The 144,179-nt window shown below is 37.9% G+C and overlaps 1 protein-coding gene across 1 annotated transcript; it reads left to right on the forward strand.

Moving 5' to 3' along the window:
• Positions 1–13,243: 13,243 nt before the first annotated feature.
• GAP43 (growth associated protein 43) lies at positions 13,244–111,573 on the forward strand. Its single transcript, XM_012785583.2, has 3 exons — positions 13,244–13,452; positions 66,032–66,638; positions 110,883–111,573. Exons 1-3 carry the CDS (start codon positions 13,423–13,425, stop codon positions 110,969–110,971), a joined length of 726 nt encoding a protein of 241 aa, XP_012641037.2. The 5' UTR covers positions 13,244–13,422; the 3' UTR covers positions 110,972–111,573.
• The last annotated feature ends 32,606 nt before the right edge of the window (positions 111,574–144,179 follow it).

Below are 144,179 nucleotides of genomic sequence, written 5' to 3' on the forward strand. Positions count from 1 at the left end.
CTACAAAAGGGCAAGATACTTACTTTCCCAGTCTCCCTGCTGTCTAAATATAATCATTCAACTCAACTCTGACCAATGTGACACAGAACAAAGTCCGCTGGGGGAATTCTGCGAAAACTGTTACTTCCTTATAAAAGGGCGAGATATCAGTACTGTCTCTTCCCCTCTTACCTGCCTGTAAAGTATCTGTAATACCTGCAGCTGCAGCAGCCATTTTAGCACTGGAGGCAACACCTCACTAAGATGGGGGAGAGGGCTCTGGGGAAGGGAGGAATAAAAAAGAAGCACTTAAAGATGGCAGAGTAAACAAGAGGAAAAAGCCTGGGTCCCTAATGATTCCATCCATGAGATGATCAAATGAAAACAATTACCTACCACCACATTTCTTATTATAGAATAGAATTCATCTCTTATTTTTTAAGTCATCGCTAATTGGGTTTAGTTACTTATACCTCTAAAACCTTCCTGATTTATCCCTTCTGTGCCTGATTTTGTACACACACATACACTCGAAAAAAATGTTACCCAAGAATGATGTCTTATTTAAATGGAAATGTATCTATAGTAGCATTTCTGGGTCAGGAGGGCTGGATTTGGGCAAATTTTATTTCTATTTTCAAGAATTAAAATGAGGAGAAAAAAGTTTATCCAACAAATTAATGAGCTTAACATTGGTTCACAGATCTAGAGCTGAATATTGAAATTCTGTTTTGAGACTAGATAAAAAAGTACTAATCCCAAAGAGCCAGCATTTATTTACCAAGAACAAATCATGCTTGTTTCCACATTTCTTTCTTTGATTGAGGTATAAAATATTAAATAAGGGAAAGGCATTTATTCAGTGAAGATTTACTGAATTACCCAGGATGCAATGGGCCATGTGCTAAAAATTGAAGATACAAAGGTAAATAAAATTCTATTCCTCCTTTTAAGAAACGTGTTAGTTTCTTAGTTTCCATCTAGTAACAGAATAGGTAGGCACATAAATACTGTCAATAGTATGCGATAAGTGCTTGACAGGGGCTTGTACAAGAAAGAACAATAAAAGATAAGAAATGGTGGCATGAGGAATTTGGTCAAGTTTCACAGAAGAGGGTCTATTTTAGCTGTTTCTTGAAAAAATGAGAATTTGGTCACTAGACAATGGGAGAAATTATACTGTGAATTGAGGTCAGTGTATATAAATTCATAGAGATAATTAAGGCATAGATGTCTTTGGAAAATGCAGCAAATTAGATGTTTAGGGATGTCACTGGCAAGGTAGATAGGCAGGTTATGTGGTGATGAGGCCCTTGGATGTTTTCTTGCAGTGAACTGGGAGTCAATGTGGGATATTAAGTAGAGAAGAATCTGGAAGTTTGGTTTTAGAAAGATGATTCTGGTTGTAAGTAGAGGAAAGATTAAAAAGTAAGAGACTGCAGGCAGATGACGTAATGGGCAAACTATCCTTTTAAAAATCTGACAAGAATGCCAGGAGCAGAGGCTCATACCTAGCACTTTGGGAGGCCAAAGTGGATCACTCAAGGCCAAGAGGAGTTGGAGACCAGCCTGAGCAAGAGCAAGACCCCAGGCTCTACAAAAAAACAGAAAAAATTAGTCAGATGGGCACCTGTATTCCCATCTACTTGGGAAGCTGAGGCAGGAGCATCACTCGAACCTAGGAGTTTGAGGTTGCAGTAAGCTATGATGACACCACTGCACTCTAACCTGGAAGATAGAGCAAGACCCTGTCTCAAAAACAAAAAACAAACAAAAAAGGAAAAACAAAAAGCTGATAAGAATTTTATGTATTCACATCTAGGGAGTTTCGTGACTTACTGAATGTGGGTGAAGAGGAAGAAGGAGGTTTCCAGGATATTTCTGGCCTGGGCAAGTGGGTGAGTGGTGGCCCTATAAACCAGAATAGGGATTGCAGGGAGAGGTGCATATTTTGGTGAGAGGATGCAGGGAGAAGATAAGAAGTTCGTTTTGGGAGAATGAATCATGCATATGGAGATCTGCATTTGAAGTAGAATTCCAGCGAGGTCTGGGCTGAAAATAGAGAATTTAGAGTCACACACAAAGCTGTTGTGGTGGCAGCTGTGGGCATTGCTGAGAATGCCCAGGCAAGTGGAGACTGAGAAAGAGAACCCTGACAAGAAAAAAGAGAAGGCAAACAGAGATGAAGGAAGAAAATTAGGAGAGCAAGCTGTGATTGAAACAAAGACAAAAAGAAATTAATCAAAGGAAAAACAAAACAGGAGTGGTTAGTCGTAAAGCCTCAGAGAAGCCTTATAAGGTAAGAAAAGTGTGTGTGTGTGTGTGTGTGTGTGTGTGTGTGTGTGTGTGTGTGTGTTGGCAACTACGAATTCCCTGGTGACCTAATCCAACCCCATGGAGTATGAACACAGAAGGCAAATTGCTGAGAACTGAGAGTTGAATAAAAAGTGAAGAAGTGCAGATGGTGGGCTGAGGGGTACAGTAAGATAGAGAACTAGGATCAAAGGAAAATATTTTATTTATAAAGAGAAGGCAGAGGCTATAATCCTTTAAAGGATGAGGCTAAAGATTCAGTTGAGAAACAAGACAATGATATACGAGATAGAGTAGGAGAAACAAAGTCTCTGAGGAAATACTATGAGAAGGTGGTATTCCAAATATGGAGGAGAAACTTCCACCTCCACTTGGCCAGGTTCAGGTGCTGATAAGTCTGAAGGTGGCAAAGCAGCAAATGGGTGGAGTCCCTGCCTGAATGCATCCACCTTGTAACTGGGAGCAGGGTCATGGCATTAGTCATCTGCTAAGAATACAGGGGGGCAGATGAAATAGTCAGCCCAAAGAAAGTGGAAAAAATTGAAATATGCAATATTGCAAATAGGATCAAAAGCAGAGTGAAAACACAAAGACTTTTAGACACTGCTTCTGTGTTATGTTTATGTGCTAGGTGGTTGAGGTAGAAAAGAAGAGGCAAGTTGAAAACAGAGAACAAGAAAGGAGGCATAGTTGATGAATCCTGAGAAAGTGATCAGCTTTGCCTAGGGGCAATGTAACCTTTTTCCTTGACATGAGAAGGAAAGGAGTGAGAGTTTCTCCGTCATGAGCTTTGTAAATAACCTATCCAGAGTCTTACAGACTAGGTGGAGAAATTTGGACTGGATGCAAAGTCAATTCAGTAGACACATACCTTGTTGAATCAATGCTGATTAATGATTTGAGGCTTGTTGGAAGGAGAATTCTATTTGCATAGCCAAGGATTCTGTCCTTGGCTCTGTCGTGTCAGGCATGTTTTTTTAATTCAATGCCTTGGGTAGAGAAATATAAGGCTTGCTCATCAAATGTGTGAAAGCCAGAAGGGATAAAGATGATGGAGATCTGAGATGACAGAATTAGGAACTAAAGAGTTATTGACAGGATGAAATGTTGGTTGTATCTAACAAGATAAAAATAAACAATAATACATATACAATAGTTTACTAGATGAATAAATAAAATTTAATAATAGAACTGGACAACTTCAGGATACTATAAACAAATGTTTCAAAATTCTAGTTGGAGTAAATTTGTGTTATTGCAGACATAGTTGTATGGGCTTTTTTGAACCAATTGTTAAGTTTTCAGGAATTTTAAAAGCCAGTTGTTAAACATAGCCATTATTAAAAATTAAATTATGTAAACTCAAAATGAAATCACTATACTCATGACAAAGATAATAAATACCTGAAATGCATCATTTCCTAATTATGTTATTATAATTTACTATTATCTATGCTCATGATATTATTGTGTATTGTATCTATTTGGTGGAAATATTATATAATACTGTTATGTTGTACGTCTCTTTCTAGCTTTGCATTTGGTGATGCCCCATTTGTGGCTTGAAATATGCCATAGTGGGAGTATTTACATCATGGAAATTGGAAAATGCTATAAATCATGTCTTTTTCCTCCCCCTGAGAACCAGTTGTTAAACATTTGCCAGCACTCCACTGAATAATTTCACAATTTATTGGTGTGGTGGTGAGACACACACACACACACACACACACACACACACACACACCAGAGTTCTTGCAGTTCTGTGATGTATTAATTGATATTTAAAATCTAAAATTATGGCAGTGATTTATTCACTTTTCCCATGTAATCCATTCTCATCTCAGATATAATTATTAGTTATGCATACTACATTTTCAGGGATATAAATTATTGTGTGTTGAAAGTAGGTAGGAGAGTAACCAGAATGAAGAGACTCAAAGTCCTGTTACATGAAGGATAGCTCAGGAAGTACATAGAATGCAGAAGACTCAGGGAGGATGCATGAATTCTATTAAGCCATTTACTGAAGTGATATGTAAAAGAGAGATTATTCTTGGTGGCCCTAAGGCCATAGGACTAACAGGTGAACCTTACAGGGAGACAAATATCAGTTTCTATAGAAAAGACTGTCCCAACAGTTGTCAAAAGTTTAAAATGAAAAGTTTTGGAAGGAACCTTCCTTCAAGCACCAGATGTTTTAACGTTTGGTAACATCAAATGAAGAGCTGTGCCTATGATTTTATAGATGTTGTCTAACCTGGAGACTTTAAAGTGCAGCAGCATGCAATACAAACGACTGAAGGCATGCAGGGACTAATTTTTGTGAAGCTAATTATTTCAAGGCTTATTAAGAGGGAGCCCACATCCTTCTTGTCATTCAGACCACTAAACATATCTATGCTGACAGAGGTCCAGAAGATGACAATTTGCTAAAAATTGAGGGAAAGAGACTCCTAATATATCAGATATTAGCAGTAATGGGAATGACAAAACATTAATGAAATTCTCTCTTGCTTTAAAAACAAAAACACTAAAATTTTAGAGTGACTAATTAGTGGTAGGAAGATAGACAAGATGACATTTTGAGCTCCAATTTAAAAAAATTGTAACCTTCCAAAGCTGTATAGTCTAAAGAAATGAATTAAAAATATGAACTAATGTAAATATAATATTACCTTCTAGCACTCAACATTTTTTTAGTGTGGATTGGGAGACTATGGTGTGGATTGAAGCACAGTTGATTCTTGCATAACGTGGGGGTTGGGCTGCTGACCCCCTGATCAGTCACTGCTTACTACTGTTAACCAGAAGCCTCACTGATAATATGGAGAGTGGAGTAGCACATATTTGTATGTTATATGTGTTATATACTGTATTCTTACAATAAAGTAAGCTAGACAAAAGAAAATGTTCTTAAGAAAATCATAAAGAAGAGAAAATATATTTACTATTCATTAAGTGGAAGTGGATCATCATAAACGTCTTCATCCTCACCATCTTCATGTTGAGTAGGCTGAGGAAGAGAAAGAAGAAAAGGAGACAATCAAATGAGGATTATTGGGAATATTTATCCCAGAGCCTTCAGGACAGAGAATGGAGAAGTTTGTTCATGAAAATTCTGTGGACAACATATTAATCAATCTAGGTGTGTTTCAAAGGCCATCACTATGAAGAATTTTAATTTAAAGGAGAAGAGTATGCATGGATTTTAGACATAAAACGACCAAGGTTACTAAGTAAAAGAAGCTCAGTTTCAGACTTGACAGAATCATAGTGGAGGGGGCGGCGAGGGGAAGGGCATAAGGGGAAAAATAACCTAAAGGATTAAATTATAGGATGAACTTCCCTCTTGGAATGAGAGCCGAAATCAGTGAAATCTATAAGTGCTTCATGCCGAGATAAGCAAATTAAGTAATATGAAGCTATTAATATATATCTGAAATTTATTTTATTATACGACTGTAAAATATATAGTATATGAAACCTCTAAGTACTGCTCCAGTCTGTAGAAGATAGTGCATTTTAGAAGACAGTATCATAAGGCATTATAGTAAAAGAGGTATCATAAGACCTGAGAGAAGGTAAAAGTTGTTGGGTTTAGGGATACAGTCTTTGAAGAAGGACACCTCCCTGATTGCCCACGCGGTGGCAGTTAGCATTTAATGGAACACAAATGGGGAGCTTCATGTTCACAGACCACCAGAAAGGCTGCATTTTGTCATTTCTCCAAGTCATGTGCATTCCAGAAAGAAGTTTAGAGGGGAACAAATTCAGGATATGAGTGGAAGTGGTGAGAAATATAGCCATGTCTGTTTAGAACAAAACAACAACTACACATTGAAACAATTGGGTATCCTGAAAATCAATGTTTGAACTTAGTTCAACCAACCTTCTTCCCTCCCTTTTTCCCTTATTCCCTACTTCTCTTTATTGTCTCTCCCTTTCTCCCTCCCTCCTGTTCTTTAATAATTGTTTGTTGAATATTCGATGGCTCTGTACTTGATCCCAGAAACCAGAAACACATTAACCAAGAAACTAAGGCAGCCTAAGTTTCAGAGCTCCTCACTTGGATGGACCACGTGGCACATGGCTGTGCATTCGTATAAAATCTGAAATAGTAAAATATTTTAATTGCAACCCATTAGGACTGCTGTCTTTCTGCTCTGTAACATTTCCTCTCATGTCATGTCATCTTGAATGGCTCTGGGCTATTCAGGGAACCAGCTAAAATGAAGGGTTTGTATTCGTATTATATGTAGATTGGTTTTAATGGGATATACTTATGTTGCTCCTAGGGACTTGTATGCAGAGTTAAGTTATTGCTAGCCATTGTGGCATAGGAATGGCTTTAAGAAATGCAGTGTGCCAACTCATTGGGCGTCATGACTAGAAAGAAGTGCAGGGTCAGAGGTTGAATTACAGTATAAGCATATCCTATACCTCTTGGCACCTGAATCACATGGTAAAGATGAGAAACAAGGTTTAAAATGCACAAAGCCTACAGCTAGTCTCCGGAAAATTCTTTCAATCATTACCTGTGTCAAATTTTAACTGGGAGATTCAGTTCTTATCAAAGCCCAATCAAAACCAATTTTTTTTTTGGGTCAGGAATAAATTTGATAATGCTACATAATACAATTATAAATAAGTCACATATATTTTTCTTTCTATAGCAATTGTTTGAAATAGGATTTCTCAGAATTCCTTTGTTTTTGTATTAGTGCTAGTACCCTACACAGCAAATATGTATATATGTGAAATCTCATGTTTCACCCAACTCTCAATAATAAAAACAAATCCAATCAACTGTGTTAGAAAAAAACTAGATTATCTTTCCATTCCCCTTTAAAAATTATTTTACAATATCATTGCCATACAAAGAGGTGATTAAAGAGTGTGCAGCTAAAAAGTAGACTTATAGGAATAACATTTATCGGGTGTTGGGTGGGTGAGAGGGGAGAGGAGCGGAGAGGTATATACAACCACAACGAGTAACATGTGCAATGTTTGGGGGATGGACACGCGTGAAGCTCTGACTCGAGGGGGCAGGGGAGACATGGGCAATATACATAACCTTAACACTTGTACCCCCATAATACACTAAAATTAAAAAAACATATATTAAGAAAGAGTGCCATACAGTTATTAGAAAATATTATATTTATTTTTCTGAATGTTGTGATGTTTGTGGTAGACATCAATTTTTAAAAATGCGTAACCTGTGATTTCTTTCTTCATTCTACATAAGTATTCATTTCATACTTAACTTGTATTTTTTTCTTAAATAAGGCCCCCCAAAATCATATAATCCTTAAGCTCCATAAAACCTATATACATCCCTGCTGAAAACACCAAAAACAAAATTCAAAACTAAGACATGGTTCTTGCCATCCAGAAATGTGCATTCCAGGCAGGGCATAGGCTAGTAAACAAACTATTAGAATACTAAGATGGGAATAGAAAAAGAGGTACGTGTAAAGTTCTGTGGTTACTCCAACAACCAAGTCAAATTAAGTGCTCTGATTCCAGCCTCTGATGGTATGTCGGTGGTAGAGGTGGTAGAATCTAATGGAATTCTTCACCTCAGCTGCTTAATGCACTTAGTGAGCCACTGAGTTAAATTTGTTCACTCAGGCAATCATAAACTTCCTCTGAAGCTGAGTGGCAGGTTGCGTCTTAGCTTATGGGCTGCAAGCCTTTCATCTTGTCTTCCTCCTAGTGCCCCCGACACATGGTCCTCCCACTAAGATTTCCTTGTTCTGTGATACTGGCTGCTTAGAGATTCAGATGGCCGCCAGGGTGTGCTGGAAGGAGGAACTCTGGGAGGATGTCAGACAAGTCAGGAAAGATGGGTGGAGATTTAGAGGTCCTAAAAATCATCCAGGTCTTGGTCAGAAATCTTGTCTGCCTACAGGAAGCAGGGTGAATCCTGGCAGTGAGGCCATACTGAAATGCTATCAGCCTAATTAATATGGTGACATCATCTCATAGAGGCAAGCCTTTCCCTGGAACCAGATGCAGCCATGTCTGCCTGGAAGCCTTTGGCAGGCTCTGTCTGGCAGCAACATCCCAGGACAGCAATCCAGGGCCAGTCAGAAAATATTTACTGAGTACCTGTTATGTGCCAGCCATCCAGGCCAGGTGCTAGGGATATAAAGATGAATAAGAGAGGGACCCTGCAAACAAGGAATTTACATTTGAGTGAGGACGGTAAACAATATTAGTGTGGTAGGTGCCAATAAAATACTATGCTCTGGGTGCTATGGGATTAGAGGAGGCAAATTGAGTCTCTTGTGCAGGTTCAGGGAAGGGAGAAATTTCCTATTTATGTGGTTACTCATTTTTAAGACTCATGTCAAGTGGGTAAATTTTTGTAAGTATATGGAACAGAATGATCTTAATAATTGAAAGAAGATGCTATGTTCATTGGACTATTTCTTCATTATATTGTAAACTATAAAAAGGATGAGGTGGAAGACACAGCTGGCATAGTAAAAGGGGTCCCATGAGTTCGGGCGTGGCCTTTGTTTCTCAGGCCATGCTTTCTCCAAGGATCACTTGTGTCAAACTTTTCTGAGGATGACTATACACATTGCCCATTCTAAGCACTGCCCCATGTCTACGGAGTCCAATGATCTGTCAAAAAGGTCCAGAGAATGTATTTTTAACAAGTTTCTCAGACGATTCTTATGCACACTGAAAGTTTAAAACCAATTATGGCATGGGGATCCAAGGGAGGGATTTTAAGAAGGGGAGGGATATTATTTGATTTTCATTCTATATAGATCCATCTGGGTGCAATGTGGAAGGTAGAACTAAATGGTGGTAAATACAAAAATAGCAAAACCAATTAGAATGTTATTGCAATAATCTTGGCGAGACATGCTGACGGTCTGCGTTAGATGAATTGAGTAAGAGAGAGCAAAGAAAGATTTGAGAAAAAAATATCTCAGAGATAAAGATGGGCAGAACATTCAGGAGATGATGACAACTAATTGGTTGTGCAGTGGTGGTTGTGATGGAGAAGGAAGAGGTGATGCTGGCTTGGGGGAATGATAAGTGATGGGTGCTTCACTAATACTGGGACTACAGGAAGAGGAATAAGCTGCAGCCACGATGTCAAGCTGAGTTTTAGCTCGAGATTGGGATTTCTATGTGCCATCTCTGTGTATTTCTAGCAAGTAGTCAAATACCTAATTGTGAGGTTCCTACTTGAGGGAAATTTTCTCATTGCCAAGCCATGGGACAGGGCAAACGTGAGGAATCCATGTTTAGGGGTGATTTGGTGCTAACAAACCTCAATAAATGTGCCCTAAATCAGACCGTTTGAGCCCTGAATGCTGTTAAAGGGTGTTTATAAGTCCACAGGAGGATTAAAGATTTCCCAGTACACTCAAGTATAATTACTGTTGTAGCTTGTTTTGTATAGAGCAAGTGCCTAATTTTGTGTTATTTTCCTGCTATTTCTTCATCACCTTGTAGATGTACACAAAACATCCATGTGTGGGATAATGCCTCACTATAGTAAGGACAAAATGCTTTATTAATTCTACCATGGGGAAGTAGAGATTTTGGTTTGGAGTTTGTTTTGTTTTGTTCCTTTTAGGGAGAACGGATGTTAGTTTAATGTCAGTGCACCTCTGTGGTGTCCTACTTTAAATCTCGGGTCTAGGTATGTCATTTTCTGAAGAGCCATTATTATGGTTTTTGAATTTCGATATTTCTACTCAGGATGTTTTAAAATAATATCTTGAGATAACACAGTATATGATGTTCCCTTCCTCTGGAATGAGGTTGTGTCATTGCATGAATAGTTCTAGCTATGGATACTTATACAATCACATCTAGGTGCATTTAATTCTGCAAGTTTTTAAATAACGACAAGTCAATTGAGTTAATAAATCAATTTTAAGAAAATAAAGCAAGGAAACTTTCTCAAGCCTTTTTGAGGATATTGCTGCCTCTACCCCCTTGATTGCTCCTTTTCTTGATCCTGTCTTTAATGAATTCTGGATATTGCTCCAAGTTTATTCTTTGGCCTCTGATTTCTATAGCATACCATAGCTCAGAAAATGAATTCCCTTCCCTAGCTCCAACAATCACCCGTAGGAAGACAATTCTGAATCTTGTTTCTTACAATCTGATCTTGTATTGCACTGGCATATGTCAATGCTTCCATAAAATGAAAACTTTCAAACCTGAATCATCACCTTCCTCACAAAACTAGGCCCATTTCTGACATCGGATTTTTTAAATTCTCTCTCCAGGCTGCTTGGATTCAATCTCCATTATGACTTTCAGTTTTTCTCATTTCTCTGTTTCCCCTAGATATTTTCCTGTGAATAAATGAGAGGAAATATGTGATACCTAGCACATGCTAGGCACTTAACAAGCGACAGTTTACTGTTTCTTCTTCCTTTCCTCCCAGATATAGGCATTAGAAGAACTCCATGTTCTTGTTACTGGGCCCCAGTGTGTCTTTCTTGCCATTCCGTTCTATACAAAATTACTACAGGCATTCTCTAAATTGTCCCCATTCACAAACCTTAGATCTAATCCCTTGTAGTCTCTCAAAAAGCTACATCAAAGTCCTAATTCCTGGTACTGTGAGTGTGAACTTATTTGGAAAAAGGGTTTTTGCAGATGTTATTTGTAATTAAGTTAAAAAAGTCTCAAGATGAGAACATCCTATATTTGGCGTGGGCCCTAAATTCAATGATGGGTGTCCTTGTAAGAAGAGGGGATGACACAGAGACACAGAGGATGGAAGGTCATGTGAAGATAAAGGCAGAGATTGGAGTGATACATTTTCAAAACAAACAATGCCAAGGACTGACCATGGAAGCTAAGAGAAATGTATGGAATTGATTTTCCCTTAGGGCTTCTAGAGGGAACTAACCCTATCAACACTTTGATTTTGGACTTCCAGTTTCCAAAAATGTGAGAAAATAATTTTCTGTTGTTTTAAGCCACCAAATTAGTAGAAATTTGTTACAGCAAGCTTAGGAAACTAAGATACCCCCTTAGCCTAGTCTTTGAGGTCCCTCTTAATCTTGTTTTAATCTACCTTTCCAAGCTTGTCTCTTACTACTACCCTTTACAATTTCCTCTCCTATGTATACTAACAGTTCCTTGATCATGTAGTAATTGTTTGTGCATTTTGTCATTTCTTATGTGATCTCTTTCCCTTGTCTAAAACTCAATTGTGTCTTCTCTATTTGTTCAAATCCTAATTATGAAATAAAAGGGCAACCCTAGTCCACAGTGATTTATTTCCTATTTTGAATTCTTAAAATACATGTTTGACATTGAATTATGTTTTGTTCAAATAGCATTTGTTTTGCCTTTTGCTTGTGTGTGTATCTCCTTGAGGGCAGGATTATTTTTGCAACATAGAAAATGTTGAATAAGTAAGTGAAGTCAGCAAGTACTGACAGACAATGCAGGTGTTATGGGTTGAGTTATGTGCCCCTCCCTTCTGAAATGTGTTAAGCACCTATTGAGCTCAGTGATCCTGAAATATTCATGATAATAAGCTGTCTGGTCGACACCTATTAGCTAGGTTTATGTTTAGAAGGAACTAGGAAGAATATGAGCTGTTTAATTAGTGGTGCTTGTCATCACTAATGAACAACAAGAAATAGTTTGAAAAATTCTTTGAGATATTCGCTTGAAAATGTCACCAAAATTTCAGAAATGTTCAGCCTCTGGAGTAAAGCTACTACACAATGAGAGAGGCTCTGTTGTGCTTTGCATGTATTATATTACATGGTCCTCACAACATGTTGGCAAAATTGGCATTATTATCTTCATTTTAAAGATGAGAAAATTAGGTGCAAAAAGCTTCAGTGACATAGTCAAGCTCATATAGCAATAAATAACAAAAAATTATGTTATAGACATTATTAAAGTTACATGTTCCTCGCTGCAAATTATGAAAGACCATAGAAGTAATGGAAGAAGTAGATTTCATAATGTATCTCTTCTTGTCACAGATGAGTTTACTTTTATCCATATTGTTCAAATTGTAAAATATCATTCTGGTCATCATCAGTATTACACAGACCTGTTGTTCAAATATGCTTAGCTTTTTCAGTAAAGAAGAAGAAACCATAATTTTCAAATAGGTGTATTGTATGTGCATTAAGAAAAAAACCACCATGTGATTGTAGGTATGAATGTTAATTCCTAAACATTATTATTCTGAACTCAAGTACTTAGAATATTTAAAATGCTATATACTCAGGTGGATTTTTCCAGGATAATACTGGAGCATATATGATATATTTTTTTGCATATTTAGATGTGTGTACTTGTTTTAGGTTGTGTGTACTAAGAACACTATATATGCAGTGTATGATAGTTACATATTATTTTATTTTTTGAGAGAACTTAATCCCCACAATTACTAACGGTGCATTAAATCTGAATGGCAGATATCATTTATATTGTATAGGTCTGACTACATTTGCTCTTTAGGAATAGGTGTTCTTTGCTTTCATGATATTGGGAAAAGAGGAGAAGAGTTAGTAAAGAAATACAAGCTTTCCTCAAGCCCTTCTTCCCTAAAACATGCTCCATCATATCTCCTGGATTGGCTGGAATATCCTCTGCCTCCACCCCATCACCCTCTCAGTGCAGTGGGAAAGTCGGTGGGTAATTGGGTCCAGATTGGAGATGTTTAATATTCATGAGGCTGGCAGGGCACTGGGAGGGGGTGACTGTCTAGAGTGGGGGTAGGGGTTGGGGGAAGTGATTAGTCATTGAAAGCTAGTGAACAATTCTGAGAAAGAGACGGAGGAAAGGGGGAAGAAAAAGACATGTAGATAGAGATTGGGTGGGGGGAGAGAAAAAAGAGGAGAGAGAGAATCAGAGAGAGGGAGAGAGAGGGAGAGAGCGAGCGAGCGCGCAGGAGAGAGCATGTGCGATGAGCAATAGCTGTGGACCTTACAGTTGCTGCTAACTGCCCTGGTGTGTGTGCGGGAGAGAGAGGGAGGGAGGGAGAGAGCGCGCTAGCGCGAGAGAGCGAGTGAGCAAGCGAGCAGAAAAGAGGTGGAGAGGGGGGGAATAAGAAAGAGAGAGGAGGAAAGGAGAGAAGGCAGGAAGAAGGCAAGGGACGTTACAACCATGCTGTGCTGTATGAGAAGAACCAAACAGGTAGAGCTAAAGATTTTTACTTTTTGCTGTTGTGAAATTGGTTACCAGAGTACAATATTTCCCTGTAAAGACAAAATTTTTTTTTTACTGCTTCTGCTCTGGCCATGGTGCTCGCGTTTCCTTAGCATATGGTAACTGATGGTTGCATCCCAGCTTTTCTCCCTTTCTGTCTTTCATGCTCTGGTTTGGGAATGCTGCTAGTAATTAGGGCAAGGGAAGAAAAAATACGTCTGTTTGGCTAGAAATAAGATTTTTTTTTCCTGTTAGTGAATGCTCAGCGTTTTAGGTCACTGGTCTTGAGGGTGTGGATGTGGAAAGGGGTGTGGGGAAGAAGACGTGGGCTCTACCTACAAGATGGGGAAGCGAACCTTTATATTATTTGCAAAAAGCAGGTTGAGAAAATAGTATTCAAGGCTGAGCATTGCCTGTCTGCCGTACAATTTTCTCACATGTGCTGCGGAAGACGCCTTATTTCGTGCATGCATGTGCTTCAAAGGGGCGCAGGTATCTATGGAAAAACGTGAAGGGTTATTTATTTATTTTTCAATGAATGAATGGAACTGTTATTTGGGAGATTTTTTTTAAAAAAAGAGAACCCCAACTGGGGCTGGGGGAGAAATTGGCCGTGTAGAAGGGGAAAATCCCCTTCCTAAGATCAGTAGTCGATTGTGCACCAGCTGGTCTGAGGAGAGGGTGGACCACGCCCCTAGGAGCCTTGAGCTCAGACGGGATGGGAAAGCCGAGCTGGGTATTACCTGTTGGAAGCCAGGTCTTTTCTCTTCCCCCCTTCCCTTGCTTCTTTCCTGGGGTTATCGGTGACCAGAGACGTGCTAACATCCTGGATGATAAGCATGGTGACTCATTTTTATCAGGAAGAGGGGCGCATCTAAGATTAGCAAGAACCGAGTCCCCTCCTTTCCTCCCCCACTGCCCAGGTTTTTCTTCCATTTCAAATTGCTCGCTTATTTCTTGAAAGACGTTTTAGAAACTTGATTGGGGTGAGAGTGGGGAGGAATGACGAGTGCGGTATTCCGCAGCAACCCATCGTGCCGCGACAGTCTCCAAAAGAAGCTTTCAAACATTTCTTGGAACACGTTTGAGTGATTTTGGCGAAGGTTGAGGAGAAAAAAAATGGGTGTGGGGTATGGGTGAATGTGTGCGTGTGTGTGCGCGTGTGTGTGCCTGTGGCGGGGGTGGGGGTGGGGGTAGGGTTAGTGGTGGCAGGCTTGGTCAAAGAAGCGCTTTGCAGATTGATTGCCTTAGGGGTGGGGTGCAAGAGATCGGATTTGGGTATTCTTTCCTGTGCAGGTATTGGAAATTAGGCAATTTGTAATACACTCCCTGAATCCGAAGGGGGTGGAAGAGAGTGGAGAAGCAGCAGCCTGCCAGCCTTGCACATTTAGCCAGCGCCCTGGAAGGAGGGGTGGGGAGTGAGGATGAAGGAGAAGGAACAGGAAGGGGAAGAGAGACCAGCAGAATGTCAGAGCAGGGGGTGTAGAGGCCTAAATAAGTAAATAAATAAATATAAATAAAGTAGCAGATATTCTGGATTGTGTGGGGATGTTTGGGGAAAAGTCAGTTATTGGGGGTGGGGGGCGGGTATTTGCAGCATTTCCCTAAAGTGCTCTGTGGTTCCGGACATTGATGCTTCCACTGGCTCATTTTTCAAACCAGGACATTTCCTCTCGTGTGTTCCTTTATTTTAATATATAAATGTAATAAATACAGGTGTCGGGGTTAAGTACACCATCAAAGAAAAGTCCTGAGGTTACTTCACTGGTGAACTAGGGAAATAAAATTTAGGAAGGTGGAGCCCCAAGAAAGCCAAAGCTATTTGTTTAAAAAAATCTTTAATTTCAGAAAGAAAAATATGCTGGTTTACAACTTATTCCCACCTCTTTATACACATGCAAGTACATACGTATCTCCTCTGATAAAGGAAACCACACATGATTTTTAGAAAGGGAGTTAGGGCTAAAGGAATTCCCTCCCGAAAATGAGGACAGCTGCTTTCACTCCGGTTCTATCTCACTGACAGCCCCAAGCGCTCACTCTGATGTGCAATTTAATGAAGCTGAAATTGTGTGTTTAGGGAGAAATTCACATGTAAATGCGTACAGCATCCACATACTTCATATGCAACAGTCATGCGTGTATTCTGTATGGTTTCCACATGCCTTCCTGTGTTTTAGCATCATTCATATTCAAAAGAGAAAATGAAGGATATAGAAATTGTCCTATTTTGCCCATGCATTTTATAAATGTGTACTTATGTGTGAAATGGTCATGTCTCTTATATACCACTGTTGTGTATCATTCACATACTAGTTAGTATTTAGGATATCATTCAATCAGACTGAAGGAAATGGTGTATTCAGGGCGTGGGCTCACACTACACTCACTGACTGGCATTTATACAGCGTGAGTACTTAAGTCTCACACAGGTTTCCTTCTTGTGGGTGAAATGATTCTGTATCATTCATGGCAAAATCCAGTGGTGTCCATCCTTTTGACATCTATTCATCCTCCTAGTACTTAATGGGGAATAAAACAAGGGCAAAAACCTGCAAAGGTCTAAACTCTGCCACACCCATAAAATCCAGCAGAAACGTGGGAGGGGGCTGGAGGGCTTGCACTTCCTTCCTCTTCCACTTGAGCAGCATAAAGAAGCAATCTGGGATTTCTAAGTTGTAATGCATTGCCAATGGGTGAGCAGAAAGCATAAATGATATATATTAGCCATTAATTACCATTATAGATTATTGTAGGAGGAAGAAGAGAATGAGAGTGGGGTGGAGATGAGAATATGGTAAATGAGTAGGCAAAGGAGGAATAAAATGAAAAATCCCTGAGATTTTATTGGCTTATGATTTTCAAATATCTTGGGGCTTACTTTAAATAGCTTAATTGCCATGCGTATTGCAGATGATTAAAACTTGCAAGGTATGTTCTGTGTCCACAAAACAAGAAAACCATGAGGTGTTTCCTTTGTTTAAAAATAATGATTTTGGTTTGTAATTGAGGTGTAAAGAACATCATGCAAGCAAGTAGCCCCTCTACTTCTCAGCCCGCAGCCCCTGCCAACATCTGCCTGTTTCCTACTACAACAAATGATTCTTATCTTTGAGAGTGTTGATCTGAGGCTTAGAATTCCAGCCTCACTGTGCCTTTTCCTTGCAGCCTTCGGAAGGTGTTGGAAGGATGTTGCTGTGCAGGCGCTTCTTCCTGGTGATATATTGGATTCCTCCTAAATCTCTCTGAGCCACACCCAGTGTCATCCAGGGACTTAGTGAATTAATTAAATGGAGGCATTCTACTTAATGTAATTGAAGCTTGCTCATTCTTTTTAAAAAATGTAGGGATTTTCACCACACATTTCCGAATTGAAAAAGAAGAAATTGTTTAAAGGGCATTTTTGTTTTTTTGCCAAATTATCTGGACTTTCAGAGAAGCTTAGAAAATTCATGGTGAATCTAGAAATGTGTTCATTTCTGGTGACTCTATGATTCTTTCTAACTCATGGCAGGGTGCATACATTAATAAGCCCTGATATCTCATGCTGACGGTCTGTGTAACTCTGTTCTCTACCCCCCTCCCCCTACTAACCCATGCTGAGGCAACTGGAATAAGAAAATGCAGAGTTAATTTTCTTTCTTGCTGAGCTGGCAAAACTATAGAAACCTTCTTTGATGTTTCATGCTAAAGGGCAATGCTCCTATGCACCAAGAGTGAGAGTGGCTTAGGATCTCCTTTGCCTCTATCATATGAAATTGTCAGTGTTATGCCTGGGGCTGAATTAATCCACAGACTTCAGAGTCTTACCCAGCCCCATAAGAAAGGGGGTTGGGGTTCTTTCAGGCAAAAAGAGAGCATATATATTTAGCAAATGTTCCCCTTGTTCATACTGATTAAGTAAAACAAGATTAAAGTCTTTTATTAATAGTTCAAAGAATACACATAACCAGGTCATCTCAAGAGAAGGCACAGCATTGAACTATTCGCTTCCCTATTAGTTGAAATAGAGGCATTAAGGCAACCAAACAGTGTCTGTTGCAAACCAAAGAAGTGATTGTACACAGGCATTCCCCCTTTTTGAATTTCTGGAGTACAGTCAGGTCGCATCTATACCACCGTAATTAAATCTTCATAACATTCTCCGAAGTGTTGGGAAGAGCACTATACTATGAATGTATGCTGATGCCCCTTACTGATTCTGAGATCTTGAATGAATCACATCATCTTGGGCTTCAATTTCCTTCTGTAGAATGGGAACAAAAACCAAAAAATACAAACAAACAAATAAGCCAAAAAAAACAAAAACAAAAAAAACAAACAAAAATCCATTTCCCTTAAGGATTTTTGTAGGGATTAAACAAAATTAATGTGAAAACAAAGATGAATACAAATACAAAAAAATATTTGTTTCCAAGTTTTGCAATGTGACCCCCGACTTAAAACTGTCAGTTTTTCAGGATTGCCAAGTGCCCCACATGTCACCTTTTTCATTTAGAGGTGACTTCCTTCTGGTCATAGTTGAGTCTTCTGCTTGTGCTCTTATTCTTTCCCCTGTGTTTTCTCCAGAACCTCACTCCCTCATGCTGTGTTCTCTCTTGAGACTTTATCCTCTTGTACTGTATCAACTCCTTTCCTCATAGTCTGTGAATATGCTCTTGTCTCCTTTATCTTAAAGGATTCTGTCCTGACTCTATGTCCCCATATCTATGGTATTCTGCCTCACCTCCTTGTAGAACAAATTTCCTGCAAATACTCTCTGCACACTCACCTTCTCTCCATCACTCCCCATCACTGTTTTATCTACTTTAATTAGGATTTTGTTTCTGTAATTCCACTGGAACATATCCTGAAAAGGACACCACATCTAGTGACCGTTTAGTCTACATCTTATTTGACATCCTTTTGGCGTTTTGTATTGCTTTCCAGCCTGGTTCTGGAACTTTGTCTTTACCGGGCCCCAGGATAGCTCTCCTCCCTCTCAGACAGGACCTTCTCAGTCTCCTTTGCTGGCTTCTTTTACTCTCGTACCCCCCAAAACATCAATGATCTCCTGGTTCATGATCTGGATCCATTCCTCTTCTCTTTCAATCACCTAGGTATTCTCATCCATGTCCAGAGCTTTAACCACCTGTGTGATTTCCAAAGCTGTAGATGAGATATTTATCTTGCACTCCTGATCCATAGATATCCAAGCTGAGATATCCAATGAGACCCTCAAGCTCAGGACCAAACTTCTGTCTTCCGTTTTGTGTCACATTTGGTCTTCCTTATTACCCTTATTGCTAGGACACTGTCCATGTAGCTTCAGGGCTTTAGAAACCTTGGAGTAATCCCAAATGTAGTCCTTTCTTTCAACTTCCATAACCAGTTACTAAATCCTAGTTTAAAAGATTTTGAATACTTCTTCTGGTTTTCAACCCTACTCATTTATATAAATAACCTGGCTCAGAACTTTTATTACCACTCATCCAGACAAATGCAATAGCTTCTTACATGGGCTTCCTATATCCACATTGTTCTTTTTCAATTCTCCTTGCAAATAACACTGGAGTTATCTTTACCTAGTGCAAATCTGGTCATATTATTTTTTCTTGTTAAAATATAACTCCTCAGCCTAGATGACATAATCTAGTTTTGCCTACCTTCCCAGTGCTGTCCTCAGACACCACCCATCTCACCTTATGACACCACGGCAATATTCCAGGCCTTGGTGCCTTTGCTCATACTGTACTCTCTGCCCACATTACACTTCCTTCTCAGCCTGGAGTATTCCCATTTTCCCTGGAAGAGTTAGATCTTTAAAACCATTCTTGGCCTCCCTAAATTTTCTTGTACCTTCTTTGTGCCCAAGCTACATTTTGTACTATCTGTATTTTGACTTACAGCACCATGTAGCATTTACTTTTTTATATATTGGTGTCCACACTGTGAACAACTTGAGGGAAAGAATGAAAACTTAATTTTTGTTTTCTATCTCTAGTGTCTACCATAATGCTTGGTACATAAAGTAACAGGTTTTAACCATGGATAGTCTGTTTGCTAAATAAATATAGAGCCAGGTTTACAGTCTTTCCACAAATTGTAGCATATCTAAATGGATAGAATCACTAGTAGATTTTTGAAAAATCTATTAGCATGAAATTTTAAGGTGGAGCTGATCACATGGATTCTTGGCATTGATTTATAGACATGACAACCATCAGTTTTTACTAAAAGCAGGCACAAAATGAGCCCATTTACAGACTGTATCTCTCCAATCTACCATAGACGGTACTATCTGGAAACCTCCCTTCCATGTCCTCCTCCTCCACCAACAAGTATCCCAGCCCCACCCGCTGAGGCCAGCAGAGTCTCGGTTTTGATGCATGGTTACCACACTCTTGGACCTTCAGTGACCTTCCTTAGGGCCCCAAGTACTTGTGCTGGTTACTTTGCTCCACAACTATTACAAATAGAACCTAAAACAATCTCTTGCTACCCTTAGTTGATTTATATCACTGGTCACACAAACTTCAAAAAAATGTATGTACTGTTGGCCTGTGCTCAAAAATTAATTTTACCTTCATTTGGATTTCTTTTCTTCCTACTGAAGTATCCGCATAATATTATTTCACAAAGTGAACTCTTTATGGAGGTAAAGGGAGGATGAATGGTAAGTAGTCCCTCAACTGTCTGTTAAATGAATGATTGGATCTTTCTTAGGTTTAAAGAGACTGAAAGGACTTAGATTCTGAAACAGATCTATTGTGCCCAGTGTGGGGCAAATTACAACCACAGCATTCCGTGAAGCTACTCTTGCCAAACTCTAAGTGATTTGTCTTCTCTGACTGCATTGGCATGTCCTCGAGAAGAGCTGTAAGACTAAAATATCTGTAAGTCAAGTTTGTCTTCAACCACCAAAGTTAAGTAGTGTTCCTCAGTGGTTGTGCTCTTACTCCGTATCTTGCTCAATGCTTCCAGTCTGTTTGGCACTGCGTTTTCCTATCACTTTTTTCCTCCCCTTACATCCAAATGGAGTTTTTCTGATTAAATAATACCAGCTCATGCTAGCATTTACCGGGCAAGGCTATAGAAGGAGAATTTTAAGAAAAAGTGTGTCCCTTCCAAGTTTTCAAATAAGTATTTTAGACAAAACAGGTATTTAAAGCCATGTCTGGTACATGGTAGATTCTCAATAAACATTTGTTGAGAGAGTAAATGCCGGGAGGGAAGGAACATCACAGTGGGCCATTAGGGGAGATGTTTCAAGACAGAAGACCATTCCTGTGTACCCATTCATAGCGGGCTTTGTGTAAATGCACAGTCAGCTCACAAGGTGGTTGTAGTCGAGGTTGTAATTCCTTCTCCTGTCGGCTTAGATCAGAGAGGCGCCCTTGCATTCATTCATTCAGGTGTAGTATTTGGAGTGTGACCCTCCGTATTTCCTATCTTAATTGTTTACAGATCTTATTTTCTTAGATGTTGTTTGTTTAATGTCCTGTTTCATGTCTTTGTAGTGAAATAAACCCTTTCCCTGGGTTCTAGACCTGGCTCTGCCAATTGCTTGTCGTGTGATCTTGGGTAAGTAATTTAACCTTTCTGAGCCTCAGTTTATTCATGTGTATAGTGGACACATAAAAGGAACCTTCCAAATCCTGACTTGCCTCTTTTTAGTAGGTTTTGTGTGAGGCTTAAATAAAGTGATAAAAATAAAAGTATTTTGCAAACAATGTGTTTTTCAAATATAAGGTATTATTAATCAAGAAATTTCATATATTTATTGATCTGTAAAGTAGTCATGGCTTTATGCAAACTAGAAATACCCATGCTGTCTGTATAGAATATATACATTCTCCATTTCTACTCCCTTTCCTATTCTCTACTGAGTGCATATTAACCGTGCTAATGGATGGGAGCATAGTATATCTTTATCTCTTCCTTCGAAAACTTCAGTGACAGAATTTAAGCCAACATGCAAATTGTCATAAGACTCAAGATCAATTCAGATCTATTTGGAATATCTACAGTTTTCCCTTTTATCGTTTTCTGTTTTAGTCTTTTCTTGTCGTTTACATCTCTTCTCCATTTGCTAAGTCTGCTGCTTCTCCCACATCCCCACCCCCACTCCACCTCCAAACTGGGTTCTCAGCACTAAGCGTACCAGGCCTGCTGTGCTCACATCCATCACATGAGGGTCCAGTCAGGCAGAAGAGTGGAGAGAGGAAGCGGGGCTGTTCGGGAGACTAAAAAGGGAGGTGCAGCCTGGTTGGGGGAAAGCACACTTCTAATATTATCACCTGAGCACCGTTTCCGTAACAGCTTCAAGCTTTGTCAATGCAACAGGAACAAACCTGATCAGAGAGGTAATATATAATCCTGAAGGTTTCCAAATTCAACTCAAAATACTATAATTTTCTGAGCCCTAAGGGGCTCCACAAAAGACATTTCATTTTTCCTGTGTTCTGGATATGATTGGGATATATTACCAATTTAGTACATCAAAATTTGTCAAATTCTCATATAAGCAATGGAATTCTACAACCCAAAGAAAATGAGTTCGTAAACATATAGATAATATTTGGAAATATTTCAAAGTATAATAATTGGATCAAGTTAGTCCAAGAGAATCTGTTTTTCTTAGAAGTGAAAAATTTAACATAAAAATTAGTATTGTACATATTATGCCAAAATACTTTTATACAGAGAGCTCGTGTAGACTGCAATAGAAAGATATATTAACAAGAAATTTGAAAATAATCTGGCGTCCAGAAGGAAAGAATAATTTATATAATTATATTTGTAGTTGGTTAATGGTCAGTATCACTTTTAATCCTTCAACACTAGCTACATCCCTTTCTCCCTCCTTCTTTCTCTGCCTCAGCATGCACTGCTTCTATTATATATGTGTTTTTAAATTGTGTACAAGTAACAGAAACCAACCTTAAGGATCCATAAGAAGGAATGTATTAAAAACAAAAAAACTAGAGATCACATGAAATTAAGTTGAACAGCCAAGCCTATGTGAATTAGGGTAGATCTGGGAATCTCAACAAGAGATAAACTTTCTTTCTGGAGTCCTGCATCTAAAAGAGTGTTACTAACAACCCTAGCTTCTCTATCTCTTAATCCAAATTTCTAAATGAGGAGATAGAAAGACAGAGAGAGAGAGAGAATGAATATGAATGAGGATGAATGAATGAAATCCATTGGTCCTGCTTAGATCAGCTAGTTACCGCCCCTGGGCTAGTATCTCTGACTGGAAGAAGGGGAAGGTCACATAGTTTAGACACAATTTCTGGAAGCCTACCCCTTAAATCTAGTGAGAGAGTAAATTAGTTGAAAGTTTCTTGCATATATACCTGTATGCCCTCAGTAAGGTAGCTACGCAGATCAGAAGAGGTTTATCTCAAATGTGGTGGACCATTAATTTTTCCCTTTGGTTGTTTTCAATTTGATCTGTATTATATATGCTTACTATTCGTAGGGTTATCATCACTGATGGCTCTAAAAGGAAGCAGTAACCACACTGATTACTGCACCCATAAGCTTACATATCTAAAACAGAAAGGTTAGGGTAAATCTCCGTATCTGGAGATGTCAGACTCTGGGTTTTCACTGTTTTCAAGAGGCCTAACTCTAGCAGATACCACTTGTCTAAGAGGGATGCTAAGTACCATATATTCTTGCTAATTTGGCATGATGTTGCTTCGCTCTAACGTCTCTTTTTTTAGTTTAGAGAATCAGTTTCTGCAAAAAGAAAAAAAAATTGGGCAATAATGAGTGTAAAACAGCTCTGCTGGATTTATATCAGAGAAATGCTACTCCTTGACATTAGTCATCTCATTTTGAATGTTCTTGAATTAATTCCAGCAATAATCACCATATTTATCTATTTTTAGAAAATTGGCACTTTCTAAAATATTGAGCTGTTGCCTCCATATGCATCAGTTTGCTCTAAATGTAGAATATTGGTAATTGGCCTTACATCCATTATTTGTAATTCCAGTTCCAATAACTACTCAAAATGTTATTTTTATATGAAAATTGGAAAGACCCTAATATCTTCCCATTAATAACTAGATAAAAGAGCTAGATCAGGCAAAGAGAAAAATAACTGAAATGATCTCCAAAGGTTAAGTGAACTCAGGAATTGGCTGCTTTTTTAAGTAGCAGCAAAACCTCTTTAGTCAGCATAACTAGGACTGACTGGAAGCTTTTAGAATGCACATCCTCTTTTCATTCTTACTTTGTTTTGATTCAGAAACCAATTTACCTGCTTAGACTATAAGCTGAGAATTAAAAGCTCCTCTTAATGGCCAAACTAGATCCTACAACAGCTGTTTCCATAGGATGTATTCTACAGTTCTATTCAAATTTTAGTAGAGGCAATTGTCTCCATTATTTACCTAAAAAAGAAATTCTCATTTTCTAAATAATTAGCTTGCATTTAGATTTGTACGTACATGTTGTACTGGGGCAGCACAGTGTAGTTGTCAAGACTCTTACCAATGTTCAGGCAAAGAGAAATAGGCATTGAGTAGATTTTGGGTGAACATTGCATTTCAAAGTCCTTTCTCTTTAAATCAATTTCAAAAAGTAATATTTCATTTGAGAGATGAAAACGAATAGCAAGACTTCATAATTGATCCATTGTGAACTCCCTCATTTCATTCCATTTCATTTTCATAGGCACTTGGAGAATTTTTCTTCCAAATCCAAGTTTCATTGGATTAATCTTTCTCAAAATTTCCAAGATTTTCAAAAGGAAAGGGAGAATGATATTGTCTTACTTAAAAAAAAAAACAAAAAAAAAAACCCAGTTCTTTCTTCAGTAAAATCAAGTTGTGGTTTTGATTTATTCAAACATTTTTTTTTTCCTGAAGAGCACCTTTTGCAGTATTTCCTTACTCCTTAAGGATTTGATTACCCCAAGTAAGAGAAGGAGATTGCTTTCTCTGTCACCTAGGAAAGTTACACTGGAGAAATCAGGTTGGTATTAAGTATTCATTTGAATAAGTCTTTCATGCTAATCCTTTTAATTCAGTGTTCCTCAGGGCTTTTATTGCCTGTTTGAAAGACTCAAGGTGATAGTCTTTTGATAACTCCGCCAGATTTGTGTTTCCACACTGATGGGCAGTTAACTGGAGAGCTGAGAGCTGTATAGAAAACCAAGGGCAAAACTTAATTTCTTACACATTCTTTCTTCCACCTTGAACTTCATACCTTGCACCTCTGGGATGAAACCAGGACATGAGGAAATGAGGGTTTCTATAATTGAAAAGGGAGGAAGAGATTAAAATTATAAAATAGAATTACTCAGTTTGGAATTGGGCCATAACCCTCTAGTAAAAACTGTCATGGGATCATTAATGACCACAGATGGCTCAGACCTCACTTCTAAACATCATCTGAAAAACACATTATGCACAAGGGAAGGAGTATTCAGAAAAGAATTCAAGAAGTTTGGACACTAGTATACTTAAATATACTTAACCATACTTAGGACCAAATTCAGTTTTTATCTTCACTTAGTGGAAAAAAACTATTCTTGGCTAAAAAGTGCGATTTTGTTGTCATTGTTATTGTATCTTATGTACTAGACAATATTTTTCAATAATTAAGGATTTTCCTACAGGCCCTCTACTGTCCTCTCCTGTGTTCTCATTCCAGTGTCATTGAAGACTGATTAGTTCAAGTACATACTGAAGTCTATTTTACTAAACATGTCTTACCAAAATTGTTACTTTTACTTAAATTGGATATATAGTTAAAATCCATCTGTAAAGAAACAAACTATAAAAAACATAGGAAAACCATTAAGAAAGTTAACTTTCCTATAATCCAATGTTTTCAGACATTAAAAATATTATTTTTCCTTTTATTCTTTGTTGTTACCTTAAAAAGTGTCATGTTAAATTAATTATCTTCTCCCTAGATTAGCCTTCCTATTCCCCTTCTCTTGATAATATCTTTTAGAGAGTCTAGCACATTCCCAGTTTCTCAGCTCACAACATGGGATTATACTATTCCTTCCCTTGCGAAGGCCATACTATGAGTTACCAAATTCTATTTGCAACGTGTTTCACATCTGTTCTTTCTACTTTCTGATAGCCTTTTAAAACCAGCATTTCAGAAGAGAACCAAGCCCCTAAATTCCTAAGGCCTTAATGCCCATATGTGTTTAACGAGTTAACCCCTCTCCTGTGCATCTATATGGGTACTGGTTACATACCATCCTTGGAAGATGAAAAAATAGTCATTCATTTTGTTGTGTTCTGTAGTTTAGATGAGAAACTCCAGGTGAAAAAAGCTGGAGTGTCCCCAAAATTCCCTGTTTTCAGCATCACCTCTACATACTGCCTGCTGGCTAATCTTACATTTGATTCCCCTTTTCCCAAAATTTCAATGCTTTCTTTTTGTTTACGGGGCTAATTCTAATTTATTGATTTATGATTGTTTTAAAAGGCTCCTCAGAATCCATCACCAATCTCCTTCCTATTCTTGCCTTATCTCCTGCTGACTCTGGCATTGACTAGGCTTGTCAATTGAAACAGATTTAGTCTCTCTGGGCTGTCATTTCCTTTTATGTAAAACAAAAGTATTAAACAAAGTCATCTCTAAGGCTTGCCAACTTGTAACAAACATGTTCTGTAGCAAATTTCTCTTTTACTTGGATAGTCAGTCCTGGCCAGATTTAGTATGAATTTAAGTTATAGTTTTCCTATACTTTTGTTCATTGTCATTGCCACTACTTGGAAAATTCTTTTTTTTGTCTAATTCAATCTCACCCAACCTCGGAGCTGTAAAATACGAGTTATATCATTTGTGAAGGCTATCCTGATTACTACAGTTCTCTGTGACTTCTTGCCCTCTTAGATCCTGTAATACATACTACCTGCCCCCTTCCTTTGTCATTCATCAAACAACCTTAATCATCCATTTGTGTTTACATATATCTGAATTCCCCCAACTAGTTTGCAAACTCTTTGAAGGTAAAGTGTCCAGTTTAGTGCCTGGCTCAAGAAACACATATTGATTTATATCGACTATGGGATGACCTCTGAATTAGACTCTGAGAGAGTGTACAAGACAAATAGAAAACTTAGTAAACTCTCAGAAAGACACGTGAAGCTATCTTGCACTATTCTCTGGGACTTTTTTAAAAATTTATTTATTTTTATTTTAGCGTATTATGGGGGTACAAGTGTTAAGGTTACATATATTGCCCATGCCCCCCTCCCCCCTTGAGTAAGAGCTTCAAGTGTGTCCATCCCCCAAACGTTGCACATCTTACTCGTTAGGTTTTGACATCATGAAACATACCTTCCCTCTTGAATCTCTTTATTTTCTTGCCTTTCATAACACCTATTTCTTCTGGTTTTTCCCTTCTACATCTTTGGTTGCACTTTTTTTCCTGCTTGGCTTTTATTCTAACAACCTCTGCAAAGTTGGTGTTACTCCGGCTTTTATCCTTACTCTCTCATGTCCTTACACAACACGAGCTCCATGAATAATCTAATCCATGCCCACAACTCTCACATAGACTAGTAGTTCTTGAACTCTTCAGGTTCTCCAGCCAAACCTACTTCCTGGATTCTAGAGCTTTCCATCTAACAGTCCACTGGAAATCTTTTTTCTGATGACCAACAGGAACCCCAGTTGCAACATGTCCTGAAAATAAATCATCACTTATTGTTCCCACATCTCTGCTCCTGTCTCATCCAGTCATCTAATTCAGAAATAGAGCCCTGATCCACTCCCTATATCTTCCTTTTATCATTAGATGCTACTACTTTCCCCCTAGTTTCTATAATTAAAAACAAATAAACAGAAACCTTTCATTTCTCCCATTCCTTTACTCCCTACCTTGAAAATATATCTTCATTCTGTCCACTCTTCTCCATCTCCAGTCATCTCTAACACAGTCATCTTTTATGGAGACTGATGCAATAGCCTCCCTTCTCATAGCCGCCTTCTACCCTCAACCCCTTACCAACCATTCTTCCCTCAGTTGCCAGACTGGTCTTTATAAAAGAGTCTATCACATCATGCATCTCCCCTATTTAAAAATCTTTGATGGCTTCCCATTCCACTTAGAATCAAAACCAAACTCATTAGTACCAAGACCTATAAAATCCTATATGACCCAGGCCTTTCCTCCTTTTCTAATTTATTATTACCATACCTTTTGGTCACCAAGTCTCCTGGCCTGTTTTTAGTTTATAAAACATATCAAGCACATTCCTACTTCTTTGCATATGCTATTCCTGTGCCCAGAAAACTCTTCCTCTGGCTTTTTACTTGAGGGGCCTTCATATCTGAATGGTGTCCAAGTTACTTTCTAACACATTACACTGATTTTATTTTTTTTTAAAGATTTTTCTCAATTTGATTTTTAAAAAAATATTTACTTATTAATCTTCTGGTCACTGCCTATCCCCTCAAACTTAAAAACCCACCCCTCTTCACATCCCAGACTCTTTTGCAATTGTGTTATTTCATAAAATGACCCATATTATTTCATCTTTTTTCCCTTTTTAAGCACTGTGTGTGTGGGGTTGCCCTATATTGTCTCCCTTGCTCCTGTTTTCTATATGACACATTTCCAGTTTATTTCCACTATGTGGTTGAGGTTATTTTCTTCCTTATGGAGATTCCCCAATCCTTCAGTCTGATATGATTATCCTCCCCTTCATACCATCATTATGCCCACTGCATACCTCTACTACAACAGTCAACATTTATTATAAGTATTTGTTTACATGTCTATCTCTTTTGCTACACTAGGAGCTCCCTTAGGGTCAGAATTCTGTTTCATTTGTTACCTACATAGAGCTCTAATTCAATGCTTTGTACACTGTAGGTTCTTACTAAATAGGAGTTGAGTAAATGAAGTCTACACAGATGAAAAAATATCAGTGTCCACTGAGCAGTACATAATGGCATACTTTGCTTAGGACTAAGGCAAAGGTTGCCCAACTCCCACTGATCAATCATAGAAACTGCTCACTTCTGGCACAGGCCATAATTGGGCACCTAATAGATATCTCACACAGAGCTGAGACCTCACAGACTTGGATTTCACCCAAGTGGTGCCAGCTGGTTGCTTCAGCAAATAACAGTCACCATTTTGTAGAGAGACACTCTAAAAGAATCAGAAAGAGAGCCATACTTGACAATATAAACTTATTATCTGGACTAAGAATCAGTAGTCATTTTAAAATATATAGCTATGCCTTCTTGGCCACTTATTCTGCTTCCTAAACCTACTGTTGAACATTCAGCCCTTTCTTCACATCTAAAGCTGGTATCTTTTGGCACTGCTCCCACAGGCAGGAATCCTTTGGTGAGATTTCAAATCTTTCCTCCTTGTTAATAACATGATTTGTTGTTGTGTATACACTCTCTCTTGCCTTTCACTTTCTTTAATTTATATTTTTAAAAATTATGCACAATAATGCTTAGTTGTCATTTTTCCTGGTCCCCCTGCAGTATTGAAACATTCATCTGATGAGATTGTACCTATCCCCAAACTAATAAAAAATGGAAAGATACTAGTAGATTTTCCTACAGGGTAATGAAAGAACAAATGGCTGGGAAACCAGTGATTTACAAACAGTAACTTATACCTTTTACAAACAAAAATTAATTCCTTCTAGGAAGTAGAGCCGAGAAGGAATGGGCTTCTCCTTGGAATTCTGGTGAGGGAGAAATAGCTTCAATTTAATCTGCTCTTCTTGTAAGAAAAGTTAAGAGAATCAGGAAGGAAAAAGAATGGTCCATAATCATTAGGTAGCTAGGTCTTATTGAACTAAAGCTAAATAACATAGAAATTACATATACTTTCTTGATCTGGACGAGAAACTTAAACACATTAAGATTTATTTCTTTAGGAAATGATAATCTGTTTCAAACTGGTAATTAGCAAAACAAACTTTGGAAAAACATCTTATTTATAGGTTGGGAGAGTGTGTTCATCAAAAATCAAATTTGGGAATAACCAAAGAATATAATTTTCCTGTTTAGAGTAATGGATGATCCTTAGGAAAGCAAGATGAAACACATTTCAGCTGAAAAATATTTGTCACATTTCACAGTCACACTTTTTAAATTTTGGTACTTAGCATGGAAGGTGGAGGATATGCATGAATAGTTTGGGTTGCTGAGAAAGCAGATGAAACAAGTATTCAGCACTGGAAAGATTGACCTAGTGGGACACGGTGAAAGCTTCAGAGACCCACCAGTCAGGGGTGAAACCACTTCAGGCCATTTCTAGAAGGGAATTCATTTTCCATCCCATTGATCTAGCCATACATTGCTTTGGCTTCAGTTTTCACAGGCTTTTCCATTGGACTGTTTTCTCAACAGAACACTATATAGAGTGGAAAATCATTTCTACATCAAGCCTCTGGACTCCTCCATTGATGTATATGCAGGGACACTGCAGTGTCACACTACTGTAAATTTTAAGCTGCCAGTAATGATATGGTATTTCAGGAATAGCCAACAAATCTGTATTATTCTGATTAAACCAAGTTTCAGCCCAATTCTCTGGAACTAAGAAAAGAGTTTCCTTTGGATTTCAGTGGAGGGTCAACAGGTCAGGTCTATGTTGGTACAAGAAGATTAGAGATTACACTGGAGAATCACAAAGTTTTCTAAGCACTCCACCTACATATGAACTTTTGTTACCTCCTAACATTAAAACTGGTACTATTTTCTCCACCTGAAATGTATTCGTTCCTCTATTCTGTCAAACCACATTCTGCCTCCAAAACGTCTGTTGAAAAATTACCACCTTTATAAAATCATTTTAGACATTTCCTCATTCCCTATTTGGTTCCATATTGCATTCACTCTTTAGCAAATCCTCCTCCCCTATAATGTGTGTGTGTGTGTTACATGTAAACACACCTCTTTATATACATTTATACACATATAGGTATGTGTGTGTATATATATATATATATATAGAGAGAGAGAGAGAGAGAGAGAGAGAGAGAACATTTATATGTTTTATACTTAAATATATTGTTCTTTTCTGTTTCCCTAGAGATTGCTTAAGATTTGTTCCTGGGTTTCCTCTGTTTTAGATTTCACAAGGCACCATACAATGCTGCATGTACTGGGTCTACGGTTAGAGCCACTAACTACCTTTTTTCTTTAATATACCAAGGACAAGTTGTCATACTATTTGTCTGTGTACCTGATAATAATAATTATCATTAATTAGTGGAGCTGAAGAGAGCTTAAGGATTATCTACTTTGTTTTTCTTTTAGCTTCTTTTTACCCACAGAATGTTTTTGACCCAGATGAAATATTACTTAGAATCCAAATATGTACAACACATAAAAGGTGCTATTGTGGCTTAAGCAGAGTTTGGAGGTTCAGAGATCTGTCTGGTCAGTTCCTTCCCCTGTCCCTTGGGGCACCTCTAATAAAGCCCCAGGGAGCAGAGTTTTTGAAACACTGATCTGTGGGCAATCCTTCAGGGTGCAGATGTTAGGAGATTCCATGCTCAGGGTCACTCAACTCAAAAAGAGCCAAGATGGAATTGCTTCCTGTGTCAGGACTACTTCTTTCAGAGGGATGACAGAAGATCATGCTCCCAATCTCTGACTGTACCTATCCCTGAATTTTCTAAGTTTAACTCAGTATTTATGTGGTTTCTCAATGAACAGGATGGTTTTTTCACAAATGAAGACCAGAAGTTATTTTTCTGTTTTCCACTTTTTAGCTTTTACTCATCTTATTTTTCAATTAGCCTTTTTCATCAAGACTTATTTTAGAGACAACATTTTTCTTTAAATATATGGAAATTACTTATTCATTCAACAAACATTTATTAATAACCTACCATGAGCCAAGAACTATGCTGTGTACTGTAAATATAGAATTTTTTTTTAAAGAAACACTCTCTACCATGAAGTAGCTCATAGTACAGTGTAGTAGGCCTATTTTTGTCAAATTAAAAATATGTATGATATAATATTACTTTATCAGTCTCAGGTGGTATTTTCTTAATTGTCCAAGGATATTTCTTAGTATAGGAATACACCAGCATTTCTTCTTGCATAAATGTGACTATTCAACTAGCCTCGAAGGATTGAAAGGTTGAAATATTTATAGAACTATGGACTTAAATACCACAACTTGAAAGGGTTTTAATGGATTAAATGTGTTAATATATCTATAATACTTAAAATTATACCTGCATATAGTAAGCATTTAATGTTAGTTATTGCTTATTATTATTGATGCTGTTGATTATGATGAAGTTATATCTCTATTAAATGAATCATAAATCTAAACTTTTTTTAGAGATTCTTAGAAGACTAGTTTCTGGATTTTGGGTAGCATGTGTGTGTGCGTATGTAAGTATTCATACATGTCTGTAGTTCAATGAACATAAAATTGGTTAACTGAGAAATGAGATATTAATGCCACTCACTTAAACTTTGTGCACTCTGTGCTCTCAAAATTCTTAGGGCTAATATACATTTGTTCTTGGAGTGTGGAACTCAGAGAAATAATTAGCATATCTCACAGATGTAGTTAATTAACCAGGAATAAAGATATAAGCCTGCCTCCACTTAGAAGGTGGAGAGGCTCATCACTTGCAGAAAGCTGGAACATGGACATCTCAAGACCTAGACTCAACCTCTTTGAATGTTCAAGGAAAGACGCAAAGATGCAATGGCAGTTACAAATTATCCTCAATGGTGGTTGCTTCCAGGGTCTGTGGCCATGGAATCCATGGACCCATGTCCTAATCAGTTGGTGGTCTTGCATTGACTGTGTTTTCTGGGCCTGTCTTTCCTTAATTCTTGACTATTTTTGACCCTAATTCTCTGGCCTCCCTATCAACAATGTGAACTCTGGTATTATCCTAATTCAGTCCAGTTTCTATTGCTCACATGCAAGACTTTTACTGATACAACCTTAGCTCAGAAATCAGGTGAAGGTTACTAATATTTTTTACCTAGATTATTGCAATATCCTCAGAGATTGTGTATGCACTGTTCCCTCTGCCTGAAATGCTTTGTTGCAACATATTCTCATGAGTAGCTTCCTTACTTCCTTGGGGCTTTACTCAAGTCTCACCTGTTTAAAATCTTATCTAGGAGCCTTTCATTCATTACCCTATATAAAACTGTACTCCTCCCTAACTTTCCCTATCTGTCCCCTTTCATTCTCTTTCAGTTTTCTCTGTGGCCCTTGTATCCATCCAAGATACTAACAATCTGCTGACACCAGTGGCATGTAAACTTCATGAGAGCTCCATTACTCTTTTAGTAACGTATATTTCCTAGAATCTAGTACAGTGCCTGGCACATTTCAGATGCTCAATAAATATTTTTTTTTTTTTTTTGAGACAGAGTTTCGCTTTGTTGCCCAGGCTAGAGTGAGTGCCGTGGCGTCAGCCTAGCTCACAGCAACCTCAAACTCCTGGGCTCGAGTGATCCTTCTGCCTCAGCCTCCCGGGTAGCTGGGACTACAGGCATGCGCCACCATGCCCGGCTAATTTTTTTTTTATATATATATCAGTTGGCCAATTAATTTCTTTCTATTTATAGTAGAGACGGGGTCTCGCTCTTGCTCAGGCTGGTTTTGAACTCCTGACCTTGAGCAATCCGCCCGCCTTGGCCTCCCAAGAGCTAGGATTACAGGCTTGAGCCACAGCGCCCGGCCGCTCAATAAATATTTATTGAATGAATAAATAAATTCATTGAAATTCTGCTCAGATGTGATGATAAGAATAAGCTAAAAATATGCTATAGCTAATGCATCCATTCCACCTTCCCCTATGTCCTTCTTGATTTCTCTCCCTTAATCTGGACTAGCAGCACCACATCCTATATATTCCTTTCAGTTCAGTTGTCAGTCTAAGATATATTATGCAGTGGATCTCTTAAGAGTAATGAAAGAGGAATTTGGTCCTGCCTCCCACTACAAAATGCTTATTTATTTCTCCTTTTACATTTTAATTGTTTAAATATTTGGGGAGGATTTTCCTGCTGTGGTAAATTTATACTCATTAAATTGTCAAATGTGACGGTATTATTTATTTATTTATTGCAGGCCCTGTAGGGGAAATGCTTGCTTTTGCCACTGGCACCATCTGCCTTTGACTGATTATTGTATTTTACCTGATATTCTTTGGACAGGACTATCAGGGTGATGAATGGGTGAGAATGGGAGGAGTTCAAACACTGGTTGAGAAAGCATAACAAACCTGTAGCAATAAGTCAGTCAACGTGAGGCATCCTAAGCACTGAGTAAGATAGAACATCCATTGCATGTCCTATTTGCATTCCAGGTTAATCTTCAAAGAGCCAACATGGCAAAAACATTCCAAGATAAAAATAGCAAGATCTTCTAGAAAAGATTTAAGTTTCAAGGCAAAAAGAAAAATCCTTTATGATTACTGAGTATGCTATGAATCCACGTAGTTGTGGTTACAGCTAGAAGAATATTGTATATTTCTTTTCTCAGTGCCACTTACTTATAAATGGAGAGTAAAAAATGAATCTTTCAAGACATTCCAAGACATTCTAAAAGAAAATTTGATTTGTGGGAATCGCAAAGTAAAATGTCTAATGGCAAATGGCACAATGTCAGACACTAGGTTCTGTGGTTATAACCTGATCTCAAATCAAAACCCAACTCCTCTGGCATTCCAGAGCCGGATCTTCATCAGAGGCTTTATTCCAGATAGAAGTGAGATCATATCTCTGCTGAAGTAGGGTTTCTTCAGCACGTATGAATCTAGCAGTGTTGTTGAGGCAGGGAGCCTAAAGAAGCTATTCAATCTTTTATCTTTCCCTAGAGAGAGACAACTTTAAAGTGTATGTATCATTGGCTCCTAATATTATTTTGGTTTATCAACAGATCATCTATTGCTTTCATAATATCTCAAAGTTAGAAGGAATTTTAGAAGTCATTTTGTCGATGAGCTGTTCATTTATTCATTAGGAAATACTGACTGAGTGCCTACTATAAACCAAAGGATGTAGACTAAAAATATGAATCAGATATGGCTGTTTCCTCTACAGGATGCATTATTTCCTCTTCATGACACATTTGTTAGGTTGGAGCTCACACTTTGATGCAGTATCTCCAACATTTTGTGTATTGTTGCTATGTATTTACTGCAACACTCCTCCACTGAGAGAGCAAATTAGCCTTCATTATTTAAAATGTCAGATGCAGAGATCAAAGTAGAATCAGAGTAGAAGAGCTGAACAGTTAATTTAGTGAACTCTTTCACCTTTATCTTCTTGTTTTGGCCTCTGCCAGACTTCACTGTACCTGGCTGTTCTCCATGCTCATCCAGACAGGGAAGCTAAATACTAAAGTTTGATATTTGTAACCCAATGAGTATCAGTTTCTTTTTGCCAAAAAAAATATTAATAATAATAATAATCCCCAAACTTCTTAATATATTTGAGAACACTCTTCCTTCTTATTGAATGAAAGCTTATTGAATGAAAACTCAACCCAGTTTAGTTGTGTTTGCATAGAAAAATTGAGCTTTAGATTAAATCTTAAGTGTTAAATTGAAATTTCTACATTTGTAAAACACCTAGAAATATCTCAAGAAAAATACTTCTTGAGGTTTTTCAGCACTGACCTGAGAAAGATTTAAGACATTATGAAGTCTTGCAAAATAAAAATAAAATAAAATGACATGCAAACACATACATACACAAAACTCAAACCACAGAATTTTAGGAATTTTGATATTTCTAGCTTGAATCTAAGGTAATGGTCAATTGTCATTTATTAGAATCTAAATTTAGTAATAATTTTTAAAAATTAAGTATTAGAATAACTTTTCAAACTTAAAATATGCTACTAAAACCTAAGCATATTGGATTATGCCTCTTGATAAGATTATTCTCAAACCATGATCTCTCACTGTCAGGATCCAGAAACTCAGTGCCAAGGGTAAGTCAGCCTTGGATAAACAGATTGTCTGGCCTAGGCCACCAATCTGTCCAGCATTTGTGACCTATAAAGATTTTTTTTCCTGTAAGCAGCTCTGCTTATGGCAACTGTTTATATATACAGTGGAAACTTCCAAAGCTATCATTTCCAGGTTTGCTTCGCTTATACAACTAACTACTACTGTGCTAAGAAATAATTCGTCTTCTTCTTTTTTTTTTTTCTTTTTTGATATTTGCTGGATCCAAGAAAAGCTCAACTAACCAGTACATTTTGGTCAAGGATAGAAACTGAAAGAGAAGACCTCACGATTATAACATTTAGGATTTGCACAATGTGCCTTGGTGATATAGCTAGGACTCAGGAATGGTTGCTATAGGGGAGTGTTCAGAAAGTTCAGAAAGGTTCCAATCAAAGAGAAGGAGAAAGAGAGACCTTCAAATCATACTGAAGAAATGACGGAAAGTAAAAATAGTCTAAGACAAAGGAAGATAAACCCTATAGGTATCCTACATTAAACATAAAACCTCAGAAATATTTGCAGTGCCCTAAATCAGTAAATTGTCATTTCTTATAGAGAAGACATATAGAATAGATTTAATCACAAAAGACCTATTCATTGGAGATTCATTTGCAATTTGGGACCATATTATGTGTCAGAAACCCTCTTCTCACTCTGTTTTATATATTAGTATCTCTGTTCAGGAAACCAGACACTCAACTTGTATTCCTGAACCCCTAAGATGGACCTAAGTCTGTTAGGTACTATGGGACATACTGTGATGAGGAAAAATTAATAGAAACCCCACCACCAAGGAGGGTGCTGTGGTCTTAATGTTTGTTCTCCTTCAATTTCCTCTGTTGAAATCCCAATCCTCAGAGTGATGCTGTTAGTTGATGGGGCCTTTGGGAGGTGATTGGGTCATGAAAGCAAAATCTTCATGAATGGGATTAGTGCTCTTATAAAGAGACCCCATCGAGCTGCCTTACCCCTTCTGCCATGTGAGAACACAACAAGAAGACTCAGTCTATGAACCATAACACTGGCCCTCACCAGATACTGAATCTGCTGACACTTTGATCTTGGACTTCCCAGCCTTCAGAACTGTGAGAAATAATTTTCTGTTATTGATAAGCTATCCAGTTTGTGATATTTTTTATTACAGTCAAAACTAACTGAGAGGGTAAAGAAGGCTGTTACTTAAGAAATATGTACAAACTGGGAAGTAATTCTCATGAAAATAACAGAACAAGGCAGTCTGTAATTAGAGGATGTAGGTGCCACAAGAGCTCAGAGAGGACTCATTGGAAGAGGCAGAGGAAACTGGGGGCTTTAAAGATGGGAGCACTGGGAGAGCGCTCAATATGAGGGGAGAAGAGAAGGCACTACAGTGAAGTGGAATGACACGCAGCATGTTCATGGAACCTTTAGGGGACCATCCTAAAAAAGGTGAAGAGTGTTGGATGATAACAATTGGGGTGAGGGTGAATGAATATATAGGATGAATCATAGCCAAAACAATGTGGCCTGATGTGGTAAGGAATTTGTGCCATTAGCAGCATTTGGGTAAAAGAGTGACATGATGAAAGAGGTATTTATGGGACCTATGCATGCAAAATTGCATGGAAGATAGGAGGCAGGAAAGCAAGTTAAAAGGCTATTTTTTAAAAAGAATAGGATGAAAAAATGAAACCTTGGACTAGAGTGTTCACAATTAGAATTTAAGTGTAAAGTGAATTGCAGACCTTTTGAAGAAAAATGGGCTACTTTCAGTGCCTATAGCACATGAAGAAAAATCTTGCCGATACATGTGGTCTATCTATGACCCTTTAAACTTGTATGACCATTGACTTGTGATACGGGCAGTATGAGAGTATGATAAGACCAGTCATGGAAGGACTCTTTGTTTTAAGCAGTTACTCTGAGTCTTTCTGCAAATCTACTTGCTTTACATTTTCATTTCCCTAATTCTTAGATTGCTAGCTCTATACCCCAACTTTGTTTTTCTTCTTCTGATTCCTTCAGGTGGGCCCTTTTGAGGTTGGAGATCTCAGAAGGAGATCCACAGGAGCCTACTGGGCTCTCTCCGGCTCTGTTCTCTAGCCTTGGACACCATCTCTAGCACTGAACTCCATTACCCCATTTCAACTCACTGAACCCTATAAGCCACTTTGCTGGAGTGCCTTCTCTTTTCCTCTCATATTTCGTGCTCTCCCAGTGCTCCCAGCTTTAAAGCCCCCAGTTTCCTCTGCTTCTTTCAGTGAGTCCTCTCTGAACTCTTATAGTGCCTGTGTCCTCTAATTACAGACAGGCCAATCCCCTTAACTTGCACTGTGATGGGTGGAAAATAAATATGATTTTAATATTTCTAGCTTAGATTTAGTAGAATGGAATTACTATTGGCAGAATTGATAAACTTGAAAGGAAGAGCTCATCTGGTAAGGCAGTCACTGGTTTTGATTTCCAGTATGATCAGTTTGAGGAAAGCATCCAGAAAGAAATGTCCCTTTGAAGGTTCAGAAGTGGAGGCAAGGGAACAGGGTGCAAGTGACTCCAAGAGCGATTGAGGGCTTATTAATCTCCATGGCTTCAGTTGGGGCAGAGTTAGAAAGAGAAGAGCTGAGACAAGGGCTTACTCTCCCTTCAATGGCAGAAGATACACCATGAAAAGAAACAGAAAGAGCAGTTAGTAAAAGAACTAGCATATGGAATCAGAGAAGCCAGTGAGGAGCAAGCTTTGAAATAAATGGTGGGTGCCATTAAATCAGAGTGATCAAGAAGGATGAGAATGGAGAATAGACTATTGAATATAGGAATAAGGTGACCATTGATAACCTCCATGTGGTTAAGTTAGTACAACGGTGAGGATGAAAGCCAGATTGTAGGGGCTTAGAAGAGAACTGAAGTGGGAGAAATACAGTCAACGTGAACCACACATCTAAATATTGCATATTTGTCTCAATCGATTCCTGCTGCTATAAAAAAAATTCACAAATTCACAGATTGGGTAATTTATAAGAAATAGAAATTTGTGTCTCACAATTCTTAAGGATGAGAAATCCAAGATCAAGGTGCGAGCAGGTTTATGTTTCCAAGGTGGCATTTTGTTGCTAGAACTTCACATGGCAGAAGGGTGAAAAGGGACAAACTCACTTCTTTAAGCTTTTTTATAAGGACTCTAATCCCACTTACGCAGGCTGAGCCCTCGTGACCTAATCACTTCCCAAAGGCCCACCACATATTACTATTGCATTGGAGATTAAATGTCAACGTGAATTTTGAAGAGACACAAACATAGCAGTGTTGAATGGAGGATGTAAAATGATATTGTAGTTAAAGGGTTTTTCAAGAAAGAGACCTGCATAAAGCAGAGGGAAGAACAGAGAAAGGAAGACTGAAAGACTAGTGGAGGAGACCAAGGTGACATCAGAGAAGGAACAGATTCAAGTTCTTAGTTTTCAACAGGGCCACTTGTGGAGAAACTATACAGCTTTGAAACAGAAAGGGGATAAAAGAGGACAAGAAATGTGCTGAATTGGGATATGGTACAATCAGTGGATGCTGTTAAAACTCTGAACTTTCCCTTTCTTTTTCCTAAGTGAAGAACTTCGGTCAGCTGTTCAGAGTAAAAATGGGAAAACAAAACCCTTCAGGGTAGGTTACTAAGTGACAGCAGTGACTTAAGCAGCATTTTCCTAAGTGTTTTGTAGATCACTTGATTTAACATTACCTAGAGAAGCTTTTTAAAATGATTTCTGGAGGAGAGACTTCACTGACAAGCTCCTCAGATGATTCTTATGCATGCAAATGTCCAGGAGTGAGTGCCTTGCTGGAGGTGAAGCCATCTGGAAAGCACTAACCAATTTAGGAACCTAACAGGAAGCTACCTTGTCTCTCATCCTGTGGTTATTTTAATCTTCTCTCACAATGCTCCCTTCACTAAATGCATTTCCATTGCAAAGAGTGCATCTCATCCCAGCATACACTGGCATGAGCTCTTGGTTTGGTCCATGATACCTGGGAGAGCATCAAAATATTTCTATAGGCAAAAAGAAACTCTCAGTACTGATTGTGTACACACAGGAAGTTTATAGGATTATGTAAACCACATATATTTTCTACTGAATTACCTTTGAATCCATGAGGAGTTTATTTCAGGGAGGTATCTGGGACCCCTTTCTTTTCTCTGTCCCTCTCATTCCCATTTTCTATGCTTCTGTCTCTCCTCCTCCTCATGCCCAGTTGCATCCTAGACTTGAGGTGGGACATTAGATCTTCCTGGGTCTGTGCCTTGTTTGCTTCAGGCTCTAGCCTAGAGAGTCAGCATTAGAAGCTTCAGACATTTGGTTCCTAGCACTTTCAAATCTGCACATGTAGAAGATCCACAGTCGCTTTCCAGCTAACTTAACCATCTCTCGCAGCATAACTTTGATATGTTATTATGACTTCTAAAAGTCACTGTTTTTTAATCTAGTCTCACTTCTCATAAAGAGTAAAGGGAAAGGCAAATGTACGTGGGAGAAAGTAAAATCCAATTCCGTAACACTGGGACATCTTTTATTATTTGGAACCCATATGCCAAGAGTCGCTCAGTAAAGGAAGCGTAGACATTAGTGGTGAGGTCCTGTGAATTACAGCAGTATGGGTTCCCTGCTAAGTGAAATCTCTCTTTCTCTCTCTCTCTCTCTCTCTCATACATGCACACACACACACACACACACACACACACACACACAAAAGAGCTGTTGTTTTATTTTGTTTGAAAAGTTAGGGTAGTGCTTGAAAAGTATCTCATTAGTTTTTAGTGTGGTTGGTTGGGTTTTTTATTTGTTTGGCAAGAAAAAATTTACTACCAGTTTCCTAGGGTGAGAGGGAGTCAAACTGAATACCAGAAAGTTGGCTTGGATGCTGCCATCAAGAGTAAACATATTCTAAAAACATTTAATGTGTACATTTCTATATTTTTCTTTTCTCTCTCTGCATTCTGTTTTATTTACCAACACAGAAATGGGAGGTTTTCATGTCTCTATTTCTTTGTCCTGATAAACATCTCAGAAAAGTATAGTAATTTCCTCCATTTTTATCTGGCCCATGCTTTTCTTAAACACATGTAATCTGTCCTGCCTCCCTCACTGTTCTAAAATTGCTTTCTCTGAGGCTTAGCAGACTTTTAATTTCCATTTCCAAAGACTTTTTCTCAGCCACTTTCACTTAGCTTTTTCACTTTATTTGACTCTGCTGGACACCTTTTCTTGGGATTTTCTTTTCTTTCAGCTCCTATTCTGGCCATTTTCAATTCTCTCTCTCCTCCTCAAACCTGGCTTTCTCTGGATCAACTTTCTCCTTCTGTCTTCTAAATATAGGTTTACCCAGAACAAGAGCTTAGTTTTTCTGACCTTTTATCTCTAATTCTCTTCATTAGAAATCTCATCCACCCTCATAGCTTCAACTGTCACCTTTTCATAAAAGATTCTCAAGTTTTTATTTCCTGTACTAAGACACTTCTAATAGCTTACCGGATGTCTAGTTACAGACATCTAGTCCCTTCCAAACCTTTATAATTGAAACTGAGTCCATCACCTTTCTCCAAAATTCATCTTTCCCTTTGAAGTCTCCTTTTTCTGTCAATTGTTCTTCCAGTCTCGGTGATGATTCTGTCTTCTAAATTTCTAAAGCACATATGATCTGTACTTCCCATTTAATTCCAAGTGTGTGCTGTTTTGTGTTGTTTATTCAATCCTTTCATTTCATTTGCTGTTACCATACCTAAATGGCAAATATTTTGAGGGAAAGGATTACATTTTCTACATCTTCATGTTTCTGATTCTTATCCAGTGTTTAAAAAGTGATTTTTATTAAGATGTTTCAACTAAGTTGCTAATATTTTGCATACATCTCTCATTGTGGTAATTTTTGAAAGGGTTGAAAGATTTTGATGACAATGAATAGATATAAAGATTTAATTGTGCTTCAGATCACCATTTTGAGACAAAATGGCAGCTAATAAATTTACTGATAGGCAAATGTCTGTAACTTATTAACACTGGATTCTGTACAATTTTATATACCTTTGCAACCAAATGTATTCTGCCATTCAGAACCTCTGAAAGAGGAAGCTATCAGCCAAAAATTTTATAAGGCAAGTTTAAGGATCTAGAGTTAAGTTAGGGTAAGCAGACACCCAAATGAAAGGTAAGGCTGAGCTAAAAATCTGAGACTGCATTTCTATACCTCATTTGGAAGAATACCGACAACAAGAGGTACATATTTTATCTTTTTCTTGAACAAAATATGGAGTAGTTTTTCCAGTGTCAAAAGAGGCTAGAAAAGGGTTTGAAGAATAGTTTCTGCTCCCACTTTTGTATTTTATACTATTAGTTCATTAAGGGTGACCTGTGCCTCCTAAACTACTATTTCTCCCAGGACTAAGTGTACAGATTCTTAGAACTAATGAGCTGAAAAAGACTTGACCATCTAGTTCAAATCTCTTGTTCTGAGATATGCTACCTGCTTCCTAATCCTGGTTGTACCTTAGGTTTTCCAACCTTGCCTCTGGGCCTTCTCTCTGATTCCCCTGCTCTGCACTAGAACTAGAGTAATTTCATCCAAATGTAAATACTACTGTTGTATTAAAAATAACATTTTGCCTTGTTCAAATTTAAGGGATTTTCCAATGAAAAAAATAGATTCACTTCTCACTTTTCAGATACTTAACATTTGAAATTAAAAAAAATAGTACTAAAGAATATTTTTCCAAAATATGTGGCATAACAGTACAGAGGAAGTATCTGTCTCCATCTTTCCCCATTAACACCCTCCACAACAAATCCACTGAATATAGGCACTTACATATTGCTTCTGTGATAGGATAATTCTGCCTTTAAGTCTGGAAAACTCAGCTCAATGGACTCTCATAGGTTTGAAGTTTTCTGCTTTGGTGTAAAATAGTTCATATTTCAAGTATTCTCTTATTTTCAGTTTATCAGTTGGCCACTATATGTATAAAACAGATTTGCTTGGTGCTCAGAGTGAAGTAACAAGTGATTCAAATACTATTATATTTGTTTCCAGTATGACTTTAGCAGGTCATGTGCTTGTCCACTTATCCATCCACAGTAGATGAAACAGCAAAGCACAAGAGTCTATCTGAAAAGTTCTCTGGAGAAAGATAACTAAGGAAATATACAAACTATCCTTACTGAAAAGCCCATCCCATCCCAGAAAGATCTAAGGAAATAACTAGCAGATCCAATACTGCTTCAGCACACCTCCCTTACAGTCTTTTTTAAAAAGCCCTGTTTTTACTTGAACACTGTATTCCTGAGTCAAAAGAGTGCTTCAGAAAAATCTGCTTCCCTAGGGGTATAAACAATCTCACACAGTCACATTTTCAGAAGGGCAGATACTGCTAAACATTGACTGAACAAAAGATGTTTTTTTTTCCTCCCCTCCAGCAAAAATTGCTCAAATTGCTTGAGAAAGAGACACAATATAATGTTTATTCCTGTTTACAGATGTTTAACCAGTGCCCCTTCAGAGGGTCATGTGCCTACAAACAGCATCATGGTAATTATATCCATTGCTGCAAAGAACAGATGTGTAAATTGGTGGTTTCTTGGGGGAAAGTAATACCAAGTCCACTTTCCAGAAATGTACACAGTGCAGTGCAGCTGTAACATTCTGTGCAGAGTTTCTTAGTGACTATAACTGAATGTAGTTACATTTTATCCTTGTTGTTGTCCTAAATCTTTATTTATTATTATTATTTTTTAATTTCAAAGTATTAGGGGGTTGCAAATGTTTTTGCTTACATGGATTGCTTTTGTAATGCTCAAGTCAGGGATAAAAGTGTGCTCATCACCCAGTCACCCAGATAGTGTTCATTTTACCTATAAAGTAAGTTTTCACCCATCCCCTCCTCCCCTCTCACTGTGGTTACATTTTTAAAGAATATGGAAACCCAGTAGGTGCATTTAACAGGGAAGTCCAGGGCTACCTGGAAAATGATTTAGATTTCTATTGATATTGAACAAATCTACCCTTTCAAAAAAAGTAACAACAGATCTTTGATTCTAACATTTTCCAGGCAAGAAATATATATTGAGTAGAGGGTGGGATTAGGAAACTTCTGATGTCCCATGTATCTCTGAAGTCTGTGCAACTTAGAGATAAACTAGACTTCAGTGAGGCCAGATTGAATCAATAGAGGTTATATTTTTGACCTCTAAACACCAGAATATTCCTAAACTCATAGCTAAAGGGTATGGCAAGGATCAGGGTTCCTGAAAACTAAACTTCAATGGTTCCTTATTTAAAAAGCCAATGTTATCTTGGACACAAGAACAATTGGATGAAATCTTTTCTATTAATGAATTTATTGTGTCGTAGATACTTGCTTTTCCCTAGGATGTACATTTGTGTGACTATATGGTAATCAGTATTATCCCTGAAAATTAAAAGAAAACAACACAAACCAACCAAGGTCAGTTTATCTTAGTAGAATAGTTTATTGAACAAGTCTGTTATTGCAAATATGTGTATTACTATAAGCTTCACTACCTTCTCTCTGTATCAAGTTTTCTTTGCTGTAAAACTATGTCAAATAGTGTGTGCAGAATATTATACAGTGACCCAGTATGTGCCTAAAGGGTGGGAGATTTCTCCTGGACCAGTGCTATCCATACCTTCACATTTACCAAAACTTTGCAAGCGACCAATATGTATTCAATAACGTAGTAAATGTGATAAAAACACTGAAAGTTAATTTGCATATACATTGCACATTATGATATTCAATGACATTATGCAAAACTTGGGCATTTTGCTTCTGGGGAAGAAAAGCTTAATCTGCTTTTTTCAGGCTATGCTCTTCCACTTTTATGATTCCAGCTGAACCATTCAGCAACACCAAACCATGTAAGTATGATTGAAATGTAACAGGGACAATCTAGTCTGCTAATCTGGATCTTTCAGGCCCAGAATGGAAGAATAATAAATTGAGACTTGCCAAATGCCTTGGGCCAAAGCATGCCTTTTCACACTAATGATCTAATTCAGTTATCTACTTTGCCTCTGTGGCACTGGGGACTCAAAAACAAACAAAGGAGGTGAGGATGGGTAGTCCAAACTTCTATCTGAGTAACTCTCTAGGCCTCAGTTTCCATGGCTATGAAGTGACATAGTATGATTGTCTCTTCTAGGCTTCATGCCACACGTTCAGAGGGTCTATTTACACTGGAATTTAGAATAGGGATTCTTGGTCTTTTGTGTGGGACAGCCGCTGCTGGGAATCCAATTGACTCTAAAGTGAGGAGGCAATGTGGTAGGAATAGAAAATTCTGACTTGTTTGATATAAAATTAAAGAAGCTATTTCCAAACAAGACTGTGGCTCAGATTATAGTCCTCACTGTGGTCTAAGGATGGACTAATTATAGCAGCCCATGATGACATTTATTAAAATGCAGTTTGGACCCTATATACCAGGATCCCTCAATCAGCATTTCTGAAGGTGGGGCCTGTGATTTAAACAAGCATCTCTGATGGTAAATATGTACATTGAGGATTCTAAACCCCTGATGTAGGTGAAAGAGCACTTTTTCTGCTAATCTGAAATTTGGTTGGGAAAAAAATCATTTAATCTACCCAAACCTAAATTTTGTAATGAAACAGTACCTTTCTCCATTTCCCAGAAAGTAAAGATCTTAGTATCTTAGTGGAATAACCTCTTAGAAAACAACTTCTTAGAAAAGCAAGCAATTTCTTAGTTACAAATGGATTATGTTTCAAAAATAAATTGTTAAACTTGAAACTTAAAATGCTTTCCCCGCAGAAATAACATAAAATGGTTTTAAGATTTCCAGAGTGGTCTATAAAACTCAAGTTGATCCAAAATGTAACTAAAATTCTGTACACTTACAACAGAGACCTAGAAGAAAATAATGTTACTTACTGGGTTTTAGAAAGTAATAGAACCATTTCTTTATATATAATTTCACTTGAAGAAAATACATATATATATAAAACCATATAGATATATACATATAATTTCCCTTTTAGCTCTATAGATGTTATGCTAGTCCCTCTTAACAGTAGTGAGAATGTTATAGTAAAACTTTTGTTTTTTAGGCGCCTCTGTGACATAATGAGATTCTCAAGAGAAATGAAAAGAGGATGACTAAAAAGGAAATTTCCTATGATGATTGGGCAAAAGTTAGAAGAAACATCAGGGGGGAGGGACAAAAAGAAAACAGAGAAAAAGAAGAGAAGAAATAAGTGTTTTATGTGAACAGGTGATGAGCTGAAGTGGAAGTTTAGAAGAGATGAGTTGCTTAGGCTTAAGGAGAAAGAGTGGGTGTATGTTCATCCCAGGCAGGAGAAAGGAACAATAGGTGAGAGATTTTCTTAATTACCCACCACCAAATAGCAAAATTGACCCAGGGTCTCTTGGATACTGGTAAGTTAGTTTATGTGGAGGTGGGGAGAAGAATATGTGCATCATTTGATAATTCATTCCTTTCTTCCACAAATATTTACTGAGTGCCCATTAATTCCCTTAAACTATGCTATAATCTAATGTTGAAATGGCAAAGCGGACAAAACCCCTGCTCTCAATCAACTTACGGTTTTGAATGAGAAGCTAACAGGTACAAGAGTGGTCCTAGAAACAAATCAAAGTCTTTTTTAGTTAATGTTCTTCTTATGTAGTGAGGTTCAGACTTTCTCCTTCGGTGATTTGTCTCAAGGTTAGCCCTAGACAAAACCGATATATAGGCTCAGCAGTTCTTTTTCTTGACTTCCCTGCCCACATCTGCCTGGCACTGCCTTGCCATGATCCAGGCTTCTATCTTCCATCAAATAAAAACCTATTTGCCTTTGCCTGTGAATGGAAAGGAACCCAAACTCTGTAAAATAATTTAAAGAGTTTTATTCTGAGCTGAATATGTATGACTATGGCCTGGAGAGCCATGCCCAAGAAGCAAGTGGTCTCACCACGGTTGGTTACAGTTTAGTTTTATACATTTTAGGGAGACAGGAATTATGTGTAAACCCATAAATCAATACATGGAAGGTATACATTTGTTTGGCCTGGAAAGGCAGGACATCTCGAAGAGGGGATTACAGGTTATAGGTAGGTTTAAAGAGTTTTTAATTAGTAATTGGTTAAAGAAATGAAGCTCTGTTCTAAGGCTTGGAATATTTTAAGTTAAGGAAGTCTGTTAATCAGAAACAAGCCACTGGACATATATCAGACATATACCCAGACTCAAGTGATCTGTTAAGTAAATAGATGACCTGCAGGTGTGGTTTAACCTTGCAATCCCCAACCCACAGGCTGCAGAGAGGTATTGGGTCTGTGGCCTGTTAGGAGCCAGGTCACACAGCAGGAGCTGAGTGGCAGCTGCAAGTGAAGCTTCATCTTATTTGCTGCCACTCCCCATGGCTCACATCATCACCTCCTGAGTTCCACCTCCTGTCAGATCAGTGGTGGCATTAGATTTTCATAACCCCACTGTAAACTGCGCATGGATGATCTGAGGTGGAGCTGAGGCAGTGATGCCAGCTCTGGGGAGTGACTGCAAATACATATCATCATAAGCAGAGAGGTTTGACAGCACAATAAATGTAATGCACTTGAGTCATCCCCAAACACCTCCCTCCCCAGTGGAAACATTTGTCTTCCAAGAAACCAATCCCTGGTGCCAAAAATGTTGGGTACCACTAGTTTAACCTTTGTCTTACATAGCCTTAAGTTTCTTAATGATTTTGTATTTTGTTATTAGAAAAAATAATTCCAAAAGGGATAGGGCATAACCAGGCGTGTCTGGCCTCCCTTATCCTCATGGCTGGCAACTCGCCCGCCTTTAACGGTTTTTCTGTGTGTGAGGTCCCCTTGACCAAGAAGGGGTCCATTCAGTCGGCTGGGGGAATCTTCTTTTCTTCAAAATGTTTATCTTGGCTAGGTGACTAGTATTAATCTGATTAACTAAAGAGACAAAGTATTAATAAATTCTTAACCTCCCCCCAACATTTGGTTTTAGGTGATTTTTATGTATGTGGGGTTCCTCCCACCCCTTTTTCCACATGCTGGCGCCCAGTAACATTTAACCTTTTTAAAGTAATAGACACCTCTGAAATTCCTAGAAAAGCTATGGACATGCAACATTGAAATAATCGTATAAACGAAATACATTGCACACAACTTCAGATTCATGGACACCCTGAAACCCATCCTTGGACACCAGACTTAAACAAAACAAAAAACTATACGACTTAAAAAACTCACACAAATCGTGGGAGCTTGGGGGAACAACTTGATAGAGCGCAGAGGAGAAGAGGGTTGAAGCAAATCCCTCCCCACCCCCCAGCCTAACGTAGGGCTGGTTCTGACTGGTGTTTTCTCCCCCACTCGGTGTCTGGCTCTTGCGCTTACAAACTTCTCGGTTTCCCTCTAGAAGCCAGTGCTCCGCTTCTCAGGCCGGGTCTTTCTGCCCCGCCCCTGCATTTTCCCTCTGGTTCCCATCCACCAGCCCCTCTGCGGGTCTCTGCCTTCTTTAGGCGTTCCCTCTGGCCTGTCTTCAGGGTGATCTCATCCCTTTGTTTCTCCTCGCAGCCTGCAGTCAGCCGCGCCCCCACCGCCCGGCTCCTGGCCCGGCTGCGGGCGTGGCCGCGGGGACCGCGGGACGCGGGGACTGCAGGGCGTGGCGCGGGCTGCGCCGGCCCAGACCTCCGCCCGCTGCCGGGAGGCGGCGACCCAGTGCCTGCGGCTCGCCGGAGCCCCTCCTACCGCTCTCCCTGTGCAAGTTTCCCCTGGGAGTTAGATTTTATTTTCACAAGCCTCTACAAACTCTAGTTTGGGAGATAATTGCTTCTTTCAGGGACTCGTAGAACAAAAGCATCAGTCCCTGCCCCAGGCCTTTCCGCGGTAGGAGAGCAGCGAGGGGCGACGCGCCCGACTCCCCCCTTGGCCTTTCATTAGTCCTCCTTCACCTGCGGCCAGCAGCCGCAGCACCTGCTTCCGCGATTGAGCCCTGTGTCAGTCAAGGTTACCCAGCGGGTGAGGAAGGGAGGAGAAAGGAAGCTGGGTCAGTTGGAAGTAGCCTTCTTGTCCCGCCCAGTTTTCCCTTGCTTGGAGGCTGCAAAGAGCTCATTAGCATTCCTTAGGCTGTCTGCTCCTGTTTTCTTAGCAGGGCCACGAGACGCAGAGCGGTGGGCAGAAGGTTTCTTTCTGTTTGTAGGAGCACAGACCTTTGGAAACTTAACAGGCGTGCCTTTTCACTAGAGGATAGCAAAGGAGAGAAAACCAGCTGTAAGGAGTCCAGGTGACAGACTCCATTTGGAAAGCAAAGACCCCCTCCCCATCCCCCTGTTTTTTCCTTAGTTTTCTAGGCTTCTTCATTTGAGCTTTCCACTTCCCACTATGAAATGCAGGATACATAGACAATTGCAAATAAGTTTCTTTTTTGAGGGGAGGAGGGAAAATGAAGCAGGTGGGAAGAAGTGAGATGACTCTGTAGATATGGCCAAATTTAGACTTGGTGTGAAATTTCCTCTTAGCTTGGAAACACATGGCACCAGCATGCATTTGTTCATTCATTCAATAATATGAATGAACATGGAACACTTACGATGTGATGGGCTTTGCCACAGGCTGTAAATGACTTCAGGCCCACATGAGAGGGCAGCCAGGGGAAGAGAAGAGAGGCAAGGTGTCAGGCAGCAAGTTTCTTAGGGCCCAGATGCATTGCCAGCCCTAGACGCTGATGGCTGTGAAGAGACCTGGGACTATGGAGTAGAGAAAAACAATACTGCATTCGCCAGTGAGGAGTGTAGGAAGCTGAAGGGAGAACCTTCTCTCCCTGTTTTCTGACCTCTTTTTCTTGCTTAAATAGGTTAAAACTGTGGCAGAGAATAACTGTGATTTGCAAATCTTATTTATTCTCAGCAGTCTCCCCCTCCCCCAACTAGAACAGTAGATTTCATTCAGATTTTCCACACAAACAACTTGACTTTAAAAATTGTCAAGTAAGGTATTTCTTTGGAATCCTCATCATAGAGGCTTTGGGGAAGGTGCAGCTTTCTGCTGAGTAATGAATGATGTGTTCCTGCATTCGGAGAAGACTGGAATTAGGTGCCTAAAAGATGAGTGTCTGTTTTCCTGATGAGGTGGTTCATATACCAGTTTGTAGAAGCATGTAAGTAAAGTCTTCCTGAACTGTGCATTCTTACCACGACAGAAGCCAGCTAAAGGACAAGTTCTGTGCTCTGTTTGGCGATCCCTTTTGGGAACTGGCACATTTGAGGAAGATCTTAGACTGGTGACATGATATGTATTTAGAAGCTAAGTGACAGTACAGGCCAACGTGGAGGAGACCCTGTCCATCCCAGATACTAGGACAAGGTCACAGATAGCTTCTCAGATGCTTTTTTTTTTTTCTTTCGATAGGGAAATAGGAAAACAGAACATATATACATTGCACACGATAAGAACTTTGATACTTTGAATGTTTGAGTCTCAAATCTTCTGGTCAACTCCCTTAATGTACACACAAAGAAACTGAAATGCAGAGAAATGAAGAAACTTCAGTAAGGTTGCAGTAAAGTTGAGCTGTGTGGGGAGGGGACTACAGCCCTGGTCTCCTGATTACTAATCCTGGGCTTTTACTACTTACCTGCTGCTTCTCGTTTCTTTGGGCTTTATTTTAGAGGGACATCTGAAATTATACTTCCACTTAAAGAAATATTTAAAAAAGAGCTGTGAATTTCCCAAAAAAATTACATTTACTCTGAGTGTTGTGAGCCAGTACATTTCATGCTTCAGTGTGCAAAAGATTTGTTAAAATGCAGGTCCTAATTCAGTAGACCTGGGATAGGGCGAGAGTCTGCATTGCCAGGACGACCTGCATTTGCAGTACAGATGTTGCTAGTCCCACGTATTGAGCAGTTGAACAGCAAGGCTGTAGACAGTCTTTTTCCTCCTTTCCTTTTCTTTCTCACTGATAGAACATCCCTGGGGATTTAAGAAGCCCTTTTCGTTTCTGTTGCCAGGTGACTTAGCTTCCTTAGCTAATCTGGAGGCCTTTCACTGCGTCATCCTTATTCAGACCTGAGATTGTTAGAAATAGTCTCTAGAGACAGGTGTCTGGAGCTGGAGGGTGTGATCTTTTGTCTAGTGACTTAGCACCATTTAACTTGGTTCCACAAAACCTTTCGCACATAAGCAATTTCCTCAACTCTGATGGTGAAAAAAAAAACCTTTTTCTCGCCTGTAAGTGTCCTCCCAGCTGTAGCTCATCACACTCCCGAGCAGCTGGGAGTGCAGCTGGCAGGCTGCTAGCTCACTGGCCCTGCCCTTCCACTGGGGTTCGAGCAAGTATTTTTGTGCATTTTCCCACCACTCCCTTTGGTTCTGCACTTCTTGCGCGTTACTCCTAGATTCAAGTCTGAGTGCCTTTGCGCATCCTCGGAGTTGAGCAAGCCTCTAAGAAATAACCGGGCAGAGGCTCTTCTAAGGCAGGCAGACTTCAGTGTCACCCATTTCTCAGTTCTCTGAAGCTTGCCCACCTTGGAAGTGCCTCTGCCATGACTCTTTAAGTTGCCCTGTGAGCTCATTTTCAGTCTTTCTTATTATAACCTAGTCTCAAGAAAAAGCTGAATCTAGTCCAAACTACAATACATGTTCACCATGTATAGATTAAGACCCTAATATTTGAAATGGTGAGAGAGTGGCTGCATAGTAGAGTGGTAGAGAGGTTGAGTTCTGTAATCAGTCCAATCCTAACTCTACCACTTATTAAATGTAGAAACTCTCCAGGTATTCATTTCTTCATCTATTAAAAAACGTACCTACCTGATACATTATACTTACTAGGTCACTAAATATGAAATGTCCAATTTCGAACCAAAACGGTAGTTTATTATATCTTAAACAAGAAGCAGTACAATTAACCAAAGTATGTGCCTAAACTGTCAACACAGTTTTGCCATCTTAATGGTAGCTTCGCTTATGCCAGCAGTGAAGAAACCTGGAGAGCAAGTGGTGCTGAAATCGTGAAAGGTGTTTTCCACAGTTTGTTGAGAATTGAATATTTTTCCTTGTAAGAAGTAGCCCAAAGTCTCGAAGATGTGGTAACCAGTTGATGCAAGGTCTGATGAATATGGTGCATGATAGAGAGTTTCCAAGTCCAGTTTCTGTAGTTTCAGTAGTGTTATTTTTTATTTTTTGCAACATGTGGTCTTGCAAGAGGATTGTCCTGTCTCTATTGACTAATCTTGGATACTTTATTACACATATCCTCATCATTTCATCCAATTGGTTGCAGTAGACGTCTGCTGTAATCAACTGAGTGAGTTTCATGAAGCTGTATTGGATAATACCAACCCTGGACACCAGACACCATTAGCTTTTTTTGATGAATATTCGGCTTGGGGCTGTGTTTTGGCACTTCATTTTTATCCAACCATTGTGCTGAATGCTTGCAATTGTCAAAAAGAATCCATTTTTCATGATATATAACAATACAGTGTAGAAATGGTTTCTCTTTATTTTGTGACAGCAAAGAAAGGCAAGCTTCAAGATAATTTCTCTTCTGATGCTCATTTAATTCATGTAGTACCCATCTATCCAGCTTCTTGACCTTGTCCATTTGTTTCAAATGGTCCAATGTTGTTGGAATAGTAATGTCAAACCTTGCTGCTAATTCATGTGTAGGTTGAGATGGATTTGCTTCCACTACAGCTTTCAGCTCATCATTATCCACCTTGGTCTCACTCAGGTCGCTCACATGGCTAATTCTCAGGATTAAAATCACCAGAATAGAACTTCTCAAACCATCTACATACTGTGCGTTCATTAGCCACATCCTTCCCAAACACTTTGTTGATATTTCGAGCTGTCTGTATTGATTGCATTGGTTCCATGGAACTCATATGCAAAAATAACATGAATTTTTTACTTATATATCATTTCACAAAAATTGCTCTAACAAAATTATTTGAAAGATAATCACAAACCAAAACATTTTTTTTGAAAGAATGAAGATTTACTTTCACAATATAAAAAAAAAGAGAGTTAAAGTGAAATGCCAGAGATATCAACTGTCAAATTTAATACTTAAGGAAATTGGGCATTTTATACTTAATAACATAATACAATTGTATCCACTTGTTAGGAGACTTTCCATCCAAAACAGTTTGGTGCCTGGCACAAAGTGATCCATAAATCTTAGCTTCTATTATTGTTATTAATAATATAGTATTCCTGTCTTCAAAGAGTTTATAGAATACTGGAGGGTTTGAGGAGTAAATATACCAATAACTCTTAATATAATATAAAATGAAATACAACTAAGGATGCAGTGGAAATTTAACATAAGGTATATTCTATCCCAAAGGTTGGCTAACTATGGCTTGCAGGCTAAGGATGGCTTTAATGGTTTTAAATAATTGGATTAAAGTCAAAATAATAATATTTTGTGACACCTTTAAATCATATGAAATTCCAATTTCATTCATAAATAAAGTTTTCTTGGACTGTAGTCATTCTTATTCATTTATCTATCATATAGCTTATTTCACACTATTGTTACATAGTTGAGTAGTTGCAATAGAGACCAGATTGCCCAGAAAACCAAAATTATTTAATACCTGGCCCTTTGTAGAAAAACATCTCAGATCCTTGGATTGTCCAGTAGGGGCAATTGCAAGAAAACTCTCCAACCAAGGAGGTGGGGATTGAGATGAGTTGTGAAGAAGGATATATATTGTTTCAGCAGACACCATAGGACAGAGAGATGTTTAAGAAAGGCCACATTGTAAATGAGGACACAGAACTTGGGAAGTGTGGAGGCTATGAATAGTACATAATTTTACTTGGCTAAAGTTCAGGGTAAGCTCAGAAGAAAAGTGGGAAGAGTGGATTGGGTCCATTTCATGAATTTCTCAAATGCTAAAGCAATGCATATCTTCTTAGCTTAGCTGATTAAGCAATAGGATTAGGTAAAGTTGGGTTTTTGTTTGTTTGTTTTTGATGGAGGAGGGGAGTGGAAGAACATGTCATAATAAAATTATAACTCTGTTAGCTTAATCTGATAAAATATGTAGTATATAGAGTGGAAGACAGACAAAGTAAGAGACCTTTTTAAATTGAATGTTAATAGTGTTAGCTTTCAGTGACACTTCTAAACCTTAAAATATGGGAATAGTGCTCAAAGGTAGGGTTTCAGAGATTTTGTAAAAGGAGAATCTTTGTCTAGGTTCCCCTAGCATATCCTCTCTACTACTGGCATCAACTACCCCCATTATTGCTTTGATTCTTCACAGTGATTTAAACCACCTGTTGTTGCATGTTCCACCTGTATCATGGCACAGTCAGACTGATGTGCACCTATTTACCAGAGGCTATAGAGGTGCTAGGCAGTTTTGGTTTGTTAAGCTCACTGGGCTTTGACATGACTTCTAATTGTAAGCTTGGCTTGGAGAGAAGCTTGGGAATTATTCCAGTTAGGAGCTATCAAATTCCCACAACCACAGGGAGAGTTGGTTATTGGATTCTCCTGGGAATCCTTTATTCCTAATCTTAGATCTAGCCCAAACATTCCCTATATTCCTGAGCTACCACAGAGATATAGGGAATTTTTGGTTTCTCATGAATTAATCAGAATCATGGAAGAGTGGTGGCATCATTCCAGCTTCCTGAGACTCTTGAGCTCAGGAGAGTCTCCAGGGCTTTTTGTGTTGCCACACATCTGTAAAGCTCCCTATTTTTTTGTGTGTGTTTCACTGACTTGGTGCTCTGTATATCCCTTTGGGCCATGTAATATCACTTATGAGAAGGTTATGGAACATCTCGTAGTTATCTACACATCAGGTAGAAAGGAGAGTAATTTTCATTGACCTTAGACCCCAGAATTAGATAATACCTCCCTATTTTTACTCAATTTGCCTAGTTGTTCTTCTCAAAGGTTGGGTTATTATTACTCCCTAGAAGGCAAGTTCATATGATTAAATAAAATATTGTAAAATTTGCAAATGTAGATTCAAAAACATATAAGAGGGATTTTTTTTATCTCTTTTATGGCTCCAAAGGGTGCAGTGTTTGGCCCTGTAGAATCACAAAGTGGGAGGTGAGCTGGTGCTTTGTACCACATTGAACGTAGTCACTAGACATAGAGAATGTTCCTTCCACAAGCGTGAGGCATAAATATTATAGCATGATACCTTTCATTCTATTCAGAGCAACTAGTATGGCATCCAGTTCTAGTATGGCAACAGTTCTAGATGGATTTCCCTATATGCCTCTCACTACAACTGTGAGAACAATAACAGGAATAGTTGGTGTAACAAAAAGGCAATGTTTAATTCAGGAATATGGGCCGAATTTAAATCCTCAGACTCAGAAATAAATCCCAGAACCTACCCTTTATCACCTGCTCAACCCCATCCTTCTGATAAGAATTTGTTAGGGTGACTCTAGTTCATCCATTTGCCTGTCTCATTTAATTAAATAGCTATAATTCCTGACATGAGGCCTCCTCACTCCCTCTTCTCCTAGTCTTGTTTTTTTCTGCTCCCTGATACTTTTTTCTCTCCTGCTTTCAGAATTAATAGGAAACCTGGTCTCCAGGCTGTTCTCAGCATCTCAAGTGTGAATTTTCCCCGTCAAAATCTTCGCAAGGAAAATGAGTCACAGCATCACCTGGGTGATGAGTTCATAACACCACAGCCCCTGCTTTGAAAATTTATTTCTACTTTTCTACTGTAAAGAGATCTCAAAAGGGGAGGATGAAATTGGCATGACAGCTCTGCAGCCTGGTCCTTTAGATGCTCTGAACTAGCCCAGCACTGGCAGACACGGGTGATAACAAGAGTCCTGCTCTGAATTTTCCCTCCCTACACTGCACTTTTCACCTTGCCTGGGAGTCTTGAGGGAAAACCTTCAGAAATTAGTTCAGCCCAGTCCTCATTCACATGGCTTCTTGACTTTCTGGCTTTCTGGGGTCATTTTACCTCACATGTAACCCATACAAGTATTTTGAGTTCAAATCTTGGCTCTGTCACTCACTAGCAGTATGATTTTTGAGAAAATTATTTAATGTCCCTATGCTCAGTCTTTTTATCTAAAAAAATCATAGTACCCACTGCATAGTGTTGTTGTGAGAATTAAATTAGTTGATATATGCAATATATTTGATAAATAAGCTTACATTTATTTATAAAGCAGTGCTTGACACAGTGTTATATCATTTTTCAATTAGTTATCAGTATCATATTATGTTCTTCAAGGATATGAGAGTATTTTACATCATTACCTTTAAAGACTGTTTTTTGTGTGTGTTTGAGGAGGAAGCATTTATCATTTTGTTAAGTATGCATAGCCTTGAGACATCCCTCTGTGGAGTGATCAAAGAAAAGAAAACTGTAACATATTTACCATGTAATTCACTCATTCCCTAGTCTCCAGAAAGTAACAATTTTCACTTCATTTGTATTGTCTTGTTCCAGGAATTTTGCAACTACTATTTTCTTTTATCCTCAAGAAAATTCTGCATAATATGTATTTGTATCCTAATGTGAGGGACAGAAAAATGGAATTTTAAAGAAATTAAGTAAGCAGTGACTGAGCCAGAATTCAAACTCAAATCTTTTGACCCAAAGCCATGCCAGGGAACATGTAATTAGTGAATATCAATGACTGATGACTGAGAGAGAACTGGTTGCCAAAAATGAAGGGGATAGTAACAATGGAAGAGCAGCCAGGACAATAGTAACATGAGCAACAATAGCAAACTTAGACCCAGAGTTATGATTAACAATTTTTTGGTGTCTTGGATATTTGCCCATAAACTGTCCATCAGCTTGGGGATAGAAATCCAGTTAAAATGGAAGTCTAGTCATACTCAAACTATATTCCTTGTACCTCAAGCCACCCCCTTTCACTCTTGCCCAGCAACAAAAATATTGCATTGTTTTTTCCACACATGGAAAAATACAACATATCTTCTAGAATCAGAGAGAAATGAACATTTCTCAAGTACTGTTCTCTAAGTATTCTTATCTCTTACCTGGTGATTGATATAGAATGTTAAGGTATGTGCAAATTACTACTGATAGATAGCAGCCCCCCTGCAAAATCATCCCATCAGCTACAACAAGTAAATAGGCACACTTTAAAAAGCAGTGTACTTGCTGTGCAAATATAGTTTCAAGGAATATCTTCCAGCTCTCTCTTCCAAACATGTTCTTGCCCCTAATCCCTCCTATATAGAAATTCTAGAACCATCACCCCTTTCGTAAGATCTGAAGTAGAGACAATTCTGTTAATTAAAAAAGTACTTCCAGTAGTCCTAGAGCTGATATTAGGATTACTGTTTATTCAATGATCCTTTTTTTTTCAGAGATATGGTCTCCCTCTGTTGCCCAGACTCTGGAGCACAGTGACACAATCACAGCTCACTGCAACCTCAACTCCCTGGCTCAGCCTCCTGAGTAGCTGGGACTATAAGCACTCCACCATGCCCAGCTAATTTTTTTTTCCACTTTTTTGTAGAGATAAGGTCTTGCTATATTGTCCAGGATGGTCTTGAACTCACGGCCTCAAGCAGTCCTCCTTCCTTGTCCTCCCAAAGTGCTGGGATTATAGGCATGAGCCACTGTGCCAGTCCAGTGATATACTTTTTGAGTATCACTTAGATTGAATTCTCAGTTAGGTTCCTTAAAATGTAAGAGACTGGAGGCCTAGATTTAAGATCCATTCTACTAATTGTGAGGCTTTCCACCACTCTGTTTCTTCATTTTGTAAAGGAGATAGCACACTTGCTCAGCCTAATTCATTGCAATTCCTTGAGGAACAATTTTATTAAGTTGCAATTACTTCATAACCTGTACTACACAAATCTAGCTACTGTCACACCCACCTTCCTTTGGCAAATGGAGTCCCAAGTTCTTTCCATCTTCCACCAACTAAGCTTCATAATAACATACACTCTGATATCACGTTATGTACTCTTACTAGATTATTAGGTACATGCCATTCGGTTTTTATTAGCTGTCCAATGGTGGTGCATGGGAAAGAGCTGGAAATATCAAATTATGATGATCTCCTGTCCTCAGGACCAGATGCTCCTTAGCTAGTCCCTTCCAAATTGTCTGGCAACTGAATTCATAACTTTTGCCAGATGTGAGTATTATCAGACATAATAAGTACATAGAGTAGCTCTCAGAACCTGCACAGGCAATTTTTTTTACTCGATGTGTGAGCAATATAGCCACATCTACCCTGGTGGGATAGATACTGAATATGAAATAGTAGCTAGATGAGATTTTGTACGGGGTAGGGGATGTCAGGTGAAAGCATTTATTTTGAGAATCAGGAGACTTCTAGTTTAAATGGGTTTCCCTTAATAAGGTGCTGAACCATGTGGAGGTTTTGGGGATGGATAAAGTTGAAGAGGACTGAGGAGGAGTCAGATGTATGTGTTAGGCAGTAGAAGAGTAAGCTGTGATTTAACCTTGACAGTATAAACAGATCTCCCCTCCTCCCAAGGATAGGAAAAACTGAATTGAGCACTGTGGTACATTTTACACAGATTTCTGCGTGACTCTTTGAAGACAGATAGCTCAGTGGTACTGTAGAGCTAAGGAACAGCTTCTCCCTTCCCTGGGTGTGGATGCAGATGCCAACAATCACCAGGATGAATAAGATCGTGTGGCCAAGTCTCCTTTGGTTTTTATTTTATCAACATGTCTTAACTTAGTCTCTTGATGATGTAGAAATGACTCCGACAGGATGATGATGATGACAATAATTGTGATGAGAACAATAGTAGCTGCTACCCCTTTTTGAGCATGTACAGTATGTCAGGGACTGTGCTATATACATTTTATATATATATATGTATTATATATATTGTTTATATACATTAACTCATTTAATTCTTCAGGGATAGTTCTGTGATTCCCCCATCTTACAGATAAGAAAACTGAGGCCGACTTGCCCAAGGTTAAGAGCTGGTGAATAAGTGGCAGAGTTGGAATTCAGACTTACACGTGTCTCACTCCACAGCCTAGGGAATGTTCACTTTCTACATTCTATTTTAAAAGCACTGGACAAAGAGTAGGTCTGAGGATGGGCTTTGTCGTTTAGAAGCTTGATAACACCAGGCCCTTTCTGTTTCGTCTGTGTCGAGATTATAAAGCAGGCACAGTGATGTGTTTCTCACACGGTTATGATGAAAACTGAACTGAAATATTAAATGTAGATACTGTACGCTCATTATAAATGTAAGAGGACAGAGAAATAGGACTGCTGGGGAGTGGCTTACTGAAGGCCCTGGCTTCTCTAGAGCAGAACAAGGACACCCAGCCAGTTGGCTGAGTGCTGCGCGTTTTCACGCTCTCTGATCACCAACACAGTGTGGCATGTGATCACATGACAAGTACAAATAAATATTTTTCCAATATCAACTATGTGCCAGCACTATTTTAGCCACTGAAGCTTTGAGGATTGTACAAAACTGACAAGGTTCTGCTCTTGGAGAGTTTATAGTCCAAGGGAAGATTTAGTTAATAATTAAATAAAAACATATCAGGTGATTATAAGAACTAAGAGGGAAAAGTAAGATAAGTAGACCAAGACTGACAATCTTTGGGGAAGGGTGTGTGGTAGCGTGAGTGAGAAAAAGTCTCTCTCAGTCATTTATTCATGGAACAAAATGTATCAATGACCTACAGACTGAGAATGTAATTTACAAAGAGGGTTTAATTAAGATAAATCAACAATCATTATTTGGTACAGGGAAAGGAATATAGTACTTTAAATGAACATTTATCTCATTGTGTCTCACATTCTTAAGTGTCTAATAAAAGACATTTTGCAATGTCTTACCTGGAAGGAAGATTGCTTCATGCTAAGTTCCCTGAGCTCTGGGCCCCCTTCTTTCTGGTCAGCTCTAACCATCTTCTCCCACAGCTTGGGATGTGTTTTGCTTTTAGGGCCCCTCAACTGGAAAGGACTCACCTCTGTTGGTGGTACAAGGGTGTTGTCTGCAGGTAGGCTTTTTCTGTCTTTTCCCAGATATACTGGATGACAGCTGTTCTCCTTCTCACTCTAGTTAGCAGAAGAAGCTCCATGGTCCCTCTCAAGGTCCAGTCTGTGATGTCAGCCCTTTCAGCAGCCTGATAGGGAGTTCTTCTCTCTTGTTTCCAGTTCATTGGCCACTTAGAGGCATCGAGACCTCTCTAAGAGCAGAGCCTGGTATCTTCCTCATTTTGCCAGCTCTTCTCTACTTTGGGAGAGCCTCTTCCTGAGGTAGACAACATAAGCTTCAGCAATAGGCAATGTTCAGAAAGTTTGCTCTGAGTAGAATCCCCTCCTCCCAGGGTTGACTCTTAGTAAGCATTTGCCTGAATGTCAATGACTCTGACTCTTGATTCAGTTAGGCAACTTTACCTATCTCTACTATACTCAAAAGTTTTCCAGAAGAATTTAATCAAATTATTCTGTCCAGCTTGTGCCCTGGTAGATGACCTGCGTACATATATGCCTCATCTCAACCCTGGGCTCTTCTCAACCCAAGTTTAAGGAAGGGAGTTTTCTTCCTTGAATAACTAAGGAAATAATCATTTTCAGCCTGTTTCCCTTAGGCCCTGGAGAACAATATACAGATTAAATACAGATACAGGAGAAAAGAGATTCTCCAAGAATCCCTCCTGAATATTTTCACCAGTTTTACTAATGAAGCAGAGATTTATATTGGAAAAATAATTTTATTGATATCCCTCCAGCCAATCCATAGATAAATGAATATATATAAAATAATTATCTTTATCTTAGATTTCTTGCTATTTCTAAGTATTTGGTTTAGTATTATTATTATTGTCAATGGCATTTCTATAGCTTTGTTACTTCTCTCTTTGTTAAACCCATGCTCATTCATTCACTTCTATAATTGGGGAATCATATACCTGTCTTAGTCAGATGATCTTGACGTCCATCACTAGGAAGTAAAGGATTTGAACAAAAGTTGACAAAATGAAATCCAGACTTTTTCACCTATCATCATCTTTATGAAATGGCAGTAACTGAGATATTCATATTTTGGATTCATCCAACAAACATTAATTGAGTACCTACTACATGCCAGGCACAATCTAGAATTGGAGATTCAGCTATGAGCAAAATAGACAAAGTCTTTCTCATATGCTGACCTTTGTCTGTTTGAGGGTGTTGATTTCAATATACTTTTTGCCTTTTTTCTGTCTTTATAGGACGAATAGGGTTACAAATATAAAAAATAAAAGATAACTTTTTTGAATGAAAACTGAATTTTCCAATAGTGCTTTATACTGTGTTGAATATAACACCTCATATTATTTTGGAAGCAGGTGGGCTGTACATGTTACATAAATAACATATGAAAATGGACTGAAGACCCATCTTTTGATCACCAGTTATTATCTGAAAAGTTAACATCATTACTGCAGTTTCCAATACAAGGTATTTGGTTTTCTTATGCAGTCAATGCAAATTTCTTGCCCGCTTTTGACTCTTTAGCTGCAGCAACATGTGGCACCTTCATTTGAAGGAGAGAAGAGAGTTCGTTCCCTCACTACCACTCTGCCAGGATTTCCAAGATCGCTCTTCATGTCTCCCATTCCCATGGAGAATTGCTTACTCATCACAGTATCTGTGCTCCCACTTGCCCAACAACTAAGAAAAGACATTACAGTTTCATTGCTTCTACATGAGTCCTGCTCCCCATTCCCCTCGAACCCATAGTTAGATCTTCAAACCAGACTGAGTGTTGAAGGAGCCCTGTGTATCCAAGCTGCACCTGTTCACCTTTTTAAATGACATCTCCCTCCCTACATGTGCACAGAAACCTGCAGGGACAAGTTGATCCACAGAACTGGAGAAGGCTGGCCTATCCTTCTTTTTCTCCTCCATAAGGGGCACGACATTGTATTTTTAATCTTTGGTTAGACTTAAACAAAGTACACAAGCTTCATTATGAACCACTTAATTCTTGGACATTTTCCCTAAAGCATATTGTCATAGTATCAATTATGCTTAAAAATAGGGTGAAATTTTATGTGAATTTCTAAAAACAGAGTGCTCTATAAGTAGGTATTCGCCAGATTTCATATGTATTTATCAACACTTTATTCTGGTTCTTTTACAAGAATTCTCATAGGCGTGAAAACTATAGTGTGTTAAAGAAAATGTTGCTTACAATGTCTCTGGCCCTTCAGTTTTTCTTCTCAAAAATGTCTTTTGTTTGATCAAATTGACAACATTTTGGTTTACTGAAGATGCTCTTGGAAAGAAGAATTTCTACACATCACTGATTTCCAAAGTATTTAAAATCCAATCTTGTTTAAGAGAAAATTTGAGGTATTATAATCGTCCTATTTATAGTGGCACAAGTAGATACAGAGCCAAGTTTTTCTTTGCTTGGAAGGTTGAAGTATTCCTATGATAATTGGGAAAAGTTATATGCATTGAGGTGTTCCAGAAGAATGGATGATGTTATTTTTAGTTCTGAAAGTTAAGCATTTATCAATTTTTGCCTAGTGCTCTTTTGTAACATAATGAATGCAGATGTTTGGACATTTTAGAATCCATCTTAAGTTGTCCATTCCCCCTTCCCTCCCAAAGAGGAAACTATTAACCAGAGTAACAATATTGGATATTCAAGTAACTTCTCTTTATTTCTAAATCGTATTTGTGATTCTTAAATATCAATGAAAATTATTGCCCTTTCATCTAATGGATTTAGAAATTTGATTAGGTCCCAATAAGTTGGCATAATGGTACCTTTCTTCACATCAATATTCATGTAAGATTTTAATGTTTGTTTGAAAAGCAAAGATTTCATGTTTGATGTTTGCCTTTAAGAAGTCATAAACCACAGAGCTCCCAAACAAATTAATCAGTTAAAAAATATTAAACAATAGCAATAAAAATTTCTGAAAAAATTATGACAACTCAATGATATTCTTTCTTATATATAATGCACTGCAATGGAATGTCCTTTTTAGTTAATTCACAGGGTAGCAACAATTATATGTAAAAATGAAAGAATTTTGAAATCGCCTTACAAAACATTAGAGCAAGACTGAGTTTAAAACATAAATCTATCTTTAATGAGACTTATGAGCTGACTCTTTAGCCATTAAATACCGGACCTCTTCCATCTATAACTGAGATTTTAGATTGTTGGCCTTACTTTACAAGATGAGTGTATGATCAAATGTCTCCTGTGAATTCCTGGGAAGTGATTGATTGTTAAAGTTCTATGATGTGATTTAAATGTATTTAAAAAAGAATCCTGTGTGAGTAGATACAGAATCCATCCACTCACTAGTAAGTATAGTGTTTAGCAAAGGCACTCGGTATTGTTAAATAAATAAATGAATTAATTTAAGTGTTGACATGATGCTTTATGAATTGTCTGCCACAGAAAGTCCAAGCTATTCTGGGTCAGTGATGCAATATAATTGGACTTTGGGGTAGGTGGGAGGGTAGAGGATATAAGTTTGAATACAAGGTGGGCCACTGATACCTTCACTTACTCTATAAATTTAGGCAAGTTACTTAACTTTTCAAGGCCATGGCTTTCCCTTTTAGAAACTAAAAGCATTGTGTTGAATGTACTAAGTGACCTCTGGCTCTCTGGGCTCAAATGTACTTCATCTTATCTTAAGAAAGCCCTTCTATTTCTAGCTGGAAAAAGGTCTAAATGGCCAACAACTTGGGGCTATCCTTGCAGCCAATCTTGGTAAATGTTCTTTTTCTCCTTTTCTCAACAAAATACACTCCTTGTCAAGTTACTTTTAGTACTGTACTATGAAAGGAATTTTACCAGAAAATAACCTGTATTTTAAGGCATGTTAATAGAAACAATTACAAGTACAAACGAAAGACACACAAACACAATCCAGCACTGTCTAGCTTAAAATCCAGTTTTTACTTAAAATATTTTTCTTTCTGGATGTCTCTATCCACTTGCTTAAGTCCAGCCTCTTCTCAGGCTGGTTTCTTCCCTCCCATACTGTCCCCTCCCTTCCCTTTCCTTTCCATTCCCATTCTATTTCTGTTTGCCTCTGATTACCTGAAAAATTTGTGTTAATTACTTTTTTCCAACCAATCTGTAAAATATAGCTTCCCTAAATCTCTGTTAAGAGGTCTAGCCGTTCGTCCAGAGTAAGCTGTGTGCCTGTGGAGTGCTTTGTGGAGTGCTTTGAGCCTCTTTCAGTATATCCACCTATTTGGGTACCCAGCTCTTGTGGAATTGGCTTTACCTCTCTCTCCTAACTCTTGTTTTTATGGTTCTCCACCCCCTCCTGCCCATCCCATCTTCTCTTGCATTCTTTATACTCCTGGATTGTTCAGGTGAGGATGGTCTTACAATCTGGCAGCCAAGTCTAGTCTGGGCCTTTCTAAATAGTCATTTTACAAAGATGCTATGCTAAATGGAAAATCTTTTATCATTTGGAAAATTAAAGTTGCAGATGCTCTGAGAAACTGAGAAAGAGAGAATTGAGGAGAGCTCTTTCTTTATCCATTTGTAGTTTATTTCTTTATATCATACAGACTCTCAGCTTCCTTCTTTTGGTATTTTCTGGCTTTTTAGGAGTTTCACCCTTTTTGCTTTGTATTCTTAAAAAAAAAACCAAAACAGGGCTCTATAATTTTAGCTTTCTTGAGTCACTGGAGGGTCTTTCCTGCACATGTGACCGTTCTGAAATAATTGGTTCGTCTCCTTTCACAAGGAGTAGTATTTGGCATCAATGCCCAAGTGCAGGTGTCCTACCATATAAGATGGTGCTTCATTCAGAAAACCCAAGATAGAGTAAAATAAATTACCAACATCTTGGCTCCATGCTCCATTCACAACTGTTAATTTTACAGGGTTATGCTTCCATCTCTGAGCAGAGAGCTCCTGGCAGGGACAGCTGCTCCCGTGCCCCAGATTGTGCTGTGTTCATCCCAGTAGGAGTCATCAAAAGCAGCAGGAGAGCGGGAAGGTGGCAGTGCATCAGAGACTGAGCAGTACTGTAGCATGGCACTGGGAGGAGGGAGTGGGATGGGTCTCTCCAAAGTGCTTCCTCCTTCAATCTTTGTATGGATATGTGCATGATTAACTGGGGAAGATGAATAAAAAGTAGATTCTACTGAGAAAGTTGTTAATACTGCTTTACTCTTCTATGTAGCTTGTTTTCAAAATACCTTTGTGTATCCAATAGCATGGTGATGGACCTAACCAACAATAGGCCTGTATGCTTGTCCAGAAAATGTCAAAGGGGCCTACATCATAACTAGTAGGATCTGGGTCACTGGGGCAGAGCTGGCATGACAGGTGCAAAGCATACTTCGCATCAGCCTACTGTGGTTTACCTCCTGAACTGGAGCAAAGGCCAAGGCCCATGCCAAGATTCTCACCAAGCACAAGACTTGGTGCATGGTAAACACTCTTTCACGTATGGTCTTTTGAAGGAAAGGTCCTAAATTGTTCAATGCTGTATTTCCCCAGTGTTTAGGACAATGTTCACAAAAGTTAGCAGAAGTTAAATGCTTAAAAATTGAAGGAAGAAAAAATGGAGACTATCAGTAGACACACTGAGGCACCAGGGTGAGCAATGGAGCTGTATAGAATTTTGTGTAGTTTGCTGATACATTTCTTTCTGTGACTTTACCTTCTATTCCTGTCCTCTGACTTAATTTCCACTTAGAAAAAAGTCATTTGCAGCATATATTATGCTGTAAATGTTGCCATCAAAAGGTAAAAATTCTAAGTTCTTGTCTTCAGTACTAGGATGGCTCTACTCATGATAATATAAAACAAATTTTAGGTTTAAATTGCTTTAGCAATAAGAAATTCTGACTCAGTGAACATATGCCACTATGTTTAAAAGTGGAAATAATGTTTCTCATTCTTCTTTTTCTTAACTCAAGAATAATGATCATTTTCTTTGTTCAAATTTTGAAGGTATGGTATGTTTAAGACTGATGTTGGACCATATACATGAGAAAGTTAGATATCATTTTGTGACCAGCATTCTGTGTTGTCACATTCTGAACAAATCCCTGGAACTCATTTACATTTTGCATAAAATTCTCATGGGATTTATTGTCTAAACCTTTACCATACTCTCTGCCTTGAATCTATTAATTTCCTGATCAGACGTGAAATTTTGGGGAGTAAAAATAGATTTGTATGTTTGTTTTTCAACCATAAAGTTTCATACAGAATCCCTCTCAGAAACTCTAAAAACCTACTATCTTTCAGAGCCATTGGTTAAAACCTAGAGTGAATGTGATTTGAATTGTCACAGTACATCTTTAAAAAGACTGGTTTAAGTTTGGCAGTGGAGCAACACTGAGCTGGGGAAAGGAATACATATGAAATAATGCAGGTGATTCTGGAAGATCTAAAGGACATTAATTTTCCCATAAAACACTGTGGGGGAGAGAGGAGGCTTGATATGAACTTCCAGGGTACTGTTGATTCCTTAACTCCTCAAATAGAGCCTGGCACAGAATAAATCACTCAATAAATGTTTGTTGAGTGCTGTGATTTGAAGGAGAAGAACATCACATGAGCTCTCCCTTTTTCCCCCTCTTTTCTCCACGAAGGTTGAAAAGAATGATGAAGACCAAAAGATTGAACAAGATGGTATCAAACCAGAAGATAAAGCTCATAAGGCCGCGACCAAAATTCAGGCTAGCTTCCGTGGACACATAACGAGGAAAAAGCTCAAAGGAGAGAAGAAGGGTGATGCCCAAGCCGCTGAGGCTGAAGCGAATGAGAAGAAGGATGAAGCCCCTGTTGCCGACGGGGTGGAGAAGAAGGGAGAAGGCGCTGCTACCGCGGAGGCGGCCCCCGCCACTGGGCCCAAGCCTGACGAGACCGGCAAGGCAGGAGAAACTCCTTCCGAGGAGAAGAAGGGGGAGGGTGCCCCCGATGCTGCCACAGAGCCCGCAGCCCCCCAGGCTCCTGCACCCTCAGAGGAGAAGGCCGGCTCAGCTGAGACAGAAAGTGCCACTAAAGCTTCCACTGATAACTCGCCGTCCTCCAAGGCCGAAGATGGCCCAGCCAAGGAGGAGCCTAAACAAGCCGATGTGCCTGCTGCTGTCACTGCTGCTGCTGCCACCACCCCTGCTGCAGAGGATGCTGCTGCCAAGGCAACAGCCCAGCCTCCCACGGAGACTGCAGAGAGCAGCCAAGCTGAAGAGAAGATAGGTGAGCACCCGTGAGGGCCAGGTGCAGTGGGTGCGTGGGTCCGGTGGAGGGGTCTGTTCAGAAGGTCATCCGGGAGAGAGGAGAAAAGTTAGAAGGTGGTTTCTGGAAATCAAGGGAAGTCATGCTTAAGTCCCCAAAGTGGCAAGACTAAGAGCTAAGTTTATCTTCCCAAATATCTCCAAGCCTGAGAGATACCTCAGGCAGGTCTAGGTAGCAGCCAGTACTAGAGAGATCTGGCAATTAATTATCTTAAGTAGATAGAAATATACAGTCAAACTAGATAAACTTGGTTAAAAATATTCTGTGTGCTGATAGACTTAGTTTAATAAGTAATTACTGAGGCTACATATATTTTACGGGTGAGAGGTAGCTAATGTGATTATCTGACTCCAGGAAGTGTCTGGTATAAATACAGCCAACTTCTTATTGATCCAGATTACCTGGTGTGTTAATTGCTGGCAGCCAAAACATAATCTCATACCACCTTTCCCTATCCCCACAATATGTTTCTGTGCATTCTCCCTACCATCAGTTGGTGAGTTGTGTGTGTGTGTGCTTGTGCTCTCAGAAAATGTTAATTGGGGTCAAACATAATTAGGAAAATAAGTCTGTTGATGTTGCCAAGAACAAAAGAAAAACCCCAAATCAGAATATGTTATGAAGTCAAACATAAATTATCATTTTATTATTGAAGACACTACTTTCTATCATATTCATAAATAATTGAGAGTTGATTATGATTACAGAAAGGTACTGGATTCGATTCAGTTTGGAGCTGTAACTTGGAAGTTGGAGTGTTTTCACTATTGTTGCCCAAAGAGCGTATGCAGAATTGGAATAGAACATTCCCAGAGCAAGATAAATTTACCAGACCTTCATCCCTGGGAGCTAGATCTAAACCTTACCCCAGCATGACCACAGTGGTAAAGGAGGCTGGCAGTCTCCATGATCTTTCTCTAATCCAACATGACCCATGAACACTTTCCAACCAAGATCCTCAAGGACAAAGTTGCTTCTGTGCCAGTTTAAAAGGCTGGGTTTACTCTTTTAGAACCCCTTGGATTTAACCAGTGATGTGTCCAAACATAGACTGGACCACAGTGTGCTCCTTGGGAGAAGATCTACTCCATGAGAGTGGTCTCAGAAATGTTCTGGCATCTGACCATCAGATTAAGAAAGTAACTATTGGACATTTGCCTTGATATCCATTTCTCCAAAATTAGATACTACAGTATGGCAGATGACTATTTTAGATATTTTTACATCTGCTTCTTTATCTTATCCCTAAAATTCTATAAGATGCCAGATTTTGTAAATTACATTGTTATTAGCATATTCTAGTTCCAGGTAAATCACGTGCTTCTTTCTATCAGTGATTCATTTTGAATCTTTATTCTAACTACATACCTGCCCCAGGGGTCAGAACTTGAGATTAAGAAGATGGGAATTTTTCCCTGGAAAAGGTAAGACATATGATAAAAAATGGGGTATGGGTTTTAATTTACTTAGTAAAGCAAACTCTAACTATTTTTCTTTAGATTTAAGGTTTCAGGCTCAGAAAAATCACTTTGCATATAGACAGACTACCTGTTGTGTCATTTTCATAAATCTTAGAAATTAATCATACTTTTAAATACAGAAAATATCTGACATTGCTCGGATCATAGTTTTAAAATCGGGATTTCTAAAGTTGTGAGTATAGACACAAAGACATGATGTGATTTTAGGTTTACACTCATTATTTGGATTAACAGAAAGAAGGACTTCATAAATCAATGAAAAGTCTAATATATATTTTTAAAGAAATTATTTTATTATTTTTCCAAGTTATGATAATTATAAATGTATTAATGGAATATTTTATGTAAGTAAGTGTTTAAATAGTGAATAAAACTGACTAAATTTAAATTATAGATAATAATTTGTTCATTCATTCATATATTCCTCAACTTTGCTTACTCTGTTCATTTATTTAATTAAAATTGTATCTGGTCAATGAAAACAAATAGAGATCATGCTCTGCCCTAAATTTTATAAATTCCAGTTGAAAAATATCTCAATCAGATTTTATTATGTGCATTGAAAGGTGATTGAAAGTGTAGGTGAAGTTAAACTTGAAGATAATCACAAAGGGCAATTTATCTTACAATGTTTCTTAGATTTGTGCAGGTATTGTCCTCTTGTTTAGATTCTGTAATGCTGCCTGTAGCTTCTTTCTGGACTGAGGGATCTATTAGCCTTGCCTGCTGCATGTGACAAGCACAAATTACCCAGCTGTGATTAATCTCATGGAATCACAGAAACTGAAGGTGACAAGGAGATCTATCATATCATACCAGGACCAAATTCCCAGGGGCCCTGTACTGCATTTTCTCTATCTTCCTTTGGATTTCATTCTAGTCTGGGTTAAAGCAGCAGTGTTTTCAGGTTGGCTGTACCATTAGGAAATGGATGGCTATCATGGGTTGCTTTAGAATTTTATGGATGCCTGGAGGGGCACAGAGACACAATCTAAGAGGGCACAATTGGGGTGGGAGACAAAATTAGTCAAAAAAGAAAATCTAAGAAAATAATTTCTGTCAATAAAAGGGTCAGGCTGGGTGCAGTGGCTCATGCCTGTAATCCTAGCACTTTGGGAGGCAGAGGCAGGAGGATTTCTTGAGGCCAGGAGTTCAAGACCAGCCTGAGTAACATAGTGAGACCCTGTCTCTACAAAAAACTGAATTATCTGGGTGTGGTGGTGCAGGCCTATAGTCCCAGCTACTCAGCAGGCTGAGGCAGGAGAATCGCTTGAGCCCAGGACTTTGAGGTTGCTGTGAGTTATGATGATGCCACTGCACTCTAGCCTGGGCAACAGAGAGAGACCCTGTCTCGGAAAAAAAAAAGAAAGATAAAAAGAGGGTCACAATTTTAGATCAAATATGATCATTGCTTTAATACATATGGAAATCTTTTATAAATTATAAATGTTATTTATTTTATTTCTTTTGCTACTTATGGATTTGTTATGGGTGGATGCCATTTGCATTAGGGCCTTTGAAGTTGACTATTTTTTTCCTTTTTATTTTTCTTTTTTAATCATCCTAGTATATCTCCCTCTCTCTGCTTTGCCAGTTTGCCTGCCCAGCTTTTTATGTGCCTATGACCAAAACATTTCAGTGTATTCCTGGTGAGGACTTCTTTACAGGAAGAAGAATGTTGAAAACACAGCCCCCTTCAGCCCTGAGGAGAGAACTTCCAAGCCCTGTTTGATGACTATATCCTTGGGGTCTCCTACAGAGAGTGTCAATGTGCTCATTGACTCTCAGTGAAAGAATTCTCTGTTACGTCTCCTTTTCTCCATGGTAGACTATTTACTTTCCCCAGTACAGGAGTCCAAAATTTCTGCTGTGGCTGTATTCAGTGATGTAGTCCTACCAAGGTAACCCATCCAGGTGGCTATCAATACGTGATACTGATTGGGTGGCTGCCACAGGGCATGCGACTGATGCTAGTCAGGAGTATAACTCTGAGTCACTCTAAGATGTTTTGTAGGTTGATCCTGGCTACATTTTATTTCCATGGTCTCCTATGTCTTTCAAATTGGGATCATCAATAATGATCTGGAAATGAGGGGAGTTTCCTTTTGTCATTCTCTGTTCAAATAGAAAAATTGACTTGGTGTCTTTCTACCTCTCTCCCTCCTATCTTTCCTCCTTCCTGCATCCTTCCCTCCCTCCCTTACTCTCTTCCTCTATCCCTTTCTCCCATTCTTCTATTTTTCTTTCCTTTCCCCCTTCCCTTTATATTAACTTTCTGCTGTGCTAGGTATTGGGATAACAAGATGAGTAAGATATGGTCTTTGACCTTAAGGAATTTTCATTTGATAGTGAGGATGGGATGAAATTCACAGAGTAGTGTTGAAAATAATCACATTAATAACAAATTCTACAAATAGGTATGGAGTACTTCTATATGCTAACATTCTTTGGGACAAAATATGGATGAGACAGTGCTTCAGGGGCCAAGATACAGTTTGATGCATGCTATGAAAAGTTTTATATAATGTGTGTTTTGATAGTCAAGTTATTAGCCAAAAATATCGATGCAAAATTTATAATTTCCAGAATGATAACTATGTGTAAGAAAATAATACCCAGCCCATATTTCTGGATTTGGGAAAATTGTTTATGTTTCCCAGAACAATATTTTCCCCAAGGCCCAAGGTAACCATCCACTTTTTAGCTTTCTAGAAGATAGATCCATTTCCCCTGAGCTGTATACTGGGTGTGAGATTTCCTGAGAATATTTACACTTATCTGGCAGGGTGCCTCATAAGCGGTTTTGATTTGAAATGTGGTTTCAACCACTTCCCAAATTTATACACAACTCATAAAGAGTGAAAATCTTGGTTGTGAAAGTCTATAAATGCTGTTTATAAAACATGTGCACCCTGTCAGATACTCAGTAATATGCCTCTTGAGTACTGTTGATTATTAGGCTTTTATGGAGCCCTTTTATATTGTGAGAGTGATGATTTTTATTGGCTTTTCTTGACCAAGGACAAATGGCATTTGATAACATTTCTCTATTCTTACATTGCAAGAATAGGGGCAAAGTAAATGGGTCTTCTGTTCACAGACAGAGTCAGTGAGGAAACAGGAGTCAAACTGGGAGACCTTTAAATCTTCACCTTCACTGTAGCCCTGTGATTCTTTACCTCTCTTTTAAGATGTTATGTTTTATCTCCATTTCTGCATTTTTCTCTATATCTTAGCAGTGTGACGATCTGATTTTATTGGGAAATACCTACCAGGACATTCCTAGGGCATTCTCTGTCCTTCTTGCCCTGTAAGATAATGGAAGGAAAAGAACATTGAACTGAACCAAAGAGTACAGGGTTCTAGTCTCAGTATTTCTACCAAACAGCTGTGAGATTTTAGAGAAGTTATTGCTTCTCTTTGCCTCAGTTGTCTCATCCTTAAGAAGAAGGCCTTGGATAGTGGATTTTTCAGGGATTTTTTAATGATTAAAATATAAAAGTCTAATAATAGGTAGCATATAATAAACGTGTATTAAGTGTCAGGCCTTGTACTAAATGCTATGTGGGGATTATCTCACTTGATCATTATAACCACTCTGTAGTAGCAATGTAGTTGTGTAATTTCTCCTTCCTCTTTTATGGACAAGGAACCTGAGGTTTAGAGAGATATGGCATTAGTCATTGTGAACAACTAGCAAATGTCGGACAAGGAGCTGAACCCTGACAGTCTGAGGGGTCACATGCTGACCCCTGACACCCACACAAGTACTATTGTGGAAGAAACAAAGAGAAGAGGGATGTCTGCAGACCCCAACATCATGTTCTGATCTAAGAACATCTCTCTTATTTGTATAATTAGATACTCCACACCCTTGCCTGAAAATTATTAGTCATGGCATTTGCAGATGGGCATCCAGCAACTGCCATAAGTCCTGATCATAATTCCTTCACAGCTCTATCACCCCAGAATTATTGGGAATATTAAACTAGTTCTGAATCTTAAGTTCTTATTCCAAAAATGCTTCAAGTGCTGTTTTATTAGACCTAAGGGAGCTATAAAGATCAGTTGAAATTGATTGTCCTTAACAGGAATTACTAACTCCATCAAAGATGCCAGGAGGAGCTGAAAAATTAGAAATTGGAATTTTCATATCTCAATCAGATGAAAATCATTTTATTTATTGTAGGTGATTCTTACCCTAAATTTAGCTTATCAGAATTAGTATATATTTTACATTCTTGTTTAGATCCCCACTCTCCTTTGAAGTGCATTTCCGAAAGACCTGGTACCTTTATAGCTAAAACATTAAAAAACTTAACAGAAGAGACAAATTGGAGAGCAATCACTATCTCTTTAGTGAAAAATAAAAGTAAGTAGACAAAAGAAAAGATGACAAAATGTGTTTTAGCATCCCAAAACTCACATTTTTGAGGCCTTTTATCCATTCTTTCATAGTTCATATTAAATTATTACTATCGCCCTGTAAAAGAGGCTAATAAATAGAAAGGCATGTTCCTCCCTCAATTTTAAAGTTATAAAACTATATTTGAAACTAAAAATAATATATCTTCAAACATAGAACATTTTTCAGATGTTAATACATATTCATCATATGTCTTCTTTTTTTCCTCTATGCACACACACTCTTGCACACACACAAATCTCAGAAGTATTAAAAAGAGAAGGAAGAAGAAACAAGAGCAGCAAGGGTCACACAGTGAGTCCATTTGAGCGGTCGTCACTCCTATTTTGTTCTCGCAGCCGCCATAACTTCATCAAATGAAGAATGAAAAAAATAAAAAAAAAAAGAATGAAAAGCTTACTCTATCCAGACCTAAATGAAAGGGAAGAAGGAAGCCAATGGGGCTACTTAAAACTGTAAGAACTGTGCTCTTGAAAATCTGTCAGAATTATATGGTTTATAGCATGTATAAAGAGATCAGGAAGGTTTGAAAGAATATGTAATTTTTGCATCCCTCTTAGCCATGTTTGAATTTTGTGTTGAAGGAAAATGACTAAATCAAGTGCTAAACCTCAGACCAATTCATATAATTAAGAAAATTTGAACCACTGCCATCTTCAAAAAAGCTTTAGCCAGTTATTGACCTCACTGAAATAAAGCTTGGCTTTCTAAGCAAGTAATTCATTTTTGGGTTTGTTTAAAAGAGTTGTCATAAATTATGTTTGAATGGTGAATAGTGTAATATTTTTAATAGATCCAACATCTTATAGGGTATCTGTGGTGTGATAGCACTGTAGTTTCAGCATTATAGACTGAACACCACTTAAAATCAAGACATATGGGTTCTTGTTCAGATTCTGTTGATGTCAAACCAAGCTTTCCACACTTAGGGCTTAGTTCTGACATCTGTCAGTGTGTTCAACTAGGTATTCTTTACCTCACAACTTCAAAAAACAAGTCTACAATCATAGACCAAGGAGGCATCTTTAAACTGAGGGGCATATGACCCCTAAGCCAGTCATCCTCACTTTTCTGTATTCCCTTATTTTCTTAACTATTATATAGTAGGTTTATGGGATGGAGCTGATAGTAGAGAATTTAGATAGAGGGGCGAAGAATCTAGGAAAATTCAATTCTAAGAAAATTTATGATTACACTGGGGGCCCAGCAGACAGCAAGAAAACTTTAGTGGAGTTTTCTAAACCCACCTTATACTTGAGATTGAAAATCAAAAGTTGAAAATAATGTTTTCTGGTATGGTTAGACTACTGACTTCTAGTCCTTCTAACAATGTCTCTGAGATTGAAAACTACAACTGTAGTGGCCATCATTTGCTATCAGTAGTTTCATTTCCATCATAGAAAATTCATTATCGATTTATTTTTATTCCTATCTTATTTCATTAAAGTAATTAAAACAGCTTCAGGAATTCATAAATCCTTCAATTCTTGTGTAGATCAGCAGACACACCTGACAGACATCTGATAAGCTTTTCAAATTTTTTTCAGTAGATTGCCATTAAAACATAAATATTACATGAATAAGCTATGAAATAGCTTATTGTATGTATGAATACATACATATGTATTTGTATGTATGAAATACAATGTTCCTCTAATTCTTTGTTTTTTATTTCAGCATATTATGGGAGTACCAATGTTTGGATTATGTATATTGCCTTTGTCCCACCTGAGTCAGAGCTTCAGGAGTGACCACCTAATTCTTTTTTTAACTCTACATTTACAGTGGATCTTTGACCCTTAGTGAAATTGGCTAACAGGCCTAAGTGTTTGGAATTAGACTATCAAACATCCCAAGAAAAGATGGTATACATAATAGACAAGTTGGGTGTGATTACTCAACAATTCTCACACTTATTTTCAATTTTTCAATCATAATTAGGAGATTTTGGAAGATAAAATACTTCAGCTTGATCATCTCACATTCTACTTGGAAGGGAAGCTGAAGTTCTTATTTTCAGTGAAAAAAATAGTACCCTAGGAAAGCTATTTGCCTTTCCTTATAAATTGTGCTCAGTATTAGTGGTCTTTCCTGGTGGCATGCACATAGTGAAGTAACTTTGAAGGCTAGTTTTGTTTTTTTTTTTCCAGTGTGAGTTAGTAGAGTCTTTTGGATTTTGGAATAGAAACTAGAAACCATTTACCTAAAATGGTTCCTTCTTACTGATGTATGATGAATGTGTATATATCTGTCAGATAAAATGGAGACAAACATTTTTATAGCCCTGAAAAAAACATCTCCTTGTCCTGGGGCATGAAAAGGTGAAGAATGTAATTTAGATATTCTTAAGAACTGTATTCATTCCTGTAGCACAACCTTCTGCCAGTTCACAAACACGTATGTATACACACACATGAATACTCAGTATGCAGCGAAAGGTCCAGGAGTTTAGGCTGTCACAGACAATCTGAAAGAACAATGAATTACACATTTTCTGCACTGTTCAGGCCAACAGGAAGTGGAGAAGTGCTCCATGAACATCACTCTGTCTCTCTGAGGGTGTGTGTGGAGAGTCATAGTCCTTTCTCTGCTGGTCACGTAGCCAGGATATGTTTGTGAATCTACAATGGGATGGTAAGAGCTAGGATTTGGGACTAAAGCTGTGTGTGATGAAATTTGTATTGTCTAAAAATTAAAACCCTGGTTAGGCTAGTTAGGGGAAGATTGTCTAGGAAGACTTCTTGGTGTAGAGGTTACCTTAGCTGAGTCTTGAAAGGACAAAATGTATCTAATGAAAAGGGATATCATTTATTTAAAAACTTGAAAACCCACCTTTCATGGAAATTATTACAAAAATACAAATAGTTTAATTCAGTTCATAATTCTGCTGCAGCTTTTTAAGATTAAGCCTCAGTGGAGATAATAGCTCCATGATCTGTTTTGTTTATTGTTGAACTTCTGCATCTTAACAATGATTTGAATGAATAATATTATGCAGTAGAGAAAATTCTAAACTGACCCAGGAGAAGGAGTGCAGAAGCTCACTGGAAAGTTTTGTTGTTACTGAGAGCCATAAGTCTCCCTGAGGTTGCCAGAATTCAAACCACTTAGGGCTTCATAGACCAGTGTGAGCATTTTGCATTATGTTCAGAAACATATTGAGAACTAGAGGAAATCAAGGCTGCTCCCTTCTGAAAGCAGGTGATTAATTTCATCCCAGCCACATGAGTGACCTGTGGGTGGCTCTTGCCAGTGTGTGACAATTACACCCAGGGAAGACATAATCTGCCAGGTTCCTTGGCTCCATTTCCTCATCTGACACATTTAAGTAATCTTTGCAAGATGTGTAAGAGTTTACTAAACCTGCTGTTGCCCCACTACAGGATGAATTGTTAATATGTTCCCAAACCAACAGCGCGAGGGCAGAGATCAGTAAATAGGCTTTCCCATTCCTGTTGCCTATTCTCCTTTCCCACAGTAGTATAATATTAATTTTTGTGCAGCCTGTGAGCCATTCAGACTACAGACCATAGGGGGCATGGGAGTGGGAGGTTGAATAGATTCTTCCCCACACATAAGCTGTAACTTAAAGTAACTCTCATGTATTTGGTAAAAAGATAGAAAGAGCCCCACTTTGTGGAACTCTCTCTGTTCTAATATAAAGGGCTAAGTCCATAGTTTAGTAATATGGTTTCAGCATTCTCCCCACTGGTAGAATCAAATCATTTTAGAAGGAAAAGCAGCAATAGAAGATTTTGGTTTTCTTCCTTCCTACTCCTTTAATACTTATGGTTTAACAACAGTAGGTTAGGAGAAGAAGAACCTGGTCTCTATTGAAACATGCAAGTTAGTCAGTTTCCTTTTTTTTTGCCAGTTTTTACAAAAGGAAAAATAAAAGGTAAAAAATGAAGGAAAACCTTGCCATTTTCTGATTAGCTATTCATTTATGCTTTTCACCCCAGCAGAAAAGTAGACATGTAAGATGCACCACTGTATTTGTAGTACACTGGTAGTGGTTTGAATACAAGGTTGGTGCAGTTGTCAAATTACATATTGCTTTGGGAAAACCTGAAGAGAGAACCTTGCCTAACATCCCGATAAAGTAGATGTTTTGTAAGAGTACCGTATAATGAATGAAAAAATTGTTTTTCATGTGTCTCCACTATAAGGTGAATTTGAAATATGATTAGAATGAGCATTTATCACATTTTCAGATATTATAGAATAATACTTTTCCCCACTCCTGCCCTGTATTCATTTGAGTCATTGGCCATTTACCCTGAGATGCATGATGACTGCACATGGATACATGTTACAAAGCAAAACAAACAAACAAACAAACAAGCAAATCAAAGCATTCATTATAATTTTATCTGATATCTTCAGTGGCATGCTGGTAAACTCTTTCTCCAAACAAAACAAACCTCAAAAAACCCTTATTTCTGCCAATTTCCATGGAGTAAATATTTCCATAATGGCTGATTTCAGGCTACCAATGTGTTGTCACCAAACGAGCTATTGGGAAGAGATGCTAACAACTTGCTCTCAACAGCCAATGTGAGCCAGCTCCAGCATTACCTCAAGTCAATATATTTTAACAATTTAATAATTTTTACTTTTGGTGACTCTAAAATACTAGGACAGTAATTATCAACTGCCAAATAATATATCAGTATAGGAACACATAAATAAATATCTACTTGTAAAAACATAATTTTGTACATGTGTATGTGATGCCATGAGAAACATTTTTAACATTTGCAATCTTTTCTGTTGAGCATCATATACTTATTAAAGGTTAAGGAAAAAGGTAAAATTTAGAATTATACTTGGTATTCAACTAGAAAAGCATTTGCTACTGAAGGAATGGATATACTGTCCTCAAAAGTGTGATCTGAGCTACATCTTTTTAATGAATAGAAAGACTTTTATGTTCTTCCAAACGGAAAAAGAGGAATTAAAAAATAGACATGTTAGCTAGGTCTGGTGGCATGTGCCTGTACTCCCTGCTACTCATGGGGCTGAGGCAGAGGACAGCTTGAACCTAGGAATTTGAGTCTGCAGTGCACTATGATTGCACTCGTGAACAGTGATTGCACTCTAGCGCTGTAATCTCAACAACATAGTAAGATATTGTCAAAAAGATAAAAAAAAGCTACATTGATGAAGGCAATGAGTTTTTCTCAGCTGTTCTTTCAGAGATGAATTCAGGATTCAGACTGAATTGTAACCATTGATGACTTTTCTAACCTCTAACATAGAGGAAGAGTTGTCTCATTCCTAATAGTAATTTTTAGGGAGAATGATTTTTTTAGTGCTAGGAGGAACATTGTTAAACAATGTATTCAAAGAGGGTAAGATCAGAGTAGTGAGCAATTATTGGAGGCAGAACTTTTAAAATTGTTAGCCTGGACATTATGTGTTCAAATGAGTTTAAAATGTATGTACTGAAACTCCAAAGCAGATCTGCTCTGGTTGAGGATCATAAAGTGAAGTGGAGATGGCTGAAGGAGCTCAGAGCTCCCTGTTCTCTGTTTCTATTCCTCCCTTGTAGATGGATTTTTTCCTGAGCTCCAAAATATAGTTTGAAAAGCAGAAACTTAAGGAATTCCTCTTCTACTGACTGTCTACATGTAGCCAGCAAAATGGTCAATGTCAGTCAGTCCTATTTATTGTAAGGTGGTCTTCACAATGAGTACGGATAACTGTATGCATGCTGATCATATAATAGATTATGTGTATTATTTATAAGGCCAACAGACTAATGCTTCCTATTGTAGTCCTATTATTTAGTCACAGATAGGATTAGTCTGAGTAACCTCTAAACATGATATAGGTAATTAAACAATGTTCTATTTTGAGTTCTAATAGTATTAAAGACATGCAAAATTTATTTTCCAAATGATATTTTACAGATAACAAACCCAAGGAAAATTTATTTTCTAAAACCTTATTTTAAAACCCTCCATCAGTGAATTTTGAGTGTGCCATGGAGCTGCACCTCAGAAATGTTTTCTGGGAGTCTGGTTGTTTTGCAAAGGCCAGGTTGGGAGGATTTGGGTCCTCCACTATCCCACAGTCCCCCTTACCCCTACCTAACTGTGTCTGGATCTTGGTAAAACTTTGGCATTTTAGGTAATAATAATTAAAAATTACTGTTCTAAACTTAAGGCCAATTTCAAAAGATCTTGAATTTTGACACAAATAAAAACTCAACTGAACTCTTTAGGCAGGCATTCTCTATGCACTTAGCTTGAATTGTCTATTTTATAAACAGATCTTTCCAGATATACTATGGTAATTATTTAAATTCTGAAAATTGATTTGTAGTGCTTATTGCAAACAAATGAAATTTAGGTGACTCATCCAGGGTTACTAAACAAGGCTATGTAAAATTAATGTATCCATGGATTTTGGATCTTTAATAATGCGATAATATTTTTTAGTTGTATTCTAATTTGCAACATAATTATATAAACAAAACATTCTTCCCGATGGGATACTGCTTACTGGTATTCTACCTAAGTAATTTTGAAATATCCACAAAAATAAGATTTCTAGAAGGTTAAAACCCAAAATCTGTCTAAAAAATTCTGAAAAGTCTGTCATTTTCCTTTCTCTCAGTCCTGAGCCCCAGTGCACAATAGCTGTTTGGGCCCCTGTCTGAAAGGATGCCCAAAAGGGAAACATCCACAGGTAATGGGGCCAAGTCTTTTTTACCTCCAGGGTTGACCTCCTAAGGGTCACTTCAGTGATTAACATCACAACATGATACTATCCAGCTGGGAAAAAAGAATAAGTCTAATAATGTCATAATCATTTTAGGCTTAGGGTTATAATTTCTAATAGATTAGTTTAAAAATGACCCATTCAAAGCTACAAACTTATACCCATCCATATCAATACCCTGCATAAAACCTTCCAATGCTTAACTTTTGCAACCTGTATAAAATCTAAATAATTATTATGGCCTACAAGGCCTCATATGATCTGACTTCTTATTTCTCTGATTTTATGTTCTTGTACTCCATCCTTCTGCCCTCCTCTCTAGCCATAATAGATAACTTTATTAATGTCTCTTGAACACATTCAGTCTGTTCCTGATCCAGGGCCTTTGCACTTGCTTTCTCCTTGATCTTCCCATGGTCACTGCTTAGCACTTGCCTCTTAGCACTTGGGACTCCATTTGAATGTCACCTGCTCAAAGAAAACTTCCCTAACCATTTGCTCAGAACAGCACCACCCCTACCAGCTCTATCAGTTCTACCACATTACCCAATTTATTTTCTCCATAGCACTCTCAGTGCCTAAAATGACTGTGCTGATCCATCTCTGATGTGTTTATTGCCTTTCTCTCTCACTAGACTTTCTGTTGCTTGAGGCCAGCACTCAGAATAGAGCCCAGCACATGAGGGCCCTCAATGAACATCCACTGATTGACTAATAATGTATATTTCACCTACAGAGAGATTTCTCTTCATACACAGCTTGAAAGGGAAAGAATCATTTCACTCTCCTAATTTGAAGCCCCACCAAAAAAGCTAAGAATGTTTCAGGCAAATGCCCATTTTTATTGCTTGTAGTCCAACTCTTTGGAACTTTATAAAATCAGCAACTTCCCATCCATGACCTATTTTCGAATATCTCCCAGGCTCCCAAACACACTTGAACCTGGATGCGGGTGTTTGACTCAGAAAGAGAATTGGTCAGAATGTGAGAAAGGAGCATGGGCTCCTAAGAAGTCTCAGGTGTGGGAAGGGGTGGAGACTCTTCACTCTATAAAGAAAAAGGAAGAGTATAAGGGAAGAAGAATGGGGTAGAACTCGGAAGAAAGAAGAGGGAGAAAAAAAGTAGAAGAGGACCAGAAATGGAGGTATCAGAGGAGGCAGAAAGAATAAAAAAGGGAGAGGTGGATAAAGAAAAGATAATAGAAAAGAGGAAAGGGGTGTGATCTGGGAGAAGGCTTGAGGCCTGGGAGAAGCAGGACTGCAGGGGCAGTGAAGAGCAAAGAAAGGCACTGACTGAGCTGGGGATCCCCAGAGGTGGGCGTGGTTCCCCGGAGCTCTGCTGCTAACAAGCTCTCTGGCCATGGACCAGGCAAAATGTACCTTCCTTGCTGGTAAAAGGAGATGGTTTTAAGGTATCTTCCATCTCTAGCACTTTCTGTTCTTGGCTTTACAAATAGCAGGCCCTAAAGGGTTCCTTGGCAAATGGACTTTCTGTCTTTGCGCAGATCTAAGTGGCAGATGGGGCCTGGCTCCCCAAGGGGAGGCTCCCCCACCCGCTGCCCTCTATTGTCTGAGCCCTTCTGCAGCACCAGTCTCCAGCCAGTGCTGCCTCGGGAAAAGCCAGGGGACTCTGTCTCTGCTAGCTTCCAGGCAGGAAAAGAAGAGAGGAGTTGAGTTACATTATCCCACAAGTTTAAATGTAGGCCTATTTCTATACTAGTAAGTTATAGATTCCAAAGCATGTTTCAGGGATATTTATTTCTTTGAATGCCTCATGTAGAAACAGCCTTGGAATTGGACAGTCTTGGGTTCTGTTCCAGGTTTCTCACTTCATGTCTGTTATGATTTGTTTAACCTCCAATGTCTTTTATCTATAAAATGGAGATAAAAAATACCACCCTTAAACAGTTATTGTAAGTATTTAATGATATAGCATATTTAAAGAACTATATACAGGGTAGGTCCTCAATTAATGTAATTTTGCTTTACCATTCTTCTGATAATCTGTAATAATTACTTCTCATATTTATACTCTCCCTATATGGTAATCCTTTGGACAAATCTTCAAATTGGAGATGGTAAAAGCAAGGATCATCAGTCATCTTTCTATAGGTAACATAGTGGAAGAGATTCATTCATCTAATAAATAAAGAGAACAATTTTTTTAGTGACCCAAAGTAAAATATTTCCAAGTACTACACAAGAAAAAATATATTACTAAGTAGATACTGCAACAATAGACGAAGAATTGCAACATCCATGAATTTAGCCAAATCTCTTCCTCAGAGGCCAGTAGTACAGGAAAAGATCACAGGTGTTGGAATCAGACCTATCTGTGTTTGAGTCAAAGGCCTGATCCCTAACCAGCTCTATGTCACTAGCTCAATATCAGTTTTGTCATTGTGAAATGTGTAAGACCCTCATCCTGAATCTGGTGGTTGTTGGTATTAAATAGATTATGTGTAAAGTGCCTATTATGGTATCTCATCAAACACATAGTACGTACCTAATAAGAAGTCACCATTGTTTCTGTCTCTTTCAACTGAAGCTGCTGGAAAACATTTTTTTCTTTGGTATTACACCTGATTTTATGAAGAAAATTAATGTGCAAATGGGACTTGATTTATGGACAGCAAGAGGGACACAAAATGATTTGCAGTCTCTTCTGGGAGTCAGAAACTATTCTATTTGGCCTACCTTGTAGCTCAGCAACATTACCAAGTCCTTACATTATCAGTAATGATTGAGCCTGGAAGTTAGCCAAGGCCACCAGGTAGTGATGTTAGGATTAATTTAGGATTCATGTAATTGGTCCCTCAGAAACTGCAATCTAGGGATTCAATAGAAAATATTGGGGTCCCTTAGGGGAAATAGCTAATGCACTCTTTCTAGGTAGATATCAGCTATAAACCTTCACATCTTGGATTTCAATCCTACAGTCTTCAACCTAAAAGGAAACCTAGAAATTGCCTAGGCCTGGGCTGCATGAGTTTAGGAGGGTCCTTTAATCTCCTGAAATTATTTGCATCATGTTATGCTGTGTGTGCATATGGATGATATTCTTAACAGAATGTCCTTGTCTTTCATCATATATTCTACTGGGACCATTACACAAAAAGATTATGATCTACTGTACTTGAATAATCTCCAGGAGAAGTTGTATAATACATGTGTGGGGGGGTGTTAAAAAGATAAAGCATGTTCTCGGATTTGGGTTGCATGATCTGTCCATGGTCACACAGTGAGTTAGCATCAGAGCAGAAGAGATCCACCCAGATGTCCCAAGGACTGTATCCTCTTGCCATTCAGTAATTTTTACTTATTAATATGTATAATTTCCATTCTGCACTAGGAGTTATGAGGGATGTTGATGCATAAAAGTGAGTATCTGTTGTCATGGAAGTTACAGTTTGGCTGGAGAAAAAAGTAAGGCCCTTAAAAGGGAAAAAATACAAAAACAGAAACAGGACCAGCAAACAAGATAAGTACATGCTTGTATACAAGCTGCAGTCTGTACTTGTGGAGAAGGAATTCAGAGGCCAGGATAGTGGGTAGGGTCTGAAGAAAAGAAACGAACAACATTATGGAGCATTGGTGAGGATACCGGCCTGGTAACTTGTATCAGTAAAGGGACAGTGGGATATATCGGACCTTGAAATGGTCACAGAATTTTATTTTTGGTCCAGCACATTGAGGGTGGTTGAAGTTTTCATGTTACTATATTATTTTTTGCCTCAAGAATGACTCTGATGTCTCTATAAAGTCTATACAAAGAACAATCCACACTTTATTCGTTAAAATGACTTTAATAAACTTTCTAGACTGAGTTTTTTAGTCATTGTCAAAAGACTGAAAAATGAAAATTAATTTCAAAACAGCTTAAAAGTAGGACCTAGTCACAATAGGTGTTGCATTGCTGTATCACTTGCCTGGGGTCATTTCTTCCTGGAGAGTGATTTTCTAACTTGTCTGCCTTCCACCCGGGCTCCACAGCTGGGAATGGAATTACGCTGGTGCCCTCTGCTGGGCAGAAGTAGGAAGTTCAGCAGGAAACAATGGTGTCCTGGTCTTTTCGGGGTAGGGACTGAGTTGGGGATTCTGGGCCCACAGCAGCCTCCAGGCTGGATTCATTTAGTGCTACCTATAGGCCTCCCAGTCAGGTATGCTCTGGCATCATGGCTAAATTCATTAACCAAAAGGAATAATTGGATTTCTATCGTAAGAAAGTTGTCAGCTAATTTTTAAAAGTAGCCCAAGAAAATGACCCCCTTTTCCTCTGACAGTTTGAAAGCTGGACACTCCTTTCATAAATCACAGTGCCATGACTCATCATGGGTGGTGGCCATCTCCCTATAGAACGATGCGTCTTAAGAGGCCAGTGGGAGACTCTGAGGCCATTTTTTAATCCTGTTTAATCATTGTTTTTTTTTCAATAGTGAAGAAAGCACATTGATATTCATTGCTGATTTTCTTGGCTCAAATAAACAGCATTAATACCATAGTGTTAAATTTGATTTAGAGTGCTTACTCTGGTGTTCCTTCAGTATCCTGCTCAGCTGATTCTTTCTGCTAGAGGTGAAAAAACATTCAGTTGTAAGGAAGAAAGGGGTGGGGGAGTGCTGAGAAGGAAACCAAAAGAGAGTTGTGAATTCTCACATGTGCACACTGCTGAGGGACTTCTAAAATAAAGTGCAGGGGAGAAGAGGGATTGAAATCACCCTTTTCAACTCTCCATTTTTATTATATTTTATTTTTGAGGATCAATAATATGGACATGGAGGTCTGCCTCTTGTTTCCATAACAACCTGGCTTATTGAAAGACTGCAGACTCCACGAATCCCCAATTATCAGCCTTCCAGGGCTTATTAATGGAGCTGAGGATCCCAGTGAGGCAGGCAGCTCATTGCTGGCACGTGCCTGGTGGGCTGGCGGAGGGTGGAGGAGAAGGGAAGGGGAGATGTGTGGTGAGACAGCAGCCATTTGTCCCCCTGTCACTTAGGCGGGGGGTGCCGTCATTCAGGAGGCTGTGAGAGCGCCTCTGGAAGCCCTGAGTGGCTGGGGCTGCTGTTGCAGGCAGCCCAGAAATCGAAGTGAAGATTGTTTTTCCAGCCCCACCCCAAAAAGCCATTCATCTGGAATAAATCCATATGAATATATCACACACCCCGTATGTTTATTGAGCTCCTATAATTAATCGGGGCTTCCTCACAAAGACAATGGTGACTCTATATTTCTAATATTAACTCAAGCCTTAATTAAAATGTGAAGCCGACCTAATGCATATTTGATAGTTTTGAATTGCTCAGTCTTTGGTCTGGTGTTCACTTATTAGGTCCTTACCATAGAATAATTACAATAGCAACAATAACACTGATGATGATAAAAACACTGAGAGCATTTACTTGTCTTGGGCCAGGCTTTCTGCTAAATGCTTCACATGAAGTTTCTTGCATAAGCCTCACAATGATCCTCTGATGGGGGGTATCATTGTCCCCTTTTTTTCACAAATGAGGAAGTGGAAACAAGAGAACTTAACTGATTTATCTTAGGCCACATGGCTAGAGAGTATAAATACATTAGGGTCTCATCTCTGCTCCTTCTATAGAATTATTTTTATTCTTTTCTTGTTATCCAACTTGAGTGTTCTCAAGGCAGAAAAGGAACAACAGATTTACAGTAAGTTCTGTGCTATCCAATGTGATTGGGGAATGGAATGTTCTGGTTAATCAAATATTTTGATTAATAATTGCCATTGATGTTGTTATTGGATTTCCAATTGGGAAAGATTTGGGATATAATAAAACATACACAACATCAGAAATATAGTAATTACAGCCATAAAATGCTTCAGGACCATTACACAAATGTCAATTTTTATTGTAATGCAGAAATGTTAGCTGATAAAGACTTCTATTTGACAGATGAATTGTTTTCATATTATGTAAATGGTACCTTAACATTTTGAATATTTTATATTTCAAAGTACTTTATATAAACTAACACCAAAGTTCAATGTGATCAGAAAAAAATATTTTGAGATATTTCAGCATTAAAGAATATTAGTGCTTAGAAAATCTTAAATTTATTAAATACCCTGGATCAATAGAATATGCTTTTTATTTATTTATTTATTTATTTATTATTTTTGTGAGACAGAGTCTTATGCTGTTGCCCAGGCTAGGGTGTCATGTTGTCAGCCTAGCTCACAACAACACAAACTCCTGGGCTCAAGTGATCCTATTGCCTCAGCTCCCGAGTAGCTGGGTCTCCAGGTATGCGGCCACCATGCCCAGCTAATTTTTTCTGTATATATGTTTTTTTAGTTGTCCAGTTAATTTTCTTTCTAATTTTTTTTTTTTAGTAGAGACAGGGTCTCTTGCTCAGGCTGGTGTCAACTTCTAACCTCAAATAATCCTCCTGCTTCGGCCTCCCGGAGTGCTGGGATTACAGGTGTGAGCCACCACACCCGGCCCAATAAACTAGGCTTTTTAAAAATCAGAACATTATACTATATGGAAAATGAACTGCGACTCTCCTTTGAGGTGGTTCAATCCAAGTCAATCACAAATCACTGAGAGAATAGGTCAGCATTGGCAGAATTTTCATCATTGTTGCTCAAACAACATTTTTTATGATTTTAGTCTCCAGAAGTGAAAAATAATAATAGAACTTGTTTGCAAAGGCCCCATCTTTTTAAGAATTAAGAGGAGTGACAATAAGGACTGTTTTAGTTGATATTTACTGACTGTATCATCTAAACATTTTACATGTACCATACAACAACCCTATGAAGTAGGTATTATATCCCCAATTTATAAATGTAGAAATTAAGGCACAAGCACAAGTTACATAAGGTGTCTGAAGTTTCATATTTGGGAAGTGAGGGGATCCAGATTCAAACTCAAGCAGTCTAGCTCCTGAGTCTGTGTTCTCAACCAGAGCTGTCTACTGTCTCTAGTTTCTTTCTGTTCTCTCTTGAGTCCGTAGCAATCACATCTACCCTCCCACTGTGCCCTGAAACAACTTTAGCCAAAGTCACAAATGACCTCCACGTTACTAAAGTCCAGTGGTCAATTCTAAGGCCTCATCTTCTTTGACCTACTAACAGGATTAGATAGTTGATCACTTTCTACTCTTTGAAATACTTTTGCTACTACTCTTCTGGGACATTACCTATTACTGATTTTTTCCCCCTAACCCACTGGCTAGTCCTTCTCATTTTCCTTTGCCCTTCCTTCTTTATTTCCCTGATATCTAAATGTTTAAGTACCCCAAGCTCAGTTCTTGGTTCTCCTCTTCTCTTTTCTCCTCTCTTTTTTTTTTTTTATCTACATTTACATCTTTGATGATCTCCCTTGGCTCATGGCTTTAAATATTGTCTACAGCATGATAAGTCCCAATGTTCCATCTGTAGCCCAGACCTGTCTCCCCACTCCAGACAACTGCTTACACTATATCTCAAATTATATTATCTAATTGACACCTCGAACTAAACCTTTTGAAAACCAAACTCCTATATTTTCTTCATTCTCCAGTCTTCTTTATCTCAGGAAATGGCAAGCCCATCATTTCCTGATGCTGAGGACATATATCTTGGAATTGGAATTATCCCGGCTCTTTTATTTTTTTTTTTTTTTGGCAACATTAATTTTTCGATCAAATCTTACTGGCTCCACCTTCAACATATAAGGGCTGTCTGGAAAGTATCCAGCCGTGTAACTGTTCTCATTATATTAACAATGGCTGGATACTTTCTGGACATCCCTTGTATGTCTAGAATCTCAGCACATATCACTTTCTCTAGCACCCCTCTCACATCAATAAAAGTAAAATCTTTAAAATGGCCTCAAAGTTCTACATGATCATCTTCCCCACCAGGTCACCGCTCAGATTTTCTCTCCTTTTACTCTTCCTTTCTTGATCCATTCTGGCAATGCTAATTTCCCTGCTGCCCCCCAACCAGGTGTGCTCATATATCTAGGGCATTTGCACTCACTGCTGTCTCTGCCTCAAAACCTCCCTCCTCTAAATGTTTATATAGTTTACTCTCCAATCTTCTTCAGCTCTCTGTTCTTCTGTCACCTTTTCAAAGCAACTTTCTCTCTGCTCCGTATTGTCACACCCCATCCCAGCAACACCTAGTCTTTTTCATTGCTCTTACCACCATCTAGCATAACTAACATTTTATTTATTTATTTATTGTATCATATAAGCTCCATGAAGTTAGGGTATTTTTGGTTTTATCATTGTTTTGAACACGGTAACTAGAACTGTAACTAGGTTCATACATGAGTGAAAAAGAAGATACCAAATATATATATATATATATATATATATAATCAGGCAGTTCTGTTGGTGATCAGTCAGAGTCCAACAGAATAGCATAGCCAATCCTGAGGGTCAACATATAAGTGGCAAAGGTGACCCCAAATCACTCTCACATTAAATTGGTTTACTCTTTGTCACCATGAAGAAACTTCCTCTCTGCCACCTGGGCAGATGTTTCCTCATCTTCCTTTGCCCCCGCAAATTCTTTGGTGACTCATATAGTTCTCACATGTCATGCCAGCCCTCCTAAAGACCAGGAGATGCTGGCAGCTGGACAGAGACTATAACTGGGTTGTGTCTGTGGCACCAGGGCCCCCCATTCTTGGCTTGGCCTCACGGCTTCACAGTCATTCCCTTCGTGGAGGACAGACTACAGAAAGGAAATTGTTTCATCTCCCAATCAAAGGATACATCTTTAAAAGCAGAGAACTGTTTTAGCAAATTCAAACCTGCTGAGAATTCTGTCCTGACTGGAAATAGATAACAAAAACACACCTTTGCTTAGAATGAGCTGCCTTTCTTTCATGTTGAATCATTAAATCAAGTCATGAAAACTTTAATGTCTAATAAAGAGTTCCCGGTGGATTAAAATTATCTACTTATCATAAATTACAGTTAACTCAGCATTTACTTATCGGTAACCCTTTTTTAGTGTGTCACATTTGCTTATAAGTTGAAGATAACTCAATGTGATTGAAAACTTTTTTTTCATATAGGAGCATTTCTTCAAAGGAACCACTGCATAAAAATCCACAGAGCATATATATAAACAGGCAGCTCTGTTGGTCATGATTGGTTCACGTCCAAGGATTAAGTCTCATATCATCTACTAGCTTTGCACAATTGGAAAATAGTTTTGTGACCCAGATAACTCCAATAAAACCAGTAGGCCTTTTCTTGGATTCTAACTGTGGTTGGTAAGGTTGCCTGAATAAAGGCAAACACTATGAGACAAACGGTAAATCTAGTCTGTGTAGCTGTAAACTTTGGTGAGAAAGTGCTGCTCTTTATTACCAAAGAGCCTGGAGACCTGTGGGGTGTGTGTGTGTGTGCTGGCACTTAGGACATGAAGTAGAAAGATGTGGGTAGGGGGTGGGAATGTGCACAAAACTGGGGTGATGGTGAGGGGTGTCAGAGCTGCCTGAAAACCCCCATCCAAAAGGAAGGTGTGACGGGAAGGTGTGATGGGCCAAGGTGACAGTGAGCAACTGTAAAGCTTTAAAATGTTTGCGCTGGCAATCTCTGATAACAGAAATCCGTATGTGAATAAGGGAACAGAATTATGTTTGCATGTTTGATGCTTTGGCCCTAAACTGGTAACCCTTCATTTCCTACCCATGGTCTCAACATTCCCACCACCTCCCTCCTTTATTTGAACAGCTGTGCAACCCTTACATATGACAAGGAAGGCAGGACACTGTAGGTATAAAGAGCTGTAGTTAATCTTCGTTGTTTAGTGCTTGTAAAAATGGCAGCCTTTCTTGGGGATGGGAATTTCCTGCTCCTGAGACTTGGGAGGACAATTGTCAATCATGTTTGTTTACTGTGGAGGGGTCTGGTTTACTGAGGAAGTGCTTTGGCACTGGCAGGAGGTTGATGGGAATATAATCATTCCAGTGCAGCTATTTATCTTTAGCAACCTGTGTCCTGACACCTGCTGGGTATGACAGATTTGTACCTTGTCACCGCATGTACAATGTGCATGAGAGAAACAGTAACAGGGTTAATGCCATTATTTCACAAAGAGAATTTTGTTTTCACTTGTTCTCTTCCATGTTACTCTAACACCCTCTGTGCCATCGCTCCCAACCTTCCTTCCTCTTCCCCCACCACCGCCGTGCTCCCACCCAGATCTCCTGAGAGTCGTTACTACTCAGCCCATCAGCCAAAGTTAGTGGGTTGCCATGGTAACCAGGCAGCTGGTGTCTAGACACTCTGAGAGATGCCTTGCAATTGAGCTGCAAATCTAGCTTCTATCACACACACCCCCTTTCCTCCTCCTCTTTCCTCCCATTTCCTTTTTATTTACAGCTGGCATTAATGCCAACACTGGATGGAGTTTCCTTTTGACAGGCCATTAAAGGAAGGAGGGGAAGAGAGAGGGTGAAAGCCCCAACTTACTTACTGTCTTGTCATATCAGTGCAGTGAGAAGACAACTGAGGTGACAGGCTCCGATCCAGCTTGCTCTTTCTTCCTCACAAAGGATTTTTATTTAATTAAAATATTTCAAATTAGAAAACAGTGCCACTAGTCCATTGGGAGTCATAAGCCTCTTTAACAGGCAGTGAAAGCATTTTCACGATAGGATTTGAGCTGGTGGCATTGGGTTGAGGTAGGATTTTTTCACTGTCTATGGGCAATCAGTGTAATTTTTCTTTCTATGAAGCTCAATGGAATTACATGGCTGTGGTACTAGGTGGAAAACTATGGAGTGAGATATAGGCAAATACAAGGAAGGGCCTCCATGACACCTCAGATCTGGAAAAGTCAAGTTTAAATCTCCCTTATTTCTCCCAAGGAAGAGAAAAGCAGCCTTTGATAGCCAGGAGCAGGCTTAGAGCTCACAAGTCAGTCTTTGTGTTCTCCTAACATAAACAGTTTTACAGAACACCAACGTCAGAGAAGGGCACATTGTGTCATGGATCATGACACAACAAGACCACCATAATCATGTCTCAGTACAGACTAAATATGAACATTGTCCAAACCACAAAATGACCAAATATTTCCTTAGCCTGGCTAATATGAAAATAGTGCTTACTTCATTCCTCCTTCTTTCTAGATAATATTTACTGAGATACCCAGTCATAAAATTACCCCTGTTTTGTGACAGCATTCCAGTCCAGAGCAAAGTTCTGTTTTCTTAAACCTACCTCCAGATCACCTAACACAAGCCCAACTAAGTCCCTTCTAGTCCCATCTTACTGAGATACCGCATGATTCTTCTTGGCATACAGTCTTGCCAGCTGCAACGCTCCAATAAACCCACCTTTGTTCAAATACATGTGTGTTCCTGGTAGTCTTGGCTAGAAAGTGTTGCTGTGCCATAAAATTTCTTTCTATATTATTATATTTACTCAAGCTAACTTCAGTGAAAAAATTTTTTTTCTCATTTTCTCCCATATCTGAGTATTTTCTATATTATCCTTACTTGCAGATTTATTGCCATACCTCCCTGAATTCACTGATTCTCTAAGATCTCAAAAAACCATAACTGAGAAAGTAGAATAAACTCAATCTGGTTTTTTTTTTCTATCTCTAGTATTTTCCAATTTTTGTTTTTAATAATTAGACAAGATGGCTCAGGGCACTGGATGAGTTTTAAATTCTCCTGACTATTCTTTGGGAAATTTATGACTTGAGTGAGCAGTGATGACAAGGACATGTGGATCAGACAGACAGCAGACATCAAATGTGTCCAAGCAAAATTACAATAAGACTACGACACGATTTTGTAATTTAGTATGCACAAGGAAAATGATATCCCTGTTTCACACTCAGTGGTGTCAGGGAATTTGTTATGGCAGGAGCCATCTCTTCTCCCCTTCACATTATCATCTGTCAACTTTGAAAAACTATTTTAGCTACCACCATCCACAGCAGAGAAGAAATTTTGAAGAGGGACTTCTTGGGAACAGAATGACATGTGAAGAGATGACTCCACTAGTTCAGATGTTACTGTCTTCGCCACCACCGCCTGAAATGCCAGCTTGGTGGGTGAACTGTCATAGATTCCTTTGAGACCCACTGATGAGGTCTTTCGCCATTTTTCTTTCAGGTTGAGCTTTACACCTGTCTTTGCAATTAGTATCATTCCCATTTCCTAGGATACGGTAATTGAAAGAGCCCTACACACAATTGGCTCAGCATTGAGTCAACTTGTGCCCACCAATAATTGGTTTCTTCCTTGGGAACAGTTCTACTTAGTCCCAGCTACTCAGGAGGCTGAGGCAGAAGGATCTCTTAAGAACAGGAGTTTGAGGTTGCTGTGAGCGAGGCTGACGCCACCGCACTCTAGCCCAGGCAACAGAGTGAGATTGTGTCTCAAAAAAAAAAAAAAAAAAAAAAATCCCTGTTCTTGGGAACAGTTCCACTAACTAGACTTCTGCTTGGTTTGTGTTACCTATCTTGTTCAACTCTTTTAGCCTTTGATTTCTTTGAGACTAAGACCCAGCCTTATTCTCATCCCTCCTTTTAGAGATGGGAACTTTGTTCTGGGGTCTGTGGTAGGAGGAGGCCTTCTTGCTGTTTTACTATCCTCCAATGTTTGCTGACTTCCCCTGCTGCTGACCTCCTGTTTGACCACTGTTCTTACTCATATACTTCAGATATTACTCCCACCCACCTGCACTGCCTTCCACTGCCTATTGCTGGCTACCTGCCAAACTGCAGTAGTAGGGCCAGTATCCATTCCCTTTAAGTCTGATATATTTTTTATCGATTGTATCAGTACAGTTCTTAGTTTTTCTGTTCTTTCTATTTCACAGCCTCAGAGAGCTGTGTCTCTGAGAAAAAAAGAATCAACAGATATAGGAGCATTTGGAGAAAGAGGATATTAAACTTGGATCAATGAGAGAATGATAAGGCCAATCTGCTTACATTTGTACTGATAGTGGCCAGGTGATGTCCAGTATATAAAGATACAGGATTGGAGGCAGAAGTGGAGTCAAGGATGTAGAGGAATATTTGGATGTAGAATTTGGAATTTGATAGATATGAGACAGAATTATTAAAGTTTTTTGATAAAGTAATATGCTTACACTCATTTTTAAAGATTAATAATATCACAGTGATAATATAAATTTGGTGATTACCTGGATGGAGGTCAGGGGTTGAAGTCATTTGACAGAATGAGTTTTCTGATGGGGAGACTTCAAAAACAATGTAGAATTGAATCTTGGATTGTGGTCCTGCTAGGGAATAGGGAGAAGAAAATGTAGACCTATAGAACTGCAGACTAAAAGCTTGGAAACAGCAGAAATAAATCCAGAACATAGTCTTCACTGAAGTTAAGAGAGAAGACTATTTTAAGAAGGTGTTAAAACCAAAACACACTAACAATTAAAGAGATGATTTTACTCAGTCTATTGTAATAGGGACCCCAGGTCCCAAGATCATAGAATCTTGACAGGGCAGCTTTCCATGAGACTTTTATAGGAAGGAGGAAAGAAGTTACAGGTGAGGTAATTTATGGCTGGGGTTGTTTACAATCAGCCAAGTCCAGTCAACTGAATAGGATTTGTTTACCTTGTGAGTCTAGCTCATTTCAAGGGATGAAGAACTCTAATCTTTGCTAAATATCCAAAAAACAAAGAATGGGGAATTGGTTTTGTCAGCAGATTCAGGAAAAATAGGAATGGTCTATGTTTAGCATTGTTACAGGGAAGCAATGGGATCACCCCTGAGTCTTACGGGCGTCCTGAGAGAGAGCAGACAGCAAATCACATGGAGAAGCATATGCTTTGTGGTTAGCCATTTCCTGGAGTTCAAAAAGATGGGAAAATTTCAGAAAGCAAAATGTTAAGGGAATTTCCTAACTGTTACTGTTTTCTGGAGCATAGAGCTCAGATAAAGGTCAACACTCAAAAGAAAAAGTAGTCAAAGAAAGATCAAGAACAATGGTAAATGAGAAAGGCCGTAGGGTTTGGAATACATACATACAGTGAGTTCAGAGAGACCACTGTGTGTAAGGTGAAGAGTCAGCTCAGAGGATTAACAGAGGTGAGGTGAGAAAAAGATGGCATAATTACAGTTTGTTCTTTCGTGATGCTTGTTGATTGAAGAGGAAAAGGATTTAGGTAACAGAAACCAAGCAGAGGTCTCGTTAGTGGAACTGTTCCCAAGGAAGAAACCAATTATTGGTGGGCACAAGTTGACTTGATGCTGAGCCAGTTGTGTGTAGGGCTCTTTCAATTACTGTATCCTAGGAAATGGGAATGATACTGATTGCAAAGCCAGGTGTAGAGCTCAACCTGAAAGGTTTGTAAACTTTATAAATAAAGGGGATACCTTTGCCTTTTTGAAGGGCTATCTTGTGCAGAAGGGAATATATTGAAGATACATTTGTTCTGTGTTATTCCTGAAGACGGAACTCCATAAAAAGAAAGCATAGAAGTAGTAGGTTTAGCTAAATATCAGGAAACATTTTTTTTTTATTTCAGCATATTACAGGGGTACAAATGTTTAGTTAGGTTGCATATATTGCCCTTACCCCACCCTAGTCAGAGGAATAATTTGCAGTTAGAGCTGGGATGGCCTGTTGAAGCAGAGGCTGTCCATCTACCTGGGGTGCAGTAAGTGATTTCTGCATTAGCTGGGGTTTGGTAAAGGGTCTCCAGGGCCTCCTTCTACTCTAAGGTTTCTGTTATGCATTATGGTTACTTCCAAATAAATGGGATTTTGAAAGAAGGAAGATAATAGGAGGTAGTTTCTACATATAAGGTGTGTCTTGGAAAATGGCTTTACTGGAGGGAAAAAACACTGGGTTAAGAAGAGGGATGGATGATTTTTAAATAGGAGTATTATATGATGGGCAGAGTGTGGATTACCCTGTAGTTCTATCCCAGAAATGATACAGACTCACCATGAATCTTTGTTCTTTAACTGCTTATTGTCCCAATGTTCTTAAATAGCCAAATCTATAAAATTCTTTGTCATTAAATATAAGAACTTAGAGCTCTTTGACTAAAAAATGAAAAATCAGTACCAACACTAATATTACTTTTTGAGTATAGTTCTGCTTGTGTTCCAGTGAGTGCTATTGATTCTTAAAGCAATTTCTTACTCAAAGGCAGCACCATAATTTGGCAGGCCCCAGGAAGCCAAAGCGCACAATGAGTGCAAAATGAATGGTCCCAGCAAGACGTGTGGATTGCATTTATTTACCTACGTGCAAGCACATAATACAAACACCTTTTCTTGTTACAATAATATTTTAAAAATTAACCTCAAAAGTGAGTTAAACCTCCACAGTTGGCTTTAGCACTGGGAAGTAAAGGGGCTGGTGGAGGAGGGGAATGATACACATTTTTATTTTCTCTTCCTTAAGACATAGAAATGATCTCTTATGGATTCTCAGATATGACAGCATTTGTGGTAATTTTAGCTATTCTTGGACATTTGTTATCCCGTGACTCTTTAGCCACTTAATTTATGAAGATTACCATAGTCAATGATAACTATTTAGCCTCAGTTGTTAATTTTAGAGGCCCTCAATTTTTCCTCTCTGCATAGAATATCCATTTCACCTCCCACAGTCTGAATATAACATGTTGAAATTTGACGAGAACAACAATCCTCAGCCCTGGTTCTACAAGCCTCCAGAGTATCTGAAATTGTTTGGGGTGGCCCTTAAAGCAAAATTATATTGAATTATCTTGTATTTCACAAAAGAAAATAGGAATGGAGGGAAGGAGGGAAGAAGAGAGGGAAGAGTCAAGTTATATAGTATATTTAGGACTACTGGGGAGAGATGTAAGTTAAAATCAAACAGTAGAATCCACTCACTCCCAAAGGCTGTTTGTGAAAGGCAATATGGTCTTACAGAAGGATTGCTTAATTCTAACTAGAACTGTGACTTTGGACAAGTCATGGAAATTCTCCATCTTCAGTTTTTTTCATAGGGAATGAAGGTGTGAGATCAGATCATCTCTAAGGTCTCTTCAGCTTCCACTACTTCATAATTTTATGAACAATTACAAGCTGAGTCTGTGACAATATATGCATATTTTGGATTTTGTCCTGAATTATGTGGTTTAGCCATTTGTATTGATAAAATTGTCAAGACAACTGCTAAGTCTCTAGTTTTCTTTGTGCCATGTAGATATCGCCATAAGGAAAAATTAAACAACAAAGATAAATAATTGTCTGGCTAATCTCAAGTACTACCCAAACACATCATGGCAAGTCATGGCAAGGCACAAGCTAAGTATGACTCAGAAATGCAGTGCTTTTATTTTAAAAATTTAAATGTCACCCAAAACAACAGATATTCATAACTAGGAAATATTTTTAGGCAGCTGTAGTGTGACTCTTACAGAGTTAGAATTATGCCTAGCTTTGGTTTCTGTATTTTAACCCTGGAGTCAGATAATTCAATCCATTTAATCGAGTATCATTTAATTGGGATTTGGCAAGCTGAGATTTGCTTTTGCTTTTAAAGATAAATATTGCAATTATGAACATTGTAATAGGCATATTAAATTAAAGCATTACAAATGGTTTGTTGAATTTCTAAATGGAAATCAGAACTTCCAGAACTTCTGGAAAGTTCATTAACTTTCTCAGAATCTGACAGACAAAAACTACTGTATTAATACCTTGGTAACTAATCACTAGATAAAGTCTAGGGTGATTCATTGTTGAAAAAAATGGGTATAACATAAATATCTAAGAAAACAAAACTTCTGAAAGGGCTAAGCAATCTATGTGAATAATAATAATGTGAATAAATTTCAATAAATGTGAAAAACTATGAGAAAGAAAAGCCAAGAAAGCAGATTCAATAAAAAATTACTAAGAAACACCAGTAGTCTGTTTAATTTTTCCTCATCTCTTAAGTATGAACCTAAACAATTAACATCAAATATATGAGGTATGATTTGTTGAAAATCATTAACTTTCTCCAAAATATAGCAGAAGGAATTACAGATAGCCTTTTATGGAAGGGGAATGGGTTGCTAACTTCAATCATGTTTGAAGAAGATTCCAAAAGAAGTGTGACATTTCTTTGCCTAGAAATCTTTTAAGAGGACAGCCACTTCCCACTCCATCCTAACTCATTATTCTTCCAAGTGTGCTGGGATTCCGGGCTTGAGAAGGCCCAGAAATGAAAGAGTGTTGTGCATAAAGAGAAAGAATAACTCCAACAGAGCAGTCTTCTCTAGGGATTTCTTCCTCAACATACCCCCACCCTCCCACCGTCCAAATGACTTGTAAGACTTCCTGGAAATGAAAAGATCTTTCTTACCATAAAACTGGAAAAAAATCTCACTGTATTTGATTGTTTTCCTTAAACTTAAGGGACCAATTATTAACAAGAAGCCTTAGGTCTCTTTCAAGTATAGGATTCTGTCATTATGATTGAATAAGGGAATTTTTCTTAAAATTGGTTATGATGTTTTAAGCCTGGAGAAATGCCATCATCTCTGTAACTTGCCTACTGGATGCAAGATTTACTACACCACTGGGGGTAGGTAGTGATTTGACTTTTTACTCATTCGGTGTGGTAAACATACTGTTTCTACAAACAGAGCTAAGCCCAAAGATAGGGTTAGTTCATTTTAAAATCACCTGGCTGCAGTTCTTTGGATGTGAAATAGAGAAGATTGTTCTGCCCTTGAAGAGAATAATAGCAGAGAAGTCTTTGCCCTTTAAAACATTACTGTTAAGCAGCCTTGATTCTTGTATCACAGAATCCTGACTTTTCTTCTTTGCTGCCCTTCAGGTTCGGCCAGTGGTTGCCTTTGCCTTTGTAATCATTTTTGGACTTTGGTCCCTGACTTCAAAGCCTTTTCCAAAGAATTTGTTTTTTTCACTCTGCAAAAAAACTTTATAAGTTACAGACTTTTCTTCCCCTTTCTCAGTATATTTGAAGAAAGTTTCTCTTTGGCTGTGGACTGAGATTGGATAAGCATAAATTAGTGAGGAAAAGGGAAAAGATAATTCTCATTTATTAGGCAAGCATGTGAACAAGAAGTTTTGTTTTGTTTTTGATTTTTACTCTCATTTAATGTTCATCACAAATTTATGATGTAGGTATTAGTATTCCTACTTAATAAGAAATGGAAAAGCAGAAAAAATCCATATTGAATACCTATAGTCAGTGGTCCCCAACCTTTTCGGCACCAGGGACCGTTTTCACAGAAGACAATTTTTCCATGGACCAGGGAGCAGGGAGATGATTTCGGGATAATTCAGGCACATTACATTTACTGTGCACTTTATTTCTATTATTATTACCTTATGATATATAATGAAATAATTATACAATTCACCATAGGTTGGGGACCCTTGCCTATAGTGAAATCTCTTAGCACAATGCTTGGCACATAGTAAACATTAAACAAATGTTAGTTCCCTTTCAATCACTAATTACAAAAGCCAACATTTATGAATAGTTCCTTAAACATGTCATTCATTATTAAAGACTTTAAATAAACACATTTAATTATCATAACAACCCCATGAGGTGGGTACCAATATTATTACCAATTACAGATAAAGAAAATTAGGCAATAAGAGGTTAAGTAACTTACCCAAAGTCAAGATAAGTGTCAGAGATAGAATTTAAATGCAAACATTCCAGCTTTAGAATCAGCGTTCTTAACCATTACTCTATGTCATCTACAAATAGTTATGCTTACAGTAGATATGTATTTTTTTACTTTTTTATATCAGAATGTTTGTTATAACATTAGAAGCTAGATATAAAATTAAAATTGACAATAAAATAGAGGATGATGGGATAATGTTTTTCATGGCTATTAGAATAATATTGAGGTTTCCTTTTAATAATCCAATATTTTGAAATTTAGGCAAATCTTTGCTATTTCTTTTGGTTATGGCAACATTATGGGTCCACACTTTTTCTGCCTGAAGTAATTGAGGTTTTTATCTTCGTGTCACAAACCATTCTTGAGATTTTCCAGTTTTTCCAATACTTTCTTTCCTCTTATAAATATTAAATGCCCATATTATGATAAACATGATACTAGGAGTTGCATTGATTCATTTAAAAATTTACATGTATTTGTTAGGTGTGTTTCTAAGCACTTGGGATTCATTAGTAACTATAATAAAAAAATATGTTTTTGTGGAGTTTAAGTTCTAAGAAATGTCTACTTTTCTTAGAAAGGATACCACAAACTAGCATATAATGCAAGGGATATAATTTCCATATAAAGAGAAAGAAGTGATTAATTCTACCTGGGGTAGGTTTGGAGGTTGGAAATATCATTTGAGATGGGTCATGAGGGTTCGTAGGCAGTAACTCCAAATGATTAAACCTTGAAGATTTACTACTTATATATACTATAGTAATTGACTGGTCTGCCTCCCAATTCCAATTTTTAAATTTTGGTCAAAGAGTTATCTTTGGTCCAGATTTCTAGACTCAGAACCTGAGAAGGGAATTCTTGTGCAATTAATTTGTTGGTGGAAAGCTATAAGGGGGTGAGGAAAGTGGACAGGAACATCCCAAAGATGAGAGTTTCGGAGAAGTGTAGTCATCCTGATCCCACAGAGAGCTCTGAAGCACAAATTACACCACAGAGATTGTTTTGTATAAAAGCAAGGACTCAAGTCATGGTGGGCAGAGGGGACACTTCAGGTTGATGTGGCTTCCAAGATGAATTGGCAGCCACCCCGTGGGCAGGTGAGGACTGTTGGAAGCTGACAGCAGCTGAGGGATGGGGGTATGGGCCTGGTAAAGAAGATCTGGGAGGGTCACCAATAGCATCTGCTACAAGGAAGGTAGGGCATCTAGAAGGGATAGGTAGGAATGTGGAAATGTAGAAAATGTTTGAATGGCAAGTGAGGGTCAGGCAATAAGAGAATTTAATTTTTGCTATTTCTTTTTGCTTTGGTAGTTCATTTATAAAATCTGATATAGGTATTATTTATTTTTTACTTCATTCATGGAAAAATCTTGAATGTGAATAATATAAATTTAGCAAAATAGAAAAGGCAGCACCGGAATTCAGAACCCCTGAATTACAGTTAGTTCTTGAAGGCAAATATGCAACTGCCTTTTATTTTGATTAAAGGGAAGCTCTTCTATTTTGAAGTCAGAGTCCACAAATGTATCTTCCTAGTACAATTTGAATGTTTTACTCCAGACACCCGGCCTCGTTTTATTTTTCCAGCAAGAATTTTAAAGATTATTTTAATGCCTTTAGGCAAAGCCTGCGCTCTCCAGTTCCCCATAGACCCCGCCACCAATTTTACCCATGGCCACATTTTCACATTAATGGTATCTGCCTGTCCTCTTAGACAAGTGAATTTGTAAAGGCTGGGGAGATACAGCTAAGATTTTCTGCTAGCTAAGAATCTCCTCATCTGTAATCCTATGAAGTGAAAAAAGGAGACGCAAAGTTGAAATTGCTGACGTGTTTGTTGCAAATTTGTTTTCTGAGTATTAAATACATGTAAGTATATACAATTGACATTGACCTCCTAGAATTAAATGTTGGTAAATTGATCATGTTCTAAAACAACATAAATTTGCCTACTTTACCCTAAGGCCTGTGTCAAAGAATATAAGGCTAATGAATCAAATACTAAGGCACTTTTTTCATGTTCACGGTGATGTACAGACATTAATTAGATTTTTAAAATGCTACTATAAAAATGTGTTATTAGATAGTCAGGTATATCTAAACTGTCATTTATAGCAAACTAAAATCCCAAACAGAATTCTCAATTTTTACTGCCCTTCGCAAGTATATGTAAGCATATATATTTCAGCAACAGATTTATTGATTGATTTTAAAGAGAGGTTTCCAAACTTTCTCAGTTCATAGCTCAGCAATTTTTCCATGACACTCCTAGGCCAAAGTAAATACTTAACCATATGCTTATTAGGTATTTAGGTTGAAAAAACTTAATAATAGTGGATTGCACAGTATGCAACAGACATTGTTTCCCTCAATTTAAAAAATATTACTTGATACCTCTGTAAGTTCATTGTGGTACCCAAGGATATGTCAGTGTATGGCTTGGGAACCATGATTTAAAATACTGATTCACTATAATGTGTCAAAATGCTGATTCACTATAATGTGTCAAGCAATGTAGATAACTTATGATTACTGTATAAAATACCAAGTTATCACAAACATTTGCTTTCTAGGAAGTCACATTCTAAGTTCACCCTGAAAAATTATTCACCTACTCTTTCTTTTTCCTTGTAGATATCATAGGCTATACCCTGACATAAGTTCTACTGTGAATATTGAGAAGTTTGAACTGAGTGAAAAGTCTATTCCATTCTAATTTTGTTTGGAAATAATTTAGATGTTTTTACTCAAATATTTAAAGCACATTTCTTGATTTTCAACCTGCTTAAAACTGACTTGTGGAGTATTTAAAGAAAGAAAATATCAACAAAATCTTTTTTTGACTTATTGATCAGTATAAAAAAAATACTCCTACAGTTGACTTTCAGTCAGATAGTTCTGCTCATTTAAGTCTTTGTTCTGCAATTTGGTTTAGTCCAAATTCATAAAAAGGCATCCTCAAACTATGGCCCGCGGCCCACATGTGGGTGTTTTTGCCCATTTGTGTTTTTACTTCAAAATAAGATATGTGCAGTGTGCATAGGAATTTGTTCATAGTTTTTTTAAAACCATAGTCTGGCCCTCCAACGGTCTGGGAGACAGTGAACTGGCCCCCTGTTTAAAAAGTTTGAGGACCCCTATTCTAGAGTATATAAACTCTTTTTGCTGAGGCCAATCAGCCTCTTCAACTTCTTGTTTTTGTCCCTGGTTACAGTTCATAGGAAAAAATTTTTATTATAAATGGTCCTTAACAATAAAAACTAGGTATAAAAGATAATTAATAAAATTCTCTCAAAAATGAACCCTCCCAAAATGAATTCAAACTTTTATGACTTCTGTCCACTCAAATTATTTAAGAACACAGCCTACATTTTTTTCCATATTTTCCATTTTTATGTTTGGTAAGACAGTTAAACCAGACTATTAGCTTCATTGTCCCAGCCAATCCAGTTTGTCAAGGCATAAAGATAAAGCACATTTTGGGGTTTTTAATGTCATTTGTGCCTGTCCCCTAGAGAGATAACATAATAAGATAGAGGACTCCTGGGCTATGGAGTCAAGAGTCCTGGGTTTTAGTGCTGCTTTTTTCAATATTGTGACCATAGACAACTTACCTAACTTCTTACACCCTCAATTTTCTAATCAAGAAATTTGGGGTTAGTTAAAATATCTCTTACATAATTTCAAGCTCTAGGATTCTATGATTCTACTATATCTCAAAGTTCTTAAATACAACTATAAAATCCTTCACAATGATTTTTTGTGTGTGCACAAGTGCGTATCTAGAATTCCCCTGGGAGAACAGTCCTTATTTTAATAAGAAATTTTGAAGTTATTTGAAGGCAAAGTACTATGATCACTTGCGATCAATTCATGTCAAGCTTATAAGAATTTGAGAATGTTGAGAGAACATAACTCCTGGAATGTAGGTTCTTAGATGTCCATGGTGAAGTTTGGCCACACAGGGATTTTGAACTTAAAAAAAAAGTATATGTATATATTTATTATTATATATATTTATTATATATATATTATTTTACAGAAAAGAAGAAAACAAAAATTTCTAGGTTACACTGTTTCTGATTATCACTATTAGCAGCACTCACTATTACCTTACCTAATTCTATTCCTCACATGGCATTTCTGCATGTCATAGGAGCCACCACTGTTTATCTTTATGCTAATTCTGCATTTTTCCTTTCCTCCCATGTACTAACAGAAGGAAGGCCTCAATAGACCTGCATGCTCTGCATGTAACTAAGCTGGGAGAAGAGACAGAGAGTGAATCTACTTGACTGTTAGGCTAGAGTGAGAATACCTCCAAATTTTTTTTTGGACTTAACTTTTAGAATTTGACTTATTCATTGTAATAATGGTAAAAAGTAAAGTTGATATCATTTAATTTTTTATATTTAACTCATTTTAGTACAAAAGTTATTGAAGGCAACCATGAAAGCCTTTGTAATTATAATTATTGAAGTTACTGCATGTTTCTAATGGAGGAAGAAAATAGAACACTAATTTTTGATGATTTGGTAAACACTGTGTATAAATAATGTTACAGATGTTTGATGTTTTCAAGGTTAGTCACCTGTACTTTCCTTGGCTTTAGTTTTCCTTATATATATATAAGGAAAGAGAGGTTTCCAAACTTTCCAAACTATATATATAAGGTTTCCAAACTATATATATAAGGAAAACTAAAGCCAAAGAAACTATATATATATATATATATATATATATATATATATATATATATATATATATATTTCTGGGTCTCTTCTCCTTTCAGATAAAAATACTAACTTTTGTTCTGTAGACTAGAAATCTCATATTCTGTTCCAGTGTCTTTAAGAGCATTCTGGGGCAGAAAGTCTCTTAATCATTTGTCTGGGAGAAAAGATTTTTTTTTTTTTCCTTTGAGAATTTGCTTTTATCCTCCCCTCCTAGGATGAGAATGTTAAACTTGATGGCTGCAATTTGGTTGAGTGGATTTCCCAAATCCATAGGATGGATTAAAATCTAACAAATCCCAAATCCCACAAATTGGATTAAAATCTCAACATATTACATTCTTCACTTTAAAATTTTTAAAGTGCTTTCAAATACTTTCCTTCATACTCCAAACAATCTACAATAAGGTGGGGCAGGCATTATTATCCATATTATTTATAGATTAGGAAACTGAGGCAAATGAAGGAAATGTAACTTCTCTGAGGTCATACGACTAGTTGGTGGCAGAGTTAAGGCTAGAATATAAATCAGCTTGGTCCTAGGCCTAAACGTTTGAGGGAAGAAGTAGAAATGTATATGGTATGTTTCAAATATCACTGGGAGCCCACCAGGCTGCCCTCTGAGTTTTCTTCTTGGTTAAATTCTTGTTTGCTACTGTTTGAAATCCTTAAGTAAATAGTAGCAATAGGATCATTCTTTCTTTCAAAGGCTCAGAAAGTATAGTTATTTCTACCATGTTATTTTTACCATTCTCTGGACATAAAAATGATATATACAGGTCAGTGTTTTGAAAGGAATTTAAAATGTGAAGCGTGGTTATGAAAAGAGTACAATGTGGATCCCAGTGACCACCAAAAGCCATGATCCAGGCTCCAGATTGACATCTGGTACACAGCTAAAGAGAAAGACCACGTAAGTAACAAAAGGGCCATATGTGAGTTAGTTGCCAAATGGTTTTTTATGACTTTCCTTTGAGCCTTTGAGGAGATGATGCTTAATATTCAAGAAAGATGAAAATAAAAAGGGAAAGGAAGCAAACACCCAGCCCAGTGGTGATTGGTAGAGTAATTGTGGGCATGGCCCCAGGATGATAGCAGCTTCTATTTAATCAATGTTGACAAGGCTGGGGAGAGCTGGGCAGGTCCCAAGAGGTAATGTTTTACTCGGAAATCCACTCAACCTAATTTCAGTAATGTAGGGCTGCGGAGGGGCCTGGACCAGAGCCAAAAAGCAGGGCCATTAGAGCTCAGCGTAGGCGATGGCAGCTGGGAACACGGCCATCCCTCCAGCAGCATTGCAACCAGGCTGCCTGGCTGATCGCGCAAGCAGCCGCTGCTGCATATGCTCCTGGTATTTGCTCACCAACAGAATGCACAGACGTGCTATTCTCACCCTTTCGAGGAAATGAATGTAATTCATAAAGGCAAGAGCTGCTTCCAGAATCAGAGAGCCAGTATGGCAGACATTGTTCAAGGACCTTGTGAAATTGTCCACCCAAATCCCCTTAGTCTTTTAAGACTACCATTGCACTGTTTCAAATGTGTGACTTAGATCTTTATTGATATCTGACTGTGGTTTTGATCTTTCTCAGGAATGATAGTTGTGAGTCAAGAATGTGGAAATTGCTAGGTTGTTCCATTTTTCAAAACTTATGAGATTCAACAAAGTTATTCAACTTTGCAAACCCTAAAGAAGTGACTCAGGAGAAACTATGCCTGTTTGGGGCTAAGCTCTTCTCGTCTAGCTGCTTCTTTCCTGTACTAACCTTTCTCTAGCAAACAGCACATCATTGCAGTAATTTGCTAGTATATAAATTCCAAGAAGGTAAGATTTTTGCTTTGTGTTTTCATGGTTATATAACCACTGCAATATTTGCAGTTCATAGAACAGTACGTAGCATGTAGTAAAGCTCTGTTCCTTTCACTGGATGAATAAATGAATGAAAGAATACATTTCCCCCCTCCCTTTGAAGGATCCTCCAACTATGACACATAAAGAACATATGACTTTACTATTTCTGATGGTAATTTTCTCTTTTTAAGTTAACACAGAAATGATAACATTCATGGAGGCTGCCAGTGACCATGGTAAATTCTAGGCAGTCTTTGGGCTTGGGAGAGCAACATTTTTATCAAGGCTGAAATGCAATGGCATGGGCAGGTTACAGCTTTCTGTCAGATTCTAACATTACCTGTCCAAATTGACTGAATATAATTTTTTGAGACTAAATGGTATACTCACTTTAAATTGTAGCACATCAAAAAAGTAGATTAGACAAGTTTTTGAGTATATCCCCCGTCCCCTAGCTTAAGCCTCTCATATGAATAAGGCTATTTACTCCTGAAAATATGACCGCATTCAATTTGAAAATTTAATTTTTTAAAATATTCATATCTTTACAAAAAAATATCAACTGCTTTTTTCCTTTTAGCCTAAATCACTAAAATACATCAGTTTTGGTTTGTTCATTTTTTTATTTGTTTTGGACACATTTCAATCTCACGATAAAACCAGATTTGGGGGATTGATTTTGCCCTGGTGAAGACTGACTCGGAGGAAGCCATCACTGGGTAGATAATAGTAATGCTACTTAGTAAGGATAATCATTTTTCACTATGTATATATATAACCTGTGCTTCTTAGTCTGGCTGCTATGAAAAAATACCATAAACTAGATGCTTATAAACAGCAGAAATTTATTTCTCACAGTTCTGGCGGCTGGAGTATAAGATCAAGGTGCTAGCAGATCCACTCTCTTGTGAGGGCCTGATTTCTCATGGTGCCTTCTCGCTGTGTCCTCATGTGGTGGAAGGGACTTGAGAGCTCTCTGTGGCCCCTTTTACAAAGACAGTCACCCCAATCATAAGCACTCTGCCCTCATGATCTAACCACCTCCTTATACTATCACCTTGGGGGATAGGACTTTGGAAGAACAGAAACATTCAGTTCCTAACACTGTGACTCATTTAATTTTGCTTTTTCTATAATTTCTTAACTAAAATGATAGTATCAATATCAGGTTTCAATGTTTAATATAAGTAAAAGCACTATTCAGAGCCAAACTGAAAAACAACAAGCGTTTCCTGCTCTTCATCTTGCTAGATTTCAGCCACCACACCAGCAACTCCAGGTTTCTTTTGCCAGCCCCAGGCCCAGTTACTTCCACTCACTACTTCTATGCCACTTGGCACTGGAAATATTACTTAAATCTTTTAGCTTCTACAGCCTCTTCTTTAGTAACAACTGCCTCAGAGGGAGGTTGATCCTCTAGATGAGGAATGTGGTTATTTACCCTAATTGGACCATGGTAATTGGAATGACCAGCTGGCCTCAGCCATTCATCTGTCTTTGACATGCACCATGATGATCAAAGTTTTTGCACAAAATTATAAGGATTACATATTAACTCGTCTCTAACATTTACAAATTGTGTAATTAGTGCTGGAAAGTGCCAAGACCAGATTTCATATTATGGAAGACTAATCAGGGTTCTTTCATTCAATTTGATCTGCTTTTAACAAGATAGTCTTTAGACTTTGCAGGCTCCAGGCCTATATACCTATAGACTGCCTGCATTAGTTCCCATTCAAAGCCCACTCATCCTTCTTCGGTAAAAGTAAAAGGCAGGGAAAGCAATCTACAGTAGAAGCTGTCCTGCTGACTCTGTCTGAGGTTAGAACTTGCTGCTATTTACGAATAACTTGGTCTTAGGTAAAGTATTTACTCTCCCTGTGTCTCAGCTCCCCCAGCTGTAAAATGGGATGATTAGGGTAGCTTGAGTATTAAATGAAATAACACAAGTACACTTAGAATTGTTCTGAGCAGATAGTAAGAGCTTAAAAATGTTAGCTATAGTTAAATACTTTATACAGAGAGTGAGGAAAGCCATAATCCATAGTTATTTCTGAGCAGTTCTTTTCAGGCTGCTGAATAGGACAGGTTAGAAAATGTAGAGCTGTAACTGTATGCTCAATGTGATTTATTAACTGCAATGACTTTTCTAGGGCTGGCAGTGGGAGAAAGAACAAGTTAGCAAAATTGAGAAGTTCTTTCCAGTATTCAGACTCAAATGGACCCATTTATATAAAACTTGGATTCTGTTTATAAGTTCCCCTTTGTAGGAGGTTAAACTCTTTCCCAAATTTATATGCTGTCTCACACTGAAGTAGAGCTAGCTAGAGCAGGTCCACATCTGACTACAGTTTTTTCATTTGCATGTAGTTTTCTTTTTTTAAATATTATTATGAGTTCTTAGCTTGCCTACTTTTGTGGTTGTAAAAGATTATGACTTTACATTGTTTCCTCCCTCCATATTTTGTTTTTCTCCTCGTAATTTCTTGGTGGCCTATAAAATTCATCGAATATACTGACGTGGTCCATTTTATTTCTGCTAACAAGTCATCCTTTCATCTACAGCAAAGATGACCCCTTCGCCCAATATTTATTAATATCAAAATTACTCTCATCTCAGACAAATTAAAATGTATGTGTCCAGCTGAATTGAACTACAGTTACATGATTGATGTTTCCTTTTGTAGTCATCTAATTGAACTTCATCAATTTTAATTTTATGGTTTTGGTTTATATTTTGCTGTCAACAATTCTTTAATCTCAGAAGTTTTGCAGGACACCAAAAGCTTGTGGACTCTAGCTACTGAGTTTCTGGTGCTGAATTGACAAAATGGATTTGCCATTGACCTCTGCTGCTCGAGTTTGGCCACCTGATATAATAGGAAAACTTGGACCAGTAGAATGCCTAGGTGTTAGTCCTGGTTTGGTCATGAACAAACCATATGATTTAAGAAAAATCTCTTTATGTACCTGGGTTTCAGTGTCCTCATCTGTAAAATGAAGATGTCCATTCCTTCGTTTCACTCAACAAACACTTATTGAGGCCTTCCCTGTGTTAGGGCCTGTGCTGGTCACTGGGCATTCAAAGTAGAGCAGAAGTAAATATTGGTGTTACCCTTGAAGAGCATATGGTTTAGGGACTGAGTGATCCAAAGGTCCCTCTCATTGCTAACATTCTCATTATGAAGTTTATTTATTGTCTGTTAAAGGTATATTGTGAAAGGTTTTAAAAAGAGCAAGACTATATGCTGTTTTTCCTCACTACTTCTCCTTGATACCTATAAGGATGCCTGGCATTGCTCAATGTTCAATACCAACTTATTGAGCAAATAAATGAATAATTATATTTGAAATACTTCAAAGCATTTGAGAAAAAGAAAATGTAGATGTTGAGCCTCTTTTATTAGGGAACAGACAACAATAATTTTTGTCATAATAAACTGATTTGGCTGAATTTCATCTCTTGTCCTAGACCCAGGCAAAGGATGGCAAGAGAAAGTAAGGGAATTAGAAGGATTTACCTTGATTCCATTCCAACAAAGGGCAGAAAGTACAGCTGCATCTCAAAACCCTCTCAAATTTTTGTTCTTTTTTTTTTCTCCCCTTTTGAATTGTCTTCTCTTTTCCCACAAATATATAATTCTCGCCTTACTCAGCCTACTTCCCCTTTCCTCTTGAGCTACCTAATCTCCTTCAAATCATGCATAATAGCTCCCAAATTTTTATTTTAGCAGGAGATATTTGAAATCTCTTGCTTCTACAACTGATTTTTATATATATTTCTTGCTGTTAAAATCAATATTGTGCTTCTTTTGCAGTTTGAAGAGAGCACTAAAAATGTTGTTTCTTGGTGCTGATAATGATAGTAAACCACCTTGGGCATACCTGTAGTGTCGTAAGGTTTGAGCAGGGTTAGGGACCTAAGCAGATTCTCTAAAAGAATTCTTGATTTCTTTTGAAGAAACTTACTGAAATAAATCTGGAACATTTCTTCCAGAGAAAACTAAACTATTCATTAGCATACCAAAGTTCTAAAATGCCTGAGAAATACTACTGATACACTGAGTATTATGATGATCAGAATTGAGTTAGGTTCATCCAAAAGCATGGATTGGTACACTGGTTCTTTAAGAGTTAGTCACTTTGGAAAGCTACAGCCTTAAGAAATCTTTATGAGTAATAGTAGGTAGTATCACTACAATAACTACATTTTAGACATAACTTACAGTGAGTTATGAACCCTATAAAATAAATCAGACTTAAAAACTTTGGTCAGTGTAAGGCAAAATCACTCATAGTAACTGTTGATTGTTTATTTTATTTACCAGCCCAGCCTGTTGTGATTCTAAAAACCATACCGATTTTCAAGAAAATAAGCATTTTCTGCTCCTTAAAAGGTTTAAAAGAATGTTATTAGATAGATATTCCAAAGAAGGAATTCCAAAGATGTGTTTACCACTGGTCTTATTTAGATAAAAATGTTCAACCTCATCCAGATATAAATATATAGCTGACTGATTTGAAAGAGACATGTATTTTTATGAATGGTCTCCTAAATGGCCCCCATTTCTCTAATCCCAGCATCACCCAATACCAAATCAATTTTATTTAGTATTGCTAGTTTAATCTCCTTAAAACATAGCTGTGTTATATTCCTTGCTGAAATGTTTTCAAAGCCTAGCTATTACCTTCAAATTAAATACAAATTCATTAGCCTAGCAAGGTTCCATTAACTTCAGTTTACCTTTTCAAGAAACATCAGCAGCTAGTAAATGTTAAGAGGAAGAAAAGCAAAAACAATAGCTTCAATTTAAAAGGCAGGCATTTTCAACACCAGAGAGTGCAAAAAAAATTAAATTAAATTAATATAGCAGGCCTGGGATTACTTTCCTTAGAAAGGCTTGTTCGTAAAGTTGACCATTGGCTAGCATCTGGGAACTTGGATTTTGAGAACATTCTCTCCATTCCCTAACTGATAAGAGAGGTTCCCTGTGCCTAAAATCTTTGTACAAACAATGTGATTTATGCTGACCACCTGTTTTCCTTCTGGGAGTGTGGAGTTGGTACATGCTAGGCAGAGGGTGCCACATGACCAGCCCCCAATACAAACTCTGGGCTTGTAGACTCAGGTGAGCTTCCCCAGTAAATGACACTTCACATGCGTTATTATAATTCATTGCTGGAAGAATTGAGCAGATCCTGTGTGACTCCACGGGGACAAGACTTCTGGAAGCTTTGTCTGTTTTCCTCTAAACTATACCTCATGCAACTTTTTCAATTGCTTATTTTGCTTTTTGTCCTTTCACTTTCATAAATTATAGGTGTGAATCAGGCTATATGCTGAGCCCTGTGAGTTCTACTAGCAAATCATTGAATCAAGGGGTGGTCTTGGGGACCCCTGACAGAGAGTTTATTGTTTGGCAACACAGGTGACCTCAGGACAAATGAGTTCTCTTTCTATAAGCTGGCATATTAATGAACTATCTTGTAGCATAAAATCAACTGACTGAGCTCTATAGGGAAACCAAGGGGAAAAATCATCCTTCAAAAAGACACAAGATCCTCCTTGTTAAGCAAACCAACTGTTGCCTTAATGGATAAGTACATTCAGTTGTAATATGCTTGTCTGCAAGAAACCAAAAACTACTATTATACTTTAAAGAGGTTAGTGACTTGTCTTTCACTATAAGAAGGCTGAGGGAAAGATGTCTGGGAGTGGTACAGTCATTCAATAAATTTTTCTTTGTGTTCCACCATCCTGAGTGTATAGTTTTTATCTTCAGGGTCACAAGACAGCAGCTACACTACAGGTATTGTTTGACATCCCAGTCATCAGGAATAGGAGAATGCAAAGGGCAAACCCCAACTCTGCCCTCTCCAAGGAAGTCTCTATCTGATTAATTAGCACTGTGTCATATGGCCACCCATAGCTCCAATAGGAGCTGGAAATTCAACTATTTCACTTTCCAGTCTGTATAGTACTAAAAATGAGAGATAATAGAATTGGGATGGATGCTCAATGATCCACATAAATTATGGGTCACAATTCTGACAGTGATGGAACAAAAATTCAATATTGTTGTTGATTCCCTATAGGAAGATCTTGTATGTGGATACCATGTTTATAAGACTGAGGTTAAAGACCACAGTAATCTCTCTTTGGTGGACTCCTTGTCTCTAACATAGCTTTGGTCCTGAGCTCTTCCTCATGTGCCGCTGAACAGCTTCCTGAAGTTAAACTCTTCTGAACTTGGAAATTATATTAACTGGGATAGCAATAATCTTTTGTGTAATGACATAGAATTGCACCATCATGAGAACACATGATATAACATACTAACTCTCTCTCCCATCTCCTCTATCTTGTTTTCTTCCTCAGAAGCTGTAGATGAAACCAAACCTAAGGAAAGTGCCCGGCAGGATGAGGGTCAAGAAGAAGAACGCGAGGCTGACCAAGAACATGCCTGAACTTTAAGAAATGGCTTTCCACGTCCCTCCCCTCCCCTCTCCTGAACCCTGTCTCTCCCCACCCTCTTCTCAGCTCCACTCTGAAGTTTCCCTTCCTGTCCTGCTCACGTCTGTGAGTCTGTCCTCTCCCACCCACTAGCCCTCTTTCTCTCTGTGTGGCAAACATTTAAAAAAAAAAAAAAAGAGCAGGAAAGATCCCAAGTCAAACAGTGTGGCTTAAACATTTTTTGTTTCTTGGTGTTGTTATGGCGAGTTTTTGGTAATGATGATCCAATCATTTTGGGAAATTCTTGCACTGTATCCAAGTTTTTTGATCTGGTGCGTGTGGCCCTGTGGGAGTCCACTTTCCTCTCTATCTCTCTCTGTTCCAAGTGTGTGTGCAATGTTCCGTTCATCTGAGGAGTCCAAAATATCGAGTGAATTCAAAATCATTTTTGTTTTCCTCCTTTTCAATGTGATGGAATGAACAAAAAGGAAAAAAATTCAAAAACCCAGTTTGTTTTAAAAATAAATAAATAAAGCAAATGTGCCAATTAGCGTAACTTGCGGCTCTAAGGCTCCTTTTTCAATCTGAATATTAATAAATCATGAGAGTAATCAAAGACCAGCGGCTCTGTGTTTCTGTTCCACCTTCTCTTTAATTGGTTGGACACACTGGGGTCCTGCATTTCATCTTTCTCCCAGCCTCTCCAGACATCGACAATCCTGATAAACAAAACACAGAAGCCTGAGGTTTTAGTCAAGACCAATCACTCTGGTCCCTGACGGGATAGCTGGGCACTGTCCTAGCTTGCTAGGCCTGCTATAACATGGTATCGCAGATTGAGGGACTTAAACAACAGAAATTTATTATTTTACAGTAATGGAAGCTAAAATTCTGGAATTAAGTTGTTGGCAGAGCTGGTTCTTCCTGAGGGCCATGAGGGAAAGATCTGTCCCAGGCCTCTTTCCTTGGCTTGCAGATGGCTGTCTACTCCCTGTGCCTCTTCACATCTTCCCTCTATCAGGATACTAGTCATATTGGATTAGATCCCACTCTGATGGCCTCACTTTAACTGGATTACCTCTGTCGAGACCCCCTGTCTAAATAAGGTCACATTCTGAGATACTGGGGTTAGGGCTTCAACATATGAATTTGGGGGCAGGACAAAATTCAGCCTATTATAGGCACTAAGACTTACCTTTACTAAAATATCCTAAGTGTATTTTCATTACTCAGGAAGGATTTAGTTTATCCAATGAAAGGCTATTCCAGGTTTTTCTAAGTTAAATGTTATAGAGAGGAGCCAGGCATAATGGTGTGCACCTGTATTACCAGCTACTTGAGAGATTAAGGTGGGAGGATAGCTTAAGCCCAGGGGTTTGAGTCCATCCAGCCTGGGCAACATAGATGTCTATGGGGGACATAATCTACCCAGGAGACTGATTCCTCTCAATTTAGTCAAAGATCCATGGAAACCTTACTGGTGACCTAGGGACTCAGAGGAAGGCAGAGAAAGACGAGAGCGAGAGCTAGAAGCCCCCAGGCTTTCATTCCATTAATTTAGTTTGACCCAAGTATTGAGCCAGTCCATTCTATCTTTTTCAGTTTATAAAATTCTGTTGGCTTTACAATCCTTGCAGAAGGCAGCTATCAAAGTCTTGATTAGTTATAATCATTGTACCTGCTGATGTGGGGGCGATTGTATATAAAGAAAAGGTGTACATTTAGCACATCCATTTTTAGTCCTTTTCCTTCCAGTTCCAATTTTAAAAATACCTTCTGTTAGAAGGTAAATAGTTCTCAAGAGAAACAAAGCCATGTCCCTAAATCCTGAAGTGTCTATGCTCTTTATTCCTCCCTAAATTGATCCTGGTGAAAATTCCTAACAGGTCATGTTCTACCCTGGTTCAGAGGCTCCTCCCATTGCCAAACAGGACCAGCTTCCTACACCTTCAGCTTCCTACATCCATCTGCATATGGAAATTCCTAGAAGGGAAGAGAAAATAGAGTCAAAGAGAAAGCCCTCATAATGATGAAGATCAATGACACAATTCATCTTGGGAAGTACAACCTATAGCTCAGTAACTCTGCTCAACTCTGTGTAGAGCCGATACCAAATCAATGCCTCAAGGAAAGCTGGTGTTACATGAAGGATGTGTCCTGCCTGGATCAAGGGAGTTTTTCATTGTTCACTAAGTAGAATTTTTCACTGGGAGAATTAACGACAAAGAAAAATGTTAGAAAGTATAAATAATACATATTAAAACAATTTAAGAGTTTGACTTCATCCTGAAGTAATTCCATTGATATGATTTCAATGAAAGACTTCAAAGCAAATATCTGGGCTTCAGTCATGATCTGATTGGGGTCTCATCAGATGTCAGATGATGTTGGAAAAGTCGTCCACAGGTTGAAGTCAGATCACATAGAATGTCTGGCAACATATTGCTTTAGGAACTCTATTTTACCTCAAAGGTTTGGGGGGTTATTTTGTTTGGGGGTGTAGGAAAATGCTTTAATTTCTCTTCCAAATTTATATGTCAAAACAATATTTCAATAATTTGGAAAAATTGATCTTCTTCAAAGCATAATTCTAAATTTCTTCCACTGAATTCATATTATACTGAAACTAATGGTATATGATCTTTTATGCATATATTAACATATACTGGTCAGTGGTCTTAATACTCATGTCAGGGTTGGGATTTTTAAAATTTTACTGATGGGTATCTATTTTTATTTTATTTATAAAGTTTGGTTCTTTATAGAATTTTAAAGGTGGGGAAAACATATTAGAGAGGCTCTTAATGATCCTAAAAGGCAAATCAAAGATAACAGCAACCCCCACACTGATACAAAGCAATGTGACTCACACTTATACATGACACACACAAAGTTGGGATGATATTGGAAAGCATAGACCACTCAAGACATAGAAGCTGCTAAATTCTGTTCAGAAAGCAAGGTAAGTTCTTGATTCTAAAATATCTATATCTGGATTACTTTGAAAAATAAAAACTAGGTTGAGGACGAGTAAAAATGGCCTCAACATTGGCAAGTGATTCTTTCAAATGGAAATAAGATCAGATTCTGGGCATTAGATCCAATATTCCGTTGATAACAAAACCATGACTTTGTATGAAGTAAGTCTTCTGACTGAGCTGCATTATTTGGGTCTAAAATGTTGCCATGATGTAATACAATTTAAGTATCTTTGAAGATAAAGGGATTTCTAAAATAGAGCCCTTTATTCCCATCATCCTATCCACATTTTGCTGATCCTCCAATCTTTTCCGTCATCATGTACCCAGTGGCTTAGGTCAGGAATCTAGAAAGCAGACTGTTTCCTTTTTTCTTCATAAAACATTTATTTCATGAGTAAACCTGCTGCTGTGGATTTCAGAAGAGAATGAGAATAAAGCTTGTGCTTACTGCTCTGACCAATCCTGCACTACCCTTGGTCAGTCTGAGGTGATCTAATGGGAATTTTTCGTTTGTTTGTTTGTTCCATCCTCTATTTAACTTACAAAAGAAATCATGGAGGGATTACCAAACTCTCTGTCTCAATATCCTGGATTAAAGGCATTTACAACTCTCAAAAATGCATTATTCCCGACATTGGCCAGCTGCAGGAAAACCGTTCTGCAGTTGGCATGGAAGCCCAGACAATGGGAAAACCAGATTAATGAATGATTTCCAAAGAGCATTATTAAGATCACTGCAAGTTCCATTAAATTTTTTTAATCTTCCCATATATTGTCTGTTGTCATGGAAACACAGCTTCAGTTAAGCTGCCTATAAAAATAACTTAATGACTGGTGACCCTTCTAGATAAATGTCAGTTAATGAGCATTATAAATGTGGGTTTCTTTAATTTCAGATAGAATGCTTGCCTAATTTTTTTTCCTGGGGGGATTAAAACCATGTAGGCTTATTATGTAGGCAAGGCCTGCATCCATGCCTACCTCCACTTTCAGTCACATATTTCCTCCTACATAATTGCAATTTTGTCCTTTCTTCCCAGAAAATAATTCACAGTTATCAAGAATAAGGACAAGAGTGTAGCTATGAGAGTGATGAGTCATTAAATGTTCTTTAAAAACATTATTAAACTGGCAAGGACATTTTGAATGTACATTTTCCAGCAGATTGGTTACCTGATTTGTTTTCTTACAGGTATGTGTCATGTTGGTAATTACAGTATGTTTAGTGCCACAGATGGTACCTTACTAAGTACGTTTTCAGTGAAGCGAGATGCCTTTATTCAGGAGAAATATGTTGTCAGTTTATTCGTATCACGTAAGACCAAGCTACAGAAGCTCGTGGGATTGTCCTAAGAATTTTAAGCTAATTTTATTGGTTAATTATCCAAATAATACTATTTAATTATAGAAAGGCAGAAAATATAAATAAGAAAAAAAAATAAAAGTAAGCCACACTTTACCACCCAGAATTAAGCAATGATAAGATTTAGAGATTTCGCCTTATATAATCCTTCTGCCTACTTGTCTACCTCCTCCCTTCCCATATATCACCCATTTATTTATTTAAAACTAAAATGGGCTCATGCTGCATATATTATTCTATAGTCTACATTAGATATTCAACAGCAAATTGTATTTTATAATCTGTTTATAATAGAACTTAATAAGATCCATAAAAATAGAAAAATTAAGTCAAAGGATTTGAGTACATGCTTCTTATACAGATTGCCATATTAGAGACAGAAGACTTTACCATTTTTGGTTTTCATTGCTGCTTCCCAGTGTCACGTCAAGCCTCACAGAAGCCTGAGACAAAAGGAAAAATGTTCAACCCAATACAAATGTTCTAAACCTTATGACAGGTGATAAACCCAACATAAAGTCCAAAAAGCATTAAATCAAACCATAGTAAGTTGGGGACCATTTGTAAAAACTTATCAAAGTATTGTCCCATGTTTTGAACCAAGTGAGAAAGTTAATAAAAGATCTACAATAAAAAATATGACCACATACAAAGCCACGTGTTGCCCAGTCTATGAATATGCCACTGTCAATCCTCATAAATCTGCTTGCTGGTGGACAAGGGCTGCATAGCCTTGCCAGGCCAGGGAACTGACAGATTATTGGAAAGGACTGATTCTATCGCAAAATAATGCACAGTCATAAAACAGACATAGCCTATCTTTATTTAAAATTTTGATATTTTGATATTTGTTTTTCATAATTTGTATTAATTTTAATTTTGAAAATATTGCATTCAAATACTATTTTGATTATTAAGCTTTTTGTTGTAACCTTACATTTTGCACTTAAGGCAAATAGCCTCAGGTGCCTTACTCTAATTCTGGCACTGATGCTTCCAAAGAGAATACTAGAATCACTGGCTCCCAGACAAACATTTTTTGATGACTATTAGGCAGCTGTGATTATGTAAAGTCTTAGTGATACCCAGAGACTGTAGGGTTTGAGAGTGGGTGGGGCCATGGGAAAGCGGGAATTAAATGTCTAATATTCCTTAAAAGTTAATAGGAAAACTTCAAAATGTTTCCCTGCTTTCTAGAGGAGGCATTGCTATACACTGAATGTTTGTGTCCCCTCAAAAATTTATATGTTGAAGCATAATTTCCAATGTGATGGTATTTGGAGGTGAGGCATTTGGGAGATAATTAGACCATGAGGGCAGAGCCCCCATTATGGGATGAGCACCCTTATTAAAAGAGGAGGATACATGGGAGATTCTCTCTCTCTCTCTCTCTCTCTCTCTCTCTCTCTCTCTCTCTCTCTCTCTCTCTCTCTCTCCCTCCCTCCCTCCCTCCTCTGCCATGTGAGGATATAGCAAGAAGGTGGCCTCCTGCAACTTGAAAGAGGGCCCTCATCAGGACCTTACCATGCTGGCAGCATGATCTCAGACTTCTAGCTTCCAGAACTACATGAGATAAAATTGCATTGCTGATAAGCCACCTAGTCTGTGATACTTTTCTTATAGCAGACTGAACTAAGACAGTATAGACTGTGAAACAGCTGCATACAGACATCATGGAGTGGTTAGAAACTCATTTCGAATATGGAGAAGTGAAGAATTCATGATTTACCTAAAAATGTTAAAAATAAATGGAAAAAGTAGAATAATACTTGGTCTGTCAAACCAAACCACCAGTTTTCGATGTCTGGGTAGGTATTAACTACTTCTTAGGGTTGAATCTGGGAAGAGTATGGTTATGAAACTAGACACGGTCACTTGGAAAATCATATTCCCAACAAAGCTGATCATATAGGGCCTTTTATATATAAGTTGGAATTATTACTAAGTGTTGTAGGAAATAAATATTCATTAACTCACCACAGGTGCAAATTTCTATTTAAGCTATAGATAAGAAGACTAATATTTCATCTTGTATTTAGAAATAAAAAGAAGTTATCTGTCTCTGGAATTTAAAAATATATATAGGAGAAAGAATTATGCTTTTAAAAAGTATTTCTTCTACCTCTGTCCCGACTTCAACAGCAGCAAGATTCAGTGAAGGCTATAATTGTTCTCCCACGTGGGAGCCTCTGCCTTAGCAATGGAGGTCACCAACAGCATTCTGCAGTGCCACTTTTGTCGACGTTCTGACCTCCTGCCTGTGGACCTCTCTGCCAGCCTAGACCTGTGAATTCTGCCCTCGTCTCTGTGACTTAGTCCACCTCTCTGCTTAGATGGCTCCTGCTAGACTGTAATCTCCATAGACATGAGATTTTTTTTATCTTATTTGGTTCTGTACTCTAGTTACCTGAGACTATTTGAAAATAGCAGGCAAAAATACCAAATATTTTTATGTACAAATGGATGAATGAATGAATGGACTTCTAGTTCTTGTTCATCAGTCTCTATCTCCTTTTCCCTTCCTTGGGCTTTGCAAACTTCCCAGAAGAGTACCAATATGCAACTCAGCCCTTTGTCCAAGAAGTCTCCTTGTCCAACAGGGAGAAGTATTTCCCTAAGAACTCAGCACTCTCACATATCATATGTGATGATGAACTTGGCTCAATAATTGCCACATAAGTTTGATAAGTTTTATTCATTCATGGAAAGGCAGCTGAGGGATCCATCCACTGTGACCTCCTCTTTGTCCTTGCTTACTCCACTCCTGACTTTGAGTCATTGGCCCTCCCTGACTTCATTCCCGCCTGTGTACTTGCTATCCTCTCTTCCTGGGATGCTCTTCCCCCAGATTCCTGCATTGCACTTTTAGGTCATTCCTGAAGTACTATCTTCTCATTGAAGCCTTCAATGACCAACTTATTCAATATATTCTATCATGCTTTCCTGTGAAGGTTTTTCAAATAGAGATAAGCCTGATCTCCATTTAAAACATGACATCCTTTACTCAATTATGTTATTTATATGTCTTCCATCACTGGAATACAAGGCTCATAAGTAAGAACTTTCCCAGTTTTGTTTATATCTCAGGTCTTATGACACTGCCTGGCATGCAGTAGTATTGCAACAAATGCCAATTAATATATTTTTCTCAAAATTCCAAACACGAATTTTATTTTGAATCTTTTACTTGTTCCTCAAATTTGGCACATACTTTTTGACCTTTTATATGTTTAAAATTGGTTCCTCCTTAATATATAATTTTTCCACAGACCACTGTCTCGTAACATTCCTTACCAGGAGACATCTGTTATTCTGGCCCACCCAGCACATTTTTACATTCCTCTGGCAATAAACTACCATTTTCTCATTCTATTTAGCTTCAGCAAACTAACTGACCCTAATTCTTCTCTCATCTTCAACACAGAAGGGATACCAGAACCAGGCCTGGCCAGTCAAGAGTATCACATCTCCTGGCTGTGATGATTGGTTTAAGCACAGGCATATGACTTAAGCCATGTCCCGCCCTAGAGTTTTCTGCCCAAGTTAGCAACAAAAAAACCTTTCATTCTGGTAGCATTTCTAAACTAGGGAACGTGAATCTTCCAGAGACGTGTGTGTGTGTGTGTGTGTGTGTGTGAGTGTGTGTGTGTGTGTGTGTGTGTAACTGTTTGCTCACCATGTGGAGAGAGCCTACTCAAGAAAGGGAAAGAGACAAAGTCCTGGTAACATTTTTTGGACTTCCAGTTGTAACAATGCCTGAAGCAAATATTCTTGGACTCTTAGTTATGTGTGTTAATATCCTTTTGTACTTAAACTTCCATGAATCGTATTTTTGTCGTCTACAACTTAATAGATTCCTGCCATTTTAGCTTCTCCATACCTGCCCCAGGCACAGTAACTCCCTACTCTCCCATTCACCCTCTGGGAGATGTTCCCACCAGGCTTCTTGGGTCATAGATATTGTCACAATATCCATGGCATAAACATAATGACTTGTCTAATATGTATAGCATGTCCTCATTTTTCCCCTACAGATTGATACAATATTTTCAAAGTTTTATTCACAAACTGAAAATGCTGAGGGACAACACCATTATTTCTACAAAGCAGAAAACATATGATAATAGATAGCTAAGGTTGGAACTGAGGTTGAGTGTTGACAATGATACTTTTCTTACCCCCAAACTTTGAGTGAAGTCATAAAGCATATTTTATGCTTAGAAGAACAGGATATTGAGATGATCTAATCTTCAAATCATAGGTGTCTCTTTCAAAAATCTAACCTTATTTTACATTAGAACAGCATATGGCATGAAAGTAATTATACATTTTAATAAACATGAATCTGTCCTATTAGAAAACTATGCTGAACAAATATTTTTAAATATTTACTCTGGATATATTACTGTTATGCTACAATAGAGTGGGTGTTTAATGAAATGAAAATTAGCATAGTTTTATTGCCTAGAGTAGAAAACACTATATATCTATGTACATATATACACACATATGTATATATATATATAATGTGCATATATGAATATGTATATATACATACAAATACATGTATATAATAATTTGATAAGATAGAGACAAATGAAGTGATAAATATAAAATTGAAAACAAAATTAAAACAAAAACACTGAAGCTTCTCATTAATAGCTACAACACAGAATCAAGTATCACTTATACTTATTTTGGATCTTTTCCAAAGGAATTAAGAGATAGGAAGTGCTCGTTTTACCAGGGTATTTCTTGCAACAGGGATCATTAGCTAGCACCAAGACCTGCACTGGAAAGGGCTTCATTGTGTTCCTGAACAGGTGACATCATTTAGTTGTTGCTTCCTCTCTGCTTTGCTTGCCTTTAATCCAAATAGTCTTTGTGAGTCCTAAACTGGACATATTGTATCATGCTGTGTGTTATGAAATTCAAGGCCTCATCTGCTGCTTTAAAGCCATGACCAGGCCAACTTGGATGGATTTACTTCTCCCATTTATACATGCTTAGTTTTGTTTTCTAGCTACTCCACAGGAGACTAGAAATGACTATAGATTCAAGACACCATCGATTGATTCCACAGAACTTTATGAAACACTGGTACTTCCCTAGACTAATGGAGATAACAAAAGAAATAAGAAATGGTGATATAATGAAGAGGTGTCAGCATAAAACAAGTGTAGTGAAAGGTTGTGAGGTTCCTGTAGAGGAATAAGCACTGCTGGTTGAAGCAAGACAAGGTGTACCTGAACTGTGCAGAGAATAAGGAAAGCTTCCTAGAAGAGGAAAAGTCAGAAAGCCTGAGTTCTAAAAAAATATATTTCAACAAGAGAAGACACACTTGCACAGACCCAAAATACAAAGCACCTTAATTTGACTGGAAATGGTAAGAAGTCTGTATGTCTGGAGATTGGAGTAAAAGGGGATGCCTAACTTTGTATATAGAGGAGGCTGTGAGAAAAGCATTGGACATATTTGTAAAAAGTTTAGGAGACTAAGGAGTTTGGTCTAGTGTATAGACAGCATTATTTAGAGATTTAACTCTTAGGTTCCACCTGGGATAAAATTCAAAAAGTTTGTAAAATTGGATGGAAAATAAAATAATCTTTATTTTATTGATTGTTACATAAAATTTAGCATTTCCTTCAATTATGAATATAGCTAACAAACCACAGCAGTACTAGCAGAACCTATGACTTTGTCACCAAAAAAAAAAAAAAAATCAGGTATTTTCATTTTATATTACAATTATTTCAGATATCTTAAAATGATATTTACACTATTAATCTCTTCAAAATTTTGGTAGTTACAAAATCTACTACCATATCTTATTACTTAATGAGTTAATATAAAAGCACATTGATACCTATTTTAATGTAGAAACTATTTTACAATAATTTATTTGTGTTGTAATTGTATGCATATTATTTTGCAACTTTCAAAGAATATTCTGAGAATGGTGTATATGTTTGCTCAGCTGCCAAAGAATCTATGGAGGAAAAAAAGGTTTAAAAACCTTGTATTAGAGATATTTTAGAGATTACATTTGTGGTATAAGAAGAAAACTGGCAACACTTCACAATACAAAAAATGTATGAGGATGAACACTCTAGTTAAGAGGCTAAAGTTATTATGTAGATGAGAGATAATAGAGAATGAACAGAAGTACTGAAAATAAGAGCTGAGAAGAAGAGAGCTGTGGGAAGGAGGGGGAAAGAGAAGATGAGGCAGTGGACACAGCAGACACAAATCCCTGACATGTGCAAGAGCTGGCTGTGCTCTAGGAAATAAAAGCAGGGAAGTATGGCTAGAAGGTGGTGAGTAAAGGGAAGACTTCACATACCTTATGCCAGGCCAGCAGTGACCTGGTGAAATTAAACATATTACGTGCTTCCAAAATACAGTAGTGGGGCAGGCAGAGAATAGATACTCTTATACCAAAATGGAGAAGCGTATACTCTGGTTTCTCTTCAGATCTTATAAATCTTTTGTCTTTTACAAAAGGGAGAAATAGAAAAAAAGAAAGGAGTAATTGGCCTCAAGCAAGTCCAAAACCCAATAGGGCAAATGACGTTAAATCTTAAAACACCAAGAATGATCTTATTTGACTCAATGTTCCCCTCTTGGACACCCTGGGACAGAGGTCTGGCCCTCAAGGCTCTGGGTGGCCCTAACCCCATGGCTTTGCTGGGTGTAGGCCACACCACACTCTCACAAGCTGCAGTCATGCATCTGTAGCTCTTCCAGCCTGGAGTTGCTCACTGGTGGCTCTGTCATTCTGGATTCTCAAGGGCAATACTGATCCCACAATTTCTCTAGGCATTACCCTAGTGAGAGCTCCTTGCAGTAGCTCTGGACCTATGGTGATTGCCTGCCAAGCCTAGAGGCTCTCAGAGACATCCTTTGAAATCTAAGTGAAGACAGTCACATCCCCCACAGCTCAAGCACTCTGCTGGAAGTGGCACTCTGGTGGAAATGGCATTGAACAGACACTTCTAAGGTTTATTGCCTGTGCCCTCTAGATTAGAGGCCAATGCTGTACTGGGGCACCCTTGATGGTCCATCCCTGGCAATATAAGCTTTTTCTAGCATGGATTTCAAGACTCTTCTAGTCTCTACCTAATATTCTATTCCAAAGCATCTTCCACATTGGTAGGGATTTTTACCCCCCTCCTTGTACCAATTTCTGTCTTAGTCCATTCTGGATGCTATAACAAAGTGCCTTATACTGGGTAATTTATAAACAACAGAAATTATTACTCACAGTTCTAGAGGTTGTGAAATCTAAGATCAAGCTACCAGCAGATTTGGTGTCTAGTGAGGGCCTGTCTCTTGCCAATGGCACCCTCTTGCTGCAGCTTCACATGGCTGGTGGAAAGGAGAAAATGCTCCCTTAGGCATCTTTTTTAAGGGTACTAATCCCATTCACGAGGCTGGAGGCCTCATGACCTTCTTCTGAAGGCCCCACCCCTATTAATACTATTGCATTGGGGATTAGATTTCAACATATACATTTTGGGGAGACATAAACATTCAGATCACAGCAAATAAGTTATTGTAATTTGTAGATATCTGTAATATATTTAACTGGAGACCTTAGGAGGAAGATGATTTTATGCATCTCTAATGTACAAGAAAGATCTGAACTGAAGCTATGAAAGTTGGAAGGCATCAATATATATAATATTTAAATAAATCTGGGGAAAGAAGAGAGTAGAGAGCTCAGGATCAAGCCCTGGGTCACTCTTGGGTAGGAAAAATAAAGGAAATCCAGAGGGAGCAATCAGAAAGGCAGGAGAAAGGCCATGAAAGCATAAAATTTTTTAGTAAGAAGAGAAGGAAATAGGGGTCAACTGCATTCAATATAAAAATCTACTTTATTAATGTATAATTTATATGTAGTTAAATGCAAATATTTTAAATGTACTGTTCAATAAGCTTCGACAAATGTGTACTTCTGTGTAACCCTCATTACAATCAAGGTATATAACATTTCCATTACACCCAAAAGATTTTCTTTTTGGCCTCTTCTAGTCTTTCCTTAACCCTACCCTGAATCCCAGGCAACCTCTGAGACTCTATCACTATATATTTGAATTGTCTTTTCCAGAATTTCATATAAATGGAACAATATGACATGTACTCTTTTGTGTCTGCCTTCTTTTGAGCAACATATTTTTGAGATTCATTCATGTTGTTTAATGTATCAGTAGTTCATTCATCTTTATTGAAGACTATTATTCTATTTTATGAGATACACTATAATTGGTTCATACACATACTTGTTGGATTTTTGGGTTGTTTCCAGTTTGAGACTATTATGAATTAAATTTGAAATTGAAATTTCCATTAATAGTTTTGTACATGTTTTTGTGTTAACATAGATGTTCATTTCTCTTGGGTAAATAGGAGTGAACTTGCTGGATCATATAGTAAGTAAATATCTAATTTTATAAGAAACTGCCAAACTATTTTCCAAAGTTGTTTATCATTTTTCTTTCCAATAAGCAATTTAACAGAGTTCTACTTCTCAAAATCTTCCCTCATCAATACCTAATCTATCAATCTATATTATTTTAGTCACTTTAGTCGATGCATAGTGGTATCTTGTGGTTTTAATTCGCCTGCCAATAATTATTAATGAGCAAGATTTTTTAGGAGAAATAAACAAGCTGACTTTAAACTTTACTTGAAAAGGCAAAGTGCCTAAAATAGACAAAACCATTTTGAAGAACAGGTTTATACTATCTAATTATTCAATTTACTATAAAGCTACAGTAATAAAGACATAGTGGTATTGAAATATATGAATGAATCAAAATAGAGAGTTCAGAGATAGATCCACAGTTATATGTTCAATTGATTTTTGCTAAAGGGCCCAGTTAATTCAATGAAGAAAGGATAGTAGTTTCAATAAATATTACTGGAACAATTGGATATATATATGGAAAAAATAAACCTCAACTCTTATATCAAGTCATATACAAAATTTAGCTCTAACTGAATTATAGACTTAAATGTGAAAGCAAAAACTATAAAACTTCTAAAAATTAGGAAGAAAACTTTGTAATCTTAATATAAGCAAAGATTTATTACATAGAGCACAAAAACATGATTTATGAAACAATTGACAAAATGAATATCATCAAATATAAAACTTCTGATCTATAAAAGATTCTAGAAGGACAATGAACAGGCAAGCCACAGGCTGAAATAAATAATACATATATATATATATATATATGTATATATTTTATATTTATCTTCTTATAGTGAATTTTAAGAATTCTTTGTATATTTTTGAGATATGTAAATATAGAATCTGATAAAGGATAGTATCCAGAATATATAAAATAATTCTTACAATTCAATAGTAAGAAGATGATACACAATCAAAATAGTTGTAACTGCAGAACCAACCCAATCTGGTTCAATTTTGTGTAATAAAATAACCTGAGCATGCCCAGATAAATCAATTGTGCCTTATTTGTGACCTGACAGCCAGCTGGAACTAAGAAGTCACCCACAGGTAGCACCGAAGTGCCCAAATCAAGGAACAGGGACTGAATTAAGAAAGGAGTCTCAATGTCACCTCATTACAAGATCCAATCAGACTACACCTTTTTACCTTTTGCCTATGAACCCTTGCACAGAGGGGCAGTCTCTTCAATAAATGGTGTGAGGAAAGCTGGATATCCACACGCTGAAGAAAAATGAAACTAGACCCCTATCTCTTGCCATAGACAAAAATAAAATAAAAATGGATTAAAGACTTAAATCTAAGTCCTGAAACTATGAAATTACTAAAAGAAAACATTGGAGAAATGCCCCAGGACATGGTCTGGGCAATGATCTCTTTTTTTTTTTTTTTTTTTTTTTTTTAGAAAAATGACAATGGAAGTGAATTGATCTCTTGAATAATACCTCAAAAACACAGGCAAGCAAAGTCAAATTGGACAAATGGGATCAGATAAAGCTAAAAAGTTTCTGCACAGTGAAGAAGAGAATTAAGAAAGTGAAGTGACAACCCAGAGAATGGTAGAAAATATTTCTAAACTACCTATATTATAAAGAATTAATAACTAAACTACATAAGGAGCTTTAAAATTCAGGGAAAAAAACAAATAATCCTATTAAAAATGAGCAAAATATCTGAATAGACATTTCTCAAAAGAAGACATATAAATGCCAAACATGTATGTGAAAAAATACTCAACATTATTAGTTATCAGAGAAATGCAAATCAAAACTATTAAACAGAGATACCATCTCACCCCACTTAAAATGGCTTTTATCAAAAAGACAGGCACATTAACAAATGCTGGAAAGTACATGGAGAAAGGAGAATGCTTGCACGCTGTTGGTGGGAAATAAATTACTGTAACCACTATGGAGAACAGTATGGAGGTTCTTCAAAAAACTAAAAACAGAACTATCATATTACCCAGCAATCCCACTGATGGGTATATAACCAAAAGAAAAAAAAAATCAGTATAACAAAAAGATATCTGTTCTCACATGTTTATTGCAGCACTATTCACAATAGCCCAGATTTGGAATCAACCTATGTGTCCATCAATAAATGAATGGGTAAAGAAAATGTGGTACATATACACAGTGGAATATTATTCAGCCACAAAAAAAGAATGAAATCCTATCATTTGCAGCAACACCTATGAAACTGGAGAACATTATGTTAAGTGAAATAAGCCACGCACAGAAAGACAAATTTTACATTTTCTTACTCACATTTGGGAGCCAAATATTAAAATAATTGATCTCATGGAGAAAGAGAATAGAATGATGATTACTGGAGACTGGGAAGGGTAGCAGAGAGGGGGACATGGAGTGGGTATAGTTAATAGGTACAAAAATATAGCTACATAGTTAGGTGTAATGAATAATATTTGATAGCACAACAAGGGACTATAGTCAAGTTATGCTATACTTTAAAATAGTTAACAGAATAGAATCAGAAGTTTCCTAACATCAAATGATAAATGCTGAGGTGATGAATATCCCAATTACCCTAATTTGATTATTACACACTGTATGCCTGCATCTAAATAAACATCACATGTACCCTATAAATATATACAACTATTATGTACCCATAATAATAACAAATAAAAAATTTTAAAAAAACGACTCAAGGTAAAAGAAAAAGAAGAAACAAACATCCTTCACCAGCCCCCAGCTCTGGAAAACAGATTTTCTTGCCAGTCAACTCAAAAGAAAGCCTGTCTTTTCTCAAAAGCCAGTGCCATAGTATTGGTTTCAATGTGTAACAGGCAATGAGCCTATTTCTTACTTGGTAATATGACCAATAATACAGTAATAAATAACAACTTCTTTTAGAAGAAAAAAATAAAAAAGAGAGCGTTATCACATTAAGGAATATACATTTTTTGAAGAGGATTCCCATTTTGTAAATATTAACATATTAACATGAATAATCCACATTTTAGGAATCCAGAAAATGTATAATGTATAACATAGGATATATATATATTTAATGTATAATGCATATATTTAATGCATAATATAGAATGTATATATTAATACATTCTATATTCTCTCTATATATATTGTATATATAAAATAATGTAGATGGGCAGGAGCCCTTTTACCTGCCCTCCAAATCATCCCTGTCCTATCACTCAGTTAGTACCTGATCCTCATTTCCTCCACAAATCTTTCTCAGACATATTAGAGAGGACTTGTCTTTTCCCATTATCTATGTGGATTCAGAACTGATGCTGATTCCTACATTGCTCAAGACTCCCAAAAATCTCTCTCTGGAGAATGTTTCAAACATTTTCAGTTTAGTTTAGAGGCCATCTTCCAGGTTTATTATAACTAATAACATACATTTAAAATATGATTGCTTAGAAAACTTGGGTACATATAATGCCACCTACAAAATGTCACTGCACAAAATGTCCATCTCTGGCATCCTGCCTGCTAATTTTTCCTTAACATCAGACCTTAACCAAGAACATTCCCAAGTAATGCAAAGTAATAAAAAGCTGAATCATACACCATTAACAAAATTTTCAGGTCCATTCTAATTGCTTGATCTTTATTTCATAGTTCATTACAAGTAAAAGAATGAATAGGTGAATTTTCCTCTAATGCATAAAAATGTGTAACTTTGACCACTGGAGAAAGTAAAAGAATATGTTCTGATTGGTATGACCAAGCTTAGTAGTTAAGAGAGTGAGCACAGCATGAATCCAGAGTCCCCAAAATATATATTAATATTTTATATTTTTTTATTTTTATCTCCAAAATATATATTAATATTTTATATTTTTTCATTTTTATCTCTTTTTATAAGTTATTTAATAAGTGGGTTCATGGAGCAAACGGACATTTTTTTTTAAAAGGATAAAAATAATTCTTTACATTTCTGTAAGGAGCTATCAGAAGAAAACATCCACAGGGAAGTGCTGAAGCATCATTATTATAAGCAGGGTTGCTTTTACTGTTATTCTAGCTTCAGCATTACACCTTCAGAAACAATCACATTGCATTCATCCTTCTTCCTTTCCCAGCACTAGGCAGAGCTAAGCTGCCAGTTGCTGAAACTCTGTGAGAAAAACTGCTTTGTCCTATTCCCTTGATATTGACTTCAGTGCTGCCAATGACAGGAAAACATAAGCATATAGAAGGTCCCTGATTACACCAGGCAATGTTCCTGCCCTCCAAACAGCCACCCACTTGGAGATTCGGTCATATAATGGACTCCTGAGAAATAACACAGCAAAAATTTGTCAGAATTTGGAGATAGACTGGCAGTGGGATGTAAAGAGTGAAAGAGAGAGGAATTGAGGGTGGCTGCAGGGTTATGAGTCTGAGCCTTTAGAGGGATGCTGGTGGCAAGGAAGACGGAAATGTGTGACTGCAAGGATATTTGACATTAGATAAACAACTTGGCTGTTTGCCGCTTTAAGCCGCATTTATTACTACTTAGACTGAATTGATTTCTGCATGACAAATATTGACTTATCTTTCAAAAGCCCCAGCTAAAATGTCACCTCCGTGGAGAAGCCTTTCAGATACTCCCCAGGCATTTAGTTGCCTCCCCGGGGCCTGCAGAGTACACAGTGCATACACGTTCATGCTGCTATGATAATATTTCCCATACTGTAATTTGCTGCTTCTATATTTTTTCTCTCTCTGACCAATGAATCAGCATGGCATAGTGAAAAGAGCACTGCTTGTGGAACATACAGACCTGGTCCCATTTCCAGCTTTGTCACCATAACATTGTGACCTTAGAAATGACTAGGTTACATGTAGTATGGGGACAATAATACAATTTTGCAGGATTGCAGTAGAGATTAAATAGGAAGCATACCCCAGAGCTTAGCACATATGTGGCACTCGATTCATGCTCTTATTTCATTCTTTATTTTGTCAAAATCATGTACTCCTTAAAGGCAGGATTGGGTTCTTGGAATCCCTGGTTCCTGGCACTATGTAGATACTCAATAAATGGGTTTTGAATGAATGAATTGGTCCACTGTCTGTGTCCTTTAGCTGCACAAAGTTACTTCTTCTTATAGTCATTGTGTGGTCTTTATTTGTTCATCTCTGTCACTAGGCTATGAGCTGCTCGCAGGCAGTGGACCATTCAGATCCTGTACTACCAGAACATTCTTACAGTTCCCCTCATCTTTATGCCTCTTTGCCTTCTGAGGACACGATGGGTTGTACTTCTTGTTCTCTTTGTGCTTATGTGGGAGTTATGTGATTAGTTTTAGCCCTTTAGTTGCAAGTAGCAGTGACATTCTGGCATGAGCAAGTATGTGCATGTGTGAGAGCCTCAAATTCTCTTTCTGTCTATAACTGCAGCTGGTAATGCAGCTCAAGATGATGGTTGGTCAATAACTTGTGTTTCTGAGTGACTACACTGAACAGAGATCCCATTTCCTTCTCACGATTTATAATGGAAAAGTTAAATAATCAGGAATAAACCTCAGTTGGCTTAAGTCAATGATATCTGGGGATGTTTATTGTCACAGCTTACTCTCACCTACCCTGACTAACGCAGGCAGCAGTGAGCAAAGTGTCCGGCATTATATTCAATACAGGAAAATTATCAGAGGCCCATTCAACAAGCCAATTTTACAGTATTTTACTACTTAAGAAATATTTTCAAAAATATATCATTAACATAACTCAATCTCATGTGATGGCTGGAAGAGAGACATTATCTTCATTTTATAGATGGGGTAACTAAATTTGGCAATTGTTCTCCATAAACATTTTAGCAAATCATGCAAAACACTTTCAAAGACAGGAATAGAATACATTGTTTTTGCTTTCCAGATAGGTAATCTTTTAACAAAACCACACAGGAAACATTGAATATTTAAAATTCACATTAATAAAACCCCTACTCTTTGGAAGCCTACAATTTATTTGGGATTAAAAAGACTTAAAATGGACATGAAACAGCAATGTAAGGTTTGGTTTTGTTTAGATTCTAAATTGTAGGTGTAAGTGAATGAGCTATAGGAGATCAAAAACAAGTGAGATTAATTTGCAATAGACAGTTGAGTAGGAGTCTTCATAAAAAGATGAGATTTGAGAGCAAGTATATAGCATTATGTACACTATTTGAAAGAATCTGCTCTTATAAAAGTAAAAATTGTGTATTGTATCAAACAAATGATTAATTCTTATTCATATTTTAAGACTTTGTTCAGATGCCACTGCTTCTGAAAGGTGTTTCCTGACTCCTCCATCTGCTTTAGGGTTTCCTACATGTATTTTGCCCTGGCATTTAACTGCCATACTAGCACTTCACTGTAGTATAATCACCTATTTAGTTTCCTACCGTCCCTATTAGACACCAAGACACTCAGGACAGGAGCCATGGCTTCTTTGCACAGCCAGTAATCTAGCCCTGTGGCTGACAATTAAGTAGATATGCAATAATATTTGTGAGTAGAAATTGCAGTGTTTTTTAATAACCCAGAGAAAATTCTGTAATCTGGAAAATACAGATTACCTGATTCTAAAACATCTTGGTCAGTGTCTTTGCGATCTCTGCCCTCAAGAAATTTATAGACAAATCATCAGAGGAAAATATTTCTCACTTTTCCTGCTCCACCAATGCCACAGTTCAAAAGAGATATCTAATCAACTCTGAGGTAATAATAAAAAACATGGATGTCTGAAACTCAGAAGTTATTTTTATATTTTGTGAAGGTAGCTAAAGAAAGGGCAAGAAAAAAAAGAGGCATGTTTTCCTGCCAGGCCAGAAAGCAGAAGGTACTGCCTGTTATGCACCAACTGACTTAACTGGTCCAGACAGTGCATGGGCCATTAATAAAGGCTTTCTAGCTTGCCTCATGCATGTTCAGGCTTAAAAGCCCTATTCCCCTAGGGCCATTAAAAAGAGGACTGGGGCTGCTACAACATATGTGTCTGTTGGGCAGACTTTGGCTGATTACCACTGGAAATGCCAGGGCTGCCCAACAAGCTGATCAGTGGGACAGTGGCCTTGCACAGCTGTGGTTTGTAAAGAAGTTGGGAGAGGAAGCCAGCTTCTATGAAAGGAGGAAGAAAACATGCAAGATGAATAACAAGAGGAAACATTCCAAAAGTGATTAGACTATGCTCTGAGATTTATGTGCTTTGCCATATATAATTCTCCTCTAAAGTGAGCACTAAATCACAATCTCCCTGCTCCTCACGTCCTTCATCTTGACATGGAGATAAAATAGCCTTCCAAGGTAATGCTGACAATCAACGTGAGAAACCAAGTTCTAGCCATGACTCTTGGACTAGAAAGTTTCCGTCTTTAACCACTGCGCGTGTGTCCTCCATGCCTTTTCATGGTGATAGACACAAGGAGCTGCAGATCTGAAAAGAAATGGCTGAGACAGAAGGCTAGAAAGGAAATTCAAGATTTCATCGTTGTGAGAAGCATTTTATTTTATATCTGCCTATTTTGCTCGGAAATTGCCTCAGTACCTCTGAGTATTTCATTATTCGGCTTCGTTCTCCATTTACAGAAGAGTGTACAAGGTTTAATGGAGTCCCTTGGCTTCTCCCTTTGAAATATTCATGGGCCTTTAGCAGTTTCTCTCATGCTCACCTTCTCCTCGATTAAGGAATAAACCTTGGAGGAGCTAAAGGAGAGGAAACTGGTGCAGGAGACAGATGTGTGTGTGCAGGGAGGGGGTTGCAGGTTTCTACTCCCAGCTCTGGGAGGGAAAAGAAAGTGCTCACCCACAAGGAGCATGTCTGCTTTCCCTAGATCTAAAAGAAAGGGAGCGCAGAGATGGCACTTTCTGGGAAAAGCGATTTGACCATGTCCTTTTTCAGCTTGTGCCTGCCTTCTTCATTAGGTAAGAGCCTATGCAGGCTCAAAAGAAGAATCGGAATCTGCCTTCATGGGAGGATTTTGTGAAAGGTCAGCAAACAAGAACATAGCATTATCTGACCTCACACTCTTCAAAATAGCACCTTCTCATTGCCTCTTTGGTTTCCTGCTCCACCTTCAGACCACTCACCCAGCTCCTTTCCCCGCTGTCATCCGGCTGTCCTCTCTCAATCATGGGAGAAAAAGTCATCACACAGTAACACAGCAGGGCCCCTCAGAGAGTTTAATCATGGTTTACAAAAAGGAAAATAGGAATATATATACACACGCTCACATATATATGCTTTCACTGAACAGCTGCTGCCGGCTTACCCAACATGAATCCCCTTCTAGAGCAGCCTGTTTCTTCTAATAGCTTTCCTTGCTGAGTACCAACTATGTGCCATGTGCCATCACAATCATGTCATGAGAATGTAATCAATCATCTTCTTTGGGAGATAAGAAAACTGAGGCTCAGAGAAATCAAATGACTTTAAGCCTCTACTGGAAGAGCTGAGATTTGAACCCACTCTGATCCCAAAGTCCAACCTCTCCTCACTTTTCTGCCTCTCTTTCTAAAGGAAGTTTGAGAGATCCAACCCTTCCATACTGTTAAAAAAATCAATAAACAAAACAATTGTTTTTCAAGAGCAATGGAGGTACTGTTATTTTAAGTTTTTTTTTCTTGTTTCCTAGTTTTTATTGTTTCTTTAGGCCCTAAAAATTGTCCCGCCTTCTCCTGGGAATTCTTTCCTTTAACAAAATCTATAGTCAGATATATGACATTAATATGGCATCTCTTTCTAGTCACTTAATGCATATTTTTGGAGCAAAGATAACCAACACTTAGGAAATACTTATGTTCTAGGCACTGATCTAAGTATTTAATATGTATTTCCACATTTAATCCTCAGAATGATATGAAATATATATTATTCGTATTCCGATTTATATAGATGAGCACACAAAGGCACAGAGAAGTTATGTAACTTGCCCAAAGTCACTCAGCAAGTAGCAGAATAAAAACCAAACTCAGGAAGTTCATTCCAGATCTGAATCTGTAATACACCCTCCTATACTTCTTTCCAACTAAGCGTTAGGGTTGGAACTAGGCCACGATGACATAGAAACATGCAGCCATCGTGAGGATTTCACACTGTCAGAGGAAATGAAGCCTGGGATCAGACCTCTCACCTCTAACCCCCAAATATTCAGCATTATATTAATATCTCAGTAAAGAAAGGCCCCAGAAGCCCAGAAAAAAGTGAGTTCAATTCCTAAGGAACTAATGTTGAATTACTACAGAATTATTTGGGTAAGAGATGTCAATTAAATACGAAAGATTATTAAATCATTTTACACCATTCTTCTATAATATATCTCCTAAGATAGAAAAGAAAAACTCAACATTAGGTCTAATAATGAGCTCTGATTTTATCTGAAAAACTGTTTGGCTCTCTTGTCCTGATATACTGAAAAGGCAGCTCTGTGTGGCCATATAAAAATAGAGCTTTTCTCCCTCAGTTCTATATGGAGGGGGTAGGGCCCCTGTTTTAACTACTGAGATAAGAGAAGCAAAGATGAGAAATGGTACAGCAGATTAAATGGGCTGGTGTCCTGCGCTCCTTTGCATTTTTCCCCTTTATAAAGTTAACTTTTCTTGCAGAGGCTTCAAAACACAAAATTATATTACAAAATCAACCTAGCTGGGATAGAGGTTTGGTAGTTTTCCATTCAACCTCAATTAACTAGATCACTAGGCATTTTCTCCCCAGAGGTCAAATAAGCATAATTTTCCAGCTTCCCATCTCTACGTCATGAGATGGAGCTGAACAGAAGCCTCAGGTATCAACTGCATCTGCCCCACTGTGTCAGAAGTCAATTGTTTGGGGTCAAATAGAGGGCTGAGAGATCCAAGTGAAACTGAATCTTGCATGCCACCTCTCACATCTCATCTCACATAATAGGTATATTTACACTTACAATACACCCTCACTGCCAAACTGGTAATGACCTCATCTTCTGCTGCTCACTTAAGTTAAAATATTTATCTGCAAGGTGTAGCTGAAGCCTGTCTCTACACATCATTAGCCAGCGTTTTATCATCCCGTGGGATCCCTACAGTTCTTTGTTTCCAATAAAATGTAGCTAATACTATATACTTCATCAGATTATTGTGACAAATTGTATGAAATAATTTACTTAAAAATGTTAACAAATAGAGGCCTGGATGTGGTAAGTTTATTGCAAAAATGGTTGCAGTCCTTTACCTGTCCAAGTCCTTTGTAGTATGACTTTGGAGTGCCTCCCTTTAAGAGATGAAGTCTATTTCCCAATCTGAAAATCTGGGCTGGTCTTGCATTTGCTTTGGCCAAGAGAATGTGGCAGAAGAAATGATGTGCCTTGTATGCTTTTGCTCTTCCTATTGCTCTCCTGCTTTTGTCACATATAAACCTGGGCTAGCCTGTTGGAGGGATGCAAGAGAAACATGGAAAAGAACCAAGGTTGTTCCACACCACGCAAGAGACAGTCAATAGCCAGTCAGGCCCCAACATGTGAGAGAATCCAGCTAACTTCAGCAAAGCCAATAACCAGCTGATCATAGATGAATGAATTCAGCCAATCAAAAACAGAGGAACCATGCATAGACTTCTGAGCAATAATACATGTTTGTTGTTTGGAGTGATCCATTAAGAAGCAAGAGCTTATGGATATATTGAGCCTTACTTTGATCCTCTGAATCAGAAGACCCAGGGGTAGAACCTAGGCTTCTGCAACTTTATAATATCCCAACCCCAAATCTGGGATATTTGTTAAAAATGTATATTTCTAGGATTTATTCCAGGCCTAAATCAGAAATTAGAGGCAAAATCACCTGGAATTTGCATGTTTAACAAGCTCCTCAGATGATTCTTACTTACAGATAAAAACCAATGCTCTAATTCAGCCCTTCTCAAACTTTAAAATGCATGCCACACTTTGAGTGAACTCATCTTTTATGTAGGGAGTCATAGAATAGAACTGATAACTTAAAACTAAAACAATATAGTTCTTTTCTACTGAATTATGAAGCTAAGACTATGCAATAGTTCACAACACACACGTTTATAGATAAAAATTCATGAATCAAATTTTGGCAATATTGAGTGGCAAGATTCTAAGGTCCTGGTTTGAAAGCTTGGATACACATTGGAATTGCCCAGGGAGCCTTAAAAAATACTGGGCTTGAGTCCAAGCCCCAGAATCTATAATTTAATTGGTATGTGGTGTGGCCTGGGCATTGGGATTTTTTTAAAGCTCCCAAATGATTCAAATGTGCAGCCAAGTTTGAAAACCACAACTCTAAATTTTGCTATGTGGCACCATTTCCACTTAAGATGAGAAAAAAATGAAAACTAAATTAAACTAAACAGGTGTGTGTGGCATGGTCATTAAGACTCCCAGTGATGGTCCAAATTACCTGCTCTTTAGGAAGCCTTGTAGCTCAGTTGACATCATTTATCAGCACACTGTTTTTATCCTGATTTAGATTTAAAATTGAGGGACTCATGGGACAAAGAAATCTAGCCAAATGCTTCCTAAACTGCAAACACATTAAACTCTTCCACAAGGTTGGGTGATTTGGCAGCTGGATTTCTACACATATATTTATCAGAAATATACACTTTTTCTGAGAGTATTTTTCATAGTACAGGTGCTTAACATTAAACTTACTGTCAATAACTGTGGCTTGAGCACACATTTGACAATAAATCTTAATTTGGTTGACTTAAGAACAATCCTGCCCTGGCTTTGAGTGTTTTTTTAGTCTGGCTTGCCCATGGTCCAACTTTACAAACATCCTTACAAGTAGATACCTGGACAAAAGTGTCGACACTGTCATCAATGCAGTGTGTTGATGTGATACGTGGGCCCTTCCACTTATTAGTTGAAATCAAATTAATACAATTTCCCAACATAAGCCAGGATAGGAGGAGAAAGCTTAGCACAAAAGGTTGATGCTTACATTTGTTGCTGACCCCTTGGCTGTTAACCAAACATTTTTAAAGCTATGATTTTCATTATTCAATCAGGCACAGTCTGAAACAATTCTTCTACTGGAATGATTCTTTCCTGCTGAGTCCTGATTGTGAAATAGGAATTTAAAGATATCAATGCTTGTAATTGCCTTACCTGAGATGATTATAATAATATCACCATCAACAAGTATAAAACAATTATTTAGCACTACTATGTTCCAGAAACTATGCAAAAATACTTTATAAGTATTATTTTATTTAATCCTTATAATTGCCTTGTGAGGTAGGAGCCAATATTATTGTCTGTATTTTATACATGAGGTAACTAAAGCACAGAAAACCTAAGTAATCTCCACAAGGTTCATCAACAAATAAGTAATAAATCCAGTGGAGTCAGGATTGGATCCTTGGCTAATTGACTCCAGAAGTCATGCCATTAGCCACTATGCTATATTGCTATATATCCGGCGAGCAGTAGTATACTGCAAAGGTGCTTACCAGAATCAGACTACATAGAGTTGGGTAGAAACTTGGAGACTTTTTCCAACCCTCTGCACTATTTTATGGATGAGAAAACTAAATTTTAGAAAGTCAGAGTGATTTATTCCAGGTCACTATGAGAGTAGCTGGCAGTGATAAAATTAGAATCCATGATTCCTCAGAAAATATACTTATAGTTCCACACTAAAAAAATTATCATATATTGAATTATTACCCATAAAACCCAAGTTCAGGGAATGTTTTCATATTTCACACATATTTGCAAAATGTTTATCTCAGTGCCTGGTATACAGTGGGTACTCAAATAATATTCATCCCTGTCTTGGCATTTTCACTAAGATACTGTATTTATTAATTATTTAGAAAAATTAAAAAATATGCTTGATCTATACCCAGCATGCCCACTTAAAACCCTCTGTCTTCTCTGCTTCTCCTAATTACTTTCTACCTCTAAAAAGATTATTTTCAGTCTTCTTCAAGAATTTTTTTTGTCCTTCATTGGTTACTGACTGCTAGTGTTTTCAGATTTCGTCCTCACTCCTCATCCCTTCTTGGTCTGTGCCTCATCCCTGGGAAATTTCCACCTCCTCTATTGCTTCATCTACTTCCTATGCCAGTACGTTCAAAAACTGTACCTTAAGGTTAAACTCTTTCGTGAGCTACAGCTCTGTGGTTCAAACTGACCACTATATACCAGGATGCTGCACTTTTTGTAGTTTAGGGACAATATGATTCAATGTAGAATATTTGAGGGGGTGGGGGTAGGGGCAGATGATTTGTTTGGGGCAACTAAAGTTCAACTCAATTGTCTGAGACGAATCACCTGCCCTCCCCAACATGTATCAGCAACGCAGACTGATTCAAACCTACAAGGAGACGGCTAGTGGGTTAGCCTGCCCTGCTTATGAGTGGAGTCCAGAAATCACCAAAGACTTAATTTTAAAGCCCCTATTATAGGATATGAAACTCTTTTCTTCTTTCATTTCTCCCTAGGCACAGCTGTATATTTATGTGGAAGTGTGTGTGTGTGTGTGTGTGTGTGTGTGAACATACACACAAACACATATATACTTACACTTAACACACACATTCTCTCCCCCTTGCCCCTTTCTCATGACATGGTTGGAAGACAGTGGGGTGGAGTGGGAGTGGGGGTGGGGCCACAACATTCACATATTTATTCATAACATGAAAATACTCATCTGACCGCCTACACACGCTCTGAGAGTGAAATGTTTATCAAAGAGTTTGCAGATTGTGCTGCGATGCCATGAAATCATCTTAATGTGCCAGTGTGCCCAGAATCATCCCAATTACTAGATATTCATATGCCTTACATGCCTCCCATGGATTGTTCCACAGGGGCATGACATTGAGTGAGGCGGCATGTTTCTGTCCACCTGCTTTCCAGAAACACAGAGCCACGCAGAAGCCCAAGCGTGGGAGCAGTTATCCAGGGGAAGCGAAAAGCAGGCACTTTCAGAGGTATTTTCTTGATAAAGACCCGAGTAAATTCCCACTGCCCCTGCACAGTGCCTTAGCCCATGGGGACAGAAATAGCCACCCCAGTGGGTGTTTAGAAAATAGATTTAGTTTTATATTTTATGAGAGTATGAGGTATTATTTTTGAGTCAGACTTTCATTTTCATTCTTAAGAGGTACATATTGTTAAATTCAATTTCCTATAGGCACAAAATGCCTTACCTTTGTTTTACCATTCTTTGGATATGGAAAAAGAGGCAGACAATTTTTATTTCTACATCTCACTTCAATTTATCAACCAACCTCCCACCCCAAAGTACAATTGTCTTAATATTAGTATTATTTCAAATTCCCCTGAACATGGATCATTGCCTATACAATTGAGTGCTTAGTACTATTATTTTATGAAATTCAGAAAACTGCAAGTATAAATTCTATAATTAAAGATCTCCATGAATTAGCATTTGTTATATATATAATTAAAACTTACCTCTTCATCAGGTTTCCAATTTTTACATATAAAATTTTACATTAACTTTAAAAGCTTGAAATCAGTGTAGCATAGTAGAAAGGGTATGAGTCAGACAATGCTTGCATTTTAAATTTATTTTGCTTCAGTGGCTTTGTGACCTTGGCCAAGTTACTTTTCATATTTTATCTTTAGTTTCCTTGTCTGTAAATTGGTAATGGCAATTACCAATTACAACATCTCACGGCTGCTTCTAGGATTAAATTAAACATCTCCTAGAGGTAAGTTTGGAGTCACTTACCTCCTCCAGAACACAGGAGATGTTGAACTGGGAAGCGAATCCGGTTCTGTGCAGCTGGTTGGGTGTTAGAGGTATGGACTGAGCAGCCCAAGAAGAGAGAAGGCTGGTGCAGTAGGGACCCTGCTAGTGTTTTCTTGAAGCCAAGGTGATAGCAATTGATTAATCCTGACTCCTCAGGTGTGAGCGTTGTTCAAAGTCTGTCCTCTGCTAATCTCTAAAATCCTCACATGTGCCTACACCTCTGGTTTTGCTGACCCCAGTAGATGACTACCTTTCACTAATGGCCATGGATGGAAGGACAGGGTCACCCCTCCTTTTTCTCCTCATCCCCATACCAGGAAGGAAAGATGATGCAGGAAATTCCAGTTTGTAAGAAACTTCCCAGAGCAATGGGATTGTTTTGTTACAAAGGAATTTTGTTAATGTGGATTGCATTGAAAGCAAACATGCTCTTAGACTCTAAGAAGAAGAGAGAGAACAACAGGGTTAACCCCAAGGTGTAAACATATAACTGAAAATCTGTCCTGAAGGGAAGGAGACATCCACACCCAGCTCTGAGCTTATATTTTTCTCAGGTTTTGTTTCTCTAGGATAGAGTTGGAGGGTGATTTACACTGTAGCAAGACAAAAGAAGTATACTGCTCAACTCTGGCTCTGCTCATCCTTCCTCACCTAGGGCACAAAAACAGTCAGAGTCTTCAAAGTTAGAAGGAACAAAGAAGGAAAATCTGCAAAGGAAGGCCTTTGAAAAGGAATTTGGTATAGGACCTGATCTACAAAGCTGATTGTTCCTGATATAAAATGTCCCCATAGCACAAGACATTTTATTCTGGATGAAGTGGGCTATATATAGAAAAGGTGTCAGATGACTCACTCACCCTGACAAATTGGACCTTGTGACATGATATGTTCAAGTTAACCTGAAAAGATAAAAAGATGGGAAAGGGAAGGCCCTGCTAAGTTGCTGCTGGGACTTAAGGGAAGGTGGGGGAGGAAGGGCCTGGATCTTGGTGACTTCCGTTTCTCACAGTAGCTACTTGTACTCTCATTGAGCACTGAGACCAAGGAGGAGACGGATCAGAAAAGTGATTTCTCATCCCACTCTATTCAGCATTAATGGCATAAAATCCCATTAGTGCACTCTAGGGGTTCATTTCAAAACAGACAATGGCCTCTGAATCAGCCTGCCATGCATAATCATCTGGCAATAGGCAAATTACACAATCAAAAATTTATTGAAGGACCATGAAAAGCAGCTATGTGAGGTCATGCCCATTCCTCCTTTTTTGTAACTGGGAGGGGCATCACTTTAAGGCCAGTAAAATCAATTTTTGCTTCATAGCCACGGCTGGATTCTCACGATCAGGCTAGGAAAGATTTTTCTTTTGAAAAAGAAACTAAAAGGAAGGACTCTTGTTATTATAATTATTTCATAAATAGGTAAAAATAATCCTATCCCTCTTAGATACTTCTATATTCTCTATCAGCCCTTTTAAAGAAAACCCTCCCATATTCTCTTCTATTTGCTCAAAATTCAAGTCTAAGAGTGTTGCCCATGTCCCTATTTTTAGCCTATACCCTCTACTCAGCTCAGGACCTACTTTTTCAATAGTTTGTTAGACTTTATCACATGGATTTCCTTCAAATCCATGTCTGGTATCAAAATATCATCATGCTTCTCATCGTTTACTTTCAGACACATTTAATGGTACATTTATATAGTTTTTTTTTGTTGTTGTTTTTAACATGCATTCACATACATTATATTGATTCCTACAACCAGAGTGTAACAAATTCCATCAGTGGGATGAATCTCCAATCCTTCTCTCTGTTTTTATTATCACTGCCATCACTCAGTTTCAAATCTTATTATGTTAAACTAAGGTTATCGCAATCTTTATTCTGATCTCTGTGTCTTCAGTCATTCCTTTCTTCAAATTCTTTTGCTGCTAGAGTAATCTTATAATAGCACTGCTTTGTTTAACTTTCTTTTGCTTAAATGGTTTAAATAATTGGCTTCAATGAATGGATTAAATTATTTACTATGTAAAATTAAAAGTCTTTCAGCTTAGCATTTAAGGCCTTCAATAAAAAAAAAACACCTAAATTACCTTTTTTGTTAAACCTTCAATTTGTACATCATTTCCCATCTGCCTGTATACTTCCTTCTGTAAGATGTCTAAAGACTCCACATCTCCCTGAATAGTCCTGTGGCCCATTCATGACCTATCTGATGACAGCTGACGAGAGGTAGACACCTGGCCCAGCTGGACCACTCAGATCATCTGTCCAAGAATTTGGATTTAAGACTTGGCATCTCAGTCCAGTCGGTTAACTAATATCGGTCCTGGATGATATCGTACATGCAAGTGTGGGGCTGTCATTTTGCAACAGCTATTTGTATGCTGAAAACTGGAAGAAAGAAGCACTCTGCAGAAAGAAGCAAGTAAATGGGGCCAAAAGCCAGAAAAGAGCAAAAAATTTGAAGCTTGAGAGAGACAAAGAGAGAGGGATGGAAAGAGTGAAAGGTGCCATGGTTCTTGAAGGCATGCCTGATTTCAGTTCTGCACAAGTATGAGGCTCAGCTGGTTTTCCTGCCCTTGGGTTCCATGGGTTCTAGATCTTAGAATAAATCCCCACTAACTTAAGTTAGTTTAAATGAGTTTCTATTTCTTTCAACTAAACATTCCTCTGGCTAATAAATATTTCTTACAGACAGCCAGATCCACCTTTTTGCCAGATCTGAAATACATCTTGCCATTTCTCATACAATCTGGCAGAAAGGCTCTGGACTTTCATCTTCTCACATTTTTTGCATTCACTTTAAATGCCACTTCTTTTATCCATACTTCCATAGTCACCCTTCTCTCAAGGATAAAATGATTTCCAGCAATTTGCAATCTCAAAGTGCCAGGAAAATTTCAGGAACTTCCAATGTATTGGATTTTTATACAGATTGTTCAGGAATGAACCAGGGCAACCTTCTGTTTTGTTTCAAGAGAAGAAGAAAGGAAAAAAAAAAACCCCTCGCTCACCTATACCTAGGGAGGGACCGACCAACTTAACAAATTAAGAGGAGTTTGGGGGCATTGAACTAAATCTTCAGCCAGTGCCTTGCCTCTTTATTAAATCCTGGTTTACAAATTATTTCAATGATGGAAATCCAAGACTCCATTTTAATGGTGCTAAAGGCTTGAAGTGGAGCACACTTGCCCAGAGATATTTTCCCTGGGTGGCCTATAAGGGCTCACGATGCTCCCTCTTCTCCTACATCACATATCCCTAACTGGCCACTGCTGACTCACACTGAATTTGATGCCCACAATCACCTCAAAGTCTCTTTCATTACCATTATTGTTCAGTGTGTTCCTGCTCAGTGGATATGTGGTGCTTTGGATATTTTCCCCAGATGATTTAGTTTGCATTGATTCAAGCTAAAATTCATTTTCCCCCTATTTTCACAAATCCTGTTTTGTGCTGTAGAACAATTTCATTTTGCCTCTTATTTTGCATGCTAGAGAAGCCCACTGAAGTGGGTGCTTCAAGTGCTTAGCCCTGGCTTTACTGTGACAGTTTTGCAGTTATGTTCTGGACCAGTTTGAAGATGGTTGTTTTATTAATTTCCCCTTTCTCAGAGGCCTCTTGAAGATGTCTCATTTGATAGAAAATATTATTCTGATTCTAAGATTCACCAAATTTGGAGCTTCCTTTTTCAAATGACTTATACATTTGCTAATTCAAGTTTTCTTTTCATCTTTCTCTTCCAAATAAGCATTTAATTCTGTAAAAATCAAATTAAAGATTTCTGGTATGATTTCACCACCTGTTCTATTGGGGAACTGTCTGCAACCCTCATAGACCCTAACCCTTGCTGGACTGTGTAAAATAGAAATATCATTTCCCAATACTTCTCCATGACTTCCTGGATGGGGAAACTGTCTATCTAGTACTGTGGTACCTGTTAGACTCTCACATCTATCAAAGCTCTTCCTTCTGATTCCTCCTGATCATCCTGTTCCTTAAACTTTCCATGCTCTTTTATGACCAAACTCCTTCTGAAAGATAGCCACATAATAAACACATTAGTGATATCTAAGCAGACTTTTATCTCTAGCCTTCTGGAAGACAGATTTTTACTCCATGACTTGCTACTTTGGCCACAGCTGGAAAACAAATCCGAGCTCAACTGTTCATTCTTTTTCTTTCAGGAATTTAAACTGAGAGATACAGGAAGGGGAAAGTGTGCATTAAGATAGTGGTAGAACTTTCTTAGGGAAAGTTGTCAAACCCCTGCATCTGAGGTTCTGAGAGCTGCCCTGGAATGAGTCCCTACTGGGGACTCATTGCTAAATCTTTCTTGTAGTCCATGGGATACTCCAGTATCCTTTTAGCCATTACAAATAATCTTTGAAAGACAGTTTATAATTTTATGATTATAAATCTTATTTCCCATACCCCTAAGTACTGTCAAGTGATTCTCAAGAAACCCTTTCCAGGGAGCATAAGACATAAAAACACCATTTGTAGTCAGACAACCAAGGATTGAATTCTGGATTTATCACTTACTAGTTCTGTGACCCTTAGAGTAAAATGAAATAATAATTGTAGCTTCTTCCTTGAGTAGTGGATATGATTAAACTAATGAATAATGCATGTCAGATTATTAATACATTATAAATGCTCAATAAGTGTTAGCTGTATTTATCCTTATTACTATATTAGAATTATTATCTACTCTTTACTCTGCTCTCATCACCCTATCACTGAGTGGATCTTTGATACTGTTATTATCCTTCTTCTGATAGTAAATATTGTTGTTCTTTTATAAGCACCAAAGTGCCCTGCTCTAGCTGCTATAACTTATATTATGATATCATTCTTGTTAACACATAGCTCCACTTGTCTGGTCCAAATATTCTACTACTTTTGCTAAATTCTACTATTAAACCAAGGAGCAGAGTGGCCTTTCTTTTTCAGTTTCTTACAATGATTTGCGTTAATAATATGTTTTTTTTTTCCATTTTATGCTCTTTTTAGTTCATTTTACCAAGAGTAAACATGAATGGAGGAGGAAAGAAATCAAGAAAGTATCAAGGAGGTGAAGAAATTTAGTGGTTAAGAGAGATATCAGAACAAAAAGGGAAGGGAGCATTCATAGACCATGTCGAGGGTGTGAGGACTGTTGCTGATAATAATTGTGATTTCCAGAGAACCCAGTGGAAAGATTTCAGAAGATTTCAGTTGAAGGGATGAATTAATTTTATATATCAACTTGAAAAGCATTTTTGGATGAGATTAACATAGAAACTGGTGAACTTTGAGTTAAGTGAATTTTCTGCATAATGTAGGTGGGCCTCATCCAATCAGTTGAAAGCCTGAATAGAACAAAACATTGGCCTCCATGAGCAAGAAGGAGCTATCCAGCATACTACCTTCCAGCCTCATCTCCACCATCGGCAGTCCTGGGTCTCCAGCCGACAGATTTTCAACCTTCCAGCCTCCCATAAATGCAGGAGCCAAGTCCTTATAATAAATCTCTTTAAATATGTATCTCTCCTATTGGTTCTGTTTCTTTGGAAAACCCTGACTAATACAGGTGGGGGTGGGGGAAATGGACTGAACAGGAAGTATAAAGAGCATTATGTGGATTAGTGCTTGAAAGAAGAAAGGTAAGAGAGATAAAGGGGTTGATGTTAATCCCAGGGACGTCAAACCTCTGTGATTT

The sequence above is a fragment of the Microcebus murinus genome, chromosome 1 (genome assembly GCF_040939455.1).
Source record: "Microcebus murinus isolate Inina chromosome 1, M.murinus_Inina_mat1.0, whole genome shotgun sequence".
Classification (NCBI taxonomy): domain Eukaryota; kingdom Metazoa; phylum Chordata; class Mammalia; order Primates; family Cheirogaleidae; genus Microcebus; species Microcebus murinus.

Coding starts and splice junctions, on each gene's coding strand:
- GAP43 (XM_012785583.2), top strand. CDS start 13,423: ATGCTGTGCTGTATGAGAAGAACCAAACAG. Junction 13,453..66,031: donor GTATGAGAAGAACCAAACAG/GTAGAGCTAAAG, acceptor TTCTCCACGAAG/GTTGAAAAGAATGATGAAGA. Junction 66,639..110,882: donor CCAAGCTGAAGAGAAGATAG/GTGAGCACCCGT, acceptor TTTCTTCCTCAG/AAGCTGTAGATGAAACCAAA.